At 41.9% G+C, this 120608-nt stretch overlaps 3 protein-coding genes across 5 annotated transcripts; 2 read left to right on the forward strand and 1 right to left on the reverse strand.

Moving 5' to 3' along the window:
• Positions 1-11887: 11887 nt before the first annotated feature.
• On the reverse strand, positions 11888-14046 carry LOC134335394 (cilia- and flagella-associated protein 95-like). Its single transcript, XM_063017917.1, has 5 exons — positions 13917-14046; positions 12932-13043; positions 12711-12826; positions 12519-12587; positions 11888-12032 (listed from the first exon to the last, which is right to left on the reverse strand). The coding sequence occupies exons 1-5, from the start codon at positions 13949-13951 to the stop codon at positions 12014-12016; spliced, it is 351 nt and encodes a 116-aa protein (XP_062873987.1). The 5' UTR covers positions 13952-14046; the 3' UTR covers positions 11888-12013.
• Positions 14047-18125: 4079 nt separating this feature from the next.
• ptar1 (protein prenyltransferase alpha subunit repeat containing 1) lies at positions 18126-34331 on the forward strand. The gene is made up of 7 exons (XM_063017916.1): positions 18126-18211; positions 20174-20343; positions 20468-20534; positions 21100-21204; positions 21321-21516; positions 28342-28604; positions 33294-34331. The coding sequence occupies exons 1-7, from the start codon at positions 18126-18128 to the stop codon at positions 33634-33636; spliced, it is 1230 nt and encodes a 409-aa protein (XP_062873986.1). The 3' UTR covers positions 33637-34331.
• Positions 34332-48526: 14195 nt separating this feature from the next.
• On the forward strand, positions 48527-112927 carry apba1a (amyloid beta (A4) precursor protein-binding, family A, member 1a). 3 transcript variants are annotated; one of them, XM_063017653.1, is made up of 13 exons: positions 48527-48598; positions 87594-89018; positions 95389-95499; positions 95686-95725; positions 96733-96878; positions 101768-101800; positions 103949-104038; positions 105862-106047; positions 107860-108039; positions 109844-110056; positions 110262-110381; positions 111327-111467; positions 112610-112927. In XM_063017653.1, the coding sequence occupies exons 2-13, from the start codon at positions 87669-87671 to the stop codon at positions 112679-112681; spliced, it is 2682 nt and encodes an 893-aa protein (XP_062873723.1). In that variant the 5' UTR covers positions 48527-48598; positions 87594-87668; the 3' UTR covers positions 112682-112927. The 3 variants fall into 3 exon arrangements, with proteins under 3 accessions (XP_062873723.1, XP_062873725.1, XP_062873724.1); XM_063017655.1 differs by having other exon boundaries at positions 103952-104038; XM_063017654.1 differs by lacking the exon at positions 48527-48598 and adding an exon at positions 80425-80493.
• Positions 112928-120608: the final 7681 nt, after the last annotated feature.

The raw sequence follows: 120608 nt of genomic DNA on the forward strand, positions 1-120608 counted from the left end.
GCAGCAGCCGTATGCATTTTGTCACCTACACTAGACGAGATCAGCTGCGGATCAGCTGTGTGTACAGAGAGACACACCCTGATCCTCACTCTTTTTCCTGCCCCTGTGCAGGTGCCACCAACCAGCCAGCAGAGGTTGTAGTTGCATCAGTTATGAGAGTCCCTATCTGACTTAATGCCCCGCCCCTATATGAACAACAGGCCAATCGTTGTTCATGTGGTTGCTCAGCCCAGCCGGCAGGCAGAGCTGAGACTCGATACGATGTATTCGAGATCCCAGCTCTGGTGTGCCAGCGTGTGTTTTTACCGCTGCGCCACCTGAGCGGCCATGACTGGTTAATATTTAAGCTAAAACGTAAATACAGGGGTTCTTCAAAAAGTTTCTGCACTTTTTTTAACTCTATTTATTAAGAATTTAAAAAAACTAAACAAATTACCTCACCTTTCTTTGCGATGCATTTTCCCAGCATCGTACCATTTTGATGCTATTAGCAAAACACGTTTTTGGTTGAGCGTGTAGCCACTGATGCACCGCTGCTTTCACATCATCATCACATGAAAATCTTCTTCCTCTTAAAGCTTCTTTGAGTGTCCAAAAAGGTGAAAATCAGATGACGCTAAATCCGGACTATAAGCTCTTAGTCTCTCAGACACGACCAATTACTGCTCTTCCCACCCTCACCATTTCCAATGAACATATAAAAGTGTGGAGAATTTTTGAAGATCCCAACGTGATTTTTGCATTATAATATATAGTTTCACCCAAATCCTAGTATGTAAATGTCATTATTAAATCAGGTAGTCTGCGATACAGTTTTAGGTAACAAAAGTAAATCTGTGACACTTAACACACCATGATACACTCATATATAATCTGTAAGGTCAGGTCAGTTTAGGAAACTGGCTACAAAAGCATGAAAAAGCATTACGCATTCCCCCAAAGACACAGAACCAGTCTGCTCTAACGCCAAACTCACGAGAGCAGAGTGTAATGCTTACCAGGCAGACAGTGAATTTTATGATAGTCAGCTTTATGGACTACAGCTGGCTTTCTTCACAACATGTAATCCCTGTTATCTGGTCACCATGGCTACAGAGAGACTACATTTCTATAAAAAGCTAAATTAACCCAGTTTAGGTAATTGAATGAAAAAATAGATGAAAGTAGTACTGTTTTGATTACAGAAAAGGGTTTAAACACTTTTTGTGTTATCTTTATTAGCATCAGCACACCCATTGTGCTCATACAGGTTAAACTAACAAATGAATGATACTTGTGTGAACATTGGAGAAACCTGAAAGCAATTTGTGCTTAAATATGGGTGGTAGGTCTTATAAGGGCACATTTAAACTCACAACATTTCTTAAAGCCAGTGTGTTTTTTAAAACAGGGCTCAAAAATAGCTTGTGGCTGTTGTGCTGCACCCTGCATGCACTAGTACAGGGTTTTTCAAACCTTTTTATCAAGCAACCCACATTTTGTCCAAGATTTTTACCATGACCCAGGCAACACAAACAATGCATCAAAATTACAAAATTTAAAATTAATAAAATTGGTGGCAATCTGGTCCTACTGTGGTTTACAAGGTGTAACGTAAAGCCTCCACAATGGGCGTTTGTGTACAAGTTTCATTTATTTAATTATTATTATTTTTAACATCCAATTTTTACCCAATTGCATTTTGCTTCCTCTCTACTGATGCTGATCTCCACTTCTGATTGAGGAGAGCGAGACTGACACACTCCGACGTGTGCAGCAGCCGACTGCATCGTTTCACCTACATGAGGCGAGTTCATATGCGGATCAGCTTTGTGCACAGAGAGCCACACCCTGAGCGCTGTGCGGATGCCATTAATCAGCCAGCAGAGGTCGTAATTGCATCAGTTACGAGGTCCCTAGCTGGCTTTTCCCACCCTGCCAATCGTTGTTCATGTAGCCACCCAGCCCAGCCTGTCTTCCGCTGCTGGGGATCCCTGATTGCATTCGAGGAGGGTATGTTGCTGCTCACGCCTCCTTCGACCCATGCGCAGTCCTAGGGAACCCCTTCTGTTCACCCATGCTTTCTGCACAGGCTCCTTTATCTGCCCTACACAGCGTTTGAAGACCCCACCCACTTAGTCCGGTCATCCCACCCACTTAGTCCGGTCATCCCACCCACTTAGTCCGGTCATCCCACCCAGCAGACACGGTGGCCAATTGTCTCCTGCAGGCACTGCCAATTGTGCCCGCTAGATGGCGCCCAGCCGACCGGTGACCGAACCTAGGTGTTCAGAATCTCGGCGCTGGTGTGCTAGTGGAATATCCCACTGCGCCACCTGGGCGCCCCATTCTTTTTTTTTTTTTTTTTTTTTGGCTGAACTGCAACAATAAACCCATAAAATGTAAATGCTCTATATTTTTTGCTTATGCTGCACAGTATGTTTCATTTTTAATGATGTAAAATTCATCAAATAATCATGTTTTTAAATGTGCAATAAAATGTTAGATTTGACTTCAGTCTGTATATGCAACATTTAATGGGCTACATAGTGGTCAGTGCTTTGCTTTTTTGTTATATTTGTCTGAGGAAGCTCACATAAGATAAATTCATCACACCAACTCATGTAGAAATCTGAAACCATCACATCATCCTATAATTATGAAGCTCTTCATAACATGACTTATGTCAGGAACCGAATGTGAAACTTCTTTATGCTCCCCCTCGTATCAGTGCACATCTTCCAGCAGTGTAGTCTGTCATTATAAATCGAATTATATTCCATCTATCATCTTACACAAGCTCACAGGAAACACTAAATAAATACAAGCTTGTGCTGAACTCTGCTCTCTTAAAGACTGAACTAGTTTTCTTAAGAGATCATGTAATTTGCTGAGCCGTGATCCAAACACCAGCTCTAACAATAGCACCCATGCATTCCAGACTGCCCATCCCGAGACTTTCCAGACGCTGTTTATATCCAGCTAATGGCTTCTTTCTGACCACTAGTAGTTAGTGGGTTTGTTTTACTGAACTGCTGCAGCTGAGGTGGTGTTTGGTGTGGTTTCAATTCCAGACACATACACTTTAAGTATGTGGACACCTGACCATGAGCTCATTCATTTCACTTTTTTACCATTGTTTATTTCTGGTCACAGTCACAGTGAGTCTGATTGCTGTGGAAACACTGGGCGGAAGGCAGGAATATATACTGGACAGAGTGGCGATCCAGAGCAGTGCTTTGGTCATCCTCCTGCTCCACAGACATAGCCATTTATATCTATGTAGGTGTCCAGCTGGCACGTGAGTGCCCACCATGAGCTTGTTGGACATCTAATTCCAAAACCATGCACTGTTCACACAATTTTGAAATGTGTCTTTGAATGTATTTGTGCTTATTTAGTCAAAGGAGCATTTGTGAGGTCACGCATTGATGTTTGATCAGAAGGCCTTGCTCGTAAATGATGTTACAATTTATCACAAAGGTGTGAAACTGGGATGAATTGGAACATGCACAGGGGCACTGCAATGCTGGAAAGGAAAGATTCCTGGGAAACCCATCCTTACTGGATCTGTTCCTTGTCACTGTCTGTAAGGAGGTTCACAAGTTCTCACTGTGTCAATGTTGGTAATGTGATAGAGGCCAAGTCTCCTCTAATGCAGACACAGTTTGAACGTAAATACACTGCAGTGCTGTAGCTGTATTTTAAGCCAAAATATTAAAAATAAAAGCCATTTTTCTCCTTTTTTTCTGTCCACCAATGCCGATCCCCGCTCTGCTTGAGGAGAACAAAGCTATCCCACGCCACCTCCAACACGTGGGCAGCAGCCGCATGCATCTTGTCACCTACACTTTGACGAGTGCAATGCGGATCAGCACTGTGTACGGAGAGACACACCCTGACAGCACTCTTTTCCTGTCTCTGTGCAGACGCCATCAATCAGCCAGCAGAGGTCGTAATTGCATTAGTTATGAAAGAGTCCCTATCCGGCTTTAATATCCCACCCCTACCTGAACAACAGGCCAATCGTTGTTCATGTGGTTGCTCAGACCAGCCGCCAGGCAGAGCTGAGACTAGATATGATGTGTTCGAGATCCCAGCTCTGGTGTTCCAGCGTGTGTTTTAATCACTGTGCCACCTGAGCGGCAAGCCATTTTTCTCTTTATTTACATTTTAATTTTAAACTGCTTGGCAGTCTGTTTTTCTCCTTTTTTTCTCTCCACCAATGCCGATCCCTGCTCTGCTTGAGGAGAACAAAGCTATCCCACGCCCCCTCCAACACGTGGGCAGCAGTCAGTGGTGGGGTTTAAACACAAAACCTTCCAATTAGTAATCCAGCACTCACTGCCACCACTGCCCACACCAGATATTATTGAGAACTACTGGGATTAGGATAATAATCAACTAATACAAACTTATACTATTTAGACAAATAGATGTTACCCTTAAAAGTAAGCTCATTTATCTTTAGTATCTAAAAACCCCGCTCCTCTAGGGTAACGAATATCAGTTGACAGTTTGGTTGAGTCATGCACCAAACTAGAAACTTAATTCCATTAAATATACCAACCCACACTATTTATGTGGCTGGGTGCTAGGTAGCCAGGCATCTGTGGTCGTCTGGGCATATTAGCATGAATCCTATTCTTAAAAAAGAAATCCCTTGAACTGGAAAAGGAAAATGATGTCAGTGTTTCTTGTAGATGCATAAAACTCTAACCATGGTAACAACAAGTCTTGAAAAGAGGATCTGCACACTGTGTATACTTTTTGTAGCATCTTTCATCCAACTGAAAACAGAGGCCAAGTCTGTCCAGAGACATGCAGAGAATGATCTGATTTGTATCTCTGCTGAATTGCAGACTTGCACAGATAATGGAATAAACAGATGGAGCAACTTAAACATACATTAATTCCACTCAGGATACAAGGATACGAGGGACTTGGCTTGTACTGAGATTGTGTAGGATTGCATGAGTGTTTGTTATAAAGTGGGTAAAGCAGTTGACTGATTTGTTTATAGGTTTTTTTTAAAAGGAGCCACTGCTGGAAACACATGACTAAAAGCAGGGATACCCATTGGCTAGTCCCACATTACATTGTACACCCTATACATGGCTTTATTGCCTCACATAAACCCACATAATTAATCACCCACTCACACACCCCTAGTGACAAATTGGTCCACTTTATGCACGTTTGCATGTTTTTAAGAAAGGAGGGCAACCCAAACACTCAAATATTTAGGAGTTTATTTGGATTCCCATCTTACATTTCTAAATCATATCCAGAATTTAACAAAAAAACTTAATAAGAAATTATATGTCTATAAGAAAATTAGATCATATCTTACACATAATGTTTTTTATATACTGTATACTTACATGCAGTGATTCTTTCAACGGTTTCGTATTGTTTACTTGTTTGGTCCCTTACTACTAAGGAAATTATCGAATCAATTGTTAAGCTTTATAATAGAGCTTACAAAATCCATACAAATCTACCCTTTTGGACTCATCACTGTGTTGCTCTTACACATTCAAAGGCATTGACTTTTCAGCATTATGTAAATACTCAAGCTATGATATTTTATTTTCAGTTTCAACATAGTAATTCTCCTTCATCATTGATTGATTTATTTCCAAGGTTTAACCAAAGGCAAGAACATACTACAAGATCAGTTTCAAATGTACTTATTCCAGTTCCAGCTTACAAAAACAATTATGGTTACAGATCATTCTTTTATACATACACCAAAGTCTGGAATGAGATTCCATATAATATAAGAATGAGTACATCTAGTGTACATTTCAAACAAGTTTATAAACAATATTTCATGGAAAGTTATATCTGTAATCATTGATTCTAAGTTTGTAATGTAAATTGCTCCCCCCCCCCCATTTGTTTGTTTATTAGTAGTGTGTTTTTACTGTATTTCATGTTTAAACGTTTTAGTCATTCTGTATGCTTTGGTGTTATGTTTGTTTCTGCGTTTTCTTCTTGTGCTTTTTGTGCTGCAGAACAGGAACCTGCTGTAAACCAGTTTTTAACTGAGTCAGGCCAGTTTAAATGTGGCATATTCTGATGTTGCTTTAAATTTTCCTGTATAAATAAATAAAGTAAAGTAAAGTAAAAGCACAAACACATATAAATGTATTACATTACACATAGTAATAGTAAGTGTAGTGACCATTCTATTCACTGTTAATAGAATAGAGTGCCTTTATTTGTCATATATACATATACAGAAGCACAGTACAACAAAATTCTTCGCATATCCCGTTTTGTTTAGTCAGCCATTGTACAGCGCCCCTGAAGTAGAGAGGGTTAAGGGCCTTGCTTAAAGGCCCAGCAGTGGCTGCATGATACTGCCATTGTATATAATTTATTACACTGTAATCATGTATCATACTGTATCTACAGCCCCCTCTACTGTATATCTCATGCTTATACTGTCAGTAGTATTTAATCACACCCCAGCTCATATCGTTAGTATATACAGTATGTCACATATATTTCCTTAATTTAATATATATATTTATATATACTGTATAGATGTTTATATAGTATATATATGTATGTGTATATACAGTGTATCACAAAAGTGAGTACACCCCTCACATTTCTGCAGATATTTAAGTATATCTTTTCATGGGACAACACTGACAAAAGGACACTTTGACACAATGAAAAGTAGTCTGTGTGCAGCTTATATAACAGTGTAAATTTGTTCTTCCCTCAAAATAACTCAATATACAGCCATTAATGTCTAAACCACCGGCAACAAAAGTGAGTACACCCCTTAGTGAAAGTTCCTGAAGTGTCAATATTTTGTGTGGCCACCATTATTTCCCAGAACTGCTTTAACTCTCCTGGGCATGGAGTTTACCAGAGCTTCACAGGTTGCCACTGGAATGCTTTTCCACTCCTCCATGACGACATCACGGAGCTGGCGGATATTCGAGACTTTGCGCTCCTCCACCTTCCGCTTGAGGATGCCCCAAAGATGTTCTATTGGGTTTAGGTCTGGAGACATGCTTGGCCAGTCCATCACCTTTACCCTCAGCCTCTTCAATAAAGCAGTGGTCGTCTTAGAGGTGTGTTTGGGGTCATTATCATGCTGAAACACTGCCCTGCGACCCAGTTTCCGGAGGGAGGGGATCATGCTCTGCTTCAGTATTTCACAGTACATATTGGAGTTCATGTGTCCCTCAATGAAATGTAACTCCCCAACACCTGCTGCACTCATGCAGCCCCAGACCATGGCATTCCCACCACCATGCTTGACTGTAGGCATGACACACTTATCTTTGTACTCCTGACCTGATTGCCGCCACACATGCTTGAGACCATCTGAACCAAACAAATTAATCTTGGTCTCATCAGACCATAGGACATGGTTCCAGTAATCCATGTCCTTTGTTGACATGTCTTCAGCAAACTGTTTGCGGGCTTTCTTGTGTAGAGACTTCAGAAGAGGCTTCCTTCTGGGGTGACAGCCATGCAGACCAATTTGATGTAGTGTGCGGCGTATGGTCTGAGCACTGACAGGCTGACCCCCCACCTTTTCAATCTCTGCAGCAATGCTGACAGCACTCCTGCGCTTATCTTTCAAAGACAGCAGTTGGATGTGACGCTGAGCACGTGCACTCAGCTTCTTTGGACGACCAACGCGAGGTCTGTTCTGAGTGGACCCTGCTCTTTTAAAACGCTGGATGATCTTGGCCACTGTGCTGCAGCTCAGTTTCAGGGTGTTGGCAATCTTCTTGTAGACTTGGCCATCTTCATGTAGCGCAACAATTCGTCTTTTAAGATCCTCAGAGAGTTCTTTGCCATGAGGTGCCATGTTGGAACTTTCAGTGACCAGTATGAGAGAGTGTGAGAGCTGTACTACTAAATTGAACACACCTGCTCCCTATGCACACCTGAGACCTAGTAACACTAACAAATCACATGACATTTTGGAGGGAAAATGACAAGCAGTGCTCAATTTGGACATTTAGGGGTGTAGTCTCTTAGGGGTGTACTCACTTTTGTTGCCGGTGGTTTAGACATTAATGGCTGTATTTTGAGTTATTTTGAGGGAAGAATAAATTTACACTGTTATATAAGCTGCACACAGACTACTTTTCATTGTGTCAAAGTGTCATTTTGTCAGTGTTGTCCCATGAAAAGATATACTTAAATATCTGCAGAAATGTGAGGGGTGTACTCACTTTTGTGATACACTGTATATATATATATATATACACACACACACACACACTGTATAGATGTATATATAGTATTTGTGTGTGTGTGTGTGTGTGTATATATATATATATATATATATATATATATACTGTATATATATATATACTGCATTTCGTTGTCTCAGTACTTAAGTACTTGTCTTTTAGCACTTAAAACTTCTGTAACTGTGTTACATATAGAACCTACTCCATGCCTTGGCTTTAGTCATTCAAGTTGTAAGGTTATCCGACGCATATGTAGAACTCAATTCCCTAAACTAGTACATATAAGATTACATGCCATGGCATGCACTAACTGCCCCCTTTATTATAATCATTACACTAATACTGGTGGGCTATCATTTGCTCATTATTTGTGCCATGGAGTCCACAAAGTTGTGGAAACATTTCTTTAAGATTGGTTTATATTAACTTGAATGAATCATGAAATTGCTACAGCTTTGCACATTAATGCTGTGACTACCCCCTCCCCCCCCCTTCGTCACGAGGGCGTATTGTATATTAAACAACCAAATCTGGTTGAAGTAAGAAAATAGAAATAGTACTTATAGTCATGCAGAATGTGTGTTTCTATACAGGGATTTCTCTGCTCCTCTGGCTGCAACCAGCGGCTCATTCACATCCTGCCAGGTATTTCGGCCCCAGCGGCGATAATCTGCCACATCAGTAAACTGGGACTAATGTCTTCTGAAATCGACCTTCCTCTCAATCAGACAGGACTGTCAGAATAAAAAAACCAAAAATATTATCTCAAAATGATTCAATATTTTACAGAGAGAGGTCAAAGAGAGGTATGCTCTGTTGTGTTTTTCCATTAATTCAACATGGGACAAATGAACTGTAGATTTAGCCCCCAGCTATCACATCTGCAACATGTGGTCAATTACCATACCAGTTGTCTGTATTAAAAAAGAACACCATTTACAGGAAACCCATTCAAAATCTTCATGGAAGCTAGCTATGTATATAAGGGACTTTACACAGCGTTTGAAGACTCCTCCCACATAGTCCGGTCATCCCACCCTAGCGGAACCGTGTCTGCTGCAGGCACTGCCAATCATGCCTGCTAGATGGCACCCAGCCCAGTGGGAACGCTGAGTTTCGAAACCGAGGAGTTCAGAATCTCGGCGCTGGTGTGCTAGCGGAATATGCTGCTGTGCCACCTTGGCGCCCCCGAAGGGTAGTTTTAACACGAAGTGTATATGGTCCTTCAGGACTCTGAGGATGGGCACAATGCTTACGATGCTTTCCTACCATTAGATTTTACTCATATAGTAGCAACTACTAAAAACAGTAACTAATTAATAAGGAAACACAAAACTGCACAATCCGGCTTGGGATAAAATGCATGAACGAGTTATGCCAAGTTCACACTACACGACTTTCCAAGTCGTCAGGTCGCTGTACAGTTCACACTACACGACTGAATCTCCTGCACTCGGGAGTCTTTCAGTCGGTGTATATTTCACACTACACGACTGATCGGCGATAGGGGGTTTCACACTACACGATCCATCACCAACTGGAATCGCAGGCGAGCTTCTCTGGTCTCCTTTTTTTTCTTCTTTACAAAAACACACGTGAGAAGTGACGAGGGTTTTAATGATACCACGTCCAAAAATGCACGTCAACAAGTAGCGAGTGATCAAAGTTTTTGTGGTCTGATGTGCAGCGAAAATCAAAGAGGAAAAATAAATGAATCTGAGTGGATTTGGCAACACAAACAGTATATGGCTTGTTCTGTAGTAAAGTGGATGTTAATTAATAATTCTGTAATGTAGTGTGGGTGTTATGTTTTGTAGAGGACGATCAAATCAGAAATACTACGTGTGTGTGCTGGTGTATCCTGATATAAACTACGTATATCCTCTTCTGCATTTCCCTTCACGCTGTATCCTGCGTTCTCATTCGCTGTTCGACATGTCACTCATTTCCAGTCGCACATCTGAGATCAGATATCTGACGTGCTAGAAAACTCAATCCAGTCGCCGAGCAGTCGGCGAGCCGGTCGGGTCGAGTTGTTGGATAGTTCACACTTAGCGACTGAGAGCCGAGTTTTGATCGCCGTGTGAACGCTGAGTTGCTCCCGACCCGTAAAATCAATCGCCGACCAGTCGCCGAGCGAAAATCAGGGCAAAAATTGTATAGTGTGAACTAGGCATTAGTGATTAAATATTTTAAGTACAGTTACATATTTGGTGGTTGCTATAATATCTGAATCAAATCTCACCAAAACTTTCATAAGTGTGTTACATGTAGATCCTACTTACCGCCTTGGGTGTAGTCATCTGAGGTGGAAGGAAATCCAATTTATACATAGAACTCAATTCCCTAAAATTTCAACAATGACATGACATGTATTCGTGTATCAAGTGCACTAATTTTCTAATATTTCAAATTTAATAAATACTATATATTTACTTCCTATAAGGGGAACTACACAAATACTGTATATATGCTCAATTTAAATTTGATGGCTTTAAAACATTTCAAAATAATTTGAGGCAGGTGCATCTTTAATCTTTAGGGAACAGAGGACACTCTTTGCTGTAGTTGTGAAACAGAATTTTTCTCATTTATGCTTGATATAAAAGAGTCCAGAGTATACTGCATACTATAATGCAGCCCTGTTTTCTAGGGAAGACAGATCTAAACTGGAGTGTATGTTGTCCTGCTTTGGGCTGTTGCCCAGAATGTCTACACATGGCCCACTGTGACTCTAATCAGGGTTGATTTGTTACGAAAAATGAATAACATATTAAAGCCTTTACTTTTTAAACTGTTATTGAACTAGTCCATATAAACCTGTAGTGTATGCTGCAATTAATTTGAGCTGCTGTGTGATGGAAAGGATCTGCTGAACTCCCCGGTAGAGCTCTTGCCTATGCCAACAGTATCCATCACTAATGTCTAAACTGTGGTACTAAACTATTCTTAGTGCAATGAAAAAACAACCTTTGATGAATTTTATTTCTCTAAATCAGTAATACGGTTACTCTGCAAAGGTCAGTTACTTTTTATAACCTCTTATGAGCTGTTATGTAATCAGAAGAGCATGTTTACCAGGAAATGCCTGATGTGAGCATCCAAAATCAGAGTGTTGCCTAAAGGAATCAGGAGAAACACTTTGCAAGAAATAAGGCTCCTATTATTAATAGGGAGGTGAATCTTCACCCCAGGTTTTTCCACATTTTTGTCTTAAGAAAGAGAAATTGTAGAATATACAAATGCTGCAAGAGCATAAATAAAAAGTAATAAAAAGTAATATAAAATACTATATTTTATATTACTGGTTGTATGATAGTCTGGGCACATATAGTGCAATATGACGATCTTGTAGTTTGCACTTAACATCAAAATGATGACTGACTGTTATATATTGAACATCATAATGTGGACAGGTCTGGACTGCAGACAAGTCAGTCTAGCATCTGTACTCTGTTACTACAAAGCTAACTGGTAACAAACACATAATGTGACACAAGTAAGACGTGTGATATGGTGGCATTTGTTGCTTTAAAATTCATATGGATCCCTCAGAATTAATTGAGTCACCGTGTCGCCCCCTGATGAATAACTGGAAAATATAATAAGGTATAAATGTGTCCATTGCACAATTCCTGGATGGTAAAATAAACTGTTCTACTCAAATCATATACATTAAAAAAGCATATACACATTTATTTAAGTGATACAACTGTAACTAAGTGGCACAACATTCACACATCTGTAGGATGAGGTTGATAGAGTTGATGCATCACTGTGGCATTGGTCTTTAGGCCCTAGGTCTGATCCCTAGGTCTGACACAAAAAATATAAGTGGTGGACAAAGTAGTGGAAACACCACATAACACTTTTAAATGACCAAATTACGATTGCAAACACAGCTGCACTTGTGAGTTCCATTAGGTTCATTGCTAAAAGCATGTTTAGATAAAAAAAGATAAAAAAGCTTTGACAATAAACACCTGGATACACTAATGAAATCATTACAACACTCATGATCATCTCCAAGACACAAAACAGTACTGGTTTAGTTATAATAATAATATTAATTATAATCACTTAAGGTTGGCAGTGGGTCTGGCGCACACGAAAACACTCTTATCTGATTCCCGTTTTCATAGATTCCAACTAAGCTATCAACTATTATTGCTGGTTCAAACATCCAGAAACTGGCTAGGGTCCAAGAGGTTAACTGGCAGTCAGTCTAACAGAACACTCACATGTGCAGCTGTATTTATATACTACAAAACAAGCTTCACAGCATAGGATCATCCTACTTACCTTTGACCATAGCCTTGTGATTGACAGGGTAAAACAGATGTGCACATAAAATGTAATGGTCCTGTTATTCTGTGGAAAAAATAAACAAGCCTCACTAAAGTGAAGGTGAATAACACATAAATAAATGTCTGTGCCAGCAATAGTAACAGTGGAGGAGAAAGGCTTTTAAAAAGAATGCTTAACAGGCTTTACCTGTCAAATACCAGAGAGTTAAAACAGTCAGCCTGCACCATTAATTTCGGAGTTTCTCTAGCATCACATTCTTTCTTTGAAGGATACTGATACATCTGGGCTGTTGTGATCCAGTCCTAATAAACAGAGAATTTTGGCTAGGTTAATACTATTAAGCTGTGTTTGTATTCTTTTTTTAAAGAATTAGGCCTGAATATGACTTCAGTGACTTCAGCACTTACTGCATCCAAGCATGTGCCCAGGCGTTTGTATGTAGATCTGTGCGACTTTTTTTCCCCATCACAACACGTAGTAAAATCATAGTCTTTTGGTTCTGCTTCCCTCTTTTTGTGCCTTTAGAAACAAATGTGCATTTAGTATTGTTAGTAATTTTGCAGAGGTTGTGTTATAAAAAATTGTTAAACTGAAATACATAAATGCAAAGCCCATATGAAATTAGTACAAAATGTAGTACCTTTCCCATAGCCATCACAGTCCGCTGGCCTAAAGCCCAGGTCCAGTTTGTCCAAGATTAACTTGGCACAATGCAATTACACAACCCGGATAGGGTACCCTTCCTCAGACACAGCCAATCATGTCTGTATGTAGATGCCCAACTTGCCTATACCACCCTGGATCCCAACAGTATAGAGCTAGTGTAATTTAGCACTTTGTCTGCCCAGTGTCTTACTTTAAAATACCTTTTTACCTGTCAATAAATTTCCTCATAGATTACAGACTTAAAATAACTTGTAGGAATATTGGTTATTTAGCTACATAATCTTTTAAACATATTATTTGCTGTTTTACTGCTCATAGAAATGAACATTACATTTCACTGGCATTTGAGTTGTGTACAACTATGAAACAAATGCTGTGAGCTTGTGTGGCATAATGTTAAAATACATGCTGTAAGCTGAGCTCACAAATACAGAAGGTTCATTGCCTTACGTGAACCTAGCCATTAGGGGAGCACATATCAGTGCACCCTAAGTGCAGGTCCCAAGCCTGGATAAAAGGGAGGGTTGCATCAGGAAGGGCGCCCAGCACAAAAACTGTTCCAAATCAAATATGCCAATGATCCGCAGTAGCAATCCGTAAAAATACCAGAGCAGCTGTGTTTATTAAGGTTTCACTTCATATGCTGGTCGGTTATTGAGTAATACCATATGGACGTTTTCACAGTAATGACACATTTCACTATAACTAGACTTCTGTGATACTCACCAGTCTGAATTTAATGTAGCTCTGCTGTAATTCATATTAACACATTGAGATTTAAGTATAATAACAATAAGTACGTTTTTATACTCGACAAATTCCAAACTAACACTACAGTGCTGAGAGTTATTGCGTTTCTACTGACGCCAAACTGTTACTATGAGATGTACGCATGCGCGTAGTGGGAGGACGTCGTCCCGAATGAATCGGAGACGCTGATGTCAGTGCTTGTGGAGAAGAGTGGAATAGTGATGAGAAATCGACTCTTTTTATAGTGAATCATTTAAACCGACTCAGCTTATCGAAAGAGCCGACTCTTTCAACTTCGAAACGGCTCTTTGCTTAACACTGCACAGTAATAATAATAATAATAATAATACATTTTATTTATATAGCGCTTTTCAAGATACTCAAAGACGCTTTACATAAGACAAATAATCAAAACAAATACGTACATACACCATACAAATCATAGTACAAAATCAAAATAGTACATCAACATCAAGAATAATTAAGATAAAAACAAAGAGAGCAGCATAAGACAGTTCATTAAAAATTAGCTAAATTATGAGAGAGAACAACAAATATAGAACAATTTCTTAAAATTAGACAGAAACAGGACAGATTTACATGCAATCAGGAAACTGAAAACTTTACAAGTTTTAGGATCTAGGACTTCACATTTCTGTCGTGATCTAAGTATAAAAACTATTAAAAAGAATAGCAAAAATAAAAGCATTTATTTTGTGTTGTTACAAGTTAAATGCCACTCTGAATAGATGAGTTTTGAGAAGTGACTTGAATTTGGACAGGTCAGGACAATCTCGTAGGTGTTTGGGGAGAGCATTCCATAAAGATGGAGCAGCTATGGAAAAGGCCCTGTCACCCCAGGTCCGGTGCTTGGTCCTAGAGGGTATGGACAGTAGGTTAGCCTCAGAAGAGCGAAGGCTACGGGAGGGAATGTGCTGATGGAGCAGGTCGGTGAGGTAGGATGGGGCCTGATTATGGAGAGCTTTGTGAGTGAATAGAAGAATTTTGAATTGAATGCGTTGAGCAACGGGAAGCCAATGAAGTTTTTGTAGAACAGGTGTAATATGATCACGGGAGCGAGTATGAGTAAGGAGGCGAGCAGCTGAATTCTGGATATACTGAAGTTTTTTTAGGATTTTGTTAGATGTACCATAAAGGATGCTATTGCAATAATCAATTCTGGATGTAATAAAAGCATGAATCAAGGTTTCGGCGGCAGAAAAGGAGAGTGATGGACGTAGACGTGCTATGTTTTTTAGATGAAAGAAAGCAGTTTTGGTGATGTGATTTACATGGCGGTCAAAAGAGAGGTTGCCATCAAAAATTACACCAAGATTTCGGATGTTAGAAGACGGAGACAAAGTGTCATTATCAATGGTAATTTGAAAATTTTTTGTGGTTTTTGCCAGGGTTGTAGGACCTACGATGATCATATCTGATTTTTCACAGTTTAATTTGAGGAAATTAGCTTTCATCCACAATTTCATTTCAGTGATGCAATTTGTCAGAGTGGAGTGAAGTTCAGTATTAATGGATTTGGAGGAGATGTAAAGCTGAATATCATCAGCATAGCAGTGGAAATGTAAACCATGCCGACGTATGATGTCACCAAGGGGGAGCATATAAAGAATAAACAAAAGGGGACCTAACACTGAGCCTTGGGGAACGCCTTGGGACAGTGGAGCAATGGCAGAACTACAATTGTTGATATTAACAAACTGTTGTCTGTTTATGAGATATGACCTTAACCACAAAAGGGCAGTACCAGTGATGTTGACAGAGGATTCAAGGCGGGACAGAAGAATGGAGTGATTAATGGTGTCAAAAGCTGCAGTAAGATCAAGGAGGACGAGAATATTAATTTGTCCAGAGTCTGAGGAAAGAAGAAGGTCATTTGTGACTTTGAGGAGGGCTGACTCAGTGCTGTGCTGGGGGCGGAAACCAGACTGAAATGATTCAAATAGATTATTGGAATTTAGGTGATCTTTGAGCTGTGAGGCAACAACACGTTCCAGTATTTTCGACAGAAATGGAAGATTGGAAATGGGCCGAAAGTTACTCATAATGTTAGAGTCAAGTCCAGGTTTTTTAAGTATGGGAGTAACAGCAGCCAATTTGAGTGATTGAGGGACTGAGCCAGAACTAAGAGAGGAATTGATTATCTCTGTGATAAGTGATGAGATAACTGGAAAACAACCCTTAACAAGTTTTGATGGAGCAGGATCCAAAACACAAGTGGAGCTTCGCATCCCTGTTAAGATCTCAGATAGGTCCAAAAGAGACACAGGTGAGAACTGAGACAGAGGCTGGGTAATAAATTGAGATGAGATAGGCGGAGAAACAGAGATGACAGGGGAAACTGTCAGAAAATTGTGGATATTCTCAACTTTTGTTTGAAAAAATGAGAGGTAAGAGTTACACTTGTCAACTGTAAAGGAATTGGTAGTATTGTCAATTGGTTTGAGAAGTTTATTTATTGTGGAAAAGAGAGTCTTAGGATTTGTTGATCCAGCATGTATGAGTTCGGAATAGTAAGTGGATCGGGCTGCCGTAAGAGCGTCTTTGTAATGTTGAAGATAATCAGAATAAATCTGATAATGTACTGTTAGACCGGTTTTCTTATAAAGTCTTTCAAGCTGGCGTTTACGGGATTTCATTTGGTGAAGCTCAATTGTGTACCATGGTGCGGAATGACTAAATGAAACAAATTTGGTTCTCAAAGGAGCCAGCTCATCAAGACATGAGGCGAGTATGTCATTATAGTAATCGACAAGGTCAGATGAATTACTAGACAGTACAGGACAGACAGACATCTTTTTAACAAGAGAATCTGAGAAAGCAGAGGGAGAGATATATTGAAGATTCCTGAAGGATATTTTACGTTTAGCTCTAGTGATGGGCCTAGTGACCTCAATGTCCATGATGATTGTCAAATGATCAGAGACAGTAAGGTCATGGCTGGACGGCTGATGAACTAGGACACCAGTAGAGCAGACAAGGTCAAGAGTATGACCTTTTTTATGAGTTGGAAAATGTATATGTTGTGTGAAATTAAAACACTGTAACAATTCCAAAAATTCCCTGGCAAATTTACAGTTGTTGTCATCAATATGGATGTTAAAATCACCCATAAGCAGTACAGAGGATGAGAGGGCACTAAGCTGGGTTAAAAAATCTGAAAAATCAGAGAGAAAGGAAGCGTTTGGCTTTGGCGGACGATAAACTACAGCAGTGACCAGAGGAGTAGGCCCTGACAACTTGAAAGCCAGGTGTTCAAAAGAAAGAGCAGCAGGAAAAGACAAAGTGGTTATTTTAATATCATCCCTATAGACTGCAGCAACACCACCACCTCGCCCTTCCATACGAGGTTCATCAATATACGAGTATCCCATTGGCGTGGTCTGATTTAACGTAAAATAATCCAAGGGTTTATGCCAAGTTTCAGTGAGACAGAAAAAGTCTAGTTCACTGTCAGATATAAATTCACTGAGTACAGTACTTTTTGTGTTGAGTGAACGAACATTAAGCAATGCCATTTTCAAGTGGTATTGTTGTGTAGTTGGCTGTGAGGAACGAGGAAGAGAACGGAGATTTGCTAAGTCCACTCCGCGTTTCCTATCCCACTCCGTGGACAGCGTTGTCATGGAGACTACACCGCTACTGGTGTGCAAGGCAGCAGCGCTCTGATGACGTGTTTGCGGAGCGACAGTGCGCACGGCTGACCAGAAGGATGGAATAGCGTTACCGTTTCGAAGATAAACAAGCTTTCTCCGGGAGCCCCTGTGAATATAACGCTAATATAACCTTACCCAGTTAAGGGTACTTTTTAATTCCTTGAGCCCACATTTAGAGGTTTTTCCAGTTGATGTTCTGAAAATAACTGTTTATTACGTTATGTACAAAATAATGTGTGCACAGAACTAATATTTTATTCATAAATGTGACCTTTCAAAAACTAAGAGGACCCTAATTCAATATAACCTAACTATCTTTTTGTTTACTTTCGTTTTAGTAATGTTATATCAAAATGAGGAACTTTTTCTTAAAAATTACACCATAATTCATATAAAACAGACTAATCTGTTGAGTTCATCACAGAGGTTTGGCGCCCCCATTGTGCAGCTAAAAGAACCGAAACAAAGAGTCGACTCTTTCGCGAACGACACATTGCTAGAACGAAGAAAGATGGCGGAGTCGGAGGAGGAGGTGGATGTGTTGGTGCAAAGAGTTGTTAAGGATCTCACTAATGCTTTTAAGCGAAACCCCAATATGTAAGTGCGCTTTGTTGGACACTTAATTATAAGCTGTGTGTTATATATCTATAGTGTTATATAACAGGGTGTGTAAATATACAGGTACGGTTTGCTGACAGTACTGAGTGAGCTGTGTGCTAGTTCAGAGTGCTAACTGTTTACAGCTCAGGTGTATGGAGAACTAGGCTAGGCTAAGCTAACTTTAGCAGATGCTGCAAAAGCCGGGTTAACCACACGCAATAATAAACATACATAATATGAATAATCTTTCTTCTACTTTCTACACGGCTACACTGTTGAAGCCTAATTATTTGTATTTTTTTCTGTACCTGTCTGTATAATTACTAACGTTACCTTGATGTGTTGCTAGGTCAGGGTGATGTGGCTGTGTTGTCGATATGATGTAATAACAATATGATGCAATGTTTAAATTCTCTATTATTGTTAAGTTTAGTTTGACTAAACATGATTAACTGGGTTAGAAAAATGGACAAGGATAGAGCCAGAATGTATAATTAAAGGGCTTGTCACTGGGTTTTATGAAAGCTTACTATAGTGACAAGTTGTTACTATTTAAATAGCTGCAAGGGCTGAGTGTTGATTATTGTTTAAACTTTTAAAAATATTCCAAAACATTTCTTCCTCTACAAGTTAGATATTAGGACATTATAAAAGTGATGTCCATTCGCTGTAATACATAAAAGTGATGTCCATTCGCTGTAATACATAAAAGTGATGTCCATTCGCTGTAATACAAGTGGTGGTTGACCTCTTTTTATTCATCAGATGGTTTAACACATTATTTTTGCAACTATTTAAGCATTTTGACTTCATCATATTTGTATTAAAGCTTTTCCATCTTAGCAAGGCATACAAACTTTTATTTACTTGTCTTTTACATCTATACACTCAAAACATTAGTGTACTCATCTCGTTATTTGATATTTATCACTTTTTGATATTTATTACATTATGACCTCAAAAGCAGAACACACTGACCCATATGCCGCTTGGAAATGTCATGGACAGCACAGCACAATCAGGACATGTGTTAGGCAAATTCTGGATCGCACGTTATAACCAGGACCTATAGTAGATAAATTCTGGACCACACCTTATAACCAGGACCTATAAGTATGTGGACACTTCTTCCAATTATTACATTTAGATCTACATTATATCAAGGGGCGTCACGGTGGCTAAGTGGGTAGCACTGTCGCCTCACAGCAAGAAGGTCCGGGTCCTTTCTGTGTGGAGTTTGCATGTTCTCCCCGTGTCCGCGTCGGTTTCCTCTGGGAGCTCCGGTTTCCTCCCACAGTCCAAAGACATGCAAGTGAGGTGAACTGGAGATACTAAATTGTCCAAGACAATTGCTCGATATAAACTTGTGAACTGATGAACCTTGTGTAATGAGTAACTATCGTTCCTGTCATGAATGTAACCAAAGTGTAAAACATGACGTTAAAACCCTAATAAACAAACAAACAAACATTATATCAATATCTGTAATTTGGGCACAGGAAGGTAGACTAGCCAGGTGTCCACAAACTTTGGGCCATATAATGTATTTAGCAGCTTAATTTTGTGTTTCGTCCAAGCATGGTTTTAAACATGATTGACATGCAAGTGGATCACCTCCTTATGCTGATTAGTTACATTTTGCCTTTTGTTTTTATTTTTAAAATAGCTTTATATAATTTAAATCTGAGATTCTGGCCATGTTCTCTGCTTTGCAGATTTAAAAAAAACCCTAGAAATAAGAAAAATGGGGTCAGTGCATCCCATGGTATTTATCCTATTAGCATATATTTAGTTTTGAATTCCCAAAGGTTCCATCTGTCTGTAATTTCACCTCATGCAAAAAGAGGCTGTTTAGCGATAGCACAGTGTCAGCTCTGATGTAGGTCATGTTGCAGAAAGTCTGCTTGTACATCTGTATCCGTTTTTTGTAATACCTACCTACTTTAATTGTGGTTGTAGAAATGAGATCGGTCTCATACCTTGCCCGGAGGCCAGATACAACAGAAGTCCCATCGTCCTGGTTGAGAATAAGCTGGGTGTTGAAAGCTGGTGCGTCAAGTTCCTACTGCCCTACGTGCACAACAAGCTACTGCTCTACCGACAACGCAAACAGTGGCTGGACCGGGATGGTGAGATCATTCTTTTATTTATTTACCCAACTGCATCATGTTATACCAAATTTGAGTCGGACATGGGCACATGGGACTGCAGATGAAAGATGAATGTTTCTGTATTTGTATCTCTCTCTCATAGCTTTGGTTGACATTACTAGTACAGTCCTGCTTCTAAACCCAGACTTTACCACTGCTTGGAATGTGAGGTAATAAGTTTCTCTAATCTCTGTGCTTAATATTGTTATATCTGATATCAGTAGTTATTTCACCATTTCCTGTGTCCCTATGATGTTATTTTACTATACGCTCTGTGTCTTAGCTACTAAGTAATCGGAACAGCCTCTTAGCTTAGGCAAACAGTTTGATCATGATGAATAATGAATGGATTAGACAATATAACTTGTCGTTGCAAAAGAGTGTGACATTTAAGAGGCTAAATTCGGGACACATCATACAGCCAATGAATTAATGCGCTTTTTAATACTAGTTCTTAGCATTTACATTCATTATTGTTTTTAATTGTGCAATAAATGCTGCAGGGTGGAGTTGAAGGTGAGGGTGGAGGTGAATTACTTTTTCAGGTCAAGTTTTGGTGATGGTTGAGGCTACATCCTATTTTTGGCAGCCGTCTATTTATTACCGGCTCCAAATTACAGCTTATTGTCCATCAGATGGCGCTGTAGTCAGGATTCAATTATTAGATAAGGTTGCTGATTTAAGTGAAAATATGTGGACTGCATTAAATTGTAAGCTAATTATTTTCATTAACAGAAAGGAACTCCTCCAGTGTGGAGTGCTGAGTCCAGGTAAAGATCTATACCTGGGGAAATTAGCTCTAACTAAGTATCCGAAAAGTCCAGAGACATGGATACACAGGTCAGGCTGGTTTTGATTATTCATTTTAAATATGACTACAAACCCAATGTTCAGAAAGGTTGGGACATTTTGTAAAACGCACTGAAAACAAGAATCTGTAATTACTTTTTTGGCAGGCGGTGGGTGCTGCAAAGGTTACAAAAAGAGCCATGTGGCGCTGCTGAAAGGAGTGAAAACAGCGAGCAGATACAGAGAGGGATACAGGACGAGATGAAGGTCTGTGCAGATGCCGCAAGCCGCTATAACAGCAACTACAATGCGTGGTCCCATCGTATATGGGTCCTGCAGCACATGGCCAATGGCAATCTGAAGGTACGCTTTATTGAACACAGTGTTAAGCTCTCAAAAGTAAACAGCCAAACACACACAATGCAAATAATATTACAATTTGTCTAATATTGTCATAATCATCCATATGTGTATAGATCCTGAATGCTTTCTGAATAAATGTTTCAGAAAAATGTTACAGTTAAACTGCCTCTTTAAAGTTAGACCTGGTTAATAAGTAGGCAGCAATATTCTGGTTCTCTGTACAATGTTTAAAACCTTTTAACCTTGATTAATTTAGTAAACCTTATTGCACCATGGTGGGCTAACTTAATAAACCAACATACATACATACAATAGTAATATTTTTTTTAAATGATCTTTTCTAGATGGCACGTTATTAGTAGCAGTCTTTTCTAGATGGCACATTATCAGTAGCAGTCTTTTCTAGATGGCACGTTATTAGTAGCAGTCTTTTCTAGATGGCAGGTTATCAGTAGCAGTCCTTTCTAGATGGCACGTTATTAGTAGCAGTCTTTTCTAGATGGCAGGTTATCAGTAGCAGTCCTTTCTAGATGGCACGTTTTTTTAGTAGCAGTCTTTTTTAGATGGCACGTTATTAGTAGCAGTCTTTTCTAGATGGCACATTATCAGTAGCAGTCTTTTCTAGATGGCACATTATCAGTAGCAGTCTTTTCTAGATGGCACATTATCAGTAGCAGTCCTTTCTTGATGGCACGTTATCAGTAGCAGTCCTTTCTAGATGACACATTATCAGTAGCGTCCTTTCTTGATGGCACGTTATCAGTAGCAGTCCTTTCTTGATGGCACATTATCAGTAGCAGTCCTTTCTTGATGGCACGTTATCAGTAGCGTCCTTTCTTGATGGCACGTTATCAGTAGCAGTCCTTTCTTGATGACACATTATCAGTAGCGTCCTTTCTTGATGGCACGTTATCAGTAGCAGTCCTTTCTTGATGGCACGTTATCAGTAGCAGTCCTTTCTTGATGACACATTATCAGTAGCGTCCTTTCTTGATGACACATTATCAGTAGCGTCCTTTCTTGATGGCACGTTATCAGTAGCAGTCCTTTCTTGATGGCACGTTATCAGTAGCAGTCCTTTCTTGATGGCACGTTATCAGTAGCAGTCCTTTCTTGATGGCACGTTATCAGTAGCAGTCCTTTCTTGATGGCACGTTATCAGTAGCAGTCCTTTCTTGATGACACATTATCAGTAGCGTCCTTTCTTGATGGCACGTTATCAGTAGCAGTCCTTTCTTGATGGCACGTTATCAGTAGCAGTCCTTTCTTGATGGCACGTTATCAGTAGCAGTCCTTTCTTGATGGCACGTTATCAGTAGCAGTCCTTTCTTGATGACACATTATCAGTAGCGTCCTTTCTTGATGGCACGTTATCAGTAGCAGTCCTTTCTTGATGGCACGTTATCAGTAGCAGTCTTTTCTTGATGGCACGTTATCAGTAGCAGTCTTTTCTTGATGGCACGTTATCAGTAGCAGTCCTTTCTTGATGACACATTATCAGTAGCAGTCCTTTCTTGATGACACATTATCAGTAGCAGTCTTTTCTTGATGGCACGTTATCAGTAGCAGTCCTTTCTTGATGGCACGTTATCAGTAGCGTCCTTTCTTGATGGCACGTTATCAGTAGCAGTCCTTTCTTGATGACACATTATCAGTAGCAGTCCTTTCTTGATGACACATTATCAGTAGCAGTCCTTTCTTGATGACACATTATCAGTAGCAGTCTTTTCTTGATGGCACGTTATCAGTAGCAGTCCTTTCTTGATGGCACGTTATCAGTAGCGTCCTTTCTTGATGGCACGTTATCAGTAGCAGTCCTTTCTTGATGACACATTATCAGTAGCAGTCCTTTCTTGATGACACATTATCAGTAGCAGTCCTTTCTTGATGACACATTATCAGTAGCAGTCTTTTCTTGATGGCACGTTATCAGTAGCAGTCCTTTCTTGATGACACATTATCAGTAGCAGTCCTTTCTTGATGGCACGTTATCAGTAGCAGTCTTTTCTTGATGGCACGTTATCAGTAGCAGTCTTTTCTTGATGGCACGTTATCAGTAGCGTCCTTTCTTGATGACACATTATCAGTAGCAGTCCTTTCTTGATGGCACGTTATCAGTAGCAGTCCTTTCTTGATGGCACGTTATCAGTAGCAGTCCTTTCTTGATGACACATTATCAGTAGCAGTCCTTTCTTGATGGCACGTTATCAGTAGCAGTCTTTTCTTGATGGCACGTTATCAGTAGCGTCCTTTCTTGATGACACATTATCAGTAGCAGTCCTTTCTTGATGGCACGTTATCAGTAGCAGTCTTTTCTTGATGGCACGTTATCAGTAGCAGTCTTTTCTTGATGGCACGTTATCAGTAGCAGTCCTTTCTTGATGACACATTATCAGTAGCAGTCCTTTCTTGATGGCACGTTATCAGTAGCAGTCTTTTCTTGATGGCACGTTATCAGTAGCGTCCTTTCTTGATGACACATTATCAGTAGCAGTCCTTTCTTGATGGCACGTTATCAGTAGCAGTCTTTTCTTGATGGCACGTTATCAGTAGCGTCCTTTCTTGATGACACATTATCAGTAGCAGTCCTTTCTTGATGGCACGTTATCAGTAGCAGTCTTTTCTTGATGGCACGTTATCAGTAGCAGTCCTTTCTTGATGACACATTATCAGTAGCAGTCCTTTCTTGATGGCACGTTATCAGTAGCAGTCTTTTCTTGATGACACATTATCAGTAGCAGTCTTTTCTTGATGGCACGTTATCAGTAGCAGTCTTTTCTTGATGGCACGTTATCAGTAGCGTCCTTTCTTGATGACACATTATCAGTAGCAGTCCTTTCTTGATGGCACGTTATCAGTAGCAGTCCTTTCTTGATGACACATTATCAGTAGCAGTCCTTTCTTGATGGCACGTTATCAGTAGCAGTCTTTTCTTGATGGCACGTTATCAGTAGCAGTCCTTTCTTGATGACACATTATCAGTAGCAGTCCTTTCTTGATGGCACGTTATCAGTAGCAGTCTTTTCTTGATGGCACGTTATCAGTAGCAGTCCTTTCTTGATGACACATTATCAGTAGCAGTCCTTTCTTGATGGCACGTTATCAGTAGCAGTCTTTTCTTGATGGCACGTTATCAGTAGCAGTCCTTTCTTAATGACACATTATCAGTAGCAGTCCTTTCTTGATGGCACGTTATCAGTAGCAGTCTTTTCTTGATGGCACGTTATCAGTAGCAGTCTTTTCTTGATGGCACATTATCAGTAGCAGTCCTTTCTTGATGACACATTATCAGTAGCAGTCCTTTCTTGATGGCACGTTATCAGTAGCAGTCCTTTCTTGATGACACATTATCAGTAGCAGTCCTTTCTTGATGGCACGTTATCAGTAGCAGTCTTTTCTTGATGGCACGTTATCAGTAGCAGTCCTTTCTTAATGACACATTATCAGTAGCAGTCCTTTCTTGATGGCACGTTATCAGTAGCAGTCTTTTCTTGATGGCACGTTATCAGTAGCAGTCTTTTCTTGATGGCACATTATCAGTAGCAGTCCTTTCTTGATGACACATTATCAGTAGCAGTCTTTTCTTGATGGCACGTTATCAGTAGCAGTCTTTTCTTGATGGCACGTTATCAGTAGCAGTCCTTTCTTGATGGCACGTTATCAGTAGCAGTCCTTTCTTGATGGCACGTTATCAGTAGCAGTCTTTTCTTGATGGCACGTTATCAGTAGCAGTCTTTTCTTGATGGCACGTTATCAGTAGCGTCCTTTCTTGATGACACATTATCAGTAGCAGTCTTTTCTTGATGGCACGTTATCAGTAGCAGTCCTTTCTTGATGGCACGTTATCAGTAGCAGTCTTTTCTTGATGGGACGTTATCAGTAGCGTCCTTTCTTGATGACACATTATCAGTAGCAGTCTTTTCTTGATGGCACGTTATCAGTAGCAGTCTTTTCTTGATGGCACGTTATCAGTAGCGTCCTTTCTTGATGACACATTATCAGTAGCAGTCTTTTCTTGATGGCACGTTATCAGTAGCAGTCTTTTCTTGATGGGACGTTATCAGTAGCGTCCTTTCTTGATGACACATTATCAGTAGCAGTCTTTTCTTGATGGCACGTTATCAGTAGCAGTCTTTTCTTGATGGCACGTTATCAGTAGCAGTCTTTTCTTGATGGCACGTTATCAGTAGCAGTCTTTTCTTGATGGCACGTTATCAGTAGCAGTCTTTTCTTGATGGCACGTTATCAGTAGCGTCCTTTCTTGATGACACATTATCAGTAGCAGTCTTTTCTTGATGGCACGTTATCAGTAGCAGTCTTTTCTTGATGGCACGTTATCAGTAGCAGTCTTTTCTTGATGGGACGTTATCAGTAGCGTCCTTTCTTGATGACACATTATCAGTAGCAGTCTTTTCTTGATGGCACGTTATCAGTAGCAGTCTTTTCTTGATGGGACGTTATCAGTAGCGTCCTTTCTTGATGACACATTATCAGTAGCAGTCTTTTCTTGATGGCACGTTATCAGTAGCAGTCCTTTCTTGATGGCACGTTATCAGTAGCAGTCTTTTCTTGATGGGACGTTATCAGTAGCGTCCTTTCTTGATGACACATTATCAGTAGCAGTCTTTTCTTGATGACACATTATCAGTAGCAGTCTTTTCTTGATGGGACGTTATCAGTAGCGTCCTTTCTTGATGACACATTATCAGTAGCAGTCTTTTCTTGATGGGACGTTATCAGTAGCAGTCCTTTCTTGATGACACATTATCAGTAGCAGTCTTTTCTTGATGGGACGTTATCAGTAGCGTCCTTTCTTGATGACACATTATCAGTAGCAGTCTTTTCTTGATGGCACGTTATCAGTAGCAGTCTTTTCTTGATGGCACGTTATCAGTAGCGTCCTTTCTTGATGACACATTATCAGTAGCAGTCTTTTCTTGATGGCACGTTATCAGTAGCGTCCTTTCTTGATGGCACGTTATCAGTAGCAGTCTTTTCTTGATGGCACGTTATCAGTAGCGTCCTTTCTTGATGGCACGTTATCAGTAGCAGTCCTTTCTTGATGGCACGTTATCAGTAGCAGTCTTTTCTTGATGGCACGTTATCAGTAGCGTCCTTTCTTGATGGCACGTTATCAGTAGCAGTCTTTTCTTGATGGCACGTTATCAGTAGCAGTCTTTTCTTGATGGCACGTTATCAGTAGCGTCCTTTCTTGATGGCACGTTATCAGTAGCAGTCTTTTCTTGATGGCACGTTATCAGTAGCAGTCTTTTCTTGATGGCACGTTATCAGTAGCGTCCTTTCTTGATGGCACGTTATCAGTAGCAGTCCTTTCTTGATGGCACGTTATCAGTAGCAGTCTTTTCTTGATGGCACGTTATCAGTAGCGTCCTTTCTTGATGGCACGTTATCAGTAGCGTCCTTTCTTGATGGCACGTTATCAGTAGCAGTCTTTTCTTGATGGCACGTTATCAGTAGCGTCCTTTCTTGATGGCACGTTATCAGTAGCGTCCTTTCTTGATGGCACGTTATTAGTAGCGTCCTTTCTTGATGGCACGTTATCAGTAGCAGTCTTTTCTTGATGGCACGTTATCAGTAGCAGTCTTTTCTTGATGGCACGTTATCAGTAGCGTCCTTTCTTGATGGCACGTTATCAGTAGCAGTCCTTTCTTGATGGCACGTTATCAGTAGCAGTCTTTTCTTGATGGCACGTTATCAGTAGCGTCCTTTCTTGATGGCACGTTATCAGTAGCAGTCCTTTCTTGATGGCACGTTATCAGTAGCAGTCTTTTCTTGATGGCACGTTATCAGTAGCGTCCTTTCTTGATGGCACGTTATCAGTAGCGTCCTTTCTTGATGGCACGTTATCAGTAGCAGTCTTTTCTTGATGGCACGTTATCAGTAGCAGTCTTTTCTTGATGGCACGTTATCAGTAGCAGTCTTTTCTTGATGGCACGTTATCAGTAGCGTCCTTTCTTGATGGCACGTTATCAGTAGCAGTCCTTTCTTGATGGCACGTTATCAGTAGCAGTCCTTTCTTGATGGCACGTTATCAGTAGCAGTCTTTTCTTGATGGCACGTTATCAGTAGCGTCCTTTCTTGATGACACATTATCAGTAGCAGTCTTTTCTTGATGGCACGTTATCAGTAGAAGTCCTTTCTTGATGGCACGTTATCAGTAGCAGTCCTTTCTTGATGACACATTATCAGTAGCAGTCCTTTCTTGATGGCACGTTATCAGTAGCAGTCCTTTCTTGATGTTAGTTATCAGTAGCAGTCCTTTCTTGATGGCACGTTATCAGTAGCAGTCCTTTCTTGATGGCACGTTATCAGTGCTAATCTTTTGTAGATGGCACGTTATCAGTAGCAGTCCTTTCTTGATGACACATTATCAGTAGCAGTCCTTTCTAGATGGCACGTTATCAGTACTAATCTTTTGTAGATGGCACATTATCAGTAGCAGTCCTTTCTAGATGGCACGTTATCAGTACTAATCTTTTGTAGATGGCACATTATCAGTAGCAGTCCTTTCTTGATGACACATTATCAGTAGCAGCCCTTTCTAGATGGCACGTTATCAGTACTAATCTTTTGTAGATGGCACGTTATCAGTAGCAGTCTTTTCTAGATGGCACGTTATCAGTAGTAATCTTTTCTAGATGGCACGTTATCAGTAGTAATCTTTTCTAGATGGCACATTATCAGTAGCAGTCTTTTCTTGATGACACATTATCAGTAGCAGTCCTTTCTTGATGACACATTATCAGTAGCAGTCCTTTCTAGATGAAACGTTATCAGTAGCGTCCTTGTGCTCTTTAACTGCAGATTCTTCACGACGAGCTCTCCTCTACCAAACACTGGGTGTCCATGCATGTGTCCGACCACAGTGGCTTCCATTACCGCCAATTCCTGCTCAAAGAACTGCTAGCAAAGTTGGGTCAAAGCCAGCAGCCTAATGGGGGAAACGCACTTTGCACAGCGGAGGACTCTCAGCCCGACGTTATTCCTCAGCTCTTTCATCATGAGATGGAGCTCTGCACTGACCTAATCGAGTCATATCCGGGCCACGAGACACTGTGGTGTCACAGGTAAGAAAAAAGGGCTAGGGGGTTGTGGGGATGTTACCGGATGGTTTCAAATGTCACCACACATTTTTGGAAAACTAAAGCAAGGTATTACATTAGCATACTGAATAGTTTGTCTAATCAGTGCACTAAAAGCATTAGTAGGCCAAAGGGTCTGAATACTTTTATACTTAGTATTCTGAATACTTTTGTGAACAATAAATTTCATACAATCTGCTAGCACACTAGTACTGGGATTCTGAACTCCCCAAGTTCAAAACTCAGCACTGCTATCGATCGGCTGGGCACCCCCTAGCGAGCAGAATTGAAAATGAAAAATTTTAAATTGGCCATTAAGTTCAAGGACCCTATGTAGTAGCCCAAGGCACCTGTACAGGAAGTGGAGGAGTCCGGAGATCAGGGTGTGGATCTGGAAATCTGGTCCAGGCTTTGTGCTCTTAACACCAAGTTATTTATCTTCAAGTATTCAGTCCTTAATGCCAGTCTCATTGCTCGGTGGGTAGCACTGTCACTTCACAGCAAAAAGGTCCTGAATTCTGTTCCCAGCTATAGTGGACTGGATCTTTTTTTTGTGGAAATTGCATGTTCTCCCCTGTCTGTGTGGGTTTCCTCAAAGCCCACAGACATGCAAGTAAGGTGAATTGGAGAAATGAAATTGTCTGTGACTGTGTTTGACAATAAAACTTGAACTGATGAATCTTGTGTAACCAGTAATTATCTGTCCTGTCATGGATGTAACCACAGTGTGTAAAACGTGACGTTAAAAATCCTAATAAAATAAAATCTCTAATACACAAGGCTTCTGAATGGCAGGACTGGTATGAACATTAGCTTTGTTAACCTTACAATGCAGAGTTTGTTAAAACTGGGTCATAGCTGTGCTTATTTAATTATATTGTTTTTGGTGGTCTTAAGGAGCGAACCAATAAATTGCCTTCTTTTCTCATTGTTGATTTTGGCTGTTTGGCAGTAATTGTCCCGTCGCCATGTCTTGGAGGCTTTTTTAACACAGTGAGTGTGTTGTTTTTGTGACTGATGTGTGCAACCCGGACACCTTTTATTCATCCTTTTAAAAACATAGTTGCCCTCACATTGCTATTGATCTTCTTAAAGAGCTTTTGTTTATAATTGTGCAAATACGTCTGTGCTACAAGCGTTAAGGTTCACTCACTCTCCATATTAATCTCCATCTGGATTGGCCGTGTTCTGCAGCTGCATGCTGAGCTGATGGAAATGGTTCCAGCTTGCACACAGTGTGTTCCGTGTGAGCAGAGTGACCTTTGTCTCCAGTAGAATGTCCTTGAGTTCTCCAAGGCTGGCCTGATGTGTTCTAGCACAGTATTAGAGTTTGATGGATGAGTCTGTGCTGAAGGGCTGTAGGTCACTGCTGGGGGATTCTTTCCTCCTCGCTTGCTGCACACGCTGGGAGTTAAGGAGAACAGCCGGTGTGAAATGAATCGTTAATTCGTTCACACCTTGTGCTGGCAGTATAAAATGATTACTCAAATTGGTATAAATGATTCGGCAGTTATTAACAAGCTGTATTAATGAGGTACAGTACCTGTGGACAGTTTTGCTCGATCAGTTAAAAAAAAAAACATTTGTATTAGAGATGTACCGATCGGGGTTTTTGACGCCGATTTCGATCTCCGATTTCTTTTCAGAGCGATCGGCCGATAGCCGATTCCGATGGGACGTCTTAAAGGACGTGTGTGTGTGTGCCTTTAAGAGAGACGCTCTGTTCACAGTGTCGATATAAGTGATTCATGAGTCGATTAATTTTATGCGAAGCGTAAGTTTCTCTTCTCAGTTATCTCTCCGAGTTTACTGTTATTAATTAATGTCGTGGTTTTAAATAAACACCAGCTACTACAGAACATTTTGTGTGACTCTCTTACATTAAAAAGCTTAATTAAAAAGCTTAATTAAACTGCTATTACCACAGATCTGTAACAGTCAGACTCGTTCCGTCTGTGGAGCTAAAAGTTTTCTGTCAGTCAGAGCAGATGATCCTGAACTATGTATGATGCACAACGTTAATTATGTTATTTTAGGTCGTGAAGAGCTTTCACCATGGTTTCTGTACGATGGTTGATGAATGGTGATGTGATGGTTGGTGCTTTGTAGCTCAAAGTCTGGATCAATCCACTGAGCTGTTAAGCTTAACATGGAGGTGATCTTTATATATCACGCGATCGGATCGGCTACATTGGGGAAATATCGTCGATAGCATATTTTGATTAAAAATCGGCCGATATCGATTTATAGCCTATCAATCGTTCCATCTCTAATTTGTATGGTTATGCACTGATGATGGATGTTAAGGCAGATTTGGACATTGATTTTATACACCTGTTAGCAATAGACGTGGCGAAAACTGGAGAATAAATGTGTCCACATATTTCTATTCTTTATATATATATACAGGGGTTGGACAAAATAACTGAAACACCTGGTTTTAGACCACAATAATTTATTAGTATGGTGTAGGGCCTCCTTTTGCGGCCAATACAGCGTCAATTCGTCTTGGAAATGACATATACAAGTCCTGCACAGTGGTCAGAGGGATTTTAAGCCATTCTTCTTGCAGGATAGTGGCCAGGTCACTACGTGATGCTGGTGGAGGAAAACGTTTCCTGACTCGCTTCTCCAAAACACCCCAAAGTGGCTCAATAATATTTAGATCTGGTGACTGTGCAGGCCATGGGAGATGTTCAACTTCACTTTCATGTTCATCAAACCAATCTTTCACCAGTCTTGCTGTGTGTATGGTGCATTGTCATCCTGATACACGGCACCGCCATTGGATGCACATGGTCCTCCAGAATGGTTCGGTAGTCCTTGGCAGTGACGCGCCCATCTAGCACAAGTATTGGGCCAAGGGAATGTCATGATATGGCAGCCCAAACCATCACTGATCCACCCCCATGCTTCACTCTGGGCATGCAACAGTCTGGGTGGTACGCTTCTTTGGGGCTTCTCCACACCGTAACTCTCCCGGATGTGGGGAAAACAGTAAAGGTGGACTCATCAGAGAACAATACATGTTTCACATTGTCCACAGCCCAAGATTTGCACTCCTTGCACCATTGAAACCGACGTTTGGCATTGGCACGAGTGACCAAAGGTTTGGCTATAGCAGCCCGGCCGTGTATATTGACCCTGTGGAGCTCCCTACGGACAGTTCTGGTGGAAACAGGAGAGTTGAGGTGCACATTTAATTCTGCCGTGATTTGGGCAGCCGTGGTTTTATGTTTTTTGGATACAATCCGGGTTAGCACCCGAACATCCCTTTCGGACAGCTTCCTCTTGCGTCCACAGTTAATCCTGTTGGATGTGGTCTGTCCTTCTTGGTGGTATGCTGACATTACCCTGGATACCGTGGCTCTTGATACATCACAAAGACTTGCTGTCTTGGTCACAGATGCGCCAGCAAGACGTGCACCAACAATTTGTCCTCTTTTGAACTCTGGTATGTCACCCATAATGTTGTGTGCATTGCAATATTTTGAGCAAAACTGTGCTCTTACCCTGCTAATTGAACCTTCACACTCTGCTCTTACTGGTGCAATGTGCAATTAATGAAGATTGGCCACCAGACTGGTCCAATTTAGCCATGAAACCTACCACACTAAAATGAGAGGTGTTTCAGTTATTTTGTCCAACCCCTGTATATATATATATATATATATATATATATATATATATATATATATTTTTTTTTTTTTTTTTTTTACCCCTTTTTCTCCCCTTTTAGCGCATCCAATTGTTCAATTAGCATCGTGCTTCCTCTCTGTCTATGCCGAACCCTGCCCTGACGGAGGTAATTGAAGCTAACCCGTATCCCCTCCGAAACACGAGCAGCAGCCAGATGCATCTTTGCCACCCACACATTGACGAGTTTGGCGCCACCCAGCGTTGCATGCGGAGAGACACACCCTAAGGGCACCCCCTCCCATCTCTGTGTAAGCGCCTCCAATCAGCCGGCAGAGAACGCAATCGCATTCTGACAGAGAGAGACCCACATCCGGTTCTTTGTCCCACCCCCCACATGAGCAACCGGCCAATCGTTGCTCATATAGCCACTCAGCTTCGAACCGGTAAAGCAAGGCTGGATTCGATACGACGCTTCTCAGAATCCAGCCCTGGTTGCAGCGCGTTTCTTTTTACCGCTGCGCCACCTGAGCGGCCTTTTCTTTATATTTTTATGCATTTTCTCCCCTTTCTCCAAATTTAGCATAGCCACTTTGTCTTCTGCTGCTGGGGATCCCGATTGCCTACGGGGAGGGTATATTTGCCTATATGTGCACAGTCCCTTGACCCTTTCTTATTCGCCCGTGCTTTGGTGGAGTCACTGATCTCCACACTCCATAGCGCCTTGGGCTGCTAACCAGGATCCTCAAACAGCGTTTGAAGACCCTACCCACTTATTATTCCTGTCTTTCCCAATTCTGTCTGCTTCAGGCGTTACCAATTGTGCTTGCTAGAGGGTGCCCAGCTGACCGGGAGTTCAGAATCCCAGCGCTGGTGTGCTAGCAGAATATCTCTCTGCACAACCTGGGCGCCTGTGTCCACATACTTTTTGCCATATAGCATATTTTTCTGTATTCCCTTAGTCCAGTCACTGCTTGCCAGTAATTTTAATAATGCACCATACAAATAAATGTGTGATCTGTTCTTCCTTTCCAACAGACGGCATGTGTTTTATCTATGGCATCACTGGCGAAAGCAAAATCCTGGTGCGGGGCCTCAAAATCCAGCCAACACCCACGATCTCCGTGACAACGGTTCAGATCCCAGTGATGAAAGCAGGATCTCCCATGCTATGGACGTTGACTGTGCACTAGAGGGCAGCAAGCACGGAGGCTACACGCAGGACAGTAAACGACTGAAGCGAGGGCCTGCGCGGCCCTGCCCTACCCTCCCCTCCGAACACACGTTCATCTCACGAATCCTCGGCATGTGCAGGAGCTCTGAACAGGTTCGTCTCGCCAATGCCTACAGGAAGTGGCTGGACTCGGTCATAGGTCAGTAGCCCGAGCTGTGCCTCTGCCCTCGAGGATGCAGACGGGCCGTGATAGATCGACTTCACCTTGGCACAATCCTGCACTGCTGTCTAAAAATAGAGCAGACTGTGAGAGAAGTAAAGTCCCCTTCGTGATGAAAACCACTGACAAGCCTGGACAGAGTAAAACTGGTCACAGTATCTGCTTTCTCTCCAGGATTCCAGGTATCTTAGATCTCAGGTCTGTTTTGAGTTATTTGCAACTTTTTATATTGTTTTCTTTCCTTCTTAGCGTCTTTTCCATCATTTCTAGGTGCAAGATATTTTCTTGATGCTGCCTTTAGTACACTTGTCGAGAATTCGGTGTACACAGAGCCCCCAGTCCTAAACTAATCCTAACTCACTTTCTCTTTTTTGTACAGTAAAAAATCTGAGCACTTTGCTAGTCTGCCGTGTAAGCACAATCAAAGATATTCAGCTTTCTCAAAACAAAGGAGCATTAGGGATCAATCTTTATTATGTTTAATACTTTATTATGTTTAATATTTAATACAGATGAAATAATTCATGCTCACAGGGCTTATGGGTTTATGTAGGGTTTTTAAGTGATGGTGTATCAGTGGGTTGTCTCTCACATTTAGGCCTGGGCTTCTATTGCACGGCATACTAAAAGTGGCGTATCATGCCACATCTTGTGGTTTATCAATAAACAACAACAAAATGAAAGACATGAAGCTTTGACGCATTGCAAGTTTAATCATCATCCTATTTTTGTAGTTTTATTGCAATGGTAGTATATGTACAGTATATTATGGTGAGCCAAACTTCTGTTTAACTGGAATTTAATTCTTATTTAAGTCTAAGGAATATCAAAATCAACAACAATATCTTAGACAATTCTGGACTGCAGCAAGCTACCTACTTGTACAAGGGATCTTCAAAAAGTTTCTGCACTTTTATATTTTCATTGGGAACAGTGAGGGTGGGAGGAGTAGTTTGTTTGTTTATTAGGATTTTAACGTCATGTTTTACACTTTGGTTACATTCCATGACAGGAACGGTAGTTACTCACTACACAAGGCTCACCAGTTCACACAAGGTTATATCGAACACAGTCATGGACAATTTTGTATCTCCAATTCACCTCACTTGCATGTCTTTGGACTGTGGGAGGAAACGGGAGCTCCCGGAGTAAACCCACGCAGACACGGGGAGAACATGCAAACTTCACACAGAAAGGACCCGGACCGCCCCACCTGGGGTTCGAACCCAGGACCTTCTTGCTGTGAGGTGACAGTGCTACCCACTTAGCCACCGTGCCGCCCCGGGAGGAGTAGTAATTGGTCGTATAGAGACTGAGAGAGCTTATAGTCTGGATTGCTTGCGCCTTCTGATTACCACATTTTTGGACGCTCAAAGAAGCTTTAAGGGGAAAAAGATTTTCATGTGATGATGATGTAAAAGCAGTGGTGCATCAGTGGCTACACGCTCAACCAAAAACGTGTTTTGCTGAAGGCATTAAAAAGTTGGTATGAGGCTGGGAAAAATGCATCGGAATGTGACTGTAGAAAAGTGATTTTTGAAATTCTTAATAAATAGAGTTAAAAAAAGGGAGGAAACATTTTGAAGAACCCTTGTAATAGGCATTAAGTGTGACCAGTGCTGCATGGTATGATAGCTCGGGGACTCATCAGTTAAGAAAACTGAAAGAGGTTTTTGTTTATTGAAAAGACAAATGCAGAAGAGGAATGGGAAAGTCTTGCACTGAGCAAATGCTTAAAAACGAAGGCGTCTGTAGGGTCTGTTTGCAGGTCATTAGTTCATGACCTCTAATGTCGGAACTTCCATTTGTCTCAATTTTCACGGCTGCTTTTATAGCATTAAGAAGCAGCGCCTAACACTGCCCAAAAATCAATCTCAATCACCATAAACAACTGATGTATTTAATATTACTTAGGAGTAATTTGGTGATAGTTATTGATCTTATTTAATCAGAATTTGTCAGTAATGCTTTTGCAATTTATATATAGAGGTTATTCCAAGCCCTTTAGTGCTGTTGTTTAGTCTAATAATAATTATGCCTCTGTCACTGTGAAAGTTCCAGTTGTTCCTTGTTGTTGGTGGAAAAGAACAAAGATAAACCCAGATTCCACTGGTTTGATTCAGTTGTGGTTTTGTAGTGCAGTTGAAAATCACCCTACATGCTTTTTTCATTACAGTCTAAAACAATAATTAATCAGTAATAAATTATAAGAATGTTAGAATTAGGTGACGTGCTGGCAGTTTAAGCACAAACTGTGACTTTTTTTTTTTTAATCTATTTATAAAGTGGTAGGTTTTCGTTATGAAGGGGAGTTTAGTGGAGCCCGGTGGTGTTGGATGGTATTTTGTAAGAATGGTGTTACCTTTTTTCGGTCAATACAAAGTAACCAGTTAGATTCTAACACTTTAAATGGTGCTAATCTTCTGCACCCGTAAACAAGGGCTTTAGCTAGCCTGGGTTGTCAGATGCTGCTTATCGTAACACAAGTTTAAAACTATATTTATGCAAAAAATGATGTAAAATTCCTGGTAGTCTCACTCGTGGTTAAACTAGATGTACAGTGTATCACAAAAGTGAGTACACCCCTCACATTTCTGCAAATATTTCATTATATCTTTTCATGGGACAACACTATAGACATGAAACTTGGATATAATTTAGAGTAGTCAGTGTACAGCTTGTATAGCAGTGTAGATTTACTGTCTTCTGAAAATAACTCAACACACAGCCATTAATGTCTAAATAGCTGGCAACATAAGTGAGTACACCCCACAGTGAACATGTCCAAATTGTGCCCAAATGTGTCGTTGTCCCTCCCTGGTGTCATGTGTCAAAATCCCAGGTGTAAATGGGGAGCAGGGCTGTTAAATTTGGTGTTTTGGGTACAATTCTCTCATACTGGCCACTGGATATTCAACATGGCACCTCATGGCTAAGAACTCTCTGAGGATGTGAGAAATAGAATTGTTGCTCTCCACAAAGATGGCCTGAGCTTTAAGAAGATTGCTAACACCCTGAAACTGAGCTACAGCATGGTGGCCAAGGTCATACAGCAGTTTTCCAGGACAGGTTCCACTCGGAACAGGCTTCGCCAGGGTCGACCAAAGAAGTTGAGTCCACGTGTTTGGCGTCATATCCAGAGGTTGGCTTTAAAAAATAGACACATGAGTGCTGCCAGCATTGCTGCAGAGGTTGAAGACGTGGGAGGTCAGCCTGTCAGTGCTCAGACCATACGCCGCACACTGCATCAACTTGGTCTGCATGGTCGTCATCCCAGAAGGAAGCTGACGCACAAGAAAGCCAGCAAACAGTTTGCTGAAGACAAGCAGTCCAAGAACATGGATTACTGGAATGCCCTGTGGTCTGACGAGACCAAGATAAACTTGTTTGGCTCAGATGGTGTCCAGCATGTGTGGCGGCGCCCTGGTGAGAAGTACCAAGACAACTGTATCTTGCCTACAGTCAAGCATGGTGGTGGTAGCATCATGGTCTTGGGCTGCATGAGTGTTGCTGGCACTGGGGAGCTGCGGTTCATTGAGGGAAACATGAATTCCAACATGTACTGTGACATTCTGAAACAGAGCATGATCCCCTCCCTTCGAAAACTGGGCCTCATGGCAGTTTTCCAACAGGATAACGACCCCAAACACAACCTCCAAGATGACAACTGCCTTGCTGAGGAAGCTGAAGGTAAAGGTGATGGACTAAACCCAATTGAGCACCTGTGGCGCATCCTCAAGTGGAAGGTGGAGGAGTTCAAGGTGTCTAACATCCACCAGCTCCGTGATGTCATCATGGAGGAGTGGAAGAGGATTCCAGTAGCAACCTGTGCAGCTCTGGTGAATTCCATGCCCAGGAGGGTTAAGGCAGTGATAATAATGGTGGTCACACAAAATATTGACACTTTGGGCACAATTTGGACATGTTCACTGTGGGGTGTACTCACTTATGTTGCCAGCCATTTAGACATTAATGGCTGTGTGTTGAGTTATTTTCAGAAGACAGTAAATCTACACTGCTATACAAGTTGTACACTGACTACTCTAAATTATATCCAAGTTTCATGTCTATAGTGTCGTCCCATGAAAAGATATAATAAAATATTTGCAGAAATGTGAGGGGTGTACTTACTTTTGTGATACACTGTATGTTAGAAACGACAGGAACTCTGTAATCAACCTTAAAACTGAACAATCTTGTAAATTAGTGTTTTTATGGCACATTTGTAGAGGTTTAGTAGTTAGATCATAGATCCTATAATTCTTTCAGATGTATAAAAGAGAAACTTAAATTTAAAAAGTATATACATTTTATTATATATAAGAATAGATTTTCTACACTAAAAGACAATTAATGTTAACATAACCACCTTAAAGAAATTCTCCAGCTTTTTTTTAAAATTCAGATTTAATGTTTCCCCTGTACTGAGAAAAGAACACATAAAACATTTACTACTGTTCTACTTAACCCTTTTTCTGGTCTGGCTCTGGACCCATTTCAAATATCGATGTATAAATAATCTTAAGCATTAATTGCACTTTTTTCTGCCCAAATTGCTTTAAAAATCCTAAAATGTCTTAAAATTTAGAAGTCTAGATTTCCTCAAGTATTAATATTTAAGCTTAGAGACGTACTAGAGGAATTTGCGTCTTAAAATTTTAATTGGACGTTATTTATTTATGTGCAAAGTGATTAGTGCTCTTCATTCTTACAGCCACATTTGTAGAGAAAGCACATTTATGTATTTATTATTTAGATCTGTTATCCCCCTGTGGTATTTCTCTGCATCTGATTGGTCCAGAGGTGTGACTGGCATAGTGGCACTGTGCTTCTCATCCTATCATCTAGGAAAAAAGAGGTTCCATCTCTAAACATGTAAAGTTTACAGATTTCATTTGCAAATAATCCGGTTCGAATCTCCAGCTGTGTCATCGACCTCTCGGGTGTACGAATATGATTGGCTATGTCTGAGGGTGGGATGGTAGAGTACCCGAATCCTGTCCTGCATGTGTTACTGCATTGCACCCAGTGATTCTGGAAAAACCAGACCCACTGCAAACCTGACCAGGATTATTGAAATGAAAACATGTAATCATACACTCACTCAGTCACTTTCTTAACCTCTTATCTAATCAGGGTCGCAGGGGGGTGCTGGAGCCTATCCCAGCTTTTCAACGGGTGCTAGGCATACAGAAACACCCTGGACAGGGCGCCAGTTCATCGCAGGGCAGACACACATTCACCTATAGGGCAATTCAGTGTCTCCAGTTAACCTGACTGCATGTTTTTGGACTGTGGGAGGAAACCGGAGCACCCGGAAGAAACCCACGCGGACACGGGGAGACCATGCAAACTCTGCACAGAAAGGACCCGGACCGCCTGGGAATCGATTCCAGGACCTTCTTGCTGTGAGGTGACAGTGCTACCCACCAAGTCACCGTGCTTCCCTGTAATAATACATTTTGTATTCAATAGATTCAATAGCTGTCTATTCTAAGATGCCTTCATTCTTTTCTCAGTACAAAAGAAACGTTTGTTTATACTAATCACACGTTTCTGACCGATGAAGGGAAGGTTTAAAAGAAACTGGAGGATTTCTTTTAGTTCAGTTCCTTAGATACAGGTTGTACTTACATGTAGGTTAAAAATATGCTGAAATAAAACTGACAGTAGAACTAGAACCACACGTTAGCAGTATCTTAAATGGAGGTATAATAATGTTTTGTAAAGTATACTGTGATATGTAGGAGATGTTATTTGCACAGTGTGTTTTCCACCTCCATGCTCATGCTGTAATGAAAGGACTTTATTTAGGGCTATTTTAGTTTGTCCAGCTTTTCTGGAGTGCTTTCTTACACCATGTTACTTTTGAGTGATGCAGGAGTTTGGAGTGGAGGTGGTGGTGATTTTGCTTGGCAATAAAATGAAATTCTTACTGTATTTACCTTGAACAACCAAATGTATTAAAAGGTGATCTGCCTTGTATCCATTATCACTTAGCAAAAGACTTATTTGGTGTTTGTGTGTCATGTGATCTATCTGTACATGTACTTGCATAAATCAGGAGAATAAAAAGGTTACTGTAACTTAATTTAAAAAACAGCAGTTTATTAAGTTTTGAAAGACTGACCTATAGGAGCCTGATGTTCTAGATTCATAGCATCATTACTTACCAATCAGCCAAAACATTAAACCACCTCCTACACTCACTGTCCATTTTATCAGCTCCACTTACCATATAGGAGCATTTTGTAGTACTACAATTACTGACTCTAGTCCATCTGTTTCTCTGCATGCTTTGTTAGCCTGCTTTCACCCTGTCTTCAATGGTCAGGACCACCACAGAGCAGGTATTATTTAGGTGGTAGCGCAGGTATTATTCTCAGCACTGCAGTGACACTGACAGGGTGGTGGTGTGAGTGTGTTGTGCTGGTATGAGTGGATCAGACACAGCAGCACTGCTGAGTTTTTAAACACTGTGTCCACTCACTGTCCACTCTATTAGACACTACTACCTAGTTGGTCCACCTTGTAGATATGAAGTCGGAGACGATCGCTCATCTATTGCTGCTGTTTGAGTTGGTTACTTTCTAAAACCTTCAAAAGTGGTCACAGGGTGCTGTTGTCTGTATATTTCTGGTTGGTGAATTATTCTCAGTCCAGCAGTGAGAGTGAGGTGTTTAAAAACTCCATCAGCATTGATGTGTCTGATCCACTCATACCAGCACAACACACACTAACACACCACCACCATGTCAGTGTCACTGCAGTGCAGAGAATGATCCACCACCTAAATAATACCTGCTCTGTGGTGGTCCTGACCATTGAAGAACATCATGAAAGGGGGCTAACAAAGCATGCAGAGAAACAGATGGACTACAGTCAGTAATTGTAGAACTACAAAGTGCTCCTAAATGGTAAGTGGAGCTGATAACATGGACAGTGTGTGTAGAAACATGGAGGTGGTTTTAATGTTATGGCTGATCGGAGTTGTGGCCGGTCTGGTTCCACAGGGAAACACTGGGCACCAGGCAGGAATACCTTGAACAGGGCGTCAATCCATCGCAAAGACTATCCTTCTTCCCTTCAGACATAGCCAGTCATGTCTGTGTAGATGTTGGCTTAGTACAATCGACATCTGGAAAAACCTGTTAGAAAATTATTGACATTATTAATTTACATAATTAATGGTTGCATGTAATACAGAAGTAAAGAAGTGTTTCGTCCCCTTGAGCAAGTTGAATTCTAGAACTGCGAAGCTCTACAACTTTCAGCCAAGCACATTGAACAGTAAACAGGATCCTTAAAAACCTTGGAGCTAGATTTCTAGCAGTTTGACTGATTGCTTGTTAGCCTTTTAGGTGTGTGCTTGCATAACACTGTGGGTATTTGGATGTATTCTGACTTTGGCTCCTATTATATAAAGAGCTAAGAATATAATAATGAAAATTAAGACTGATACTGAAATCCCACTTCTTTCTATTCGTGACCAGTGCTGACAGTCTATAACATCTGTAACAGTTGTTTTTTTCATTTTGAATTGTTTATTTGTTAAATGAAATGATCAGGGTTCTTTAAAATAGTTTTAGTTTTTGGTTACATTAAACCTAATGTATTCCTATTCTTCTGAAACGAATACTTGTTACATGTCTGACATTCTTGTTACATGTTTGTTACTCGTAGCACAGCGACATAAAACACTTGTCATTTCTTTTATGATTTATTTTAAATCTTATATCATTAATTTTGAATTAAATGTCTGAAGTTTTTATCTGTCTTTTATGGTCCAGCCTGGTACACAGAGGAGAAATTTCCATTTTATTTTATTTTTTTATTCTTCATTTTTTTTTCTGCTTCTGCTGTAAATGTTTTGCCATGATACTAACTACCTGCTGAACCAGAGCCCCAAGTCTTACGTTGTAATTTCTATTCATTAACTTGTTTTGTTTAGTTCTAACTTATTTTGTCCTGAAGAAGCTAATGTTGTTCGCAGTGTTCTCACACATTCATGCATCAAATCAAAGCTGTTTTTCATAATGTATAACATAAAAACTGAACTGATGCATCTATGCAGATACACTTCTAATTTTCATTAAGCTTAGGGATTATTGTTTATTCTCGTGTATTTCTAGATAAGTTTACATAAGGTACTGTCATTTCTTTGAAACCACAATAACTAACAACTAGCATATTGTCCTTGTGTTATTTATTTGTAGATTAAAAAGACTTATATTCAGTAAGTGTTTTTGTCAATTGTCAATAAAATGTGTCTGGAAAAACAATGCTTTTCTGTTGATTTTTGTATAAAGCAATTTTTGGTGACTTACGGTTATTATTACAGTTATTTTTCGGAGAATTGGAGAGTCGACACTTTTGTATCAAGTCTTAACACAACCATCAAAGTGAAGTAATGAGACGGTCATTGTTTTTTTTTGGTCGTCTTGCTTTTTCTATAGCCAAGTCGAAACATTTCTCTTCACATATATTGTCTTAAAGTCTAATTTTATTAGGTAAAATTATACTAAATGTGAGATTGGTGCTGTGAGAAACTGGAGTCGACTCGTCTTTCAATGAACAGAATCACAATATACTCTGGGATGTTCAGTTTAACTGTCTTGTTGAATAAATTCTAAGGAAGCCGAGAAGAACTAATTTTATGACAGGACAAAAAAATAAAAATGTACGTCTATTGTTCCAAAGCAAACTCTTTGGTATCAACTCGAAACCCAACAGATTCAGTGCTGAGTAGTGACGGTTAGTGATGGTTAGTTTAACAGTGTGGTAAAATTGCTTCCAATAATAAGACAAATTCAACACTTTTTGTTGAATTTGTCTTACTTAGTATGTTGCCGTACATTTGACTTAATTTTATACTAAAATTTAAAAAAAAAAATGTTACCACAGTAATATTACTGTTGTCCGGAGCTTGGGAGTCGGAGAATCACTTAATAGGCTACTTACGCGGTTTAAAAGGTGTTGAAGGTTTAAAGTCATTACGCAAGATCACAGAACCGACTCATAAAGTCTATCCGAGCTTAAGGATCTGAGGCAAGGACGGATTAAGGATAGTCCCCCCCCCCCCCCCCCTCCAAAAACATAAATAAATTAATACATTAAACAACCTGTCAATAACTAACCCTAACACAAGAATCTATTTTATATAAGTTTCTTTCTACTCTTCTTTCTTGCAAAGTCATCCACTAATTCATCAAAATTAAGCTGTCTGACCAAATCTGATTCAATGGCCAGAAGTGACAGTGAGTTCAGGCGGTTTTGGCGCATCCTAATCCTGAGTTCATTCTTAATACGAGCCAGTTTGGAGAATGAACGCTCCCCTTCACAATTTGTGATGGGCACAGTCAAAAAAAGTCTAAGTGCTATGTAGACATTTGGAAAGGTTGACTGTAAATTCAAATTTATCATGGTTTTGAGCATTTTACTAGGACATTTTTCTTTTTCTGTTATGAATGATTTGTATTGTATCAATTCATCTGCCAGGCTCATGTTCAGATCTGAAGGATATGCTGCAGCGAGTGAGTTAGCCTTTAAAGTGAGCTCACTGTTGGACATATTGTCAGGCAGGAAAAGAACATCAAATAGCTCAGTTAAGTGTGTGTATGCATTCAAACGGTGGTTGAGACAGGACACAAGTTTGTCAATGACAACATTGAAAGTTTCGATCCGAAACTTGTCCTTTCCGTTAAATGCTACACCTGGCTCTGCACTATCATCAGACATAATTTTGCGCTTCTTTGTACGTTGGAGGTCATGCCTGTACTCTTGGGAGACAGCAGTGGTGACATTTAAAGCTGCCCCTTCAAACACCTCAAAGTTATCTCTCTGTGCCGCCACAAAGTCTCGTAAAGACAAGAGAAGTTGTGTAGCTGTACATATGTCAATATCATGCTTCTGCAGCTGCAGGCTTGTGGCTTGGAACCTCTGTAGTATTGTGTCCCAGAAGTATGCCATGAAGGCCATCTCCAACATGTCCAATTTGTCACAGAGTGCAGAGGCTTCACTTCGAGTTACACATTTCTCCTCCATATCTTTAGACATATCATTCAATGCCTCTCTCAGTTGTGCATAATATTTCCAAAGAGCCTTAGTTGACTCAGCTCGTGCGCTCCATCGAGTACCTGACAGTGATTTCAGTGTGAGTTTGATATCAGTATCATGGAAAACCTTTCCCCACCTGTGTGTAGATGATGCACAAAATGTGTACATTGCCTGTACAAAGTCAAAAAAACGTCCAGCTTCTGGGCTACTGTCAACAGCATTGACACCAACTAAATCCAGTGAATGTGCTGCACAGGGGACATAACAAATCAAAGGGTTTCTTTGTTTAAGATGAGCTTGGACTCCATTGTACTTTCCCGACATGTTACTTGCATTATCATATGACTGGCCCCTACAGTTGGTCTAGGCCCAGATTCTCCACCATAGCAACGACCAAACTGTCCCCACTATGGTTTTCAATAGGCTCAAAAGCTAGAAAACGCTCAACTACATGTCCGTCATTATTAACAAACCTGAAAATAAAAGTAAGTTGGTCCACATGAGCAAGGTCTGGAGTGGAGTCAACTATAACAGAGAAGTATTTTGGCTAGGGGCCCCAAAAGCATGGCTAGGGCCCCCAAGAGGCCCTGGGGTCAAAGTCCCTAATAGTCAGAGGATCCTTAAAATGGAGGGCCCTCGGAAATAAAAATATATTGTATCATAAATGTTGATGGGCATCGCAAAATGTTTTGGGCCAAGGCCCCCCCGGGGCCCCCTGACCTCAAGGGCCCCTGGGCGCTGGCCCCACTGGCCCGGTCAGTAATCCAGCCATGTATGGCACTGTCCCCGTCCTTCTAGCTCGAAGTAAAAAAAAAGATTACTGTTAGGGGTCAAGATTTTCAAAGTGACCCGGAGAACATAAGTGGTTTTTTAGGGTTAAAGCGCGAACAAACGGCCAGAAGCTCGCCCGGACCGCACAGGGGGCTCTCCTCTACGAGACGCACCGTATGGCACTGTCCCCGTCCTCCTAGCTCGAAGTAAAAAAAAAAAGATTACTGTTAGGGGTCAAGATTTTCAAACTGACCTGGAGAACATAAGTGGTTTTTTAGGCTTACAGGGAGAACAGAGGGCCAGAAGCTCGCCCGGACCGCACAGGGGGCTCTCCTCTACGAGACGCACCGTATGGCACTGTCCCAGTCCTCCTAGCTCGAAGTAAAAAAAAAGATTAGCGTTAGGGGTCAAGATTTTCAAAGTGACCCGAATAACATAAGTGGTTTTTTAGGCTTACAGGGAGAACAGAGGGTCAGAAGCTCGCCCGGACCGCACAGGGAACTCTCCTTGAAGAGACGCACCATATGGCACTGTCCCCGTCCTACTAGCTCGAAGTTTTAAGAAGTAACTGTTAGGGGTCAAGATTTTCAATGTGACCCGGAGAACATAAGTAGTTTTTTAGGGTTACAGGGAGAACAAAAGGCCAGAAGCTCGCCCGGACCGCACAGGAGCCTCTCCTCTACGAGATGCACCGTATGGCACTGTCCCCGTCCTCCTAGCTCGAAGTAAAAAAAAAGATTACTGTTAGGGGTCAAGATTTTCAAAGGGACCCGGAGAACATAAGTGGTTTTTTAGGGTTACAGGGAGAACAAAAGGCCAGAAGCTCGCCCGGACCACACAGGGGGCTCTCCTCTACGAGACGTACCGTATGGCACTGTCCCCGTCCTCCTAGCTCGAAGTAAAAAAAAGATTACTGTTAGGGGTCAAGATTTTCAAAGTGACCCGAAGAACATAAGTGGTTTTTTAGAGTTACAGGGAGAACAGAGGGCCAGAAGCTCGCCCGGACCGCACAGGGGGCTCTCCTCTACGAGACGCACCATTTGGCACTGTCCCCGTCCTCCTAGCTCGAAGTAAAAAAAAAGATTACTGTTAGTGGTCAAGATTTTCAAAGTGACCCGGAGAACATAAGTGGTTTTTTAGGGTTACAGGGAGAACAGAGGGCCAGAAGCTCGCCCGGACCGCACAGGGGGCTCTCCTCTACGAGACGTACCGTATGGCACTGTCCCCGTCCTCCTAGCTCGAAGTTTTAAGAAGTAACTCTTAGGGGTCAAGATTTTCAAAGTGACCCGGAGAACATAAGTGGTTTTTTAGGGTTACAGGGAGAACAGAGGGCCAGAAGCTCGCCCGGACCGCACAGGGGGCTCTCCTCTACGAGACGTACCGTATGGCACTGTCCCCGTCCTCCTAGCTCGAAGTTTTAAGAAGTAACTGTTAGGGGTCAAGATTTTCAAAGTGACCCGGACAACATAAGTGGTTTTTTAGGGTTACAGGGAGAACAGAGGGCCAGAAGCTCGCCCGGACCGCACAGGGGGCTCTCCTCTACGAGACGCACCGTATGGCACTGTCCCCGTCCTCCTAGCTCGAACTATAACAGAGAAGTATTTTGGCTAGGGGCCCCAACAGCATGGCTAGGGCCCCCAAGAGGCCCTGGGGTCAAAGTCCCTAATAGTCAGAGGATCCTTAAAATGGAGGGCCCTCGGAAATAAAAATATATTGTGTCATAAATGTTGATAGGCATCGCAAAATGTTTTGGGCCAGGGCCCCCCCGGGGCCCCCTGACCTCAAGGGCCCCTGGGCGCTGGCCCCACTGGCTAGTGGGGCTAATCCAGCTATGATCTGAGGTAAATTTAAATGTACTATTTCATTATTTCTTATTATTTTTTTAAACTGTCGGTCTACCTTCAATTCCTTTATACATAAAAATGACTCATTATAGATCAATATAACAATTAGGGATGCATCAATACCATTTTTTCCCAACCGAGTACGAGTACAAGTACATGTATTTTTGTACTCGCCGATACCGATACCGATACCTATTTAAAATGATGCAATCTGGAGCATTATGGAATAGTGTAGTTTTTAGTGTAAAATAGTGCAGTGGAACAGTTGCTTTGGTTGCCATCACTAATTGTAAAAAAAAAAAAACACTGCACAGACATCATTGAGAAAGCTTCTGACAAGCTAACGTAAACGTTCATCATTAATAAACGCACGTAATTAACGTTGTGCACATCATACATGCGATGCGATTCTGCTGATTGAAATATTTACTTTAAAAAGATAATACAGTCCGATCCCATCTGAGCCGATTCTATCAGCACATCCATTCGTGGGTTCACCTCGGTAAATCGTAAACGACTCTGAGTCGGCTCCCGCACTGTGGTAATAACTAGTATAATTAAGCCTGAGCTTTATCAGGTAAGCGAGTCACACAAAATGTTCTGTAGTAGTTGGTGTTTATTTACAACCGCATCATTCATTATAACAGTAAACACGGAGAATTGACTGAGAAAAGAAACTTATGCTGCGCTTAAAATGAGTCGACTCCTGTATCGACACTGTGAACAGAGTATTGAACACAAACACGTCCTATAACAGCGGTCGCTGCTTTTGTAACCGGTTATCTTCACTGTGAGCTCTATTTTGAAGGGTTTTTTTTGTCAAACGGAACTAAATAACATTAAATGTGCGTGTGAGCGTGGTTAGTGAGAATAATTCAATCTGTCTCCCATGGGTGAAAAATGAATTGCTTTAATTTTAGAAGTAAAAAATCTCGTAATGTCGCGCCCCCCGGTCAGGCACTCGTGCCCCACAGGTTAAAAATCCCTGCGTTGCCGCTCAGGTGGCGCAGCGGTAAAAAGAAACGCGCTGCAACCAGGGCTGGATTCTGAGAAGCGTCGTATCGAATCCAGCCTTGCTTTACCGGTTCGAAGCCGAGTGGCTATATGAGCAACGATTGGCCGGTTGCTCATGTGGGGGGTGGGACAAAGAACCGGATGTGGGTCTCTCTCTGTCAGAATGCGATTGCGTTCTCTGCCGGCTGATTGGAGGCGCTTACACAGAGATGGGAGAGGGTGCCCTTAGGGTGTGTCTCTCCGCATGCAACGCTGGGTGGCGCCAAACTCGTCAATGTGTGGGTGGCAAAGATGCATCTGGCTGCTGCTCGTGTTTCGGAGGGGATACGGGTTAGCTTCAATCACCTCCGTCAGGGCAGGGTTCGGCATAGACAGAGAGGAAGCACGATGCTAATTGAACAATTGGATGCGCTAAAAGGGGAGAAAAAGGGGTAAAAATTTATTTAAAAAAAATAAAAATAAAAATCCCTGCGTTAACGCAGCAACGTGCACTAGGCACAAGGTATCGGATGTTTAGTATCGGAGCCTCGTTTGCGAGTACGACTACGAGTTATCCGTACTCATGCATCTCTAATAACAATGTTGTCAAATCTTTTAAATCTACACTTTACATTTTCCACAAAAATAAAATAATACCGCTAGAATGCTAATGTTCAGAGCTTTGGATCCGACTCTGTTCAACTGGTTGAGTTGGAGAATCGACTCTTTTGTATCTCTTCTAGCCCAACTGTCAGTTAAGGCGGAGGACAATGGGCGGTCAGTTTAACTGTTTAATTAGATATCTTTAACTGAAAATGTAAATTAAGTTTTTTTTCTTAAGCTGACGTGTCGTAAGACATTATCACAAAGCTATACGCTACCACTCGGTTTATGTATGGAGTTTTTGAATCGACTCGGAATTCACAAAGCGTGGAAAAGAGTCATAAATAGACCCTTTTGGGGCTTTTGCTTTGTAAACAGCTTTGACTTATAAACACGACAAAATTCCCTGTCTCCTGGCTAATCATTTTCATGACTGGCTTTGTTTTCATTTATATTTTTCATTTTTTCATTTTTCCAATGTAAGGGCTATCAGGTTTTTTGTTGTTCGGAGCTTTGGAATCGACTCTCGAGTCACAGTTCGTTCAAACGTAGAACCGACTCTTTGGGATAGACTCATAACCCCGCTGTCAGTCCGTGCGACAGGCAGGGACAGAGGAAGATGGTGGAGCCGGGCGGGGCGCCTGTTCCGTTACACCGTTAAATATACATCCATCCGGAACCGGTAAGACATGCGAAGCGATATATAGTTCTTTCAGAGCTTTTTGAATATCCTTATGTGTGTTAAATGATCAGCCGGGTATCCAGTATTTAGCAGCGGAACAAGACAAACGTTCGCTGTTGTGTACGGATGGAGATTGGTCTAAGAGTCGATTCTTCATTAGATGCTTTATTTGGTTCATCATTGGTTGATATAGATGGCTAATGATAGTTATAGACCAACAAGCACAACATTGTTTATGTTATGATATACTAATGCGGACCCAAAAATATGCTGGGCCCAAAAATATATAATCACGCCTGGTATGTGTAAAACAACTTTGTACTGATGTGATGGGCATCACAGCTGAATCAAACATGAATACTAACCCCAAATAACAAACCCATAAATTCAGTGTGTGTTTGGTTAGTTTTGGGTGCGAAATACTTCGTGTCTTTCATTCTCAGGATCGTGTTTTGGAGTCTCTGGTGTCAAAACGACTCGGATTTTATAGATCTGTTGGGTATCTGCACTGACATCCATAATGTGATCATGTGTGTGCTTGTGATAGTGCACGGATGCCCGTTGCTTTGAATGGCGTCCGTAGGTAACACTGGATCTCAATAGCAGATGCAGATGTGGTGCAGGTGTGAAAGCACAGGAACCAGTACGATTGTTTTGGACATCCAGTCGGAAATACATTAAACACTGCAGATCCTTGATGGGAATTTCCTAACGCAGATGTATGGATGGATATTTAAATAAACAGATGCCGGATGCATGTCCTGACTGATGCTGCACACGCAACACGTACATGGTTTTTACTTACTGCATGTATCCACAGGGTGACTTTGGATTTTTTTGGCTATTTACTGACAGCATGCAATATTTCTATTCCTTCCCCTGATGTCGCAGTAGAAAATTATTTAGGAATTGCTTGGTATTGTGGTGGAGACCCGCCCATTGCAAATAACATCAATTAAAGCTGGCATATACACTGATCAGCCATAACATTAAATCATTGTTTCTACGCTCACGGTCTATTTTATCAACTCCACTTACCATATAGAAGCACTTTGTAGTTCTACAATTACTGACTGTAGTCTACCTGTTTCTTTACATACTTTTTTAGCCTGCTTTCACCCTGATCTTTAATGGTCAGGACCCCCACAGGACCACTACAAAGAACTGTGGACCTACACAAGCCTGGTACATCCTGGTACATCCAATTTCCAAATGCCTGAAGGTACCATGTTCATCTGTGCGAATATAATATATAATAAGCAGGTTTATACGCCATGGGACCACACAGCCATCATACCGTTCATGCAGAAGATAGGAACATACAATCCAAGAACAGCAGCAAACAGTTGTAGCCTAGTGGTTAAGGTACTGGACTAGTAACCAGAAGGTCGCTGGTTCAAGCCCCACCACTGCCAGGTTGTCACTGTTGGGCGCTTGAGCTTAGACAATATACTGTCACAGTTCTGTAGGTTGCTTTGGATAAAAGCGTCTGCTAAATGTCAAAAATGTTAATGTAAATGTAAGCAAATGACCTTGTGAAGATACTAGTGGAGACAGGTACAAAAGTATCTACGTGTCCTACAATGACATATCCTAAAAGGCTGCTCAGCAAGAAAAAAACCATGGCGAAAAAAAAACACCTTAAAAAAGCCAGGTTACAGCTTGCAGCTGCACATGGGGTCAAAGATCTTACATTTTTGAGAAATGTCCTCTGGTCTGATAAAACAAAAATAGACTGTTTGGCCATAATGACCCTTGTTATGTATAGCAGATAAATGGGGGAGACTTGCAAACTAAAGAATACCATTCCAATCACAAAACACTGGGGTGGCAGCATCATAATGTGGTGGTGCTGTGCTGCCGGGGGGACTGGTGGACTTTACAAAATAGATGGCATCAGGAAGAAGGAAAATTATGTAGCGGTATTAAGGCAACATCTGAAGACACCAGCAAATTAAAGCTTAGGTGCAAATGGGTCTTTCAGATGGACAATGGCCCTAAGCATACTTCTAAAGTTGGGGCAGAATGGCTTAAGGGCTACAAAGTGTAGGTAACGAAGTGACCACCACAAAGTCCTGACCTCAGTCCTGTAGGGAGTTTGTCCATGTGGGTTTCCTTTGCCTATTCTGGTTGGCTCCCAACTCTTAACACATACCAGTACATCAGTCAGGGTCTCAAATTGAACTTTAGTGTAAGCAAGAGTAAACGCGTGGGTGTAAAAAGCCCTGTGATTGGCTCTCTGTCCAGTGTGTATGCTCAGTGCTTCCAGGATCGGATTAGAATTTACTTTGACCCTGACTAGGATTAAGCAGTTATGGTTGATGGGTAAAAGAATCAATACTGATACTGCACAAGCATTCTAAGTAGATATGCACCATTTCATTTAGGCCCTGTGTATCAAATAATGCACAATACTGACTTCTCGACTGACTGCAGTTTGTCTTCAAACCTTTGTTATTAGAGATGGACCGATCGGGGTTTTTGGCACCGATTCCGATCTCCGATCTCCTTTCAGGGATCGGGAGGGGGAGGGGTGGGGGGATTAGCAGTAAATAAACTTAAAAAGAGCCTCACAGTAAAGATAAACCGGAGCAGCGTGCGTGTGTGTGTGTGTGTGTGTGTGCCTTTAGAAGAGACGCAGTTACAGAGTTACAGAGACGCAGAGTTCACAGTATCGCTATAAGTGATTCATTGATTCATGAGTTGATTCGTTTTTATGTGAAGCGTAAGTTTCTCTTCTCAGTTATCTCTCCGTGTTTACTGTTATTAATTAAATGTCGTGGTTTTAAATAAACACCAGCTACTACAGAACATTTTGTGTGACTCTCTTACATTAAAAAGCTTAATTAAAAAGCTTAATTAAACTGCTATTACCACAGATCTGTAACCGAGTCAGACTCATTCCGTCTAAGGAGCTAAAAGTTTTCTAAAAGTTCAGCAGATGATCCTGAACTAACGAATTTGGTAATGAATAAACTTTTGCCTCGGATTGGCTCTGTAACGTCTTCTGTTCTCATCTACATCACAAGTAAGAACCGCTCACGATTTACCAAAGTGAACCAGGAGTTCATATAACGTGCTGATAGAATCGACTCAGATGTGACCGGGTTGAATTATCTTTTTAAAGTAAATATTACAATCAGCAAAATTACATCGTAAGAGCTTTCACGATGGTTTCTGTACGATTGTTGATGAATGGTGATGTGATGGTTGGTGCTTCGTAGCTCAAAGTCTGGATCAATCCACTGAGCTGTTAACTTAACGTGATCTTTTATATATCACACGATCGGATCGACTACTTTTAGGAAATATCGCCGATCGCCGATAGCATAGTTTGATTAAAAATCGGCCGATACCGATTCGTAGCCGATCGATCGTCCCATCTCTATTTGTTATACAAGTTCCTGGATTTTAGGCCAGTATAAGTCCCACTAATGAAGTGCTTGGGGACGAGCCAGGGCTTAAAAGTGTTTTAGAAATCTGTTGCTTCAGTGATCTTGTACAAAGGTTTGAAGCTGGTATAACTTCTTGTCGCCCGAATTGCTGATCGTTCATAAAAAAGCAAATGCCATGGCAGTAAATCAGATGTGTTCCCTCTAAAAATATAAATCCTGCAGAGAAATTGCTCATCTATAAATTTCATCCCTGTGCAGTGCGTCACTGTCTGTGCCGTCAGCATGACAAGAAAACTGAGTCGTTCTGAGCAATCGCTGCCGTCTATTTGTAGAAACTGCTATCTAGGAACCAAAAATGGAGCGTGTACCACTCTGATCAGTGTTTATTTCCTATTAGTAATCGCCACTTTGACCCTAATTTGCAGCAAGTTAAAATTCACTCAGACCAACTCTGCCCACTTCACGTCGCCAATGTTTGCACCACTTTCAGTTGCCGGAAATCGCCAACTCTTAATTCTTTGGCGCACCACATTGCTGAACGTATCTGAACGTAGGGTTACACTTCAGCATGGGTCCTGTCCAGACCAACTTCTTCATATGTCAGTAGACTTGTTAGCACCATTCAGTTCAGTTCCACAAAGTTGAATTAGTTCATCTGGACACAAGTTTGTTGTAGAGATACGTTTCGTCACTCAATCCGAATGACTTCTTCAGTCTGAATTGAGTGACGAAACGTATCTCTACAACAAACTTGTGTCCAGATGAACTGATTCAACTTTGTGGATTTGTGTACCTGGATTATTGAGCATGCATCAACACATTCAGATCAGTGTTCAACAGGTAACGGTCACTGTCCATGTACACGTATCCCCTTCAGATGCCTTTCTATATTAATGCTCTTCTTTTCTATAGCGCAGAAACCAGATCAATAAACCAATCTAGTGAACGACCCACTAGGGCTAAAGAAGTGTGATTATCATTCATAACATCAAAACTCAATTCTAGGAGAAAACGTGACAAGAATGATCTTTCAAATAGCAAACACAATGTCATTGACAAATCACAACGTTATCAATTATTATTTTTGTTTGAACAGAAATGCACTTGATTTTCCATTTCTTTTTTATTTTATTTTCAACTGCTCCGGGTCATTTACATTTACATTTACATTTTCTGCATTTAGCAGAGGCTCTTATCCAGAGCGACTTACAGAAGTGCTTCCATAGTAAACATTTCATTTCTCAAGTTTAAGTAAACAACAGTTGAAGAACACAAATCTGCAAAAAAACTGTTAGAACCAAAGTGGTTTTTTATTTTATTATTTTTTATTATTATTTATTTATTTTCTTTTATTATTTATTTTATTTTATTTTATTTTATTTTTTTTGGAAATGGAAATGTTTTTTAGTAAATAAGTACAAGTTTGTGCTTAGTACTCAAGCACTTAAGCTGACTTGTACTTATTTACTAATATTTTTTTCCATTTCCCAAAAAATTAATAAATAAATTAAAAAAAATTTTTTTAAAACACATTGGTTCTAACAGGTTTCAGCAGATTTGTGTTCTTCGACTGTTGTTTACTTAAACTAGAGAAATGAAATGTTTACTATGGAAGCACTTCTACTATGCAAGAACTCTCTGGATAGGGATGGCTTTGGCCATCCGCCCCTCTCAGACATAGCCAATGTCTGAGGCCAATGTCATGTCTGTGTAGATGTTGTGTAGATAGCACAGCTGAGATTCCATCTTGGAACAGATGGAGTGGGGGTCAACAGTGGTGGGCTTGCGTAATATACCGTTACGCCACCCTTGTGCCAAATAAAATTTAGGTAAATTAATTGATATTTTATTTGATATAGAGTCATCAGTCAAAACTACTCTGCCCTGTTATGGACTGGTGCCCCGTCCAGGGTGTTACTGTGTGCCTTGCACCCATTGAAAAGCTGGGATAGGCTCCACCTCCCCTGCAACCCTAATTGGATAAGCGGTTAAGAAAGTGAGTGAGTGAGTGAGTGAGTGAGTGAGTAAGTCAAAACTACATCATTTGTATGTTGCTTAATGTAATGCCATCTTTCCTGACTATTCAGGTTTTATTTATTTATTTATTTCTATGCATGTTTTTCCAATTGCCCTCCCAATCTTGTTATATCCAATCACCTGATTGCATTTTACTTTTTCCACTGCTGCAGACTCTTCTCTTGTCCAAGGAGGGCCATGATTTTGGCTTTTTTTTGCACCTGCTCGAGGCAGGTTCATATGGGGACCCGTATCATACACAGGAGAGTCACGCACCGATCCCCAATATCCTCGTCTCTATGCTGGCACCATCAATCAGCCAGCAGAGGTCGTAATTGCAGCAGTTATAAGGAATCTCCTCATGCAATCCCACTTGTTGACAAAACCAGTTATTGTCCATATAGGCGCCCGGTCTGCCTGTAGCAGAGCTGAGATTCAACCCTTTGAGTTTGAGATTTCAGCTTTGGTGTGCGTGTGTTTTACTGCTGCGCCACCCAAGCACCTACACCAGGGGTCACCAACACGGTGCCCGCAGGGCATGTTCTAAGAATAGCACTAGTGACTACAGAGCTCCTTCTGTAAGAGTGTCGGCTATGTACAAGATCTGGTTTTGTGCAGGTGGTTTAGCATCCAGTGTGACAAGTCCGTGGACAGCAGCAGCTCCTTGTTTCTACACACATTGTCCATTTTATCAGCTCCACTTACCATATAGAAGCACTTTGTAGTTCTACAAGTACTGACTTTTTAGCCTGCTTTCACCCTGTTCTTCAAGGGTCAGGACCCCCACAGGACCACCACAGAGCAGGTATTATTTAGGTGGTGGATGATTCTCAGCACTGCAGTGACACTGACATGGTGGTGGTGTGTTAGTGTGTGTAGTGCTGGTATGAGTGGATCAGACACAGCAGCGCTGCTGGAGTTTTTAAATAGTGTCCACTCACTGTCCACTCTATTAGACACTCCTACCTAGTTGGTCCACCTTGTAGATGCAAAGTCAGAGATGATCGCTCGTTTGAGTTGGTCATCTTCTAGATCTTCATCAGTGGTCACAGGACGCTGCCCAGGGGGCGCTGTTGGCTGGATATATTTGGTTGGTGGACTATTCTCAGTCCAGCAGTGACAGTGAGGTGTTTAAGAACGCTATCAGCATTGCTGTGTCTTATCCACTCATACCAGCACAACACACACAAACACACCACCACCATGTCAGTGCCACTGCAGTGCTGAGAATGATCCACCACCTAAATAATACCTGCTCTGATATGGTCCTGGGAGAGTCCTGACCATTGAAGAACAGCATGAAAGGGGCTAACAGATGGACTACAGTCAGTAATTGTAGAACTACAAAGTGTATGTATTGTGTATTTCTTACATTTATTGCTTGGATAACGTCTGATGCCCTGATTTGTTGAATTTTAACCAATCCAGTTTTATCCCCTAAGCTTCCACAGCTTTATGGCATATCACACTGATTGGATTTTGTTTGATTGTTTGTTTTTTACAATACAGTGTTAGATCAGATTTCATTTGTGCTGCCCGTGGAGAAATCAAGACTGAAACCATAATTTTCCTGTGTATACCTTTCTGTCCTGCTTCTTATTGATTTCTGGTCTGCGCTGCTGTGGAAGGGCAGTTCAGAATTAGATGTCTGGAGGAGAGGTGACACGGCTGTCTCTAGCACAGGACATTTTTAGAGGTTGTGTGTTTTGCGTTCAGTCCCAGAGGTAAACATTGATTGTACGGTGTCATGGCAGGTTCGAGAGGTGATATTAGACCAGTGTTTTCTCCAGGAAAATTTTTAGTGGGATTGTTTTTTTTCCTGTGTTGTCTGTGCTTTTAAATGAATTCTCTGTGAGGGGAGTTTTTGTGTAGACAGGCTAAGCAGCCATAATGGACAGTATCCCTTCAAGATTGGGTTTTTCCCCTGCAGCCATGTAGCCTGGCCATGATAACCAGCCCTGATCCACTTCAAGGGTGTCCGGTGTGCCTGTCTGTAGATGAAATCTCTTCTAAAATTGTAGATGCTGCTAGTTTAATAATATTTACCGTGACTCATTAAAGCTTTGAGTCATCACATATATAACTGCAGTTTTCTCCTCATCGATGCATCATTAAATGTTTCTTTTCATGCTGACATTTCTTCGGATCTTTAAATCAAAAAGTTGTTAGCTGCACTGAGGCGAGCTTAGCTAAAATTAGCTAACTGTGACTCATTTTTATATTCTCTGATGCATTAAATCTGAGTTATTTTTAAGAGGCATCACACTTTACGTCTTCTATTTAATCATTGTGCAGCTTATACACTGATCAGCCATAACATTAAAACCACCCCCTTGTTTCTACACACATTGTTCATTTTATCAGCTCCGCTTACCATATAGGAGCACTTTGTAGTTCTACAATTACTGACAGTAGTCCATCTGTTCTTCAATGGTTAGGACTCTCTCAGGACCACAGAGCAGGTATTATTTAGGTGGTGGGTCATTCTCAGCACTGCAGTGACACTGACATGGTGGTGGTGTGTTAGTGTGTGTTGTGCTGGTATGAGTGGATCAGACACAGCAGCGCTGCTGGAGTTTTTAAACACCGTGTCCACTCACTGTCCACTCTATTAGACACTCCTACCTAGTTGGTCCACCTTGTAGATGTAAAGTCAGAGACGATCGCTCATCTATTGCTACTGTTTGAGTCGGTCATCTTCTAGACCTTCATCAGTGGTCACAGGACGCTGCCCACGGGGAGCCGTTGGCTGGATATTTTTGGTTGGTGGACTATTCTCAGTCCAGCAGTGACAGTGAGGTATTTAAAAACTCCATCAGCATTGCTGTGTCTTATCCACTCATACCAGCACAACAGCACAACGCACACTAACACACCACCACCATGTCAGTGTCACTGCAGTACTGAGAATGATCCACCACCCAAATAATACCTGCTCTGTAGTGGTCCTGGGAGAGTCCTGACCATTGAAGAACAGCGTGAAAGGGGGCTAACAAAGCATGCAGAGAAACAGATAAACTACAGTTAGTAATTGTAGAACTACAAAGTGCTTCTATATGGTAAGAGGAGCTGATAACATGGACAGTGTGTGTGTGTGTATATATATATATATATATATATCCAAATACTCAGTTGTATCACCTATACTGCTGCAGACCTTGACTGAGGAGGGCTGTACCTTATGCACCCTCTTACATGTGCGATAGCCTTCTGCCCGCCCTCCCTCAGATACAGCCAATCGTATCTGAATAGACGCCTGGATGGCCAATATCAGAGCTCAGATTATAACTCAAAAGCTGAAATTTCAGCAGTGGTGTCTAGTGTTTCACGGCAACTCCACCTGACCTCCAGATTTTATTGGGTTTTTTTAAAAATACATTTACATACATTTCATAAGTGACATGTACATTAAGTCAGTCTTTTGATTTTCGACAACCATCACCTCACCTTAGAGAAGAATTCTGTCCAGTTGGTTAGAAAAACTACCAGAAAATAGGTCTACCATTAATAAAATTAGCTGATAAACAAAGGGTGGCACCTGCCCACAGTTTTACATTGGCATGAGCTTAAAGGCTGCTGTGTAGGTAGCACGCCTCAGTGCCGAAATTGGTTCAAAATGTTTTAATCTTGGGTGCAATCGGATGTTGACGCAGGGCTTTATTCAGGCTTTTAAAAGGCCCAGTACAAAGTCCTGATCTCAAACATATTTGGATTGTATTCACAGCCTTCACCAGAAAGCCATTAAGCTGGGTGGAAATGTATCCAACCTTGTGCCTGAAGCTAGAAAAGAAAATATCACCAGTATCGACGTGTTTCTGATGCATTTTGCAGCACAATAAGCAAATAAGTTAAAATTAATTTCCACACAGTAGAACAGGTCGTGTTTATTTTTAAGTAAAAACTGGCAAGTTGTGCTGGTGGCTCTGATACAAAAGCGGGAAGTGAAACAGGTGCAGCGCTTCAATAATAATGGAGGCTGTGAGTAGCCTTGGGCTCGGTTCACCCGTATGTTATTTTGCTTGTGTGGCCTTGAAAGTCAGCAAGCTTCGAAGTGTAAAATATTAAAGTGTAAAAACATGAGTGCAGCTGTAATAGCAGATATATTTTCCTTCAGGTATCATGAAGAACAAGCCTGTGTAGTACATGTGCAGGTGAATGAAATACACTAAAATAGATGCTGCTTCCTTCATCAGAAAATGCTAAACCCTGGTTTGAATTACAAGAGGATTGCATTTACATTTTATTTTTACGTTTCCGGCATTAAGCAGACGCTCTTATCCAGAACGACTTTTAGAAGTGCTTCCATAGTGAACATTTTCCTACTCTAGTTTAAGTAGACAACAGTCCAAGGCTACAAAGCTGCTGAAACCCTGTTAGTACATTTTTTAAGATGCTGTACAAATTTAGTAAGTGCATGTTAGTTCTCAGCTTAAATGCTCTCCAAAGAAGTGGGTCTTTAAATGCAGACAGGGGAAGTTCAACCCACCACTTGGGTGCTAGTACAGAAAATAGTTAATGTGTGTTTTCCTTGAGTTCTTTGTTGAGGATCAAAATGAGCGAGACTTGTTGCTCGGATGTTGCGTGGTACAGAGAGGGATGGGGGGGGGGGGGGGGGGGGGGGGGGTTTGACCCTCCTTCCCTAAAAACAAAAAAAGAGGTAAAATTCCCGTGAGAAGCGTACCAAGACCAGTAGTTCAGTAATTGTCCATTGGCTGGCGCACTTGTGTCATGAGTGATAGGCTTTATTTTGTCGGGAGGCTCGCTTTGTTCTCGCCTTTTTCTCTGTGTTTTATGCTTCATTTTTGCAAGTTCTAATATTTAGTTATGGCTTTGAAAGACGTGAAATGGTAAGTAGGGATGTATTGATACACTCTACCCACGATGCGATTCACGATACTGGGTTCACGATACGATTTTTTTTTAAGACAAATTCTTTGAAGACAAATTATGACAAAGTTTCCTTTTATTATTTCTGGTTAAAAAATAAAATACTGTATTTGTGCTTATCTTTTATTTATCTAAATAATGAATTTTCTTTTTATTTCTAAGGTAGGTACAAACTATGCTGCACATTCCCCTTTTTGTGTAAAAAACAAAAAACAAATACAATTTTAAAATAAATCCCACATGAAATAAATGAAAAATACAAATAAAGAAAGTTTCCTCACATAAATAAATTTGGCTGGAAAATTCCGAACCTGGCAACCCTGTAGTGACGTCAACCAGGCGAGGTGAACAGTGCCAGTGCCCTCTGCTGTTTAAAGTGAATATCGATTCTTTATACCGATTTAAATTGTTACACTTGTGAATCGATTTTTACCTGTCTTGTGATGCATCTTTACATCCCTAGTGGTAAGTGAAAGAGGGTAAATCTCGCTATTTCGGACAATTGCATTTTACGGACCAGTGCTCCCCCCTTTTAGTCTGTTAAATCGAGGTTCCTGTGGGTATATATATATGCTCATGACCTGCAGCTTTTACTTTCTACCATACATCACAAGTCTCTACCTCATTAACTAGGCTTGTTTTACTGTGCAGCAATTCATTTCAGCTTATTTGCTCATTATGCTGCACAATACATCAGAAACACGTTCGATACTGGTGATATTTTCTTTAGAGCTGGCTTCAGGCACAAGTCTGGATACATTTCCACCCAGCTTAATGGCTTTCTGGTGCAGGCTGTGAATACAGTCCACGTTTTCTAAATAGGTTTGAGGTCAGGACTTTGTACTGGGCTTTTTAAAAGGGTGCTTTGAGCATCTGAGCATCAACAGCCCAGTATAGTCCTGCGACTGCCTCGCTCTTTTTAACTGCATTTTTGATGCACACATGATTTGAAGCTGCTCTGTAGTATTTTTTTCTTCTCGTGAGCAGGTGCTTGTGCAAACAACTCTGCTTACTCACTGCTAACCGAACAAATCCACAGACGAATGGTTCTTATGCAGCACACAGACGTGATTTATATGGTCCTGTTCGATTTATTCAGGAGGAGAAGAGTGAATATCCAATCCAATGACTCAGACAGGGATGATTTGAAATGTCAGTGGAAAGATAGGTTTGCTTTAGTGGGAGAGTAAACGGTCTGTGTAAAGTAGGTGAAAAATAATGGTAGGGAGTTTGCCTTTCAGTTTGGATCAGTGATGTGTTTCATTTTTTTGGTAATGAGTGTTAGGATTTAGGAGAGGGGAGAATGTAGCTATACCGTTGAGCTAGATATTTGGTTTCATATAACATTTCAGGGCATAATTGTTCTTTTTTACATATAATTTGATTTCCTTTTTTTTTTTTTTTATGCATTTTCTCCCCATTTTCCTCCCAATTTAGCACACGCAATTTTGTCTTCCGCTGCTGAGTGATACCAGATTGCATCCGAGGAGAGCACGTCGCTGCACACGGCTCTTCCGACACGTGCACAGCCCTCCTCTTCTCGCCCCTGCATTCTGCACAGGCGTCTCTTCCACCAATCAGGGTCCTTACACAGCGTATGAAGACCCACCCATCCACACATAGTCCGGCCCCCACCCTGCAGATACGGTGGGCAATTAGTATCTGCGGCAGGCAGATGGCGCCCAGCCGACCGGTGGCAACACCGAGTTTCTAACCGAGGAGTTCAGAAACTTGGTGCTGGTGTGCTAGCAGAATATCCCGCTGCGCCACCTGGCCGCCCTTGATTTCCTTTTCATGTTTTACCACTGTTTTATCCTGGTCAGGGTCACGGTTGGTCCAGTTTGTGCAAAATTACAGGGCGCAATGCCGTACCAGACCCCGGACAGTGCGCCAGTCCACCCTGGGGCCTTCCTTCACACATAGGTAAGGCCCTATTTAAGGTTTGTGTTTGGCGATTTAACATTTTTAATTCGTGTAGAATTCAAGTGCCTCACGTTTACTGCTCAATCTGTACTATGACGTGGTCCTAGCAATCCTACGGCAATTCAGTTAGTAATCGCTTAGTCAAAATGTCCAAGATGTCGAAGTCTCAAGCAGCTAAACACACGACTTGGGTAACTGAGTTTGGAAAACTCCCAACCGATTATGTGGACGCAGAGGGGTGTGTCAAAACACGGACGAGTATTTGAGATGGCGCCTTGCACCATCGCTGGATGTTCTAGGTTTACATTCAACTATTAAGGTTAGCTGTGCTGTGTATTATAGCTTCCATTTATTCTATCATTCAATTTGTAATAGTGTAATTTAATGACTGCCATGAAATATGTAATCATCTGTAATTGCGGTGACTGAGGTCCATGAAATTAAGCACATTTCCCATCATAAGAAATCATGTCTGTATGTAAACACCCGGTTGGCCGATAGCACCACTGTGGATTTTAATCATGGATCCCAGCAGTAGTGGGATATCTTAATTTACCGCTCATGATGGTTAGATGCTGAACCATTATGGTGAGACGTTTTGCATTAAGTTCACATCCAGGGGTACCAAAGCTCCTCCATTCATTTTATAACCAGCTGGTCAGTCCATTTTGGTGCCATGTTTACAAGCTCAAGAAAAGCAGATGCTATAAAATCTTAATGGTTCTTATATTAAATTAGGGATTTTATTGTTCTAGGCACAGAATCAAAATTGAATCTTTAATGAGGCAATAAAATCACTGCAGCAAATCTAATGAAATCAGAGGTAATGCTGGACCACGAAGGCCAGTCTATTATCATGTGCAGCCAGACATTTTTAACTTTAACCTGGTAAAAAGTGGATTTACATGTTATCATTAATTTAGGGAAGTTAAAAGAGAATAGTAGTGGTTTATTGTTTTGTGTGGGTTCTTGTTTTCCTAACAGTAATTTTCTGAAACTCGTAATTAATATCTTGTATAAACTACATGATTTTTTGGTTGATTTAGATTTCTGACCATCATAACAACTGTCCTAGTTTTAGGCTAATTAAACTAATCTTAGGACGGTTCTGACTCCTTGATATTTTGCACACATTATTGTGTTGTGGATTCCAAAACATGTTCTTAATTCATTTCAAATCAAAAAGCTGGAGGATTTGTGGATGTATCTGGATTTAGGTAGGATATCCCATTCTTCATGGCAGATGCTCTCAAGCTCTGTCAGATTGGAAGGCGTACATCTTTAACTGTCATCTCCAGGTCTCTCCTCAGGGTTTAATTATGGGCTTTGGCTGAGCCCACTTTAGAGAACGCTCCTGTGTTGTTTTGGCTGTATGCTTTGGGTCATTGCCATGTTAAAAGGTAAACTGTGTTCTGTCCAAAGTGTTTACTGTTCCTCTAAAGAGACCAAGAGAATCATTTCCCTCATGTTTTCTCATCGTTTTCCTAATCCAGTGCAGTAATATAGTGGATTCTGTTGGAATTAAAACATGAGGTACTTAGCTTGTAGCTGCACATTTAAAAAAAAAATATGAATGTGTTTTAATGCTGACTCATTGTCTCGAATACTTTTTGACTTGTTTGAATACTGACTCACTGATGATGAGAAGTTTTGCTGTTCTTATTTTGGATCTATAACTTTATTTACATTACATTCAGTGCAAAATTGTAGCCCCTAATTTATGATTATGCATTTAGCCAAAGTTGGTAAATCTTGTAGTGGTGGGGAGATGGGTGTTGTTGACTTAAGTATAATCCCAGACTGCGCTTGGGTGGTGCAGAGGTCTTACACGATGACATACCATAAAGTACAAATAGCAGAGTGACACAAACTGCTCATACAATCTGTAAGTACTGTACCTTCTGTAGCCCACTGGATAGAAAACTAAACTGAAAACAGTAGGTTTGACAGTAGCCAATTCTCTGCAGAACTACAGACCTAGCCTGACATCCACACAAACACAACTGGCCATGTTTCAGGGGGTCTTTATTTACTGCCACTGCATTATGCTATTTCTTGGGACTGGTCCGGACGTCTTGGTCGGGTGGGAGGGATCACGTGGAGCTTAGTGTGACTTTCCATGTGCAATACAGGCATGTGTGGCAACTCAACACTGGCAGGTCATTTAAAGCAGCCACAGATTGGACACGTCGGGAGATATATAGGGGAAAATTACAGAAAATAAAATAAAAGTATGATCTTATGCCAATTCACACTACACGACTTTTCAAGTTGTCAGGTCGCTGTACAGTTCACACTACACAACTGGATCTCTTGTAACCGGGAGTCTTTCAAGTCGGTGTGGCTTTCACACTACACGACTGATCAGCAATAGGGAGTTTCACACTACACCATCTATCATCAACTGGAATCGCAGACGAGCTTCTCTGGTCTCCCAAACTACGTTTTGTCACCAAAACAAACGCGAGAAGTGACGAAAGGTTTAATGATACCACGTCCAAAAATGCACGTCAACAAGAAGCAAGCGATCAAAGTTTGTGCACTGATGTGCAGCTTAAAATCAAGGAGAAAAAATAAACGAATCCGAGTGGATTTGGCTACACGAACAGCATGGATTGTCTGTTCTGTAGTGAGTTGGAGGTTAATAAATATTTTTTGCAATGCAACGTCAGAAAGGTCAGAAATACTGTAAAACTTGTGTGTGTGTCGATGTATTCTGATATAAAGTCTATAAAGTATATTATGCCCTTGTCCCACTCCTCCACCTGCGTTTTCCCTCACACAGTATCTTGCGTTCTCATTGGCTGTTCGACATAGCACTCATTGCCAGTTGGGCGATTCATATCCAGATGTTTGACAAGCTATGGAGCGCTCGGTGAGCACTCTGCAAACCGCTCGGACCGAGTTGTTGAACAGTTCACACATAACGATCGAGAGCCGAGTTTCGATCGTCGAGCGAACTGCGAGTTGCTCCCGAGCCGGCAAATCTAGCGCCGACCGGTCGGCGAGCAAAAATCAGGGCATTGATCGTGTAGTGTGTGAACTAGGCATTAGACAGATTTGGTGAAATTTTGTGGGTCTCTCACAATAATAAGGTTTTTATATTATGCCATTGTGATATTTATACTTGCTGTTAATTACAAAGAATGAAGTATATTGTAGCAGCCTGCGCTCACATCCTTCGTTATGAACGGCACCTTTATTAAATATGAATGAGATGCGTCCTCTGTGGTTTGAAGAAAAGGTTACGCTTGCCTTCTTCCATATTTTACATACAACAAATATTGAATCAAATGCCATGAAAATATTAGAGCTGCCAATAAACAAGAGCATCACAGATCTTGATGTCAGTGATTACCTAGCTGTGTAGCTATGAGGCAGACTGACTGACAAATCTGGGCTGGGCAAGTACAGGTAAGATTGCTATAGTGCCAGGGTGCCAGGTTTTAAGGGTTGTGGGTCTAAGGAAATCTTAATGCCTGTGCATACATCGACCTTTTTGACAATTGTAAAATTCTCTTGATGTAGAAGAACTTGAGTGGCCTTCAGAAACCAATGACTTTAAAACCATCACTCAAGATGAATTGGAATGACAGCGTTCCAGACCTTATTGTATAACATCTGTGTCCGACATCAATAATATGTTTAAAGGAATGAAATAATTATAAGTGAAGCTCCTCAAGGAAATCTAGGATGGGGATAGCCCATAATATATTATACTGTATATGTACTATTAGGGATGTAACGATACACTCTACCCACGATGCGATGCGTTTAACGATACTGGGTTCATGATCCGATTTTTTTCTCGATTTTGGCTGGAAAATTCAGAACCTGGAAACCTTGTAGTGACGTCAACCAGGCGAGGTTAATAGTGCCAGTGTTCTCTGCTGTTTAAAGTGAATATCGATTCATTATACATGTAAACCGATTTGAATCGTTACACATGTGAATCGATTTTTAACGGTCTTGTGGTGCATCGTTACATCCCTATGTACTATATATGTACTAGTTTGTGAACACCCTTCCTATTTATGGAATCTAGATGGTAGTATTAAGTACATTAAATGCAATTAACTTTGCAGCAGTTTGGGGAAGGCCAATTCCTATTCCAGCTTGACTTTGCCCCTGTTTATTCATTCATTTATTCATTTATTAGGATTTTAACACCATGTTTTATACACTTATTAATGAATTCATCGATTCAAGTTTAATATCAAACACAGTCATGGACAATTTTGTATCTCCAATTCACCTCACATGCACGTCTTTGGACTTTGGGAGGAAACCGGAGCTTCCGGAGGAAACCCACACAGGGAGAACATGCAAATTCCACACAGAAAGGACCCAAACCGCCTCACCTGGGAATCGAACCCAGGGCCTTCTTGCTGTGAGGCGACAGTGCTACCCACCGATCCACCGTGCCGCCCGCCCCTGTTTATTAAGACACATTTTAATGAGTTTGGTGAGGAGGAACTCACAGAGCCCCGTTCTCAACCCTATTGAAAAGCTTTGAGAAGAATTGGAATGTCCATTGTGAGCCAGACCTTATTTTCAGTTCCTGACTTCACAAATGCTCATTTAACATCATGCAAAATATGATCATGTTGTCAGTCTGACAGAATTATTAATATGTAGTTTGTATTCAGACAGAAAAGCTCTCTTTGTTTCCCACACTTGCTCTTCGCTCTCATCCCCATAATCTCAGTAAGAGCCTGAAATTGGGGATCCAGGGTGTTAGTGGTCATTGTGTGTATGGCCTGCTGTGATAATTCCTGAGCTCTGGAAGGTCACTCCACATGATAACGATTGGCTCTGAGAGACAGTGAGCGTGCTCAGTAGTGTTCTCCGACAGCAAAGAGCTGCACTGGTCTGTGGTGCAGATTAGCCATGCATAATGTGAAAGCAATTAATGCTGCGTTTAAAGGTGTCAGGGGCTGGAGATTAAAATGTAATCACATTAATTTCAAGTCTTCTTTTCAGCTGTGAATAGTGCAGCTGTAGAGTAGAACTGGTTTATTCTCACACACCAGTTTGCTCTCTGTTCTATAATATGGATTTTTTCTGGGGTTTCTGTCCTTTATCTTCCAGTCTAGTCGTTTCCAATTCATGATTTTGAATCCGCTGCTGCTTGCACAAACCACAATGAATGGGTCATTCTCAGCACTGCAGTGACACTGACATGGTGGTGGTGTGTTTGTGTGTGTTGTGCTGGTATGAGTGGATCAGACACAGCAGTTCTGATGGAGTTTTTAAACACCTCACTGTCACTGCTGGACTGAGAATAGTCCACCAACCAAAAATATCCAGCCAACAGCGCCCCAGTGGGCAGCGCCCTGTGACCACTGATGAAGGTCTAGAAGATGACCAACTCAAACAGTAGCAATAGATTAGCGATCATCTTTGACTGACTTTACATCTACAAGGTGGACCAACTAGGTAGGAGTGTCTAATAGAGTGGACAGTGAGTGGACATCCAGCAGCACTGCTGTGTCTGATCCACTCATACCAGCACAACACACACTAACACACCACCACCATGTCAGTGTCACTGCAGTACTGAGAATGATCCACCAACTAAATAATACCTGCTCTGTAGTGGTCCTGTGGGGGTCCTGACCATTGAAGAACAGGGTGAAAGCAGGCTAAAAATGTATGTAGAGAAACTGATGGACTACAGTCAGTAATTATAGAACTACAAAGTGCTTCTATATGGTAAGTGGAGCTGATAAAATGGACAGTGAGTGTAGAAACAAGGAGGTGGTTTAATGTTATGGCTGATCGGTGCATATATACTTCTTTGACTCACAGTGTATATAAATATAATCCTGCATGTTATGCAGCTCTTAGTCATACTTAACATTCTCCTTTCAGGCAGCCGCTCCGTGATGCCCTGCGCTTCAGTTCAGCTGCCGGGTTATAAAAATATCTACAAATACTGCAGTAACAGCGCAGAAATGTCTCAGCTGGTTATAAGAGCATCATTTTACTGTCAGATCTTGTTATTAAAGTTGGAGGCAGAAAACCATCCAGTGGAAACCTAAACATTTCCAGGAAGCATTAGATTATCAGGCTGCCTTTCTCTCCCCATTAGCATCAACAATGGTTGAATAGTCTAAGTAAAGTCTGATGCTGCTTTTAAAAATGCATGTATAGATAGGCTCTTTTGGTAGCAGGCTGGGAACAGAAGTGCATAAACTTCAATGCTTCGTACGGGGCATGTGAGGTTAATGAGAAGATTCTGTACACTGTTCTGGTTCACTACTTAGATTTTTCTGCTAGGTAGCTTTAGGTTCATGAGGTGCACTGGTCTACTTTTTTTTTTTGTATGCATTTTCTCCCCATTTTCCTCCCGATTTAGCACACTCAATGTTGTCCTCCGCTGCTGAGAGATGCCAGATTGCATCCGAGGAGAGCACGTCGCTGTACACGCCTCTTCCGACACGTACACAGCCCTCCTCTTCTCGCCCATGCATTCTGCACAGGCGTCTCTTCCGCCAATCAGGGTCCTTACACAGCGTATGAAAGCCCACCCACCCACACATAGTCCGGCCCCCACCCTGCAGATACGGTGGCCAATAGACCACTGAAGTCGTGTCGTCATTTTGTAGTCCACGCCATGCTGTTATGCCCATATTTGGTAACACGGGTCTAAGAGAAATTTTGAATGGGAAAAATGAATGGAGATTTCGAAAATTGCCTCTCTCGCATCCTGTAGTCATAAAAAATGTTCCAAAGCTGTTACGTTTTGTTTTATGGAGATTCTTCTGTCTATTATCACTGGATCCTCTGAGGTATGAAGTCGTTAAAGAGTCAAAATATGAATAATGCTACATGTAAGCTAATGCTACTGCGCACTGAATTGACGTCACTAGACTGGAAGCCTCTTAATTAACCGCACGAAGCAGCGCGATTCACTAGTGTAACAGTGCGGTGATTTTCACAAGTTTTAGTTTATATTTTTAGTAGCTAGCTACATTAAAGTAGAAAGCAAGGATGGTTGGGTGTTACGCCTTTGGTTGCAGTCACCAAACTGGAGGTATTGCGGGCTGCTCATTGTAGTTCAGTGACGTCTAATTAATGCGCAGTAGCACTAGCCTTCGTGTAGCATTATTAGTATTACGACCCTTTAACAACCTCGTAATTCAGAGGATCCAGTGATGTACAGGAGAAAAATGTACATAGGACAAAACGTATAGGGTTCTGAACATGTTTATTTAGCACAGGATGCGTTAGAGCCGATTTTTTTAAAACCCCGTTCATTTTTGCCATAGGAAATTGGGCTTAGACCCGGGTCTCCAAATATGGGCATAACAAGGACTGAATTCTGTTATTCTATTAAGAATTCTGTTAAGAATTCTGTTATTCTATTCTATTCTATTAGTATCTGCTGCAGGCACTGCCAATTATGCCCGCTATATGGCGCCCAGCCGACCTGTGGCAACACCGAGTTTCGAACCGTCACTGGTCTACTTTTAATGTTCTTATGCTAGGTGATATGCCAAAGTGTTTCAGGTCCACACTGGGTGCAAGGCAGGAATACCCACCAGTCCATTGCTGGATTTTAGAAATAGCCAGTCATATCTGTGTAGACGCTTGGCTGGCCGATAGTAGTTAAAACAAATGTAATGTAACACAATAATAAACACGTACATGTCCCAATTTAAAAAAAAAAGATTTTGCAGCCATTACATTTAGATTGAGTGTACACTGATCAGCCATAACATTAAAACCACCTCCTAGTTTCCACACTCACCGTACATTTTATCAGCTCCACTTACCATATAAAAGCACTTTGTAGTTCTACAATTACTGACTGTAGTCCATCTGTTTCTCTACATACTTTTTTTAGCCTGCTTTCACCCTGTTCTTCAATGGTCAGGACCCCCACAGGACCACCACAGAGTAGGTATTATTTAGGTGGTGGATCTTGCATGGCTTCCCGCTGTGCTATTAATTAATAAAGATGCTTTATGAGGAGAGATGTGCTGCAGGGTCTTCGTCTAATCATGCGCCGCTCTAATGCACGTCTGTTATTTTAGTACTCGTTGCAGGGGAGGCGGGAGGCTTGCCGGCTTGTCCTTGAATACACTGTGCTAAAAATGGTCACCACGGATTGTAAGTCTCTGCAAGCAACATTTTCTTTTATGTACTCTTCAAAATAATAGAGTAGGGATTGTAATAATTTATTAATTGATCATTGTTTGATTATGCTGTCGAGCAAAAAGGTCACTTCAGGTCATTTCCATGAGACGATGATTAATTTAAATAAAGAGCAAAGATACAAAACTGTCTTGTACACATGAAAGGTGCAACCCGAGATCCTCACCTATTTTTAATGCTGCTTATGCAGCAGTGGGTGGGAACTGGCACAGACAAATAGGGAGAAATGGGATTATAAAAAACTTATAACAATAACTTATAATAATAATTAAAATTCTTGCTTTTAGAATCAGCTAAACCATTTTTTACACATCAAATTAATTAAAACAAAACCCAAAATGAAATATACTTAATTAATGAAATTGATGTCAATCTGCTCCCACTGTGGTTTACAAGATGTAACAGAAAGACTCCACAAGGGGGCGGTTGTGTACAAGTTGTGCCTTAAAATTAGTTTATTCATCGATTATTATTATTTTTGTCTGCGACCCATTTTTTTAAAGAAATCTTTGCACTCGCCGCTCAGGTGGCGCAGCGGTAAAATACGCTAGCACACCAGAGCTGGGATTTTGAATACATCGTATCGAATCTCAGCTCTGCCATCCGGCTGGGCTGGGCGGCTCTATGAACAACGTTTGGCTGTTGTTCATACAGGGAGGGTGCCGGATAGGGACCTCATAACTGGTGCAATTACGACCTCTGCTGGCTGATTGATGGCGTCTGCACAGAGACCAGGAATAATGCTGATCAGAGTGTGGCTCTCTGTGCACACGGCTGATCGGCATATAAACTCACCTCGTGCAGGTGAAAAGATGCAGTCGGCTACTGCACATGTGTGTCAGTTCGCTTTGCTCAATCAGGGAGGGGGTCAGCTCCAGTAGGGAGGAAGCATAACGCAATTGGACGCGCTAAAAATCGGGAGAGAAGGGGAGAAAATGAATAAAAAATTTGCACTGTAGTACATATTAATTTTTGTTTGGCTGCTCCTACACTAACAACAGCCGGAAACAAATTACGTGTGTGTGTAAACATCCTTGGTGAATAAAGCAGATACCGATCTAGTCCACATACCAGACTTGATGCCCTTTCTGACACAACCCTCCTAGTTTTATCCAAGCTTGGGACCAGCACTAAGAGCGCACTGACAAGTTCACTTTCCAATTGCTTGGCAGTTTCGGCCATACCGACACCCCTCTTTCTCATCTCTCATTCTCTCTGTAATCATTCTGATTGATCTGACAGTCATCTCTGTTGTTTTCAAACAAAGTCAGACTGCAGAAACTAAAAACCACAAACAGGCTGCTGAATCCTGATCCGCAGCGACTGGGCAAAGGGCGAACAGAGCGGCGTGGTGTTAAGCGGATGGGAATAGGTGTTGGGTGATCTGCCAGCGGGTTCTTACACCAGAAGCTGTGGCGGCCTCAGTCTTACCCTCATTACCGTAACAGGAGCAGATCGAAGAGAGGCAGAGAGCATCTGGTCTGCTGCCAGGTGATAATTGACTAAATCTAAAGAGTCGGCAGGATCATGACCCTGCCGCCGCCCTTCATAATAATCACTTTCTTCTTCTACTTCATGCTTTGATCTCAGTTTAAATGCTTGTGACGTTAGGGTGGACTGATGGAGTCCTGAGTGTTTCAGTGGTACCTTTTGGCTCTCCCAAAACAAAAAATGAGATTTGGTCGTTTCCTAACAAAACATTGATCCCACTGTGCTCTGGCAGAATGAATCACTGTCACACTGCCTGCAGATTCTGATTCATCCACTCTACCGATTCAACCCGCGTGGACTACGTTTACCGGGGATCAGCGGGTGATCATGTGACATCTCCATCACCAACAGTATCCAATCATATGGCTCGTAAGTGCTTCACGTCACCACATTACTGATGGGAATCACCTGTGGCTCATTATTTGTCATTGGACTGGGCGGCTACATGAACAACGATTAGCTTGTTGTTCATACAGGGTAGGAGCCGGAGGGGACCTCATAACTAATGCAATTACGACCTCTGCTGGCTGATTGGTGGCGCCTGCACAGAGTCTAAGGATAATGTGGACAGTGTTTGGCTCTCCATACACAAAGCTGATCCACATATGAACTCGCCTCGTGCGGGTGAAAAGATGCAGTCGGGTACTACACACGTGTCGGAGGGGGCGTGTTAGTCACAGCTCTCCTCAGTCAGTAGTGCGGATCAGCATCAGTAGAGAGGAAGCGTAATGCAATTGGGTGGTGTGTGTTGTGCTGGTATGAGTGGATAAGACACAGCAGCACTGCTGGAGTTTTTAAACACCTCACTGTCACTGCTGGACTGGGAATAGTCCACCAACCAAAAATATCCAGCCTGCAGAGCCCCGTGGGCAGCGTCTTTTGACCACTGATGAAGGTCTAGAAGATGACCAACGCAAACAGCAGCAATAGATGAGCGATCGTCTCTGACTTTACATCTACAAGGTGGACCAACTAGGTAGGAGTGTCTAATAGAGTGGACAGTGAGTGGACACGGTATTTTAAAACTCCAGCAGCGCTGCTGTGTCTGATCCACTCATACCAGCATAACACACACTAACACACCACCACCATGTCAGTGTCACTGCAGTGCTGAGAATGATCTACCACCCAAATAATACCTGCTCTGTGGGGGTCCTGACCATTGAAGAACAGGGTAAGGTACCAGGCTAAAAAAGTATGAAGAGAAACAGATGGACTACAGTCAGTAATTGTAGAACTACAAAGTGCTCCTATATGGTAAGTGGAGCTGATAACATGGACAGTGAGTGTAGAAACAAGGAGGTGGTTTTAATGTTATGGCTGATTGGTGTAAGTTGTGGAGCTTTGTTAAGAAGTGCTCTTCTACCAGCTGTAATCTTTTTCATTCACATATAAACTCGCCTCGTGCGGGTGAAAAGATGCAGTCGGGTACTGCACACGTGTGGGTTAGTCACAGCTCTCCTCAATCAGTAGTAGGGATCAGCATCAATAGAGAGGAAGCGTAATGCAATCGGGTGATTGGATATGACTAGATTGATACAACATAAAACATTAGAACCTACGTTGCCGTGCCTATTAATCATCCAGAGTGTTTTTTCTGTATTTGATTCCATTTATTTGGTTTATTTAATAGGTGTTGGTACATGAATACCTGACAAAGTGACTAATGCTTGACATGTTCTTATAACGTAGATAAAAATGGAAATCTTGTTTCTTTAAATCTTGTTTTCTTTAGAAGTCTTCAGGAAAGTAAATTATCAGGCTTTTATTCGCGCCTTGTCGTAGCGAATAACAGAAAGGAGAACATATACGTCCTGAGGGTAGTATTTCATAAGAAAGATTCAAGGCTGAAGGGAATTAATGTGGCCTTGATGCATTGCTTTCCACAAAAAATCAGAATTACTATTAAAGTACGGCTGAAATATGATCATCTCTGTAAGTGGGGAGAAATTCATTTTCAGTTTGAAGCTCTTTTTATTATGAAATGCAGTTTTTATTCAGAGTTCATCTCTCTGCTTCTGTGGCATTTATTAAAAAGACAAAATTGAAGTTTTTTTTTTTCATGTTTTACTGTTGCTTTATCCTGTCAGGGGAACGGCAGGTCCTGGTTCGCTGGAATCGCTGCCCCGGACAGGACGCCAATTCATCACAGGGCCTCGGCCAACCCACCCTTCAAAACGTAGCCTTTAACCCAGGGGTCCCAAGGGCGGCACGGTGGCTCAGTGGGGTGGCTCAGCACCGTCCCCTCACAGCAAGAAGGTCCTGGATTCGATCCCCAGGTGGAGTGGTCCAGGTTTTTTCTGTGTGGAGTTTGCATGTTCTATTTTCTTCTTCTTTTCCTTGGCCTTTGTCCCGTTCGGTTGCGGGGTCGGCTCTCGGCGGATCATGATCCGCGCATCGATTTTGCACGATTTTTACGCCGGATGCCCTTCCTGACACGACCCTCCCTATTTTATCCGGGCTTGGGACCGGCACTACAATGCACTGGTTTGTGCATCTAGCGGCTAGGTATCTATAGGACAATTCAGTGTTTCCAATTAGCCTGGTGGCATGTTTTTGGACTGTGGGAGGAAACCGGAGCACCCGGAGGAAACCCACGCGGACACGGGGAGAACATTGCGTGTTCTATTTTAAAACCGGTATTTTAAAACTCCAGCAGTGCTGCTGTGTCTGATCCACTCATACCAGCACAACACACACTAACACACCACCACCATGTCAGTGTCACTGCAGCACTGAGAATGATCCACCACCCAAATAATACCTACTCTGTAGGGGTCCTGACCATTGAACAACAGGGTGAAAGCAGGCTAAAAAGGTATGTAGAAAAACAGATGGACTACAGTCAGTAATTGTAGAACTACAAAGTGCTTCTATATGGTAAGTGGAGCTGATAAAATGGACAGTGAGTGTAGAAACAAGGAGGTGGTTTTAATGTTATAGCTTTGTTAGAAAATGCTCTTCCACAAGCTGTGATCTTTAAAATTCTAGGAATTATAAGTTTCCTGGTACTGATTTGTTCCACTGCAATCCTGTTATGTGCACATAGCCAAAAGCGTGGTGATTTTACTCCATTGCTTTATGGCTTAAGTATAGCACAGTGTAACGATTCTACTAATCCTGATTTAACTCAGCCGTTAATGCCTGTGTGTGTAAGAGCAGGAAAATCACCAATCTGGTTCGAACTCGAGTCAAATTCTCGTGGTCCAGTGGCTCTCAGGACTGGACTGTATATTAATAATAGAGCTGCATGAGTATTTACCGCAATACCGCACTCATTAACTTGTACTCGTACTCGCAAACGAGGCTCCGATACTAAACATCCGATACCGTGTGCCTAGTGCACATTGCTGCTTTATTCCTGGTTCACACTACACTGATCTCAGATGTGCGACTGGGAATGAGTGACATGTCGAACAGCCAATTGAGAACGCAGGATACGGTGTGAGGGGAAACGCAGGAGAGGAGTGTAAACAGGTGGGACAGGGGGATAATATAGTTTATATCAGAATACATCGGCACACACACACGTTTTACAGTATTTCTGACCTGATCGTTCTCTACAAAACATAACAACAAAACACCAACATTGCAAAAATATTTATTAACCTCCAACTCACTACAGAACAATCCATGCTATTCGTGTTGCCAAATCCACTCAGATTCATTTATTTTTCCTCCTTGATTTCATCACATCAGCACACAAACACTTTGATCACTCGCTACTTGTTGACGTGCATTTTTGGATGTGGTATCATTAAACTTCTCGTCACTTCTCACGTGTGTTTTTGTTTTAAAAAAAAACGGTATTCTAAATAGGTATCGGTATCGGCAAGTACAAAAATACATGTACTTGTACTCGTACTTGGTTGGGAAAAAATGGTATCGATGCATCCCTAATTAATAACAGAACTGCAGTGGTTCTGGGTGTGTAGTATACATTAGGCTCCTCAAAGCGCTGCATTTTAGATTAGCTGCTGTTAGTCGTTTAAAGCTGTCAGAGTTAATCCTGTTACAGGAACGTTCTATTAGTCTTGCCACGCTGTCAGAGCGGATGAAGCTCTATGAATGTCTGAAATATAGAAATTGCTAGTGAGTAGGGCTTTTTTTTCTCCCCATTTTCTTCCCTCAGTCAATCTGTCTTACGCTGATGAGGGATACCTGATTGCATCCGAGGAGAGCCTGTCGCTGTACACGCCTCTTTCGACACGCCCCTTCTCGCCCCTGCACAGGCGTCTCTTCCGCCAATCAGGGTCCTTAGACAGCGTATGAAGATCCCACCCACACATAGATCGTCCAGTTAGCCAGTTAGCATCTGCTGCAGGCACCGCCAATTATGCCCGCCAGATGGCGCCCAGCCGACCGGTAACAGAGCCGAGTTTCGAACCGAGTAGTTCAGAATCTCGGCGCTGGTGTGCTAGCGGAATATCACGCTGTGCCACCTGGGCGCCAGTTATTTTAAGTTTAAATAAGAAAGTCTGCACCTGATGTGATGTTTTAATATTTGCTACCATCAACTACAGTATTTGTTCCGGTTTTTACCAGTTTATTGTAATCTGTAGGCGGTTGGTTCAAATCCTACACAGAAACGATGGATGCAGGAAGGGGGGATGGTTCTACTCACTGAGCGCCCAGGTGGTGCTGCAGGATAATCCTGTAGCACACCAGCGCCGAGATTCTGAGCTCCCGGGTTCGAATCTCGGCTCTGCTACCGGTTGGCTGGGCGCCCTCTGGCACAATTGGCTGATGCCTGCAGCAGACAAAATTGGCTTCCAGTCTGCTGGGTGGGAAAAGACCGGACGGGGTGGGGTTATCAATGCTGTGTAAGGGTCCTGGTTGGCCAGGGTGTCTGTACAGATTGTGGAGGTGCGCAGAGAATGGGGCGTGGCTCTCCATACGCGAAGCCGACCTCACTCGCACATCCACTGAAGTATGGGTGAATAAGAAGGGATGGGTGGACTGCGCACACGTCGGAGGGAGTGTGTGTCAGGCATATATACACCCTCCTCGGACACTTTTAGGGTCCCCAGCAGGGTCCACTTAGTCAGTATGTGTCAGCAAGTGTAGATTGATGGGTAAAAATGGCAATTATCCATAAAAATCAAATTCCTAACACTGTGTAGTGCATTACATACGGAATATAACCTGATGTCGATCACCCATGGTACATCTGTTGCGGAGGCCATCGCTCCTGAATTGCATTGAATTAAATGTTAAGTTTGTATTCCAGTAAAGCACGTTCTCTCCAGTCTTCGCTACCATTCAGGTCTTTGTTTAATGTATCGACCTGATAAATAAATGGTACTAACAGATCTGTGATGGATTGGTGCCCTGTCCAGGGTATTGCTGCCTTGTGCCTAGTGTTTCCCAGTGAAACTGGACCTGCTCCAACCTCGACCAGGATAAGCGGTTAACGTAAAGGAAATATATATTAAATATACATGGTGTCAGCCTGTTTCACACCATCTTGTTACCGTGAGCGCTGGCAAGCATTCAGCCTAAATCGTTCCAATTATTTTTGGACACTTAATGACTCAGCAGAGAAAATGCTTTAGCAGCTTTTTCTGTTTGAGTTATTTGATGTATAGCAAATTGCATTTTGATTCAGGTGCAGCCATGAGGTTTAGTGTTGGGTTACAAGGTGTGCACTATTCCAGAGGGCTTCCTTTTGAAGAAAATGCTGGTGTCAGTTGATTTCAGGTTTGCTTGCTGGCGGTTGACGCTTTGTGTACATTAGATAAATTCTATTAGTCTTTCTAACGTCAGGTAGGTAAGCAGGTCTTACGCAAACAGGAAAAGAGTGGGGTAATACACATGCATTTACTGGTTTTATATGTAATAAACCCACAAGGAAAATGATGTATTAGTATAAATATAATATTGGAATTACTCTAAATGAACATAAAATATAACAATACACACTGCCATAGTGGACGAATAGGAACATTAATAGCTAACAGATGCTCATAACATCATTCTCCTTATTGGAAGGCGGCACGGTGACTAAGTGGGTAGCACTGTCGCCTCACATCAAGAAGGTCCTGGGTTCGATCCCCAGGTGGGGTGGTCCGGGTCCTTTCTGTGTGGAGTTTGCATGTTCTCCCCGTATCTGCGTGGGTTTCCTCCGGGTGCTCCGGTTTCCTCCTACAGTCCAAACACATGCAAGTGAGGTGAATTGGAGATACAAAATTGTCCATGACTGTGTTCCATTTAACCTTGTGAACTGATGAACTTTGTGTAATGAATAACTACCGTTTCTGTCATGAATGTAACCAAAGTGTAAAACATGACGTTAAAATCCTAATAAACAAACAAACAAATCCTTATTGGAAGCACTAAAAGTATTATAAGCCTTATGCTTTAGAGCAGCGGCCCCCAACCTTTTTTGCAGCACGGACCGGTTTCATATAAGATATAATTTCACGGACCGGCGGAGGCGGGAGGATTTAATGTAGAATAACTTAAGAATAAAAAAATAGATGTGAATCCTAAGCTTCTCACGCTGCAACTAGACGCTGCTCCCACCTAGTGGTGATAAGAGACAATAACACCCGAAGAGTTTTGGAAATTTAATTGCTCTTGTAGAGATCTCTAGTTATTTATTCTTTCTGTGTGGCCCGGTAATAAATGACCCACGGACGCCCAGTGGTTGCTTTAGAGCCATGATTTTTTTTTTTATTTTTTTTTTTTTTATGCATTGTCTCTTTTTCTCCCAATGTAGCGTAGTCAATTCGTCTTCCGCTGCTGAAGAGTCCACAATCCCTTCTTATTCACCCGCACATTCGGTAAATTCACGTTCAGAGAGCCACACCCTAATCTCCAGGCTCCTTTACTTTCTGCACAGGCGCTTCGGCCTACTAACCAGGGTCCTTGCACAGCATCAAAGACCCCACCCACTTTTCGGGACGGTCTTTTCCCACGCTGCAGACTTCTAATGGCTAACTTGGTCTGCTGCAGGCATTGCCAATTATGCCCGCTAGGGGGCGCCCAGCCGACCGGTAGTTTCAAACTTGGGGAGTTCAGAATCCCAGCACTGGTGTGCTAGCGGATTATCCCGCAGAGGCACTTGGGCGTTCTAGAGCCATGATTTTACAGCTCAAGCGGAAGATACAACGATTGCTGCGGGTAACAAAAAAAACACGTCACTGACTCGGATGGTAGCAATGCAAACAGGTGGCATCCGCTAGGCCAATACAAAACCCATTGCTCTCTTGCGCATTGAAACAAATGTTGGGTATGTACAATATTTTTTTTGTAAATATGTAGGGTACTTTTGGAATAAATAAAGGAATGTTCAAACTGCGGGTTGTTACCGTTTTTAAAACGGGCTGTGTGGTATTTTGGAACCTACAGGGGTTGGACAAAATAACTGAAACACCTGTCATTTTAGTGTGGGAGGTTTCATGGCTAAATTGGACCAGTCTGGTGGCCAGTCTTCATTAATTGCACATTGCACCAGTAAGAGCAGAGTGTGAAGGTTCAATTAGCAGGGTAAGAGCACAGTTTTGCTCAAAATATTGCAATGCACACAACATTATGGGTGACATACCAGAGTTCAAAAGAGGACAAATTGTTGGTGCACGTCTTGCTGGCGCATCTGTGACCAAGACAGCAAGTCTTTGTGATGTATCAAGAGCCACGGTATCCAGGGTAATGTCAGCATACCACCAAGAAGGACAAACCACATCCAACAGGATTAACTGTGGACGCAAGAGGAAGCTGTCTGAAAGGGATGTTCGGGTGCTAACCCGGATTGTATCCAAAAAACATAAAACCACGGCTGCCCAAATCACGGCAGAATTAAATGTGCACCTCAACTCTCCTGTTTCCACCAGAACTGTCCGTCGGGAGCTCCACAGGGTCAATATACACGGCCGGGCTGCTATAGCCAAACCTTTGGTCACTCGTGCCAATGCCAAACGTCGGTTTCAATGGTGCAAGGAGCGCAAATCTTGGGCTGTGGACAATGTGAAACATGTATTGTTCTCTGATGAGTCCACCTTTACTGTTTTCCCCACATCCGGGAGAGTTACGGTGTGGAGAAGCCCCAAAGAAGCGTACCACCCAGACTGTTGCATGCCCAGAGTGAAGCATGGGGGTGGATCGGTGATGGTTTGGGCTGCCATATCATGGCATTCCCTTGGCCCAATACTTGTGCTAGATGGGCGCGTCACTGCCAAGGACTACCGAACCATTCTGGAGGACCATGTGCATCCAATGGCGGTGCCGTGTATCAGGATGACAATGCACCAATACACACAGCAAGACTGGTGAAAGATTGGTTTGATGAACATGAAAGTGAAGTTGAACATCTCCCATGGCCTGCACAGTCACCAGATCTAAATATTATTGAGCCACTTTGGGGTGTTTTGGAGAAGCGAGTCAGGAAACGTTTTCCTCCACCAGCATCACGTAGTGACCTGGCCACTATCCTGCAAGAAGAATGGCTTAAAATCCCTCTGACCACTGTGCAGGACTTGTATATGTCATTTCCAAGACGAATAGACGCTGTATTGGCCGCAAAAGGAGGCCCTACACCATACTAATAAATTATTGTGGTCTAAAACCAGGTGTTTCAGTTATTTTGTCCAACCCCTGTACATGAATGCTGGTCTGCTAATATGCAGGTTTAAATATTAAAAGAAATTCCTAGTTTGAACACCAGGTGTCGCTATTTCACAAAACCATTTTAAAACGCTTCTCATCTGTTTCCCCCTAAACATTAACGTTACATGATGTTCCTGAACTTATTATTATTATTTATAATCTTATTATTATTATTTTACTGATTTCAGAGGAAATTGTGTATGTTTATATTGGTGTGCTTATCAGCACTGCAGTGACAATGACATGGTGGTGGTGTGTTAGTGTGTGTTGTGCTGGTATGAGTGGATCAGACACAGCAGCGCTGCTGGAGTTTTTAAATACCGTGTCCACTCACTGTCCACTCAATTAGGCACTCCTACCTAGTTGGTCCACCTTGTAGATGTAAAGTCAGAGACGATCGCTCATCTATTGCTGCTGTTTGAGTTGGTCATCTTCTAGATCCTCATCAGTGGTCACAGGACGCTGCCCACAGTTGGCCCATAGTTGGTGGACTATTCTCAGTGCAGCAGTGACAGTGAGGTTTTCAAAAACTCCATCAGCGTTGCTGTGTCTGATCCACTCATACCAGCACAAAACACACTAACACACCACCACCATGTCAGTGTCACTGCAGTGCTGAGAATGATCCACCACCCAAATAATACCTACTCTGTGGTGGTCCTGTGGGGGTCCTGACCATTGAAGAACAGCATGGTAGGGGGCTAACAAAGTATGTAGAGAAACAGATGGACTACAGTCAGTAATTGTAGAACTACAAAGTGCTTCTATAGGGTAAGTGGAGCTGATAAAATGGACAGTGAGTGTAGAAGCAAGGTTTTTATTGTTATGGCTGATCGGTGTTTGTGCAGACAGAGCTACACTATAATAAGAAGGGTGCACACTGCCGAAAAAATGTAATCACATTTTGTAAGAGAAGCCGCCAACCAGACGAAATCATCCCCGTCTTCATACGTACCTGATCTAACCGAAGTACAGTATACAGCGCTCGTTCCTGTAGTGCAGCGTTCTCTTCTCACTAACACCTAGTGCTTGTGCTTCATTCCCAGCATGCTCGCTGAAAAGCAGATGCAGTCGCAATAAGTTATATGACAGCTCGCATCACGTCAGCTCGTCCTCGACTCCCGCCCGAACTTGGATGTGTGAGCAGGGAGCTTGGCGGTAGGCTGCGTTGTCCTTGAGAGATGACCGCGCGAGTGAGGGCTCATGTAGATAAAGCCAGCGTGAGAGAGAGAGGCGGGAAAAACATACCCTGAGCCAGTACGCTGATATGCTCCTCACATGCAGGGAACAGAGGCACAGAGACGCGGAGTGAGAGACGGACATGAAGGTGCGAGTTTAGGAAGATCCACAGGGTTTCTGCAAGGTTTCTCAGTTCTGTGTCCATTACAGACCTTCATCTGTATTCATGCCAAGGTAAGCTACTGCTTTAAGTCCACTCTGAGTGTAGCGCTACAGCGCTCTGTTTATCTACAAACGCTAACAAAGAAACAGCCTGAATAAATGAATAAAAAAAATTTAGGGAATACCCATAATTCTTTGTGTCAGGTATAACATTACATTTACATTTTCGGCATTTAGCAGTTGCTTTTATCCAAAGCGGCTTACAGTACTGTGACAGTCTAAGCAATTGAGGGTTTAGGGCTTGCTCAAGGCCCCAACAGTGGCAACCTGGCAGTGGTGGGTTTTGAACCAGTGACCTTCTGATTACTAGTCCAGTACCTTAACCGCTAGGCGACAACTGCCCTAAACAGAAGGTTTACATTTCCGGCATTTAGCAGACGCTTCTGTCCAAAGCGAATTACAGTACTGTGACAGTATACAGTCTAAGCAATTGAATGTTTAGGGCCTTGCTTAAGGGCCCAACAGTGGCAACCTGGCAGTGGTAGGGTTTGAACCAGTGACCTTTTGATTACTAGTCCAGTACCTTAACCACTAGGCTACAGCTGTATATAAATGCTGAGCAGGACTGGTTGACCTTAGAAGTGAAATTGCATGAGAAAATGATCCAACAATTGAGAGTTTATTATAAGTAAGGCGATACCTAATTCATCGTCGTGAAAATCGCGTCACGGACCATGAAATGAGCCGTTTCCTGTGTAACATGCAGCATATTTGCTGTGAAATTTGGAATTAAGGGTTTGTGTTTAGCGATTTAACATTTTTCATTTGAGTAGCATTCATTTATGTGCCTCATGTTTACTGGTTAATCTGCACTTTGAGGCGGTCCTAACGTAACTGAGCTGAGTTTATAAAGTAAGAAATAAACTGTACATAGACAAACTATCGGGAGCTTAATACTTTACTGGCTTGTTCTTTTGAGGTGCAGCACAGACTACAGAGAGATGATCACGTGTGTAGAGAAGCACACTTACATCGAGCATTGTCCGCACACTACACAATAGAAAAGTCGGGTACACTGGCAATCCTATGGCAATTCAGTTATCAATCATTTAGTCAAAATGCCCAAGATGTCAAAGTCTGAAGCATCTAAAAACACTTTGGAAAAGCCGCTCAGGTGGCGCAGCGGTAAAGTACGCTAGCGCACCAGAGTTGGGTTTCTAGATACATCGTATCGAAACTCAGCTCTACCTTTCCGACTGGGTTGGGCGGCAGTATGAACAACGTTTGGCTGTTGTTCAGGGTTAGGGGTAGAGTCGGAGCATAGGTCCTCATACTGGTACAACTGCGGCCCCTGCTGGTTGACTGACGGCGCCTGCACAGGGCTGAGGAATAACATTGAGGGGGGTGTGACCCTCCGTGCGCAGTGTCTCTCGGTGGATGAACTCGGCTCGTGCAGGTGAAAAATGCAGGCTGTACTGACTGCGTGCCGGAGGGGGCGCAAGTCAGTTGAGTGGCGTCCTCCGTCAGCGGCAAAAGGGTCGAATCAGTATAGAGGACACAATCAGGGTAATTGGACACGACTAGAATGGGGATAAAAGTTGGGGGGAAAAAGTGGGAAAAAATAGATAATTATAAAAAAAAAAAACACTTTGGAAAACTCTCAACTGATTATGTGGACAAGAATTTTGGTCTTTAATAGGGAGTTATTAAGGTTGCTGTGTATTGTAGCTTCCATTTATTCTATCATTCAATTTATGAATGTAATTTCATGACTGCCTTGAAATGTGGATTTCTTTAAAAATCCATGAAATCTGGGATTTTTGAAAAACAATGTCCATGAATTTAAGTACATTTTCCCGTGAATTTAGTAGGGCCTTAATTATTATATATTTTAAGCAACACTTTGCAGTAACAGGAAATTCTGACTCTATGGAGCCAAACTTGACTTTGACTTGCAGAGTCAACCCAGAATAGTCGACACTTCAAAGTGGCTCCCTAAACTAAATCTCAGGGGTGTTGATCATGTTCAAAAATGAATTCTTGTGATGAATGATTACGATGATTGATTACATGGAATGTGTTTAAAATCAGACTAATGATCACATTGCAGAAATAATTTCTTTTGTCATTTTAAATCAGCATTTGGAAGGTGTGATGTATCTTCAGGGTGCGTCACTGAATGTGTGACACGATTTTAACACTAGACTTTAAGGCAAGTGTTATTTTTTGCATTTTGGGTGCTTGCTGGAAGCAGAAGGTCATGTCTTCCATTATGTAGCTCAATGGATAAGGTACTGGAGTAGTAATCAGAATGTTGCTGGTTTAAGCCCCACCACTGCAAGTTGCCTCTGTTTGTTCTTGAGCAAAACCCTTAAGCCTCAATTGTTTGAAATGTATTCAGTCAAAGTTGTAAGTCGCTTTGGATAAAAGCAAAACAGCCACCACCTAAGAGCTAATACAGAGAAGAGCCGTGATGCTTGTCTTCCTTGTGCCTTATAGGGTAAGTCAAGAAAAGCCAGTGTTCTTGCATAAAGGGTTCAGGGTACAGAACATGGATTGGCAAGTGCCTTCGTAAGCATTAATAGCTTTTAAGTGGGGGATTTTCTATATATCACTGTTTCTCCATTTCACACCTGCCAGCTTTCTTGCTGGCACACTTGCATTTCTTTGAAGCCGTTATACTGGGCTGCTGGGTCTCGTCCTGTCCGGTCTGTCACTAGTGAGCTATTCCAGCATTCTTTAGCTTTCCTGGGAGAGTGAATTTCTCCAGAGGCAGTGTGACGTCCTTTTCTGGAGCTGACCCCACTCGTAAATCCACATTATGCGTAGGCAGCACCAGTTGGTGTAGTAGGCGTTCAGATCCTGCATGGCCTAACCAGCTGGTTCTGAGGGTTCCCTATCTTCTATCTTTTCTTTTTTTCTGAGAGCTGGCTTGTTACAGATGGTCAGAGCAGCCTGTTATATTGTGACACCCAGTTTTCAGTTCTTTGCTATCTCTGTTCTGTCTACTTTCTCCATTGTGGGCTGCAAATGTTTTTTTGTGATTGTTCTGTTTTTTGTTAGTGGCTTTTTAGCCACAGTATTTACATTGTTGGTATTTAGCAGACACTTTATCTTATCCAAAGCAACTTACAGAACTGTAACAATATACTGTATAAGCAATTGAGAGTTAAGGGTCTTGCTCAGGGGCCCAACAGTTTGCAACCTGGCTGTGGTGGGGCCACAGTGACCTTTTGATTACTAGTTCAGTACCTTAACCACTAGGCTAAAACTGCCCTGTATTGGTCTACCTGTTCTACCTTGATGAAACATTTGCACTTGGGTCCATTTCCATTCTCTCAGGTGTGTTGATTCACCTCACGCTTCAGTAGTGAGGCTTATTCAGCCCCATTACAGGATCTCTTAAGGGTAGGGGAGAAAGTGCTGGGTAATTGCTTTGAGGACGGGTTGTGGAGTGTGAGGTTTTCACAGTCCTGATCCGATATTTTTGCAGAGTGCAAATATACCCGTCAGTGAAAGCTCACTGGGGAGCGTGTCGCCAGGGCAACCATTACTCTCCATGGATCGGTGTGAGTGTATGTGTTTGCACCAGGCAGTTTGTTTTTGTCCAAATGACTAATAAGGGGGATGTGTTGCCCCCAAGCTTGTTAATACACACCTACTGAATCAGGTTGCTGTATAAAGCACTGCTGACAGTTTGCGTTCGCATCCTGTACCGACTTCATGCGGCTGCTTTTGTAGTAATTCACTCAATCACGGAGTCACTTGTGATCATCTAGTGATCGACATCAATGTTGTGACACATCCGTCATGCGAACACTTTGTCTGTGACAGCACGCCGGCTCTGTACACAGTTCTTCATAAGGATGGACGGATTTATTAAAGATGACTGGTTTGCTGGATGGTTTGTATTTAATGATGCGCCTGCTGCAAGAACACGCTCTGATTTATTCGCATAATGATCTTAAATGCACACAGACAGGACTGGATTATAAAAAACATGCACCGAATGAAGACGCATCGCTTGTGTTAGTTAAAGTAGGCAGTGGAGTCGGAGCTTGTTTTTGCCGTTTGGCTTGATGTGATTAAAGTTGTGAATAAAAACTAGCATCTCATATTTGTATCATATGTGTCAGTGCCAGAAATAGAAAAAAGTAACACTAGCACATCAGAGCTGACATCTCAAACTCGCAAGTTTGAATCTCAGCCTTGCTACAGCAGGCCGGGCACCTATATGGATGATGATTGGCTCGTCCTGGTAACTGGATATCATTAGATGAGGGGGGGCTTAAGGCAAAGTTATAAGCGTTATCTCAAGTACAACCCAAATCAGAAAAAGTTGGGACAGTATGGAAAATGCAAATAAAATAAAAATGCAGTGTTCCTTACATTTACTTGACTTTTTGAACCCAAGATATTTTATGTTTTATCTGCTCAACATTTTATTTGGTAATATACATCCATTCCTGCATTTCAGGCTTGCAACACATTCCAAAAAATTGGGACAGGGGCAATTTAGGGCTAGTAATGAGGTGAAAAAACTAAATAATGATGTGATTCCAAACAGGTGATGTCAACAGGTAATTTATGGTTTGGTAAAAAAGCAGCGTCCAGTAAAGACTGAGTCTCTGATGAGCAAAGATGATCAGAGGATCTCCAGTTTGTCAACAAATGTGTGAGAAAATGATTGAAATGTTTACAAACAATATAACTCAAAGAAAGATTGGAAGGGATTTGCATATTTCTCCCTCTACAGTGCATAATATCATTAAACCATTCAAGGAATCAGGAGGAATTTCAGTGCGTAAAGACCAAGGGCGCAAGCTTAAGCTGAACGCCTGTGATCTTTGATCCCTCAGACGGCACTGCATCAAGAACCGCCACTCAACAATACCTGAAATAACCACATGGGTGAGAGATTAATTTGGCAAACCTTTGTCAAGCACTACAATACAGAGTTACTGCACAAATGCCAAAAAAAAAGCCTTATGTTAACCATGTCCAGAAGCGGCTTCGACTTCTCTGGGCTCGGAGGCATCTAGGATGGACCATCACACAGTGGAAATGTGTATTGTGGTCAGTTGAATCAGCAATCCAGGTCTTTTTTGGAAAAAATGTACGCCGTGTGCTCCAGACCAAAGACAAAAAGGACCATCCAGATTGTTATCAGCAACAAGTCCAAAAGCCAGGGTCTGTCATGGTATGGGGCGGTGTCATTGTCCTTGGCATTTCAGCATTAATGCAAAATTAATACGGCATTACTGCATATAAGAACATTGCGATCTTAGAGCAACATATGCTGCCTTCAAGACACACATTACAAAGGCATGGCTGCGGAAGAAGAGGGTATGTGTACTGGACTAGCCTGCCTGCAGTCCTGACCTGTCCCCAATAGAGAATGTTTGGAGAATTTTGAAATGAAAAATGTGACAACGACGACCCCGTACTGTTGCACATCTTAAGACTGAAGAATGAGACTAAATAAAAGCTGAAACACTAAATCACTTGGTATCCTCGGTTCCAAACATCTTTTAAGTGTGGTGAGAAGGAATGGTACGGAAGCGTATTGCTGCGAAACAGATAAAACAAAAAGCCGTCAGTATATCGTTATAACGAGAAAAGGATGTCGTTTTAACGAGAAAAGATGTCGTTATAACGGGAAAGTATGTTGTTTTAACGAGAAAGGATGTCGTTATAACGAGAAAAGGATGTCGTTATAACGAGAAAAGGATGTCGTTATAACGAGAAAAGTTCATTACCTCAGATGCTGCATAGCTGATGGAAGCGTATCTGCTGATGGAGAGACAGTTTGCACACATGCATGATGCTGTAGCTTGTGTAACCTTGCAGCTTGTTGTACCGATCAAGATTCTCCTTTAGGAACAACAATGTCTAAACTTTAATATTCAACATTTGTCTGACATTCGGCATTCCGATCTAAATAAGTGCTTCAAAAAACACATAAGACCCACTTATTTTATGATTTCTTACACGAATAAAAATAGTCAACATACTACTAAAACAATTTTATGTTAATTTTAAGATTACGTCTATTTATCTAAAGAAAGGTTATAATGAAACCGTTCAAGCTCCCACTTCGTCTAATGAGTTAGGGACCGTCATAAAACTAACTGAGAAACGTAGGAGACATTAACTCTGCACTTATCCAGACAAATAAGTCCATTTAAATCTTGTATGATTTGATGAATTAATGTCAATTAATGAATGAATTAATTTTGTCTGGATAAGTGCAGAGTTAATGTCTCCGACGTTTCTCAGTTAGTTTTATGACGGTCCCTAACTCATTAGACGAAGTGGGAGCTTGAACGGTTTCATTATAACCTTTCTTTAGATAAATAGACTTAATCTTAAAATTAACATAAAATTGTTTTAGTAGTATGTTGACTATTTTTATTCGTGTAAGAAATCATAAAATAAGTGGGTCTTATGTGTTTTTTGAAGCACTTATTTAGATCGGAATGCCGAATGTCAGACAAATGTTGAATATTAAAGTTTAGACATTGTTGTTCCTAAAGGAGAATCTTGATCGGTACAACAAGCTGCAAGGTTACACAAGCTACAGCATCATGCATGTGTGCAAACTGTCTCTCCATCAGCAGATACGCTTCCATCAGCTATGCAGCATCTGAGGTAATGAACTTTTCTCGTTATAACGACATCCTTTTCTCGTTTTAACGACACCCTTTTCTCGTTATAACGACATCTTTTTTCGTTATAACGACATATTTTCTCGTTAAAATGACATACTTTCTCGTTATAACGACATCTTTTTTCGTTAAAACGACATCCTTTTCTCGTTATAACGACATACTGACGGCTTTTTATTTTATCTGTGTGGCAGCAATACGCTTCCGTAGAATGGCAACATTACAAAGTGGTAAATGCTTTATTGTCCCAATTTTTTTTTGAATGTGTGAATGTGTTTAATAATAAATGAAATGAATTTGAGCAGACAAAACATTAAATATCTCAGGTTCAAACTGTCTGCAATCAAATAAAAGTAAATGTAAGAAACTCTGTGTTTTTTTATTATTTGCATTTTCCATGCTGTCCCAACTTTTTCTGATTCGGGGTTGTACATTTGTTAGCCAGGATGTTATGGTATTAGAATTTGGTTTGTGATCTCTTGTTCTCTTTTGCTGTTTTCTCAGGTCTTGCTTGATGCTGTGTGGAGCCTGGCCTGGAGGAGATGACACAGTGTGTGTAGAATCTCACTCATTCCAGCCATGAGCCACCAGGAGGCGTCGCAGGACCACGAGCCCATTGAGGCGACTGAAGCTGACCTGGAGCATCGAGAACAGCCTCCGAATCAGCGCAGACGGCACGAAAACTCGGGCCGCTCTCGCCACCACCACGGCGGCAACGGTAGCGAAAACGTCCACTCCCAGCCCGGATCTCAGCGGCATCGTCGGCACGAGGGCTCAGATGGGAGCGGGCATGTGCGTACCTCGCGCAGGAATCCTGATGAAGGTGACGTAGAACAGCAGCACGTTCAAAGGCCGATCCCACGACCCGCAGTCAGTCGTTACCGGAGGCAGGGCGACACAGAGGCCCGACTGAGGGCGCAGCAGCAAAGGCAGAGGCAAAGAGAGAGAGAGAGGCAGCAAAGAGAGGCAGAAAGAGCCGAACAGCAGCGGATGGAGGACGAAGAGGATGACCACAGCGTCCTGGAACGCTCGGCCAGCACAGAGAGTGGGTTCCACAACCACACAGACCAGGCAGAGGGCGACGCCGTGATGGTGCTGGAGGTCGAGCCTGAGGACGAGGGCACGTACAGCGTGGCGCTGCGACCCGAAGCCGAGGAATACGCAGAGAGCGCAGAATCAGAGCAACTGCCTCAGTACCCTCCACAACCTCCTCCACTCCCCCTTGAACCCCTGCAAAACGTCGAGCGCCCGACGAGGCTCGACGCCGAAGCTCTCAACCCCGGTTACTCCAACTACGTTTATGCCCAGCGGGCCGAAGACGAGCCCTATTCCGAGCCCTACACTGACTACGCAGCCCAGGAGCACGTGTATGAGGAGATCTCCGACACCCCTGAAGGAAACACACCTCAGCAGCGTCGTGCTGGACTTCGGCTCCTGGAGCGTGACTCATACGGGCAGCAGGAGGCTGTGGGCTCCAGACTCCACCACTACGACGAGCGCTCAGACGGCGAGTCCGACAGCCCCGAGAAGGAAGCCGAGTTTGCGCCTTACCCGCGCTCCGACAGCTGCGAGCAGGACGAGGAGGTCGAGCATGTCATGGGTGACGTAAACGAGAGCCCAAGCTCGCGAGAGTGGAAGAAGAAGCAGAATGAGGCCGACGACAGCACGCTTCAGGAGCTAGCGAACGAAGGAGGAAAATCACCTGTTAGCAACCTCTCTGAGGAGTCAGCTCAGGTAAGGAGCAACCGGCAGAAGAGGGAAGCAATTTCTCTGGCCATCAAGGACATCAAGGAGGCCATCGAAGAGGTGAAGAGCAGGACTGTGCGCTCGCCCTACACGCCGGATGAGCCTAAAGAGCCCATATGGGTAATGAGGCAGGACCTGAGCCCCAGCATGGAGTCGGACGTGCAGCCACCGCAGCTTGAAGAGGTGAGTATAAATCATGATCATCATGTTTTATTTACACTTTTATTCCTAAAAATTTTAGAAAGTGTGTTAAAAATTAATATACGGGGAAGGGGGGGGGGGGGGGGGGGGATATTATTCCGCTAATGCACCAGCACTGTGATTCTGAAACACCCCATCCCCCCCCGTCAGCTGGGCGCCCTCTAGCGGGCACAAGTGGCAGTCCCTGCAGCAGACAGAGTTGGCCACCAGTCTGCTGGGTGGGAAAGGCCGGACTAATAAGTGAGTGGGGTCTTCAAACGCTGTGCAAGGACCCTGGTTAGCAGGCCGAGGCACCTGTACAGGAGTGGAGGAGCTTGGAGATTGGTTCGCGGCTCTCTGTGCGCAATATATGGAATCCATCGAAGCATAAGTTATACTTATGTAGCGCCTTTCACAAACCCAAGGTCGCTTTACATTAAAAAACAAGAACAATTAATAATACAAAGAACAAATAAATGACAACGACAACATTTGTACAGAACACGATAGCCGCGTAGCTAACAGCCAGGTTCAGCAGAGTAGAATAGCCGCGTTGCTAACAACCAGGTTCAGCAGAGTAGAATAGCCGCGGTGCTAACAGGTTCAGCAGAGTAGAATAGCCGCGGTGCTAACAGCCAGGTTCAGCAGAGTAGAATAACCGCGGTGCTAACAGGTTCAGCAGAGTAGAATAGCCGCGGTGCTAACAGCCAGGTTCAGCAGAGCATGATAGCCGCGGTGCTAACAGCCAGGTTCAGCAGAGTACATTTACATTTTCAGCATTTAGCAGACGCTTTTATCCAAAGCGACTTACACAATGAGCAATTGAGGGTTAAATTGAGGGCAACTTGGTGGTGGCGGGGCTTGAACCGGCAACCTTCTGTTTACTAGTCCAGTACCTTAACCACTGAGCTATCACTGGCCTTAGTAGAAGAATAGCCGCAGTGCTAACAGCCAGGTTCAGCAGAGCACGATAGCAGCGGTGCTAACAGCCAGGTTCAGCAGAGTAGAATAGCCGCGGTGCTAACAGCCAGGTTCAGCAGAGTAGAACAGCCGCGGTGCTAACAGCCAGGTTCAGTAGATTAGAATAGCCGCAGTGCTAACAGCCAGGTTCAGCAGAGCACGATAGCCGCGGTGCTAACAGCCAGGTTCAGCAGAGTAGAGTAGCCCCGGTGCTAACGCCGAACCCAAGACAAAAACTTAAAATTAAAACATAAACACTATAGACAAAGACAACACAACAAACACAGTTCAGACATGGGGAGAAGCGGCAGTCAACAAAGGGACGCCAGCGTACTCTCACCCGACCATGACGCAGACGTGAGAGTACACGTCTCATGACGATATAGGTTTGGCAATGCAGTCTAATGCGCTAGCCCATCACCACTGAAAACTGATTTCAAATCTTAGCTGTACCAACAACCTCTGAAGACCCATACAGACGATAGGCTGTGACTTATAGGGTAAGAAGGTCAACGGGTTCCTCCTTGCTGCTACAACTGTGACCTCTGCTGTCTGATCAAGATGTCTGCATGAGAGATTGGAAATGTCACAGATAGTAGTGCAAGACCGTACACCGTACAGCTCTCCATATGACTTCCATCTCTGACAGTTTAAAAGCATCAGTTGGTGACTGCATGTGCCCGGTGGTGTGTGATAGTCTGCAGCTCTCCTCGGTCAGGATGGGGGTCTGCAGAGCCAAAGGAAGTTACAGTCAGGGAATTGTATATGACTAGATTGCAAGGAAGAGGGAACAAATGTAAAACTAGAAGAACATTTATATATATATATAACATTTGTATATATAGTACACCTTATAGGTGGTTATATGTTTCTCTGTGCCCCTTTTTTTTGGCTTACGACCCTCGTGTGTTTTTAAAAAACCCTGCTGTAGTATACTTGGAATACAAACAGCTTTAAATCCTACACGCTTCACCAAGTACGCATTAGAAACCATTTTAAAGCTGACACATTCTGCACCGTAGTCAGAATTAATGTTTACTAGAATTCTAATGTGCTTTAATGCAAAGCCGAAACAATTAAAGGATCCATTTACTTACAGCCTGTATTTCTTTTATATGCGTTCATTTCACTTTGTGGAAAAAAGCTGTTACAGTGTCATCAATTTGCCTAGAATTACTGAATATATTCAGAGTTGTGTTGTTTTCTTCATTTCTTAGTTTAGTTTAGGTAGTACGGGTGTCCTTGCTGCAAAGCTGACATTGCTTGTTTGGCTATTCCCTGTGGGTGTGTGCACATAATTTGAATTACATTCTTGTCACTTTTATATTCTCTTAGCACCCCAACCCACGCAAAACATCTTCCCACATGCCTGCTTCGCATAGCATAAAATGTGATGGAGCCACTATCTCTTACTATTTCATCCAGCTGGGCTGGGCTGGGCTGGGCTGGGCTGGGCTGGGCTGGGCGCCTACATGAACAACGGTTGGCTGTTGTTCATACCGGATGGGAGCTGGATAGGGACCTCATAACTGATGCAGTTACAACCTCTGCTGGCTGATTGATGGCGCCTGCACAGGAGTCGAGGAATAGTGTGTGATCAGGGTGTGGCTCTACGTACACAAAGCTGATCCGCATGTCAGCTCTTCTGAAAAGATGCAGTCAGGTACTGCACACATGTCGGGGGGGGCGTGTGTCAGTCTTGTTTTCCTCAATCAGGGCGGGGATTGGTATCAGTGGAGACAAAGCATAATGCAATTTGGTAATTGGATGCGCTAAAAGTTGGGAGAAAAAGGGGAGAAACTGCATAGACAAAAATCAAATAATAATAATAAAAAAGAAGATTTCTGAAGTTATGGGGGGGGGGGGGGGGGGGGGTCTACGTACAGTTAATTTGATAGCTGTGTGGATAATGATTATGGTCTGAGCTATTGTTGCACTTCCAACTCCCCTAAAGAAAATAATGATTTAAACTCTAAACTTTATTGCAGAGCTTTTGGTTAAATCAAATCTGTATTAGTTGAATAATACAGTAAAGGAACAAAGAAAATGAATGTGTCACACTTGGAGCCTTTGTGTGCTCCAGTGTGCCTATGTGCCACACCCCTCTCTCACTGGGAGCACACGCTGTCTCCTGCCACACCCTCTCTCACAATTGGTTCATTTGAACTAATTAGCTCCAGCTGCTCCTGATTTAAGGAGGCAGCTTCTCCACAGACTTTGGGAACTATTGGACTTTTGTTTGTCTTCTATTTTGGCTCCATTATTTCTGTTCCTTGCTCCAGGTTGTTCCTAAGCTCCAGGTTTCTAGCTTCTGTTACTAGCTCTTGTGTTTAGCTCTCGTTACTAGCTATGTTACTAGCTCTTGTGATTAGCTTTTGTTACTAATAAATTCTTAATTTGTTTGCATCTCTGCGTGTGTGTCCGCCCCTTCTGTCTCGCCACTTGGCCCCGATCGTGACAGAATGATGTAATATTTGAGTAGCAGGATATTTTGTTAATGCCGCCGTGTCACAATTATTCAACCCCTATTAATATTGCTGATCTTAAGTTAGGTTACAACATGATTAAACCATCAGAAACTCAATAATGATTCCTAGTTTGCTTCAGCTTCAGTGTTATATAAACGACCCCCAGAGAGGTTGTGTTGCAACCAAGGTAAAAAAATATGAAGATGAGCTGAGAGGATATCATTTTTTGCATCAAAAGGGTACTGGTCCCTAATTATTCCTAGATACACCACCAAGAACTCTCCAGAAGATTCAGTCTTTGTCCAGCACATCCCACAGATGCTCGATTGAGATCTGGGAAATTTGGAGTCGTTGTTGTGCTCCACAAACCATTCCTGAACCATTTTGCTTTGTGGCAAGGTGCATTGTCTTGCTGAACGAGGCCACAGCCATCAGGGAATACCGTTTCCATAAAAGGGTGTACATGGACTGCAACAATGCTTAGGGAGGTGGTACGTATCAAAGTAACATCCACATGGATGGCAGGACCCAAGGTTTTCCAGCAGCACTGCGATGCACTGTGTATTCTGACACCTTTCTATCAGAACCAGCATTAACTTCAGCAATTTGAGCTACAGTAGCTCGTCTGTTGGATCGGACCACACAGGCCAGCCTTCGCTCCCCACGTGCATCCATGAGACTTGGCCTCCCATGACCCTGTCGCCGGTTTACCGCTGTTCCTTTCCTGGACCACTTTTGATAGATACTGACCACTGCAGACCGGGAACACCCCACAAGAGCTGCAGTTTTGGAGATGCTCTGACCCAGTCGTCTAGCCATCACAATTTGGCCCTTGTGAAACTCACTCGAATCCTTACGCTTGTTCATTTTTCCTGCTTCTAACACATCAACTTTTGAGGATAAAACGTTCACTTGCTGCCCAATATATCCCACCCACTAACAGGTGCCGGGATGAAGAGATAATCAGTGTTCTTCACTTCACCTGTCAGTGGTTATATATATATATATATATATATATTAGTTTTGTTTGGTATATATATATCAAGCATTGTTTGGTTATTCTTCTAAGACTGGTGGTAGTTAAAGAAGTCATTGGTCCAAGATGTTGAGTGCTGACCACATTTTGTTGTACAGTTTGTGATAGATGCTGTTTTCATTGATATGTGTTCTATTGGTAAGTTTTCCCGTTGTTTTCCAGTTTGTCAAGAAAACAATGGGCTTGTAGGGCTGAATCACCTGAGCTCAATCATTAGGAGTGATGTCCATATACTTTTGGACATACAGATTACATATAGATTGCATTTGGTCAGATTGCCCGGCTCTATTTTAATGTAATTCACCATAAAGTCAGAATTAAAAATACTAGTAGATTTTGTGCTCTCGTGTGATTCAATTCATCAGGTGTTATTTATTTCCATCATGGTATCATGTATTCAGTGCTGGAGAAAGATCTAAATTATTCACTCAGACTCGTGTAACACAGGTGAAGGAAAAAATGACCGCCCTCAAAATACTCTACTGCATTAGAGTTAAAAAAGCACATTTTAATGTCATGCATTGTGCTTTATAAAGAATGGTACACATATTGTCTTGTCGTTGCTAAAATTATTTAGGGATGGCACACAGAAAGAGTTACAGTGAAGAACTGTGTTTCAAAACAGTATCTAGGCTGCTAGTTTTACAAGAAATGCCAACTTTTACCTATTTGCCCACCTAAGCAGCTACCCATCATGATATTGACTTGTAACTCTGTGATGCATGAAGAACGATAGATTTGCTGCTTGTGTAGATCAGAAGAGCTGAACTGAGAAGCAGGACTGGGGTTGGGCTGTAACAGGAGCCAGGTACGGTTTCTAATTCTACGCCACACTGAATTCTGATCTGTCTCAGGGCTACACGTCAGTCACTTGGATTAGTCAGAGCCTGGGTCACAGTCACTATCTTCTCCAGAGGTTCTTGCTATTTGCTTTAATTTCGACTGGTTCGTTTTGGTATGGAGAACATCTGGATGAGTCAGGACGATGGAGACCATGAGGATGAGGTCTGTTACTTAGTGTAGTGTGTGTGTCTTCTTGCTTAGGGTTTTAAATTAAGGTGGTATGAGAAGATGATCTGTTCTTTCTGTGCTTTCACTTCTCGTTTTATATTTGTTTATATTCCTTTTTAAATTTCTTATGCAGTTCCAATACTGATCTGATACTGATCTGATTGTAAGCCAGTAATGTAAAACCAAGGCCTGACAGCAATGGACTTAATGATAGTGTACATTCTGTGTTCAGGTGGACAATCATTAGCATTAGTCTCCAAAAGTATGTGAACCCCCTAAAAATAATTATTGAGCTCAGTTGTCCAGCTGCACTAATTGCTAAACGTTGCATAGAATCAAGCATAGTTAATGTTTTACATAGTTTCAGATTTGTAGGAACATTTTCGAAAAGGCCCTGTCCTGTCTCATCTTGACAGTGAGGTCTTTCTGAGTTTGGTGTGGACAAGCATAAAGTGTTATGGTGTAAAACACGCTAGCATGACATTTCGAACTCATCGGTTTAAAACTCAGCTCTCAGCTATCTGGCTGGGCTGGGCGCCTACATGAACAACTATTGGCTGTTGTGCATACAGATGGGATGCAATTAGGACTGCTGCTGGCTGATTGACGGGGAAAGAATGCGTCGATCAGGGTGTGGCTCTCCGTACTCAAAGCTGATCCGCATGTGAACTCGCCTTGTGCTGATCAAATGATGCAGTCGGCTACTGCACACATGTTGGAGGGGGTGTGCGTTAGTTTCGTTCTCCTCAATCAGAGCGGGGATTGGCATCAGTGGAGAGGAAGCGTGATGAAATCGGGTGATTGGACGTTCTAAAGTCCAAAGAAAAAAGGAGAAAATGCATAAACAAAATATGTTATATCATGTCATAATATCCTTGTCCGTTTGTCTGTTATTAAGACTCCAGGTCCAGGCCCCACCTCCCCACAGGGGGCGGAGTCTTCTAGTAGCAACCTGCTGCAGCACGAGGGCAGTGAAAACTTCGAGTCCCCATCTCCTGCCGGCAAAGAGGTACGACCCATGCAACAACATCTGGCTTACGACATGTACAACAGTGTGTGCTATGGGGTGGCTTTAATAAAACTATTGTACACATTTTATAATAAATATATTGATTCTGGCAGTTGTTTTGTTTGTCTTGCATTTGTTTTGTGATGGTTTAAGTTGCTTATGCTTATTATTTGTTGTTCCTGGCAGTCAAGGAAGACCATTGCTTCATTCCCAACATACGTGGAAGGTAAGTTTGCCGGTCACTTTATCCATAATGTACATCCTTCTATTTATAGGCAGATTTTTTGGATCTTTCTTGACCATTATTTAGTGGCTGTAATTCCTCAGTCCTCTAGCATGTATTTTTCAGGGAGGTTGCTAGTCCAACAATGTAAAACAATCGATAAAAATCCGCATTGGAGGGCTCTGGTGATGCAGCGGGATATTCCGCTAGCACCAGCGCTGAGATTCTGAACTCCTGGGTTTGAATCTCAGTTTTGCTACCGGTTGGCAGTGCCTGAAGCAGACAAAATTGGCCATCAAGTCTGCTGGGTGGGAAAAGACTGGACTAATAAAGTGGGTGGGGTCTTCAAACGCTATGCAAGGACCCTAGTTAGCAGCCTAAGGTGCAGAGACTGCTTTTGAAGTGCATCTCTAAGAGACCAGCAGGTGGTCATGTTTACTTATCAGTGTGTGGTTTGAGGGACTGTCCTTCAGCTCTGTATGCACAACAATGGGATACAGCAAGTTGTAGATATTATACACAAACAGTTATTCTGAATTATGTCAAGAATTGACAAGAAGACTTTCATCAATCTCTTTATCATGATCAGGGTTTGGTGGGTCCGGTTCTAACTGGAATCATTAAACAACAGACATAACACAACTGGACAGGCAGCCAATCCATTGCAGGGCTTCCAGGCTAAATTTGTAATTAATGCTATTTGGAAATGCTTTAAATTAGGAGAAAGTAATACATTGTAACACATTGTTTTACCACCCAAAGAGGATAGGGGTCCCTGCTGAGCCCTCTCAAGGTTTTTTCCTGTATTTTTAAGGGAGTTTTTTTCCTTGGCCCTTAGCTTGCTCAGCAGGGGTTTTTGGTCTGTTGGTCCTGGATTCTGTAAAGTTGCTTTGAGACAATGTCCATTGTAAAAATAAATTTGACTTGACTTGTTTTTTAATCCAACTTTCTCTTGATTTGGAAACATTATACTGGCCGTTCTCCACTTCTCTAACCCTCTCGTCTTCCAGTTCCAGGCCCGTGTGACCCGGAGGACCTCATTGACGGCATCATCTTTGCTGCAAACTATCTGGGTTCAACACAGTTGCTGTCTGATAAGACGCCCTCGAAAAACGTGCGCATGATGCAGGCCCAGGAGGCCGTCAGTCGCATCAAGGTAAGTAGAGACCGGCTCTGTTTGGGTTTCACATCTTTATGTGCAAATTCTCTGAGAAAACTTGAGTGAACTTCAGATCTTTCTGTCTAATTTCTGCAAAACACCACAGCAGTTCTCAGAATCGGCAGAGATTCAGGGTGACGTTTTGAGGCCGAATATAGAGTCGACTGAGGATCGCGTCTCGTTCCGTTTATTCTGATGTGACCTAAATATCATAAACATGAAGTATTTAAATTGTACTGAAAAACAATGTGCTAGTCAGTATTTCCTCAGGAATACACTAGTGCTCCAAAAACTATTAATGTTTTTATATAGGCCAGGAGTTGGGGGGATATAAAAGTGCACAATATCAGCTTTCATATAAAATACGTTTAAATTAGGGCTGTATTTCCTGCGAGCCTGACACACCTATGCGGAATGGTGATGAGTTTTTTCTCAAACGACTGCAGACATTTGCCACCTCCCTTCTTTTCATCCTCCTGTGGCATAAGCGCCTGTTCCCCCAGTCTCATGACTCAGCATTTTCATCAGCATTTAGGCATTTTTTTCTCCATCTGTAAAAGAAAACGCACTGATCCCAGCACCCACTGCTCCATGGTTGATCGTCAGAGCATTTGTGATAAGGGTAAAATGTAATGACAATGACGTAGTGTGAAATTAAATATACTGAATTTGTAACTCATAGGCCAGTTTCATGCTGCCTTCAAGTGCTTGACGATACTATTATAAAATGTAAATAACACAACAAAAAGAGATTAAGAGAGTGATTATCAGTGATTACCTGAATGGCTTAGTGGGTAGCACTGTCGCCTCACAGCAAGAAGGTCCTGGGTTCGATCCCCAGGTGGGGAGTTTGCATGTTCTCCCCGTGTCCGCGTGGGTTTTCTCCGGGTGCTCCGGTTTCCTCCCACAGTCCAAAAACATGCCACCAGGCTAATTGGAAACACTGAATTGTCCTATAGATACCTAGCCGCTAGATGCACAAACCAGTGCATTGTAGTGCCGGTCCCAAGCCCGGGTAAAATAGGGAGGGTCGTGTCAGGAAGGGCATCCGGCGTAAAAATTGTGCCAAATCGATGCGGATCATGATCCGCCGAGAGCCGACCCCGCAACCGAACGGGACAAAGGCCGAAGAAAAAGAAGATTATCAGTCATTACCTGAAGTAAGGTGTATTTAGAAAAATTAAGAATTGTCTACCATCAGCCACTAAATAGTTTCTGCTTCTGTTAAGATATTAAAAGATAAAGCTTTGTAAGTACGGCACGGTGGCTAAGTGGGTAGCACTGTCACCTCACAGCAAGAAGGTCCTGGGTTCAATCCCCAAGGGTGACGGTCCGGGTCCTTTCTGTGTGCAGTTTGCATGTTCTCCCCGTGTCTGCATGGGTTTCCTCCAGGAGCTCCGGTTTCCTCCCACAGTCCAAAAACATGCAGTCAGGTTAATTGGAGACACTGAATTGCCCTATAGGTAAATGGGTGTGTGTATGTGTGTCTGTTCTGCGATGGACTGGCGCCCCGTCCAGGGCGACCCTGTGTGCCTTGCGCCCATTGAAAAGCTGGGATAGGCTCCACCAACCCCTCCAAAGCTTGTGTCACTAAAAAACCCTAATTGTTAATTAAGGTTTAATAACAGAATTTGTCTTTCAGATTTTTTGGTAGAGAGCAGAATTCAGGGTTCTGTCACCACTTAATGACTAATGACTAGCCTACTTTTAATCTTGCTGGAAAGGTGATGTTTAGATTCAGCAGGACAGGCATTAATCAAGCTTGGGTGTATCTGCTCTGTGAACCCATTTATCAATGGGTAACTAAAGGGGCAGTTATTTTTTCACACAGTTGCTTTACTTTTTTTTAAATATATCACCATTAAGAATTGCATTTCATGTTTGCTGAGGATGTCTCGGTCAGATATTAACCTTTGATAAAGAAGTTAATGCAAGTAAGTCTGACAAATATGCAAAAATAGGACACATTAGGGAGAAGAAAATTATTTTACACATAGTACTATAGGTCTTGACATGGTAAACTGTCAGAGAATTATTAGTAGAAAATCTAAATAATGATTAAGGAAAACCTGACTGGCTTATTTAAAATGCAGGACCTTAACAGTCTATTATTCTTATGTGACCTGACCTAGTAGGTGGTTATGAATAATAGACAGCACCAGTTGTTTGGTGAACTGACCCTGCTGCTCTCCAGGCTCAGGTAGCTCATAATCCAGGTCTAAACATTACAACCGTGCTGCTTTCTGCTCTGCTGGTGCGTGACAAGAAAGGTGCTCGTTAGAATTGGGCCAAGCAATCATCATTGATGTTATTTATGTAGCCGTCACTTCCCTCAAGTGTCACCTTTGACGAGCGCTGTGATTGTCCCATTTGCATGAAATTTCTATTTAGGGATTTAATTAAACGGTGAGGTTTGATTAAAGTGGTATTTTGCACTGTGCTACACAGTGAATTCACTGAACATTGTCTCTTTACATGTTGAAACCCGGTCCTGTCGGATAGCACAGCTCATTAACAGCACACACGTCCATTCATTAATTATTGACACTCTGGAAAATTTTTTGTAGCTTGTTTTTAGGATGGTGGTTTGATGCCATCAATAACATTCACAGCACTTAGAGATGCTTTTATCAAAAAAAAAATCTAAACAATTGAGGGTTAACGTATGTCCTCTTTTTCAAAAGTTGCATGGTTATTGATGCAATTGTCAAATATTTAAACCTCTACTTTATACACATTGCCATGGTGCCACCAATTACATGAAATTACTTTGCCAACCCCCTCAACCCCAACCCCCCACTTCTGAACCAAACTTTAAACTCAGTGCAGGTGCCGTCTAGCCCATGCTGCCATCCTGCCAAGTGTCCTTTTTTTTGAAAACCAAAATATGGTCACCCTAGTTAAGAGCTTTGCCCAAGCCTAACAGGGGCAACCATCATGTTTGATCTATTTTGGTGCCAGTCACAAATACAAACTAGCTCTTGATCTACCTGTACTGTTTGACATAAGCCTGACATGCTCTGTGCAGTTCTGGCTGAACAAATGAAAAAATGGCAAGTAGGACACCTGGTGGGAAAGCATGGAATTAAAGGAGAATATAATACTCAGTTCACTTTGTGGATGTTTCTGTACTGGGAACTGAAGAGAAACCAGTTCTCCCATCACCTATTAATAATAGAAGTATATCAGACAACGTAAATTCAAATATTGAACAACCAATGTCCTAGAATAAGAAAAATATGAGGTTCATTCCTACAATTCGGTGCCTTTTGTGTCCCCAGTACTGATCATTGTATTTATTAAGTACATTTTAAACAATACAATTTCTCAACATCTTACTGAAATATTTAACACTTTCAAATACTAAACACAATGTTTAAAAAAAACAAAAATGACTGTATACATACTGTTTTTATCTCTTAGACACCAGAGGTTTTCCCATGTCCCCAGTGCTGTACATTGTGATTTAGTGATGGATATATGAGGTTTAATCATGAAAATATCTCAGTCTTTCAATACTGTTGAAAAGGTTTGTTTAGGTCCCTCTAAACCCTGGATTTTTTTCTTTTTGAGTTTCATGTTATTGCTGATTATAAGGGTTTTTCACACGTCCCTCAAGTTGCCGTCCACCCTGTTATTTCTTACTACTGTCTCTTAAAATGAAGAACTGTTTTACATACTGACATCATTTCCTGGAGTTCACATGATCTTTTTAGAGGGAAAACAACTGTGGACGATGAGTGGCTAACTCCTCATTTTAATGTTGTTTATTTCACATTTTGTCCTAAAAGTCTTATATGGTCAACCATAACATGTCCACCCTGTTATGGGATACATGAGAAAAAGCTAAACGATTTGATCATTTTAAAAATAATCTTACTAAAAAGCAGAGAATTCTTTGTCTAAATTCACTTTTATGCTAGCATGGTTTTGCTCACTCGCTAGCTAATGGCTAATTTTATGTCAGAATATCCACCCTGTTATGTTCCACCCTGTTACAACCTAATACATAACAGGCTGGACGTCACAGTGTATATGAGGTGCATGTGTAATTTAGCTTGACCAATATTAGTTTGGAAAAGTATAACATGTCCTTTTTTATAATAAAACATGAAAAACAAATTAAAACAGTGTTTCATTTTCAAAAAGTTTTAAGGTCCAAAAGGCACCCAATCCCAGGAATGACCCATGAACGAATGAATGTCTCTTCAACTGTTTGAACAGTGGTGCAATATGTCCAGGGTTTATTTATATTACAATTAAGATAAGATGAGATAAGATCAGATCAGATCAGATAGCCTTTTATTATCCCACGGGGAAATTTGTAATTGTACAGATGCTTGGCAAAAAAGAAAAGAAAAACAAATGGTGCCACAGCGGTCTATTTTATTAGTCCACCACTGCTGATCTTCAAATCTCAGCAGAGCTATCAGCCAGCCAGGCGTCTACACAGACATAATAGTGGTGGTTTGACTTCATTGCTTCCATTGTGGGTTTTCCTCCAGATGATCAATTTTTCTTACTACCTTAAAAAACATGCCCACTTCATTGTCACTTCACATATGCTTCAGATGCAGTAGATATACTGTATATTAGACCAGGTGTTTTTAATGAAGAAGGATTACAATGACTGACTGAGGTTTGACTACAGTTGCATTGTCTATTTATATGAGTTGTAATTCCATGCAGAAAAATGTCCATCCTCAGTGTAGACACATCATGGTGCCTCTCAGGTTCTGTTGCCATGATATAGCGTTTGCTTGTGTGGGACTGGCAGGTGGCCAGTTAACGGTCTGCCACACACACACACTCACACAGACTGGGGTCGGCTGGGCTCCGTGCCTATCTAACCATGTTCCTGTCTTTGTTTGTTCCATGCCAAGCAGACGGCCCAGAAATTAGCCAAAAACAGGAAGAAGGTACAGGAGTAAATCCTCATCTGTTGGTGTTTTGCATCTGTCAGTCTTTCTTTTCTCTTTCTTTTGGCTTGTGTATTTTCTGTTTCTGCCTCTTTCTTGTCGGCTGTAATTCTAAATCCAGCAACGAGTCATAATCCTCCGTATCTGATGTGTGTCTGTGATGTCCGTGTCATTGTGTTCATTTCATATCAGACATTAATCCAGTCATTACATTAAAACTAGATCTAATGAAGAACAGTGGAGAGCTGGTTTTGCTGGATGAAGAAAATACAGGCGTACGCTGCATTTTCTGCTCTCTAAAAACCTCATCGGGGTGATTGTGCTGTGTTTTTAAGTGTTGTAGCTTAATAGTCAGCCAAAATAAAATGAACAGTTTGTTTTTTCACGTCCACCAAATATAGTTCATCAGCCAAAACATCGACTGTTTGCTTCTTCAGATTTGCACTGAAACTGTGCTATTAATGTAGCCAACAGTTACTGTCAAATTAATATGAAATATTATTCTGCCTCAGAATCAAAAACACAAGTATGTATACATCTAAGAAAAATATATATCAAAATTAAATACACCCTTTTCCCTCCCATTATAATTAAATAGGATAGACTTTATTGTCATTGTGGGTGGCTTGGTGGCTCAGTGGGTAGACACTGTCACCTCTGTCTGGGTCCTATCTGTGTGGAGTTTGCATGTTTCCCCCGTGTTTGTTTGGGTTTCCTCCAGGAGCTCCGGTTTCCTCCCACAGTCCAAAAACGTAGGTGAACTGAAACTACAAAATTGTCCATGACTGTGTTTGACGTTAAAACTGTTTTGTCATGCGCCCAGGTGGCGCAGCGGTAAAACACGCTAGCACACCAGCGCCGAGATTCTGAACTCCTCGGTTTCGAAACGCTGCGTTGCCACTGGTTGGCTGGGCACCATCTAGCAGGCATAATTGGCAGTGCCTGTTGCCATGATATAGCATTTGTTTGTGTGGCTGGCAGTTAACCAGTTAAAGGTCTGCCACACCCACACGCAGACTTGGGTCGGCTGGGCTCCATGCCTATCTATCTGCATCAGATACTAATTGGCCACCGTGTCTTCTAGGGTGCGGGATGACTGGACTATGTGAGTGGAGTCTTCAAACGCTGTACAAGGACCCTGATTAGCAGATAGAGATGCCTGTGCAGAATGCACGGGCAAAAAGAAAAACTGCTCACGTGTCGAAGGAGATGCGAGCAGCAACATACCCTCTTCAAATGCAATCAGGGATCCCCAGCAGCGGAAGACAATGGGAGAAAATGCATAAATAAATAGAAAAAAAAAAGTTCTTTCATGAATGTAACCAAAGTGTGTACAACATGACTTTAAAATACGAATAAATAAATATTGTCATTGTAGTTATTCAACGAAACTGTTTGGTAGCTCTCAGTGAGAACAGCAACAATAATAAAAAATATATGACTAGGTACAACACAAAATATTCTACAAAATTACAATGGGCCAATTTGGATTTTTGACTGAATGGTTTTTCCCAACAGCCAGTCAGTGCTGGATTTTGGTCAGTCATGTGACAGGAATGACTTAGTATGGAGAAATAAACAAAACTGTATTTAATTTAAGCACAAAGTTAGCTACAAGCCTCCATTGTGTGTTACTTTAGATAAAGCTAAAGAAGCTAAATTTATCCACCAATCTTGTCTTGGCTGACTGACTAGATTTGCGTTAACAGAAAAAAAAAACTGTACACGTTTCATTTCTGGCCACGCTATTTCTTCAAGTTGTGCTACTTTGGCTTTTGTTATGCTCTTTACTTCTGGTCATGTACTTGTTCAGCAGTGGATGCTTCTGCCAAACCTTGCAATTGCTCTGTCTCTCTTTACAGTAAAGATTAACACTAACTGCTTCACTGACTTCAGCCTGCCTGCACTGAATGTGAGAAGCTGCCCTGGCTGACTGAGTTTTAACCAAATGAAATATTTGATATTAGATCCCAGACCAGGAAAGCAGATCTACTCCTTTCCACAGTCACTGATAATAATTAACCTTTTCTTATCTTTGCTGCTGTTTCTGTTTTTTTTTTTTTTTTTTATATTTACCATAAGACTAAACTGTCCGTGTGGTTACGCTCTGTAAGAGACTGATGGTCATTACTGGTGTTTTTGTGTCAGCAGGCGCCTGAGGGTGAGACGCAGCCTATGACCGAGGTGGATCTGTTCATTTCCACTCAAAGAATCAAAGTATTGAACGCAGACTCCCAGGTACACAGCTTACAGGAGAAGGAATGATTAAATATTACAGTACCACATGATGATGTTTAATATCTGTGCGTTCCCAAAAAAGATCAATTTATTTGGGGGGCGATAAAGGAAAAGGGAACCAATAGTATCATTCTATTTCAGAAGTAACTAGAAAGTTTGTTCTTACCCAATATGGCTGGGGACGTATGTTCAAGTTTCATGGTCGGGTGGATAAAGTATCACCTTGTTGTCACTGCAGCAGTGACTCCTGTTGTCTGGTTGAGGTGTCAGCATGAGGGGTGGAAGAATACTTTACTCTAGCATGTGTACGTCTCCCAGTCTATGTTTTGGTTCTATGGTGAAATCCACCACTGGCTGGTGAAAAGAAGAACCTGATAGCTTTACTTGTGTCTGAGTGGACCTGACTGAGTATTAATAAATAAAAGGTAAAAGAATAGAATTATTGCAACATTATTTCTCGGTTGGAGGATAACTGGACATTTTGGTCCACTGGCTTACAAAAAACAAAAGCATTTTTTGTTAAAACTTTGGATTTTTACAATCTTTATTGCTATTAAAAATAGTCTAGCCACTCAGGTGCATGAACAACGATTGGCTGTTGTTCATAGGGTAGGACAAGCCGGATAGGGACCTTATAACTGAGCAAATTCTGACCTGGCTGATTGATGCCGTCTGCACAGTCGAGGAATAATGCTGATCAGGGTGTGGCTCTCCATACACAAAGCTGATCGGCATATGAACTCACCTCGTGCAGGTGAAAAGATGCAGTCGGCTACTGCGCATGTGTCGGAGGGGGCGTGTAACAGTCTCGTTCTCCTCAATCGGGGCGGAGGTCAGCTCCAGTGGAGAGGAAGCATGACTCAGCTGGGTAAAAATTGGACATGCCTAAAATTGGGAGAAAAGGGGAATAACAAATAGTCAGACCTGAATCTTCTCATTTAATGTCTAATTTCATTTTCACCCCAGAGCCAAAAAGCCTATTAATGAGGTTTCATCTAATGTTTAACCAAGGTAATGAATAACACATATTAGACATTTTCTGTGTAATGGCAACTCAGCAGGTGATCACTTGAATCTCGGGAAGGGAGGTTGTTTCTTTGTATAGTATTTAATAGGTCACAAAATCAAATTTGATTATACTTTCTGGAAATAATATGCTTTCTTCAGGGCGCTCAGGTGGTGCAGCTATATAAAGAGCTGGTCCACTACTGCTGGGATCCATGGTTCCAATACCCAGTGGTGCTATCAGCTGGTCGGGCATCTACATACAGACATTGGCTAAGTCTGAGGGGAAGGAGGGTGACCAAAGCCCCGCGATGAATTGGTGTTCCATCCGGAGTGTGTTACTTCATTGCACCCAGTGATTTTTGGGGAAACTGGACCCACCACACCCTTTAAAATGAAATGAAATACATTCATATTACAAACTAATTAACGGTGGGTAGCACTGTCGCCTCACAGCAAGAAGGTCCTGGGTTCGATTCCCGGGTGGAGCGATCCGGGTCCTTTCTGTGTGGAGTTTGCATGTTCTCCCCATGTCTGTGTGGGTTTCCTTTGGGAGATTCGGTTTCTCTCAACAGTCCAAAGATGTGCAGTCAGGTTCATTGGAGACACTGAATCGCCCTATAGGTCAATGGGTGTATGTGAGGTGAATTGGAGATACAAAATTGTCCATGACTGTGTTTGACAATAAACTTGAACTGATGAATCTTGTGTAACCAGTAACTACCTGTGCTGTCATGACATGATGTTAAAATCCTAATAACAATGTATTGCAGTTTATGGTACATCTTGTTAATCCCTTCTTTTATTTTGCTTTAAAGGAGACCATGATGGACCACCCATTAAGGACCATTTCATACATCGCTGATATCGGGAACATCGTGGTGCTGATGGCCAGGAGGAGAATGCCTCGCTCCGACTCTCAGGAGAACATGGAGGCGTCTGATCCAGCCCAGGATGAGAAGCGCCAATACAAAATGATCTGTCATGTCTTCGAGTCCGAAGATGTAAGACCAATTCCTAGGAGACTGTCAATTGTGACCTTTTTAAACAGGATCCAAATGGCACTTGTGTGGGATGATGACATTTCTGACGTGATCATATTACACCTGTTCTCCAAAAACTTCATTGGCTTCCCGTTGCTCAACGCATTCAATTCAAAATTCTTCTATTCACTCACAAAGCTCTCCATAATCAGGCCCCATCCTACCTCACCGACCTGCTCCATCAGCACATTCCCTCCCGTAGCCTTCGCTCTTCTGAGGCTAACCTACTGTCCATACCCTCTAGGACCAAGCACCGGACCTGGGGTGACAGGGCCTTTTCCATAGCTGCTCCATCTTTATGGAATGCTCTCCCCAAACACCTACGAGATTGTCCTGACCTGTCCAAATTCAAGTCACTTCTCAAAACTCATCTATTCAAAATGGCATTTAACTTGTAACAACACGAAATAAATGCTTTTATTTTTGCTATTCTTTTTAATAGTTTTTATACTTAGATCACGACAGAAATGTGAAGTCCTAGATCCTAAAACTTGTAAAGTTTTCAGTTTCCTGATTGCATGTGAATCTGTCCTGTTTCTGTCTAATTTTAAGAAATTGTTCTATATTTGTTGTTCTCTCTCATAATTTAGCTAATTTTTAATGAACTGTCTTATGCTGCTCTCTTTGTTTTTATCTTAATTATTCTTGATGTTGATGTACTATTTTGATTTTGTACTATGATTTGTATGGTGTATGTACGTATTTGTTTTGATTATTTGTCTTATGTAAAGCGTCTTTGAGTATCTTGAAAAGCGCTATATAAATAAAATGTATTATTATTATTATTATTATTTCTAATAATCTGAAGATTAGAAGTCAGGTCAGGCACTGCGGTACGAGGTCAGGAACTGTTATACGTTGATCAGATGACAAAGTAAAGCCTTTCGCTTTGTGCAGATGCATCTGTGAACATATATATTACCATACTTCTTGTTCCTTAGCCTTTGTCCCGTTTTTCGGTTACGGGGTCGGCATTTCCGGCTTCTTCCCATTAGGGGTCGCCGGCGCGATTTGGCACAGTTTTACGCCGGATGCCCTTCCTGACACAACCCTCCCTATTTATCCGGGCCTGGGACAATGCACTGGTCTGTGCATCCCAGCGGCTAGGTAACTATGGGACAATTCAGTGTCTCCAATTAGCCTAGCGGCATGTCTTTGGACTGTGGAAGGAATCCGGAGCACCCGGAGGAAACCCACGCAGACACGGGGAGAACATGCAAACTCGGACTGCCCCACCCGGGGATCGAACCCAGGACCTTCTCGCTGTGAGGCGACAGTGCTACCCACTTAGCCACCGTGCCGCCCGAACATATACATTACCATTACAATAACAAATCTAAAGCAAAGATAAAAAGCTAAAGCAAATTTTGCCCTGTCCTTGTAGGATTAAAACCTCAGAAGATGCCAGTGATGCTTTAAATGCCCTCATCTTCCAGGCATAATATTTTATGTTGACCTGACCACTGTTGCAGCGGCTGAAGCTCTGGGTGCTCAGGTTGCACATCAGTTCAATATGCTAGACCAACAGCACCGTCAGGTTTGATGTTGGTCTAGCATATTTTGCCGGGTTTAACAGACACAATTGGCTACGTCTAAGGTGTAGAGGGTCAGATGTGTATTCACCTACTGTCTGATTGAATCACTGACATGAGGTTGTGGAGGAGTGTGGTGTGGTCCTCTGTACATACTATGGCTCAGTTACAGTAAAAAAATGTACATGCCAGCTTTAATTTACTTGGTTTCTTTTTCTAATCATGCTCTTGTTATCCTCAGGCCCAGCTAATAGCACAGTCCATCGGCCAGGCCTTCAGTGTAGCATACCAGGAATTTCTGCGTGCCAATGGCATCAATCCAGAGGACCTGAGCCAGAAAGAGTACAGCGACCTCCTCAACACACAGGACATGTACAACGATGACCTCATACACTTCTCCAAGTCAGAGAACTGCAAAGACGTGAGTGAACCACAGCTTCTGTGCTAGGTCATTATTGGATTTTTGGCAGTTATCTGATCATTTAGATCTACATTATATTCATGGAACATTGGCCTTTTTAGCTCTTGGTGCTCAGGTGACACAGTGGTCTAGTGTATTAGCCCACCACTGCTAAGATCTCAAGCTTTCTAGTTTGAATCCGAGGCAGGCCTATCCACCTGAATGGACACCTAAACGGACACAGTTGGCTGTGCTTGAAGGAAGGTCAACTGGGCATTATTGACGCTGTACATTTGTTAAGGCTCTTGCACTAGTGGTGGGGTATTTAAAGAGTTCTCTCCATACTCTGTGAGACTCCAACAATGGCAGGTAAATAATAGTGTGTGAAAAGGGCATGACGGTCTCAGCTCTTCTCGGCCAGCATGTGGGTTGGAACAAGCAGCAAGAGAAATGCAGTCGGGGAATTGGCAGTGATTGGATTAGGTAAAATATGGAGAAGACATACAAAAGGATGCATCCTTTTGTGTGTTGCTTACCTAGAAAAGAGATGGCATTAAGATGCACTATGGGAAAAACGGCAAGGTGGACACTGAGATAGAGAGATCGTGTTGATGCACAAGACCAGTGATGGCATAGTTACCTTTAAAAAGTAACTTAGTTACTTTATTGATTACTTGATTTTAAAAGTAACTAAGTTAGATTACAAGTTACTTTATTAGTTACATTCAGCAGCTGCCGTAATGCAACTGGAGCTGCGTAGGCGATTGAAGCGGAATAAGAAACAAGAAAGACGCGGAAAACTAAGTCCTCTGTTCACAAGTGTAAGTAAGATAAATAAAATAAAATTTTTAGAGACAAATAAATAACAAAAAGACGATAAATATCCACAATTTTGGCGAGTGTGGTTTGTAATGAGTCTGTAACTATGGTGATATTACGTCATCACGTCCCCACGTGTAGTACGTAGCGGTGTTGTTTGCATACTGCTTACTTCTGTACTGAAAGTATGTACTTCTTTACCGGCCGAGTAGTGCATACTTCCTCCAATCTAGTGCATACTCTGTAAGTATGAGATTCCGGACGCAGCTCGTGACTTAATTGTCGCATAGGCCAGACGTCACTCTCCGAGACGCAAAAATAGTAACGCACAGTAATTTGGATAAGTAACTTTAATCTGATTACTGGATTGGAAATAGTAACGCGTTAGATTACTTGTTACTGAAAAATGTGGTCAGATTAGAGTAAGGCGTTACTGACATCAGTGCACAAGACCTATGCATAATATATAACTGCTTAACAGGCATGTCTGTTTTGTCATTGCTAAAGGCTGAATCTACAAGCATGGATGTGTAGATATGCTCACTGTCCATTTTTAAAATCTATAAATGTCTACATTGTTGCTTTGTATGGCTTAAAGTATGTGGCCACTTTATAGTGAGCTTGTTGGACATTCGGAGCTCAACAGTGTCAACTTGGTGATGTGGCTTGAACCGGCAACCTTCTGATTACTTATCTAGTACCCTAACCACCGAGCTACCACAAACGTCTATTAAAACTGAGCCTTTAAACCATGGTTAACCCTGTTGACCAAGTACATAAGAGTTCTTTGGGCTCTGAGGCATCTGAAAGGACCATCAGATGAAACGGGCCATTCAGACTTTTATCAGCTAAGTCAAAATGTCAAGGTCTGTCATAGTATGAGAAATGAGGGAGACAGGAAAGCGTTTTCCCCAAACTGTTGCAGCACAGCATTGGCTGCTTCTGAAATACCTAAATGTCACCGATATTGAATATAAATTGTGTGTGTTTGTGTTGTACTGAGCAGGTTTATATAGAGAAGCAGAAGGGAGAGATCCTAGGCCTGGTGATCGTAGAGTCCGGCTGGGGCTCCATCCTCCCCACAGTCATCATAGCTAACATGATGCATGCTGGACCTGCAGAAAAATCTGGAAGACTAAATATCGGAGACCAGATCATGTCCATTAACGGTACAAGCCTGGTTGGACTTCCTCTTTCCACCTGCCAGAGCATCATCAAGGTACATTTCTGTGAAGACTCGAGTCATTGTTCATCTGTGTTCTAGCTGTGGCTTGTGGTGTTTAGTTGCTGTAAAACAGTACTGGTCTTGCTTTGCGTTTGTGTGTTTGTGTCAGATTTATTATTGTTTCCAGATGTTGCACTGATGCCTGAGCACTGCATAGTTACAGAATGATGAATGTTATTGGGTGTGTCTTGTTTTTCAGGGGCTAAAGAATCAGTCCAGGATTAAGCTGAACATTGTGAGATGCCCACCAGTGACCACAGTCCTTATCAGAAGGCCAGACCTGAGATACCAGTTGGGCTTCAGTGTGCAGAATGGCATTGTGGGTATTCAGTTCATGTGGCATATATTGGAACGTGTCCATAAATACACTTTAGTGTGTTTTTGTTGTGGATTTGATTTTGAATGGTTATAATTGCCATTGTTCACATCAATCTGTACTTTATCACATATAGTAATGAAGTGAAAACATGTTTTATTTAATTAATTAATTAATTTAAATAGACTTTTTGTCAAATACAAATTGATACAAACTATTTCTCATTCAGAAAAGTACTCAGACCTTGTATTTAATACGTTTTAAGAGTTCTTTTGGTAGCAAATACAGCTGTAGGTCATGGATACACCTCTACAGGCTTTGCACACCTGGATTTAGGCAGTTTATCCCAGTCTTCATGACAGATCCTCTCAATCTCTCTGTGTAAAAGTGATGTTTGTCCTCTCTCTTATTTTACATTCATGGCATTTAGCAAACACTTTTATCCAAAGTGTCTTACAGTTGTGACTGTATAAATTCAAGCAATTGAGGGTTAAGGGCCTGTCTTCCTGCAACTTGGCAGGTCCAGTATCTTAAAAGCTGAGTTGGCACTGTGCCGTCAATCATGAAAAGGCAGAAAGTCATGTCAGGCATCTTTGTGCTCATGTATGTGGACAAAGGCAGTTAGCATTTACCTCTAAAGTGGGTTGATATGCCAGTGATCTAGCATAAGCTGCATCTCTATAAGAGGCGTGAGACTCAGTCTTTGAATGGAAATTGGCTAGGCATTAATAAGCAGAAAGTGGCATTAATGTAGCATTAAAAAGCCAGAATACCTTGGCTTAACAACTATGTTTTGGGTAAGTATAAATGTGCTAATTTGAAGCTATTTTTAGCTTAACAAAGCATCTAAAACGAGGGTAGTCTTTAGATCGAGAGATTGTAGGGTATTACTAATATGTACTCAGATTATTTAAGTTCTGTTTTTTTTTTGTCTGGCTTGGCTTGTAGATTTGCAGCCTTATGAGAGGTGGAATAGCTGAACGAGGTGGTGTCCGGGTTGGTCACCGCATCATTGAGATCAATGGACAGAGTGTGGTGGCAACCCCTCATGAGAAGATTGTACACATTCTGTCAAACGCAGTCGGTGAGGTAAGACTATGTAACATATCGGCAAACTGATAGTGTCACTGATTATGACAGTTTCATGTTGCATGGAATTAAAGCTCTTCAAATTACAGTTAAGTATTAATACTTTTTAAATCTTACCCTTTTTAATAACTGAGAAAAAATGTAATTTACAGTCTATGAGAATTTAAACTGAAATTGTTTTATGGGGCTAAATATTTTTTCCAATCACTCTAACATTAAATACCTAAATAAAGCCTGAATAAAAACGGATGAAAAGGAAACTTGACATTTACAGCATTAGCTGTAACACACAGTAACAATCCATGCAACTGATGGTTAGGGTGGCACTGTGGCTCGATGGGTAGCATTGTTGCCTCACAGCAAGAAGGCCCTGGGTTTGATTCTCAGATGGACCTATCTGGGTCCTTTCTGTGTGGAGTTTGCTTGTTCTCCCTGTGTCTGTGTGGATCCCACAGTTTAAAGACATGCAAGTGAGGTGAACTGTAGATACTAAATTGTCCATGACTGTGTTTGACACTGAATTTTAACTGACGAATCTTGTGTAATGAGTAACTACCTGTTCTGTCATGAATGTAACCAAAGTTGTTAAAACATTTCATGGAAAAGTCAAAGATTTATTAAAACACAATTGTGGGTTCTTTCAGCAGTATGTAAGCTGAAGAACCACGAACAGAACTGTGGCTGTCCTTTTATATTACTTTAGTCACATCACAGTTTTAACACTTGGGTGTTGGACTTTGAAACCTCCATTCTGTGATAACAGTTGCCCATCATCTGCTTACAACATTTTACAACAGCTTAACGACAGACACGTTGCTTATCTCTGTACTTTAGACTCCCAGCCACATCTCAAGCGGCCACATAAGGATTTAACAACTATAAGTATTTAATGCACAAGCAGTTAAACATAATATAATATATTATAAATATAATATAATTTTTCCATAACAAACATGACAATAAAATCCTAATAAATAAAAAAGTAATGGTTAATTGTCTTGTTCAGGGGACCCTACAGTGACAACCTGGCAGAGCTGGGACTTAAACCAGCGACCTTTAATTGTTAGTCCAGGATGTTAACTCATAGGTCTGCTATCATTACCACTACCAAGCTTGTATCTTCTGCTTTGTGAAATGAACAGATTCACATGAAGACTATGCCTGCTGCCATGTACCGCTTGCTGACCGCACAGGAGCAGCCAGTTTACATCTAAAAGCCTCAACATTTTGGACTTCTCCTCATCTGATCCTGATCCTGTAACTTCTAAAGACTGATGTCTGTGTTGATCTGAATCAGGCTGCGTCACCTATAACCACTATATATCCACAAGGTCTCACATTCTCTTTCCTCTCAGCACAAGAGTTCTGCACATTCGGTAATTCAGTCGGAAAGTATTGATAGACTGAATGAAATGGCAACCTTATCTTCTAAATGCCCCTAATAAAGGGCAGTCTGAACTATTCACAATCTGTTTGAACGTTTTGTGACGATTACTTCTGGCCGTCCAGTGTGTTCAAGCAGTTTGATGATATTATTTATGAAAAAATACTAATGCAATTTCACTCATATATTCCCTGTGATTTATTTAAATCTGGCAACCACCAAGCATTCCAGCTTCTTCCACTTGAATTAAAAAGGGCAGCTGATAGATCGAGCATGTGGAGGCATGGACCAACCAAATATATTGTGCAAGCTGCATTCTCCAGGTACGCATTCCTCGCAGTAATTAGAATTACTAAATAAACTGAGTGGCTCTATGGTCCTATATATATATATATATACAGTGTATCACAAAAGTGAGTACACCCCTCACATTTCTGCAGATATTTAAGTATATCTTTTCATGGGACAACACTGACAAAATGACACTTTGACACAATGAAAAGTAGTCTGTGTGCAGCTTATATAACAGTGTAAATTTATTCTTCCCTCAAAATAACTCAATATACAGCCATTAATGTCTAAACCACCGGCAACAAAAGTGAGTACACCCCTTAGTGAAAGTTCCTGAAGTGTCAATATTTTGTGTGGCCACCATTATTTCCCAGAACTGCCTTAACTCTCCTGGGCATGGAGTTTACCAGAGCTTCACAGGTTGCCACTGGAATGCTTTTCCACTCCTCCATGACGACATCACGGAGCTGGCGGATATTCGAGACTTTGCGCTCCTCCACCTTCCGCTTGAGGATGCCCCAAAGATGTTCTATTGGGTTTAGGTCTGGAGACATGCTTGGCCAGTCCATCACCTTTACCCTCAGCCTCTTCAGTAAAGCAGTGGTCGTCTTAGAGGTGTGTTTGGGGTCATTATCATGCTGGAACACTGCCCTGCGACCCAGTTTCCGGAGGGAGGGGATCATGCTCTGCTTCAGTATTTCACAGTACATATTGGAGTTCATGTGTCCCTCAATGAATTGTAACTCCCCAACACCTGCTGCACTCATGCAGCCCCAGACCATGGCATTCCCACCACCATGCTTGACTGTAGGCATGACGCACTTATCTTTGTACTCCTCACCTGATTGCCGCCACACATGCTTGAGACCATCTGAACCAAACAAATTAATCTTGGTCTCATCAGACCATAGGACATGGTTCCAGTAATCCATGTCCTTTGTTGACATGTCTTCAGCAAACTGTTTGCGGGCTTTCTTGTGTAGAGACTTCAGAAGAGGCTTCCTTCTGGGGTGACAGCCATGCAGACCAATTTGATGTAGTGTGCGGCGTATGGTCTGAGCACTGACAGGCTGACCCCCCACCTTTTCAATCTCTGCAGCAATGCTGACAGCACTCCTGCACCTATCTTTCAAAGACAGCAGTTGGATGTGACGCTGAGCACGTGCACTCAGCTTCTTTGGACGACCAACGCGAGGTCTGTTCTGAGTGGACCCTGCTCTTTTAAAACGCTGGATAATCTTGGCCACTGTGCTGCAGCTCAGTTTCAGGGTGTTGGCAATCTTCTTGTAGCCTTGGCCATCTTCATGTAGCGCAACAATTCGTCTTTTAAGATCCTCAGAGAGTTCTTTGCCATGAGGTGCCATGTTGGAACTTTCAGTGACCAGTATGAGAGAGTGTGAGAGCTGTACTACACACCTGCTCCCTATGCACACCTGAGACCTAGTAACACTAACAAATCACATGACATTTTGAAGGGAAAATGACAAGCAGTGCTCAATTTGGACATTTAGGGGTGTAGTCTCTTAGGGGTGTACTCACTTTTGTTGCCGGTGGTTTAGACATTAATGGCTGTATATTGAGTTATTTTGAGGGAAGAGTAAATTTACACTGTTATATAAGCTGCACACAGACTACTTTTCATTGTGTCAAAGTGTCATTTTGTCAGTGTTGTCCCATGAAAAGATATACTTAAATATCTGCAGAAATGTGAGGGGTGTACTCACTTTTGTGATACACTGTACATATATTTAGAGTATATGATACACAACAGTAATGTGGGACAGTAATGCCTTAACAAAAAAGATCGATGCCATTCTTAGAAAGAAGAAACATTATTAAAGATGGAGCATAGAGCAGTGGTCCCCAATCACCGAGCCACGGACCGGTACAGGTCATTTATTACCGGGCCGCACAGAAAGAATAAATAATTACAGATCGCTACAAGAGCAATTAAATTTCCAAAACTCTTCAGGTGTTATTGTCTCCAATCACCACTAGGTGGGAGCAACGTCTCATTACATCGAAAAAAGCTTAGGATTCACACCGATTTTCCATTCTATAGATATTCTATTTTAAATCCTCCCGCCCCCGCCGGTCCGTGAAATTATATCTTATATGAAACTGGTCCGTGCTGCAAAAAAGGTTGGGGACCGCTGGCGTAGAGAATAGATTTATTAGATGTTGGTATGGCAAACTATTGAAGACCAAACTATTAAAAAGCGTATCTTGTTTTCGGTGGTGAAAATCAGTTTTGTGTTTTGCATGATCTGTGAAAGACGCTCGTAAAATCTGAATATTGTTTACTTTTCGGGAAATAAGTGTGACGTTTTCTGGAATCATTTTTACTGTATGGCAGTGTACAGAACATATTTTTAATTTTTCTAATTTTCTTATGGATTCTTTATATGCTAGGACATACATGTACAAGTATTTTCATTTGTTCAGGTGTAGTTTAATTTGAAAAGAAATACTTGAAACTGTGTTTGAACTGACTTCTGTAAAGGCTTATGGGCTTGTTTTATTTTGATTTAACAGCAGTATTTTTCACATTCTGTGTTTAAATATTACATTCTGGATCAGCTGTAGATTCTCGGCTGTTATTAGCACACTTCGGTCTTTACTATCGGCCTGCAACACATCATACAATACTTATCAGTGTTGCAGTGTTTCTTTAGAGTTAAACTCCAGCGTTTGTTAATCTTCCATCTATTGAATCTGTAGCGCATGGCTGATTACCCCGGCACTGATAAAAAACCTGTTTACTTTAAGGTTTGACTTTACATTGTAGCCCAACTATGACAAAATAGCAGCTGAGATTTAATATAGGTAATATATCACCAAACCCACATCATGATTTATTATTCTTTATTATTATTTCTTGGTTGGCAAAAACTCACTCGGCTTGATTAAATACAATTAAATTAGGTGTCTTTAATGTTTGCGCTTTTTACCATGTATGGGGTCAAATTGGGCCAACTGTTAAAGATTTAAGTGCAGATGGATGGGAATTTTAGTTTGCCGGACATGCATATTTGCCTCAAAGAGACCCACATTTTGTTAATAATTTTTACCGCAACCCAGGCAACACAAACGATGCATCAAAATGAAAGACAAACAAAATATATTTAAATAATGTAATTAAATTAATCTGGTCCCACTTTCTGGTTAACAAGATGTAATGTAAAGCCACCACAAGGGGGCATTTGTTTAATAAATTATTATTATTTTTCTCTGCACCCTATTTTTGGCTGGTTTGAAAAACCCTGGTTTTGGACACAGCCTCTGGTTTGAGAGGAGGAAGCATGAGCGTTAGGGTTGAAGGTCATAGTTGGTACATCCAAGTAGCAGGACAGTGCGTATACACATGATAAATGAAATGTACCCAGTTTAGGCTCTCTGTGTTACTCTGGGCAAAGCATAAAGCTTTACATTTATGGCATTCATCAAACACCAGTATTCAAAGCCTATTACTGTCGCAGAAAAAATCCAAGCAATTGAGGGTCAGTGGACTTTCTCAAGAGCCTAACAGTGGGGCTTTGAACGAACAGCCTTCCTATTACTAGACCGGTTCCTATGCTGACCTTCCACTGCCAACCAGGTTGTTTTGTGGTTTGGTCAGTATCAATATTATTAGCATTTTATGACATGACACAGCAGGTAGTGTAGATGCCACACAGGTCATGCTAGCAAGCACATTGGCTGCTTTGTATTGCCCTTTGGTATGAGTAAATAGGTTCGGTGTGTCTGTAGGTTTTTATTCCAACCTACAGATACACCGGGGCTTAAAGACCAACAATGACTGATTAAACGGGTGGAGTCAGTTGTGCTTGTGCATGGTGGGTATGAAATCCTGAAGCCACACCTACTTTTTGTGTATACGTTAGGACACCCCTAGTCAGGATCAAGTGGTTATTCAAGATGACTAGGACGGCGGGGTGGCTGGGTGGGTAGCACTGTCACCTCACAGTAAGAAGGTCCAGGGTTTGATTCCCAGGGGGAAAGGTTCGGGTCCTTTCTGTGTTGAGTTTGTGTGTAAAACATGATGTTAAAAATCCTAATAAATAGATAAATAAATTCAATATGACTAAATTAATGAAAGTGTAATTGCCCATACGCTACAGATGTAGATCAAACGTAGGCTAACAAAACGCTGGAATATTTATTAAAAGATCATTTATTACAGAAACCCCAACTACTACTTTTAAATAATGCCTAGCACAAAGTCTTTTCTCTTCTCTTCTTGTCTTTATCCCGAATTTGTCCTGGTACCTTTCACTGCTCTGGGTTACCTCCACTAGCTAAGAATGATTCTGTGGTATATCAGTGTACTGTAAACATGATACCACTGTGTCAGTAATACTGTACCACTTTATTTATAGCGGTATGATTGTATAATACATATTCAAGTTGAGCATTAATCTCAAATATTTTAACATCAGTGGTACAGGCCTCTGTGTAAAGTGATTGCAGGGTGTCGTTTCCAAAGCCGATTCTTGTACACAGCTTGCTTTTGCGTGTGTCTCATACCCGAATGATCGCTATAAGCTTTACGTTGTGGCACCGTTTCCATGGAAACGGACAGATGTCAGGCATGGCGGCATGGTCGAACCTGTCTTTGGTATATGAATTCTTGCTTATAGTGGCTGTGATGTCATATTACACCACTGTAAACAAAACCAACCATGTATAATGATATGTTTATGTTCACACTTACGGCAGAGTACACACAACCAGTGATGTGTGTTTACAGTATGTACAATTCAGAATGACTGATTACAGTACAGTGGTTGTAGTGTGTGACACGTGACATGCTCTGTCCCACTTAATTTACTCTGTTCTAGGGATATATCTGTCTGAAAATGTGATCGAATGTCCTCGGTATGAAACAGGCTATTGCTGCATTGTACTGAAATTACAATATTGTGGTACTAGTAATGATGAATTGAAATATGCTTGATTATAGGTAAAACAATTCTATTATGATGTGTATAGACATCAGTTCTATTTGAAGCAAGGATAACCTATGGACTGCTAAATAAGTGCTGCCTTTTACATATAGAATTATAATCTCTACCTACTGCAGCTGTAGCTTATTTGGATAACATAATAGACATGTCATTGGTTAAAATCCACCTAATTTAGGGCACTCTGGTGGCCCAGTGGTCTAACGTTAGGGCACACCACCTCAACCCACTGACAAACCGGTCATGCTCTCACATGTGCACAGTGTGAACCTGCCAATTCTGGTGTTCTTTGGTGAATGCCAGTCAAGCTGTTGGCCACGTTTAAAAGAGAGCAGGTTGGCCAGGGTGTCTTCCTGCTGTCGCTGTGATATGCTGCCTCCAGGACTGGCACTTTGCAATTGTTGGGCAGTCACATAGAGCCTAGCGTGGCCCCTTGTGTGCGATGCGGCTCTTTGTTGAAACCCAAACCTGGCAGGTGATAAGAAGTGGCTGTAGATTGGAGTATTTAGGGTGCTCCGGTGGCACAGCTAACATCTGCAGGTATGGCACACCACTGCAGACTATTTAAACTCACAACCCACTGACAAACTGGTCATACTGGATGATGTTCCAGACAGCATCATGTTTACCATGGCATCTCCAGACTCTTTGAACCAACTCACATCTATAAGAAGAATGGTGCACCAATATTAGACCTGCCAATTCTGGTGTTATCTGGGTGTCCACACAAACACAATTGGCCAATTTGAGAGAAAGAGCAGGTCAGCCTGCGTGTCTTCCTGCTGCCGCTGAGATATGCAGTCTCCAAGACTGGTTGGGGAGTCACATGGAGCCTAGCGTGGCTCTCCGTATGCGTGTCTTGCTACTGGTATTGCGATTGCAGCCTCTGTTGGCACTCAAGGCCCCTGTATGAGGGATGGTTGATTCACGGACAGCAGTGCATGACTCCCTGTATGGGTGCTGCTCTCTGTGAGATCCAGTCTTTGGAAGGTAAGAGGAAGCGGTCGTATCCAAGGCGTATCCAAGTGCACACTTCTCAAAGGGTGCTCTATTTGTTCAACACTAGGGAAACTAGATACGACTAGATTGGGATAAAAGGGTAAATGATCATGTTTTATGTGCTACAGATGCAGTGGCTAGAGTATTCCTCCGAACGCTTCACACCTCACTGTACTGCACTGTAAATGTATGTAGAAAACAGAATATATTAGCACTTTTCACGCCAGATTAAATGTACACACGGGTGGCTCGACGTGCTGCTTTATGGGTGTCTGTGAAATTCTCTACACGGACCTTGAACGTGGATGTGAAGTACTCACGGATGTCTCTGCAGACGAAGCATTGCACTGCGTGGTTACAGTATGTAGAAGACTAGATGGTGGGATTGACTGTAGTGTTTCTTATGCACTCACTCTGAATGTATTTAAACTTCTATCTATGTTTGTCTATATGGTAAAGAAATAGGAACACTTTCTGTAAAGCAACAGCAACGGTTATTTATTTGCGAGCTTTTCTGTGATGAATTACTGAGCCACATTCCCTCGCAGGAATGTTTGTAACAGTATTTACAACAATAAACGACTACTGAGAAATAAAACACAAGACTGGCTTTTTTTGTCTCGGAATCCTGTAACAGTTCTGCTTTGTTTTTTAGAAGTGTGAGAGCACAACGGTTTTGGAGAGTGTAGCTGCATTTTCCCATGAACAACAGCTTCAGAGAGGGCAAGTTTACACAATTAACATTTATGGGCCATTTCCTTCCCCAGGACATTATGAAAATTAACTTTAAAATGCTTTTTTTATTAAGCAAAGTGTCCTGCACATTGATCTAATTGCAAATGTAGGATATATGATTTAAAACATTAATAAACATGAGAAGCATTTTGGCTCACTGCGAGCCTCAGCGCCAATTGCCAATTTGGTCACCCTCAGTAAGTGCCAATAGCACTGGATTGTCCTGGCACCTTCAGTAAGGTAATTCTCTGTAAAATTAACATACATTCATCCTGCTGATAGACAACAGACATACTGTTACACTTTGTTATGTAAACTGACCTACTGGTTTCTGTTTAATGATTTTAATCTTTCCAGTAGACCATTATTTTATATGAAATAAAACTACCAAATTTAGTCTATACACACTATATACACTGATAAGCCATAACATTAAAACTACCTCCTTGTTTCCACACTTACTGTCCATTTTATCAGCTCCACTTACCATATACAAGCACTTTGTAGTTCTACAATTACTGACTGTAGATCATCTGTTTCTCTGCATGCTTTGTTAGCCCCCTTTCATGCTGTTCTTCAATGGTCAGGACCCCCACAGGACCATTACAGAGCAGGTATTATTTGGGTGGTGGATCATTCTCAGCACTGCAGTGACAATGACATGGTGGTGGTGTGTTAGTGTGTGTTGTGCTGCTATGAGTGGATAAGAAATCCAAACACCTCACTGTCTCTGCTGGACTGAGAATAGTCCACCAACCAAAAACATCC

Source organism: Trichomycterus rosablanca, chromosome 21, assembly GCF_030014385.1.
Source record: "Trichomycterus rosablanca isolate fTriRos1 chromosome 21, fTriRos1.hap1, whole genome shotgun sequence".
In the NCBI taxonomy this organism is placed as follows: domain Eukaryota; kingdom Metazoa; phylum Chordata; class Actinopteri; order Siluriformes; family Trichomycteridae; genus Trichomycterus; species Trichomycterus rosablanca.

Bases quoted from the DNA above. Each gene is read 5' to 3' on its own strand.
- LOC134335394 (XM_063017917.1), bottom strand. From the start codon at position 13,951: ATGAATTACAGCAGAGCTACATTAAATTCAGACTG. The intron at 13,044-13,916 runs GTGAGTATCACA...TTGTTTCTAAAG, and splicing joins GCTACATTAAATTCAGACTG to GCACAAAAAGAGGGAAGCAG. The intron at 12,588-12,710 runs GTAAAGCCTGTT...TTTTTTCCACAG, and splicing joins AACTCTCTGGTATTTGACAG to AATAACAGGACCATTACATT.
- ptar1 (XM_063017916.1), top strand. From the start codon at position 18,126: ATGGCGGAGTCGGAGGAGGAGGTGGATGTGTTGGTGCAAAGAGTTGTT. The intron at 20,344-20,467 runs GTGAGATCATTC...TCTCTCTCATAG, and splicing joins ACAGTGGCTGGACCGGGATG to CTTTGGTTGACATTACTAGT. The intron at 28,605-33,293 runs GTAAGAAAAAAG...CCTTTCCAACAG, and splicing joins GAGACACTGTGGTGTCACAG to ACGGCATGTGTTTTATCTAT.
- apba1a (XM_063017653.1), top strand. From the start codon at position 87,669: ATGAGCCACCAGGAGGCGTCGCAGGACCACGAGCCCATTGAGGCGACT. The intron at 108,040-109,843 runs GTGAGTGAACCA...TGTACTGAGCAG, and splicing joins AGTCAGAGAACTGCAAAGAC to GTTTATATAGAGAAGCAGAA. The intron at 110,057-110,261 runs GTACATTTCTGT...CTTGTTTTTCAG, and splicing joins CCTGCCAGAGCATCATCAAG to GGGCTAAAGAATCAGTCCAG.